This window comes from Oryctolagus cuniculus, chromosome 2 (assembly GCF_051225735.1).
Source record: "Oryctolagus cuniculus isolate XC-2025 breed Fujian yellow rabbit chromosome 2, ASM5122573v1, whole genome shotgun sequence".
Taxonomy (NCBI): domain Eukaryota; kingdom Metazoa; phylum Chordata; class Mammalia; order Lagomorpha; family Leporidae; genus Oryctolagus; species Oryctolagus cuniculus.
In genome coordinates, this window is record NC_142868.1 from 20882334 (window position 1) to 21025227 (window position 142894).

Sequence of the window (142894 nt, forward strand, 5' to 3'; positions counted from 1 at the left end):
TGAAAGTCAGAGTTACACAGAGAGAGGAGAGGCAGAGAGAGAGGTCTTCCACCTGCTGGTTCACTCCCCAGTTGGCCACATCAGCCAGAGCTGTGCTGATCCAAAGCCAGGAGCTTCTTCTGGATTTCCTATGTGGGTGCAGGGGCCCAGGGATTTGGGCCATCTTCTACCGCTTTCCCAGGCCATAGCAGAGAGCTGGATCGGAAGTGGAGCTGCCGGGACCCAAACCGGTATGGGATGGCGGCACTGCAGGCGGCAGCTTTACCCGCTACGCCACAGCGCCGGTCCCTTGGCCTGACATCTTTCTATGGAAGCGGGACTCACGTCTCTATGCCCCGGGGGCCATAGTTCTGGGAGGGGAGAAGAGGGGAGATGCCGAAAGGAAGGAAGAAAGGAGAACGCTGGCATCTGCTCCCCTCCTCTAAGCTGTTTTTCTCCGCCTTCTCTTCCCCACCGTCCTTCGGACTGGAGGCCTGGGCTTTTCTCCCACTTTCCTTGTCAATGTCCTAAACCACTGTGCCAGCTCTCCCAAGCGGAAGGCCTGTGGCCTCTGCACACTGGTGGAAAACTCCATGCTCTGATCCTCCAAATCTCTCCCCTGACGTAACACTCTGCCTCCACCAGGCTCCTGATCCTGCTAGTGAAGCTTTGTTTCTAGAGCTCTCTCCAGCTTTCTTGTTAGGAATTCAGCGCTTTCTCCCCGAAGGAGAAAGACTGCAAAGGCCCATGAGTCACAAGGGAAATTAAAATACATTGCTTTAATATTTGCACACGCTGCCTCCATTTCATCTTGCTTAACACTGGTGTTGTGATTTGACTTTATAGATTTGTTGGTCTCGTCTCCCTGAGTAGTAAAACACTTGCTTTATTTGTCAGGGAATTTCATAAACTATTATATAGCGAGTAGACTCACACGAGAAAATTAAAAATAAAATTTTACAGCTTCATTGACGTAGAGCTGACCTATCATAAACGACACGTATTTAAAAACACAATTTGATGAGTTTTGACACAGGGACACGCCCACAAAACCACCACCGTGATCAAGATAAAGAGTACACCCATTGCCCCCAGAACTTTGAAAAGCATTCCTTCGTCCTTGTCTTTAACCTGCACATTCACCTGGCCCGGGTCATCAGGGGTCAGCTCTCTGTCTGGGGACTAGCCTGCCTTTTGGCAGTAGCATTGGATTTGTACCCTAATGTCTTATCCATGTATTACTAGTCCATTCTTTTTAAGTGCTGCAGAGTATTCCACTGTACGAATCCAACATGATTTGTTCTTCCAGTCCTTTGTTCATGAGCATTGGGCTTATTTCCAGCGCGGTCCTGCCCCGCACGCTGGAGGAAGGAAAGCTGCCCGGAGAGACCAAGAAGCAGCCAGACACACAGCCCTGCTGGGCTTTCTCACTCAGTCCATTAGCAATCCTGCATCTAAAACAAAGCCCTCGTCAAACCCCACAAGGACAGGGTTCCCAGAGCTTCCAGGTAGCTGAGCTGGTGGAGGTCCCTGGAGGGTGGTGCCCTCGAGAGAGAGCGTGGAGGCTCCAGTCCCTCCTCGCGTCCCTCCCGACGCCTCTCTTCTTCCTCCATGTCCTTTGTAACCCTCTTCCTAGGAAGTCGGTAAATGAGGTCTGTGCACAGCTCAGGCACATGAATGGAACCTGTGGCGGAGGCTGTACCGTTTCTGCCTGGTCAGTGGGGCTTGTGACCAGCATCTAAAGGGGGATGCAGTCTTAGGGGCTGAGCACTCAGCCTGTGAGACCCGATGTTCTCTCCAGGTAGACACTATCAGACCTGAATGAACTTAGAGGACATCAGCTAACGTCCGCTGTAGAATCGATTATCTGCTTGATTTAGGGGGGAAAAACTCCTGTGCACCTGATGTCAGGCATGATCTATGTCCTAAGACATAGGACATAGGACATGTCCTAAGACATAGGAGAAACTGGTTTTGAGCTGTTGTCTCCTTCTCTGTCCTCAGAATATGACTATCAAATTGTTTATATGAAAATCTTTTTCTCAAAGGCGTTTAAGTATCTTGGCAACTTTACTGAAAATCAGTCCATCCCGTATGTATGGGTCTATTTCTGGAATTTCAATTCTGTCTCATTTACCTGTATAACTATCTTAATGGAAATTAACACTATCTTAATAACTATAGCATTATGTATGTATCTAGTATGTCTTGAAATCAAACTGTCAGTTCACCAATTTTGTTCTTTATTTTCCTCTAGCATTGTTTTCAGCTATTCAAGTTCTTTGTATTTCTGTATAAATTCTAGAATCAGGTTGACAGTTTTTTAAAAAAATACTGTGGAATTTTGATTAGGATTGCAACAAATCTGCTAAATCAACTTGGAGAGAATTCACATCTTGAAAATACTAATTCTTTTGATTCATGTACATGGTGTGTCACTCCATTTTACTTGTTTTCTTTAATGTTTGTCAGTAATGCTTTTAGATTTCAAAATGCATATTTTATAAATCTTTTGAGAAACTTGGGGTATTTCTTTTTTTTTTAAGATTTATTTATTTGAAAGTCAAAGTTACACATAGAGAGAAGGAGAGGCAGAGAGAGAGAGAGAGAGAGAGAGAGAGAGAGAGATCTTCCATCCGCTGGTTCACTCTCCAATTGGCTGCAATAGCCAGAGCTGCACCAATCCCAAGTCAGGAGCCAGGAGCCTCCTCCAGGTCTCCCATGTGGGTGCAGGGGCCCAAGGACTTGGGCCATCTTCCACTGCTTTCCCAGGCCACAGCAGAGAGCTGGATCAGAAGTGGAGCAGCCGAGACTCAAACCGGCGCCCATATGGGATGCTGGCACTGCAGGCGGCAGCTTTACCTGCTATGCCACAGCACCGGCCCCAGGGTATTTCTTATTTTCTGGCATCTTTCTAGTAGTTTCTTAAATTTGCATTTCATTAGTATATTATATCAAAACATAGCTTGTTTTTGTGTGCTGACACTGGATCCTGCAACCTTGATAAATTCATATAGTTGTTATAGCATCTACTTGGTATATTGTTAGGTTTTTTTTTTTTTTTTTTTTTTTTTAAACAAAAGATTCCAGCACAATCCTGAGTAAAACTGCTAAAAGCAAACATCCGCTTAGTTTCAATCTTAGGGGAAAAGCAGCCAGTCTTTGCCATTAAGTACCATAGTCATTAGTTTTGCTGTGGATACCTTTATTAGATTGGGAAAGTTCCTTTCTCATCCATTTTCTGTGTGCTTTTATCATAATGGGATACCGAATTTTGTTAAGTGATTTTTTTCATCTATTGAGATGATCATGTTTTATCTTTTTTTTAACCTATTAAAATGATGAATTACACTGTTTTAAAATGTTAAATAGCCTTGCATTCCTGGGATAAACTATACTTTAGTTAACTGCTTGTCTCAAGTTGCTAATGTCTATTTAAAGATTTTTGTATCTATATTTATGAGGGCTTTTGATCTGAGTTTAATTTCCTATTTGTCAGATTTTCATATCAAGGTAATGTTGGCCTCATAAGTTCAGAAGTATTTTCTTCTGAAAGAGTTTGTATAGAGTTAGTATTATATTTTCCCAAAATGTTTGACAGAATTTGTCACTGAAGACATCTGGACTTGGAATTTGCTTTTTAAGGTTTTAAACTCTGAGTTCAATTTCCTTAAAGATATAGTCAAGTTATCTGTTTTTAAGTTAACTGTGGCAGTTTACATGTTTCAAGAAAGTTTCTATTTCAATTAAGTTGTCAACCACTGTCATAAAAATTTCATATTTATCTTATTCTTTTAATATCTGCGGCATCTGTAGTGATGTCCCTCTTTTATTCTTGTTACTCATAATTTTATCATTTCTCAGTTTTACTGATTTTTTTCCCAAAATAACCAGTTTTTGGTTTCATTGATTTTTCCTCTCTTTTTCTGGTTTCAATTTCACTAATTTCTTCATTTATCTATTATTTATTTCTTTCTACCTACTTCAAGCTTAGTTTGATTTTTTTCTTATGATAGATGCTTAGATCATTGATTTGAGCTGTACGTTGCTTTCTTATGGACATTTAATATTACAAACCCCCTGGAATGCTGGTATGTTGTTTTTATTACCATTTAGGTCAAAATCTTTTCTAGTTTTCTTTGTGATTTCGCCTTTGATTAAATTATTTAGCAGTGAGCTGTTCTTTTCTAGCTCTTCTTGTTGTTTTGTTTTTGTTTATTTTTAATTTATTCCATTGTGGTCAGATCTTATTCTATGAAATTCCTGTAGTTTGAAATCTAATAAAACTCATTTTACAGCTCAAGACACGGGTCATCTTGGTGAACATTCCATGTGCCCTTGAAACGAGTGTATATGCTGCAACTGATGGGCATACTATTTTATAAAAGTTAACTAAGAAAGTGCCATTCAGATCTTTTGTACATTGGCTAATTTTTTGTCAGTTTTTCTATGAGTGAGAGTGTATATTTAAAGTCTCCAATCTTGATGGTAGATTTGTCTATTTCTTTTAGTTGTCAGTTTTTGCTTACTGTGACTAGACACACACAAATGTATCTGCACTCATGTGTATGCACATCAGTACATAAGTATACTTGCATGCAATTGTGTATATATGTTCTAGTTCTATGTTCCCGACTTACTTTTTCTGGATCTTATAGTACTTCTTGTCTTGAAGCCCATTTTTTTCCCCTGATATTAATAAAGCCACTCTAGCTTTACATTCACTATTTATATTTTCCAATAATATGCTATTCTTAAATAATTATATTAATCTGACCAGGCTGCTATCACAAAATACCACAGATTGGCTGAAACACCAGGAGTGTTCCAGAGGCTGAGCAGTCCAGGTCAAGGTGACAGCACAAAGCTTTCACTCTGGGGCTTCTTCCCTTGGTGTGGCGTCTTGCCGGATGCCTGCACAGCCTCTTCCTGTGCAGTGTGGGGAGAGACAGAGAGCAAGCTCTCGGGGTTCCTTTCAATAAAGGCACCAATCCCCACACACGGGCTCCGCCTTCCTGGCTTCTTCTGACCCTGAATACCTCCCAACGGCCCCCCCTGCAAATGCTACCATATTTGGAGTTAGGGTTTCAACCTATGAATTTGGGAAAGTGGGACACATTCAGTCTGTAACAAGAACACCGCATCATTGTAAAGGCTTCTCTCTGGCGTTTTCTAATCTGGAAATCCGAGTAGTCCAGCAGGGCTGACGTTTTCCCCAGCGTGCACGCTCCACGTTGCTGATTCCTGCAGGGTGTGTGTGTGTGTGTGTGTGCACGCGCGCGTATTTCCTGTTTGTTGGTTAATTCAGCGCAGTCTTCCTGACACCCAGCATCATGAAGGGATGCTTCAGCACAGACTTGTTAAAGGATAGGCAAGGCTCCCTCATTCAGTCTGAAGTCACAATGAACACCCCAAAGCAAGAGCTTGCATAAAACACTACATTGTTTTGTCTTCAAAGACATTTAGGCTGTAGATGACTGAACTCCCATGAACACCTGCCAATTATAAGCATGGAGGCCAGTTTGGGTTTGTTTTTCTTTGTTTCTTGCATTTGGAGTGCAGCTGCCCATGGTTGGGGTAACGAGTTTCCCCAGTTCACGGCGCGGCGCATCATCACCACTGTGTGCAAGACGCTGCTCTTGCTTCCTTTTCCCTTTCTGCACACGCCCTCTGCCATGCCGACTTCTGAACACGCCACTAGTTCCTCCAATACACTGGCAGGTGCCCGAGGTCGGCGGCTCTCAACCAGGGCATTTCTGCTTCCCTGCCCCAGGGGACACTTGGCAAAGTCTGGAGACATTTCTGGCTGTCTCAACTGAGGGGTGCCACTGGTGTCCAGTAGGGGGAGGCCAGGGATGTTACTCAACCTTCTGCAATGCCAAGGGCCTGTTGTTCCTTCTCACTACAAAGAACTATTTAGTTCCAAATGTGAACATCACCAAGGCTGAGAAACTCTGGTTTAAAACTGTATGCATATCTTAAGACAAAGAATGATCTATGTGAATATGCATGTATGTGCATTTATGTGTATGTATGCATGTATGTGTATAAATTACATATACACATAAATCTCTATATTAATCACTACATATATATATATATATATATATATATACTTACCTCTGTATACAGTGTCCCTTTAGTTTGGTTTTTAACTTAACACAATGGTATTGAGATATAGATGGTATTGAGTTATAGATCTGATTTTTTTTTTTGTTAATCAATATATTTTTAACACGGGTAGCATCTTTGTTGTCATTCATAAATCTAGTTCTGTAGAGTCTGGTGCATCATTGAGGACAGAGGTCCTGCATGGGGAGTTAGTGCACAGTAACTCCTGTTGTTAATCTAAGAATAAACACTCCTATGTATGACATCAGTGATTACCCGAGACTCTTGACATAAGCTGCCAAGGCTATGGAAGCCTTTTGAATCCACAAATTTCATCAGTATTTAGACAAGGCCATAAGCAAAGTGGAAGTTCTCTCCTCCTTTCAGAGAAAAGTACCTCCTTCTTTGATGGCCACTTCTTTCCACTGGGGTCTCACTCACAGAGATCCTTCATGTAGAACATTTTTTGCTATAGTGTTGGCTTTCCATGCCTGGAATGAAGAGCTATCCTTTGATTTTAATTCATACTTCTTTGATTTTGAGTTGGGTTGGACAGCTCTTCATCTTTAAGCCTTTAGTTTTCTCTGTCCATGATGACTTGATGTGCTTTGACTATTTTTTCCAGTGTATTTCTTTTTGTTATGCAGCTGATTGGTGTGCAATCTTTGTATATTGGTCCATTTGTGGTGCCGGACGTTGTAGATGCCTTTTGTTGTTAGTCATCTCTCTACCAACTTGACTGTGGTGTTTGCTTTTGAGGAGAAATCCTTTATTATTTAAGAAAGGAAATCTGTTTATTTTTGTATATTGTTTAAGAAATCTTTTCTTGTTCAAAATGTGTGAAATCTGGGGCCAGTGGTTAAGCTGCTGCTGTGACACTAGCATCCCATATTGGAGTGCCTGTTCTAGTCCTGGCTGTTCCACTTCCGATCCAGCTCCCTGCTAACGTGCCTGGGAAAGCAGTGGAAGGTGGTCCAAGTGCGTGGGCCTCTGTCACTTATGTGGGAAACCAGGATGGAGCTCCTGGCTTCCGGTTTTGGCCTGGCCTCACACTGGCTATTGTGGCCATTTGGGGAGGGAACTAGTAGATGGAAGATTCTGTTTCTCTGTCACCCCATCTTTCAAATAAATAAAATAAACCTTTTAAAAAATGTGTGGAACGGGGTCTTAAATTTTCCACTTCTAGGTTTGTGGTTCTGCCTTTCACGGTTAAGTCTTAAATTCATTTGGAAGTTTTTATTTCTTATATAAAGGACACGTTAGTTTGTCTTATTTTTGTACATAAGATTAGCCAATTCCCCAAACCCATCTACTAAGTATTCTTTTCTTAGCCCAGCTGGTTTGTGATGCTTCTTTATCAAATGCCAAATTCCCACAGGTCTGGGCTCTTCTACCTTTCCCATTCAGCTACTTGTCTGTTTCTGGACTGCACTCTGCTGTTCCCGTGCCTGGCGCTTTGTAGTCTAACAAGACGTTGAAACTCACTTCTTTTTCCTTTCCTTTCCTCAGCCACCCACGGACTTTCATTTTCCCCATAGAAATCTGAAAATCACATTGTCACAACTCAGCAAAATCAGGACTTGACTGTGAGGTCACTGAATTTATGGACGGGTTCCCAGGAGAATCACATGTTTGGCGGTTGTTATCCTATCAGCGAACATGGTATACTGCCTTAGTTCTATCTTCTTCTATGTCCTTTAATAGAATTTAAACATTTTTCTTGGTACAGGTGAATGAGTTCGTTGTTCGGTTGATTACAAGACACTTTATCACTGTGCTGATATTATACCAGAAGCCTTATTTAGATTAACACTACTTAATATTTAATTTTCTAGTTAGTTATTGCTGATGTAGGAAAACTATTGATTTTTTTTTCCAAATAGACAGTTTGTCTACAACTTTGTTAAGCACTTTATTACTGGGACTGCCAACAACCCACAGACCCACAGTCACCCTCTGCCCCAGGGTGGGAGGGAAAGACCACCTGCTCCCCAGCTCCCACAGGCTTAGCAGGTACTGAGCTGTAGATGAATCTGGCGTTCAGTACCATCCCTGGTCCTCTTGACTTGCCACAACGAAGTCATTAACAATGAACACAGGCAAGTCCAAAAGATCAGTCGCAAACTCAAGTGTCTGTATATTAAAACAAGTGACAGGGAAAGCTGTGGACAGGAATAAACCAGTATGAGCAGGTTCTATCGAGCACAAGCAGGTTCTATCCAAAAGGGGTGGACCTGTTGGCCTCAGCCAGCTCTGGCCATGCAGCAATGACAACCCAGGCTTGCCATCTCTTTACATTTTTGAAAAGCCCCTGATGCTTGATTTTTAAGATGTTAGAAACTAATCAAGATTTTTAAAAATATATCTTGGTGGGACAAAAAAAATCATACCCATGGATTAGATCTGCTTCATAATGTGGTCTGTACCGTCTGGTCTAAGAATATGCCATACGGAAGGGAGAAGAGGCAAGTAGCGAGTATCACCTTCGTACCCCACCCTCCTATTCTCTTCTCCTTCCTCCTTCCCCGTGCGACTTTCACTGTGCAGGATTCCGTCCCAGCCAGCCTGGACATCAGCCAGTGGGAACCGAGTGCAGGGATTTTGGAGAGAAGAGGAACGGCAAGGCTTGGGGTGCAGGTTGGACGCAGGTTGTACAGCTCTGAGAACACCTGGGAACAGATATCCGAGACGGGACACGAAGGGATGACGGGCCTGCCAGCCCCACCTGTCCCACCCCGACATCCCCCAGCCTCATTTGGACATGAGCGGTGTGTTGGACAAGGTCTCAGATCAGGATGCTCCAGCAAGCCCACAGCCTAGACCTGAGCCTGCCTCCCATCGTGTCTTAGCTTGGTGTTAGATGGGATGCATCGGTTGCCCCCCCACCCCCATTTGTATGACGCCCACTCCTCAGAACATCACTATACTTGGGGATATGGCCTTTAAACAGGCAACTGATACAAAACTTTACATGCACGGGTCCTGATCCAGAATGACTGGCTCCTCAGCAGGAGAGGTTAGGACCCAGACGCACATGGGGAGAGACCGCGTGAAGACACTGGGAGTAGAACAGGTGCAGGCTAAGCAGAGGGGACTTGGAAGCGCCCAGTCCTGCTGATGTGGTAGACTTCCATCTTCCCGAGCGGGGACGAACTCACCGTGTTAAGGGGTTGATTACTCTGTAGGAACCCGAGGAGGGCAGAGCTGGGTTGCAGGGTGGCGGGGTTCTGGAGCTGGCAACCCCGGCAGGGCTATTCCAAGGCAAGGGATCTCTGTTTTCCTCCATCAGTCATTCTCGAGCTGCAGGGCGGTGTGATTTTGCTCCCAAGGAAAAATCCGCAGTGCTTGGAGATATCCTTGGCTGTCACAACCAGGGGGACAGAGGAGGGTGTGCACTGCCAGCATCCAGTGTGGAGAGGCCTGGGATGCTGCCTAATATCCGACAATGCCCAAGCCCACTGCCCACCACATCAGTGGAGCTGAGACACCCCGCCCATAGTGAGCCACGGGCCGTGCGCTGCTCTTGGCAAAGGCATAACCTTGGGCAGACACTCCCGGTGGCGGGTGCAGCTGGGAGCTCTCCACAGCCTTTGTTCCAGGCAGCTGGGGAAGCGTGTGTTTGCCAGGAAGAGAGGATGGAGGCACAGCAGAGAGGACTACGTGGCCCCTAAGATTTTTCTCAAAGAATACCAACCAACCTGATTCAGGGCACCGTTCTGCAGGCTTGGCACACGCGATTGCGTTTGCACACGTGAGAAGCCTGAGAAGTGGATTGTGTTCCCCTCATTTCCTAGCACAAGAATCAAAGATGCCAAGTGGGTTCATCACTCATCCAAGGTTACTGGGCTAGTAAAGTTATAGGGCCAGAATCTGAATCCAGGACTGTCAGACTCCAAAGTCTAGCTCTCTGACAAACACGAAAGACAATATCCCAAGACAAGGGAGGAGCCGTGGCCACCTTTATGTCTCCAGACCTTAATGGCTTACCAGAAGCAAGGCTTCTCCTAATAAGGACCTTCCTTTTGTCTCCTGAACAAGAATGCATGGACCACGGGACTCTGATGACAAGAGTAGCTACGGAAAAGAAAAAAAGCAGCCACTTCCCAATAGTCAACTGTATAAAAATAATTTTATTTACTACTGTAAATAAAGTAGTGCAAAGAGTAGTTTGGACCCACAATATTGCATTACTGATTTATTTACTACCGTAACAGCACACATCCATTCTGCTCTTTCTCTCCGTCTCCCTCTCAGTCTTACACACAAACACCCACACACCCACCCACCCCCACACACACACACTCCATGGACTCAGGCAGGCATAGGGATGGGGATGAGTCTATGAGCTAAAGCCTTGTTTTCTGCATATTCCATTGCTGCCAGTCTATTCTAATGGGTAATTCATGGAGAAAAATACACTTCAATACTAGAATTTTCTAGATGTTATCTTATGAATTTTGATTGAAATGTAAAAGACATCCACCAAGGTCAGTAAATGATTTGGAAGCACTACAACCCTAGAAAAATTCAAGGAGAAAAAAATGTAAACCAATTTACAAAGTCATCGCTTTCCTTGTATTTTCAGCCATAAGCTGTTTATTTCAAGGTGCCTTGTAAATGGGTTTGGGTAGTCAAAGAGAAATTTGTCAGCTGGGTTTCAAGCAGCAGGGCTGCAGCCAACACAGGCACTGAAATGCTATCTACCTGGTAACAGAATCACAGTTCTCTGTTCTCGAATAACAGGGAATGAGCAAATGGGTAAAATTCTTAACGTACAGCTTGGTGTGGAAGAATTCAGCCATGCCCCCAGGCAAACTATGACACCCGATACACACACAGTCACCAGGAATGCCCTCATGGTCAAGATGTTGCTCGTATCTGTTTGATAACCTTTGGTATACCCACCGACTGCTCTGGGTACCTCCTTGTAATTTGATTTAAAAAAACAAAACAAAACAAAAACAAAGAAAGAAAGAGACCAAGTGCAAAATGCACACCCAGTTGACAAGTCATCGAAGGTGTTTCTCAGCAGATGCTCTGGCCCCTGCCCTCCAGCGGCAGCTCTGGGAAGGACGCTGTCCTTGGCGACCCTGGAGTGCACAGGTCACCCACGCGGCTCCGGGTTATTAGCGACCGAGGGCTGGTTCTGGCGGGAGGCATCTGTGGCCGGAGTCACAGCTGGACTTGCCGTGGAACTGGGGGGGTCGGCAGAGGCCTGGGCTGTTACTGGAGGGGAGCGGCTGGCTGCAGAGACACGCACACAACACGGGCTCAGCACTCAGCGCGAAAGGACACCCGGCCACACCCAGACCCCCGCAAGCCAGGGAGGAGTCGCGAGACCTTGACACTGACGAGACAGGCAACTCTGGCGCCACTGCGTCACTTCTTTGGACTTTGCTATCTTCTATAGAATGGCCGGTTGGAATGGATGTGCAAAGATCTTGGCTGCTTTTGAGAGCCTGGAATTCTAAGCTGCTGCAGTTGTGTTATGACTTCCAGGCCCCAAAACCCTCCGCTCTATGCTTCACATGCTGTGGCCTTATCTTCTATTTCCATGATGTCGGAGCAATGCAAGCCATAAATTCCACCAACCAATGAGAAAGGAGTCTTGGTTTATTCTTACTCCATTTGGGCGATGCATCAAGATTGGTTTATTTTATTTAAAAAAATGTGTCTAGGGGGTGGAGAACATTATTTCTAGGTTTAATTCCTATCAACCTGTCTTTAGGAAGGTTGGACCACCTTCAATATAGTTCTCTATTTTATGTCAGTAGTTTTTTTTTTTTTTGGGGGGGGGTGTGCTTCTGCAGTCCATGGGACAGTTGGCGATGTCTGGAGACACTTGGCTGTCACCACCAATGGGATGGGGACAGGCGGTGCTGCTGGCATCGTAGCGGGCAGAGGCCAGGGCAGGTGTTACACATCCTGCACTGCCCAGGACAGACCCCTACAACACAGGATCTAGTTCCAAATATTAACAGGACTGAAGCTGAAAATCCCTGCTTGATAAGCCAGGCCCAAGAAACGTCCCGGTTAAGACCACGGGCTAAGTTACCCACCATCCTCTGGGTCCAAAAAACAGACAAGGTGTTTCCACCTTGTAGAGTTGGTATAAATGTTAAATGAGCTGCTAATGCTTATAAAGTGGTTAGAACAGTCTCTGGCACTCATAAGTAGTCAACAGATGTTAACTGTTACTACCAATACCCAAGTTTACTGTGGGAATGTTAAGATTTAGTAATTCCAAGTGCGTAGCTTCAGGAGTGATGGAAGAGTGGTGTGTTGTCTCTGTGGGGCTGACAGTTCTCTCTCAGGCCCCAGCTGCTTATCAAAATAGCACAAACTTGGAAGCCAGAAAGACCAAGAGCCAAATAGCTCTGATGGGAGACCTTGAGCAGGTTCCTTAGTTTCTTGGAGCTGTGGTTCAAAGAGGGGGTGGGGGTAGCACTTTTCAGGGTCGTGTGATGTGTGGTGAGCTCAGTGGCCGGAGGATGAACCAGCAACCGTTAGGCTGCCTTTAAGCAGTGATCTCTGGTACACTTGGCAATATTTCAGTCGTACATGGTTTTTAGCAGGAAAGGTCATTTTCAAGATTCCCAAATGTCCATCTGGAAATGCATGGCCATTTAGAAAATGCTACCATCTGCCGACAGCTGATTTCTAGACAGACAAACCCCTTCAGAGTCTCACCTCCAGGACCAGGGTGCCTCAGACAGCTCACAGGAAAACGAAACTGAACAATAAATGTTTCTTGGTGCAAAAAATTTATGAAATCTGTGCACACAACACGCATTTTTCATTGCATGCATTTACCATGAAATTTTTAAAGACACTGTGTATGCACAGGCTTCAAAAATTTTCAACACCAAAACAAACTTAACTTTTAATCCTATTTTCTATGAACTTTTTAAAAAAAGATTAATTTTACTTATTTGAAAGGCAGAGTGACAGAGAGAAAGGGAGAGAAGGAAAGAGATCTTTCATTGCGGATTCACTTCCCAACGGGTTGCAACAGCCAGATCTGGCCAGGCCCAAGGCAGGAACCAGGAATTCCATCCAGATCCCCGCATTGGGGTGGCAGAGGCCCAAGCAGCTGGACCATCATCCATTGCTTGCCCAGGTGCATTCGCAGGGTGCTGGATCAGAAGCAGAGCAGCTGGGACTCGAACTGCTACTCCGATAAAGAATGTTGGCTTAGCAAGCGGTGGCTGAACTCGCTGAGCCCCAATACTGGCCCTGCCAGGAACTTTTCGAAGGGCCCTACATCTATGGTCACCTCCCAGGGCCCCATTCTCGGAAGTTCAGGCATGGGTCCCAAAGCCACCAGTAGGAACCCAGGACTTCCTGCCAAATCCTACAGCAGGTGTTGTGCAGGCTGTTCTGAAAGGACAGGATAGCAGCAAATCCCGTGACATTTCCAGGGTCGTTTAACCACTGTGGCCCATGATCTGGTAGCTAAAGACCCAGTGATGAGGTCCAAAGCCCACTCAGCTGTAGTCAGACCAAGTCTCAGTGATCTGCCACTAACTGACGGTGACCTTGGGACACTACTGAATGGCAGCTATGTCCGTCCTAAAACCTTGCATCTCCCAGGCTTTGGCTTCTGTACCTGGGAATTGAGGGACCTGCAGCAGATGGGGCCCAAGTCCCCTTAGGCCCCGAGCTGTATTTTTCCAATGATGTCTGCGGAAGTCAATGAAGTACTATGGCACATTTCATCTGGCCCAGGGAATGTGTAAGTCACCATGGTAACAAGCTAAATCAGCAATCAGTTTTCTAATTAAACATAGGTAGGGGAGCCGTTGGTGGGGTTGTGGGGGGGAGGAGACCAGTGTGTAAATGTTGAAGAAATGCCTAGTGCCTAGTTAGTATTGCCACCATTTAAATCTTCCAATAAGAGCCCAAGAGGGATGCTTGCTGTTTCTACAGTGGGCTTGTTATCCACGAGAGAACTCTCCTCCTATGTGGGAGGCTAAGAGCACCACACCAGCCCCCTACAGCCACTGCTCATTTAAAAGGGGCCTCCTTGTCCCTGTGCACCCAGACTGTGTGCTCATTTTACTACTGGACCAGAATCAAAGTAACCAGGAGAACAAGCTTGCAGTTTAAAAAATTACAGAGGATACGGCAGCGCCAAGTGGAAGTGATTTGTGGGCGACGTGCCGCCTAGGGGATCGCTTTCCTGTGCATTAGTGGAATAATCGAGAGCTGGCCCATCCGGCGGCCCCAGGCCAAAAGCAGCCGCTACCTGTTCCCGAGTCGCTCTTGAACTAAGCCTGGCTTTTGCGTTTTTCTACGGCGGAGCAAAAATCATTTCATGACATGGGAGAACTCCTGAAATTCAAATGTGGGGTGCACAGCACAGTTCTAGTAGCAGCGCAGCCACGATGGCCACTTTCAAGTGACAGAACGGCCGAGTTGAGCAGTTGTGACCGCGACAGCCCTGCAAACACAAAGCGCTCCTTCTCTGACCCTTTCGCGGAAAAAGCTTGAACACCTCTCCACGGACCACTGGTGGAAAACCACCTGCCGGCCAGTGGGACCCAGCGGGGACCCACCAGGTATCAGAACGCGGGGCACTGCATCTAATCCTGCGAGGCACAATGTTTGCAAAGATGAGACATGAAGGGACTTCAAAAGGCTCATGGCGAAATGGAAATGGGGCCTGCGTGGTGGCGTGGCCGGTTAAGCTCCTGCCCGCGACGCTGGCATCCCATGTGAGGGCCAGTTCAAATCCCAGCTGCTCTGTTTCCAATCCAGCTCCCTGCTCACGTGCCTAGGAAAACAGTGAAAGATGGCCCAAGTACTTGGACCCCTGCCATCCCAAGTGGGAGACTGGGATGGAGTTCCTGGCTCCTGGCTTCAGCCTGGCCCAGCCATGGCTGTTGCAGCCATTTGAGGAGTGAACCAGCAGACAGAAGACCTCTCTCTGTCTTTCTCTCTCTCCTCTGTTGTTAAATAAATAAATAAATTGATTTCTTTGGGGGGGGGAAAAGGAATCAAACAAAAAATTTATTTTAATGCAAAGACTTTCTGAAGTTTGTGCAGAGAGCTGGGGAAAGTTCTAGAAAATGGACCCCAGGGAGAAGGTCTAGCCCTCTGTTTTTGGGCCTCTGCATCTCTCAGGGCCCAGTGCAGAGTGGATTCCTGACCCGGGAACACTCTGAGAAGTGGAGATCCTGGGAGAGTGCCAAGGGTAATGAGACAGGACACGAACACAACCTCACCATTAAATCTCTCTGACTTTAAGGCCCCTGCTTTCTTCATGAGCACAGCTCTGTGACATTTTCCTGTAATTTCCCCAGAAATCTCATTAACTGGAAAGGCAGAGGACAGAAAAGGAGCAGGAACGGGTTTAATTAATCTTGTCCCATCATCTTAGTCTGTTTAAATGAACGCTCAGCTAACCACTTAGGCAGAAAGGATGAGTTGGCTTGAATGATGAATGCAGGGGATAGGCTGGTGTTGGTTGACCAGTTGTCCCACTGGGCCTAGGAGCCGGCAGCTCTGCAGATCTTGCCCTGTTCTCTGTATTCCGTCTGGACACAAAGTCTACATTCACACTGGTGGAGCAGGATTCTTAGGATTCCTATTTTCTTTCTCTTTTTTTTTTTTCCCTCAGACAGCTGGTGGGCTCCATGCTTTTTTTTAGTTCTGTTTTATCTCAGAGGAGGTTTGTGGTGGGGCAGACGTGGAGACAGATCTAGGGATCTACCTGACTTTGGGATCCCTTAAGGCAATCCCGCATGGATCCCTGGACAGGGGGGAGTGGGGGAGAGCGTGCTTTGGAGATGCCAGCAGACAGGGAAAGGAGCCTGCTGGAGGGTGGGAAGTGGCTGAGCCGCCCACGGCTGTCCTCTCCTTGCCTTTAAGCATCCTGCGGCAGCCATGGGAGGAACAAGGCTCAGGGCGCTGGGCTTGGGCAGGGCTACTGGAGCGCTCCCCGGAGACCCAGGAGCTGCAAAGCCAGTGGCTGAGCTGGGAGAGGGACAGAGGCCTTGGGCAATGTGTTCTGGATTATCTGGGTGGCCCTAGACCTGGCCAAGGCCCAGGGACCTTTCACCACCCTGGGGGCTTCAAGAGAGGCTGAGCTGCCCAGTGGAATGTGAGCTTCTTGTGGCACAGCGGGGTGGACCGCCTGAGACCCCAGCATCCTGTATAAGCGCCAGTTCGAGTCCCGGCTGCTCCCTGCTGATGTGTCTGGGAGGGTGGCGGAGGACGGTCAAGTGCATGGGCCTTGCATCCACATGGGAGACCTGGATGGTGCTGCAGGCTCCTGGCTTCAACCTGGCCCAGCCCTGGCTGTTGCAGCCATTTGGGGAGTGAACCAGCAGGTTGAAGATCTGTCTCTTGTCTCTCCCTCTCAAACTCTGCCTTTCAAAGAAATAAAATAAATCTTTAGAAAAAAAAACTCCAGGTTGTAGAAAGGGTCTGGTAATTACGGGCTGCTTACTAAGGCAAATCCAGCTGCTTTGGTGCAGGCGCTACCTGGCATCAGCGTGCTGTCCCTGCGCACTGCACGGTAATGCCCGGGAGGACATTACTGCCTGGAACCCCAGCTCCTATCACAGAGTTCTGGGCACTTGGCTCCGTGGTATCTCGCTGCATCTCCCAACAACAGGCGGTAGGCATGCTACTTCTGCACTGCTGTCTCACCCAGCAGGAAGCTGAAGTACAGTGTATGGCACGCTGCACTCCCACGCTAACGACCATCCTGAACCGCTGGCCTCCGGAGTGCAGGACAGCCAAAGGCGGCCAGGGCTGTGATGTGCCCACTTGGGGTGGAGGGGACACGAACGTGAATGGAGCTGCACGTAAACCCGAGGACGGGCAGCACCGCTGAAAGGCTTAGCTCTAAATCGCTAAGTTTTAAGAACAATTGACTACAGAAAAATGCTAATCACAAAACGACCCCCAACCAGCAGCCACACGCCTCACTCAGAGCCACAGAGCAGGGACATTCCTAGTGGTCAAACCCACGTCTTCTTTTTCCACTGCTGTCTGCACCTAGTACTCGCTACTGGGTCTCCTTCCCTGTGACAGCATGGCTCCAGAGGCAGGGCACGGGACGCTGGGCGCCAGCTTCAGGAGGTGTTGAGAGTGAACCAGTGGCTAGAAGGTCTTTCTGTTTCTGTCTCCCTAATGGGTGAATTCAAATCGATGAAAATTAAAAAGAGGCTGGCGCCGCGGCTCACTAGGCTAATCCTCTGCCTGTGGCGCCAGCACCCCGGGGTTCTAGTCTCAGCTGGGGCGCCGGATTCTGTCCTGGTTGTTCCTCTTCCAGTCCAGCTCTCTGCTGTGGCCCGGGAGTGCAGTGGAGGATGGCCCAAGTGCTTGGGTCCCTGCACCCGCATGGGAGACCAGGAGGAAGCTCCTGGCTCCTGGCTCCGGATCGGCACAGTGTGCCAGCTGTGACGGCCATTTGGGGGGTGAACCAACGGAAGGAAGACCTTTCTCTCTGTCTCTCTCTCACTGTCTAACTTTGCCTGTCCAAAAAAAAAAAAAAGAAAAGAAAATTGAAAAAAAGCTGGATCTGAGACGCTCCCTAGGCCTTCTGAATCTGTGTGTAACAAGATCCCTGAGTGATTTGTGAGCTGGGCTTTTCCTACTGAAATGGACCCTACTGCACTGGCACTGGCATTGGCATTGGCACTGACTCCTCTCTGTGTTGTAAGGTGAAGGGCGTGGAGTTCAATGCTTTTTTAAAGACTCTGTTCGGACGGAGCCTGCTCTGGGTCAACAGAGAAGCAAGTATGTTATGGAGGAGGCAAGTGAGAAAGTTTGAAAAAATGGAGGCCAAGACCTGAGAGGACTTAGAAGGGAAGAAGACATCAAAGGACAGGAGGGACAGGGAGACGAGGGCGTGGAGAGACTGACAATGAGGACGCGGAGACAGGAGAAAGACGCCTTCTCATAGCAGCAGTTCCACCCGCCCTTGGATTTTCATGGCTACCAGCTGGCATAAAATCATAAAGACAATTTTCGGCTCCTCCAACGGAATTGCATTTGTAATAATCATAACAATATTTCTGCAGAGTAAAAATGACAAAGATAATTTGAAATGGAAAACACTGACAAGATGCAAAATAAACGTGCTATCCCAGGCAACAAATCCAGGGAGGGGACAGAGTGTGCTAGAGGAGCCGCCCAGGAGACCCCGAACCTGGGAGGACTTCGGCTGGCTCCTGGGGTAACCTGCTCAGGCAAAGCCGCGGGAGACGCGTCCGTGCCAGTCTCTCCTAACACTGCCTCCCTCTTCCCCTCAGAGACCAGAAGGGGAAATGGTCTCCTTTCGCTGTTCATCATCTGATACCCATCAGCAGCTTCGATGCCATGTCCAGTCTTAATTTATCCACTTGTTAGGGTCTCAGTTAGCGTGCGGGAGTTACTGCATCCTTTTGTAGCTGCCTGAGATGGCAGGAGAGAACAGGGTTTGCAGGGACCACGGGCGGCTTTGAACACCTACTAAGTGCCAGTGACAGCAAACAATAGCCCCAGCGCTTGCTTGCAAGCCAGCCTAGGGCGTAACCGGGCAGCTAAACACGATAGCTAACAGTTGCTGAAGGGGCTCTCTGTGCCAGATCAACCCAAGTGTTCATCTTTAACCACGGTGGTCATTTTGGTGAGTGCCTTTTTACTGATGAGCAATTGGTAGGCCAGCAAGGTCAAATCAGTTGGCCATAGTCACAGCTCACGAGTAGCCACACCTTGGCTATAACCCCCAACAGAAGTGACCGGGTGCCCTTGCTTTAATCACTACCACCGCCAGTTCATAAACCCACGCGGGGGGAGTGGGACCAAGCTTCGCAGGCCATTGCGTGGCTGGGCCCTGGACCCATTGTGCGGGTTTATCTTCTCACGCGGCTGATGGCTTGCAGCAGTGAGTGGGCTGCCCAACTTCCCACCACAGGGCCTTGAAGGTGGGTTTTGAGGTTCCCGGGTAGAATGTTAATACAGTTGTTATGCAATGGGAGAAGACACCTTAGCTCAGTTTCTTAAGCTTCTTTTGAATCAAAATCCTTACTTTGAAAAAAATGCAACAATTTGGGGGGACTGGCAACGGGCAGAAGATTAAGCGAAGACCCTGGCATCCCCTACCCAAGTGCTGGGCTGAGTCCCGGCTGCTCCGCTCCTGATCCAGCTCCCTGCTAATGTGTCTGGGAAGCCAGTGGAAGATGGCCCAAGTGCCTGGGCCCCTGCTACCCATGTGGGAGACCAGACCCAGTTGCTGGCTCTCACCTGGCCCACGTCTGGCTGTTGCAGCTATGTAGGGAGTGAAGCAGACGATGGAAGGCATTTTTCTCTCTGCCTGTCACTCTGCCTTTCAAATAAATAAAATAAATATGCAAAAAAAAAGATAGTAATTTTGTGGCCTCTCCCCACCCAGGGATCATGGCACCTCCGCGAGGGGACCCCCGCCTGGTACACGATCATCCTAAAATCCAGGAAGCGGCATGATGCCAGGCAAAATGAAGCCTTGCTTTTTGACGGCGCCTTGGCTTTTTAATAAATCCTTACCTGAGACAGACTGGAAGCACTGCACAGTCCAGGCGATCAATACGGACAGCACAAAGGTTCCCAGAAAGTAGACCTGCAAACAGCCGAAGTACGCATCAGTCGGCTGACACAGGGACCACGTGGCCGGGGCTGGGGGACGGGGGACCTACCAGGGCAGAGTGCAGGACGGCGCCCCAGAGAAGCCGCAAGTGAAGGTAGAGCCAGGCCAAGGAGCACGGGCTCAAGGACTCCTCGCTGCTGTGGCTCCAGCACCTGCGGACAAAGCATGGGACAGTTTGGCATGCAGGCCGCCCTGGCCGGCACTGCTCACACAGCACCTGCAGGCCCTCCACGCTATGTGCACCTGCTCTCGCACAAACGTGTACATTGGAGGCGGCAATGCCAGCACTGTGTGATCTGGGCCTCCAGAAAGGCCACCGTTGTCCCTAACGAAGAGGTGACGGGTCACCAGGGGCCCACCGGTTGCTCTTTGTGTGTCCAAAGTGCAGCCATGGGAAGGCCTCCCTATCTTTCAGAAAAGCATAGGCTGATCAGATACACTGTTTTTTCTACTCTCATGGAAAATCTTGGTCAGCACTTGAACTTCAGAAAAAACACATTGTCTATCTTAAGCCTCAGATACTAGGAAAGAAACCAGATTTGGGTCTGGCGGAGGGTTCTCTAATAGAATCAAATTCCAGGCCCTTTGTTTCTATAACAATTTACATAAAAAGGGGGGGGTTGGGGAGGCTCACGTGAACGGAAGCGCTAACTTGAACCCAGAAGCAATCACCACCCAGTTGGGTCCCCCAGATCCCGCAGGATTCGAGAAGCTACGAACTCACCTTTCATACAGTTCCCGGAGAATGGAGATGTTACTGGCGTGGAGACCTGGGTCAATTTCCAAGAAATCCAAGATGTGGTGTGGGATGATAGCACCTTCCTCAATGAGCAGGGCCAGGTTAAAAAAGCCCTAGGGGCACAAAAGAAGCACATCAAGGCCGCAGCACAAAACCCAGAGCATGCCCTTCATGAGAATGTCAACTTTTACAGCCTCTACATTTCCTTTTCGGTCCCCACAGCCAGATGGTTTTGTCGTCTCCCTTGATGAGTCGTGTCTCCCAGTGGATGCATCGGAGAAATTTATTCGCAGGGGAGCCAGGATGCTGTGTCACATCTGCTCAGAAGCCAGTCAACCAGGAGATCTGGCCTTCTCTGCACACGCTCTCCAAACAGAACTTGCCCGAAAACGTGCCCTTGTATCGTGCGCAAACCAGGACGCGGAGTTGAAGCCAATGGCCCTCACCTGCGGTCTGTGCCCGAGGCGGCCACCGGCCAGTCAGAACTCTGGCGGGGTGACCTTGTGGCTAGGAGCACAGCCCGGGACGGACACCTTAAGTTGGGGACGATGGACAGCCCTTGGCCTCCGCTCTCCCAGGTCAGTGTGGCCATCTCCACGCCTCCTGGCTCTTGACACTCAATCTGACTATGCCGTGTAGAGCCAATAACGTAACAGCCGGCCGCAGAGACGCTTCACCATGCCTTCAAGGACTGCCTGATGGTGTCTACGTGGTTTCTTTCTTTCCTCCGGCCTTGCCCTTCCATTGCACACACAACAGTGGAAATGAAATTGACCCTCGTCTAGGAGGCACACCCTGGCCCTGCCTTGGCGATCGTGGTAACAGCAACAGCAGCCAATACTTCCCGAGTATTGTGATCTAGAGGCTTATTCCATTTTACATCTGCCCACTTAATCTGCATAACACTAAACCACAGGCACCAGTATCCTCTCTCTTTTACAGGAAAGGAACTTGAGGCACAGAGAGGTTAAGGAACTTGCCCGAAGTCACACAGGCTGAAAAGTGCTGGAGCGGAGGTGGGCTTTAGCTGCAGACAGACAGGGTCCACGGCGAACTGTTAACTTCCACCCCGCTGCCCAGCAGCCTCTACGGAGACCAGCGTCTCGAAGATGCACACTTGCACACACAGCAGCAGAAAACAGAACGCTTCACCACTCTTCAAAAGGAAGGTGCTCTTAACACTTAAGGAAGTAGAAGAAAAGGGAAAAAAATTACTCTATAAAACTGCAAAGCCTCTGGTGGATGGAAAAATAAGATTAAAAGAAATGCAAAACGGGGGCCAGCATGGTGGGTAAAGCCACCTCCTGCGACGCCAGCATCCCATCTGGGTGCCCTGAGTCCTGGCTGCTTTACTGCTGATCCAGCTCCCTGCTAATGGCCAGGGAGAAAGAGTGAAAGATGGCCCGGGTACTTGGGCCCTGGCCACCGAGGTGGGAGACCCGAGTGAAACTGCTGGCTTCTGGCTTTGGCCTGGGCTACCCCCAGCCACTTGTGGCCATCCAGGGAGTGAACCAGAGGATGGGATGGAAGATTGATCTCTCCTTCTCTCTCTCTCTCTCTCTCTCTCTCCCCCCATCTCTGTATGACTTTGGCTTTCAAATAAACAGATCAAACTTTTTTTTTTTAAAGAGAAGCAGAAAACAGACTAGGGAGATATTTTTATGCAATGTAACTGCTTATGGTCCTTTACCTTCTAGGCAAATACATAAAGGACTAATTCTAATTTGAATAAAAAGTATCAAAACTCCGCTAGACACTCAGGTAGAGAGTAAGAATAACGAATTCATATAAAAGGAAATCTGAAGATTTATCAAGTGCATGTAGAAGTGTGATCCTCACCAGCAAATAAATAAATGCCATTTCAGACAGTAATGAAACATCAGTGTCAGTTATTCAATTAGGAGAATTAAATCATGAAAGCAGCCAGTGCTGACAAGATCTCAGTCATCTTTCTCTATTTAATCACTGCTCGGTGTGGTGTATTAATTGGAAAACCTTTCCAGAAAGCAGATAGGCCATATGTTATCAAGTAGTCGTAAAACCATTTGGCCTGACTCAGTCAACTATCTCTCTGATTATAAGGCAATTACTCAAACGGTGGAAATATGAAGGTGGCCACTGTCGCACTGGCTGGCAGTGCCACATGGCAGAAAAGAACCTGCAGGTCTTGCCTGGTGGACCGTGGGCCCCATGGCAGGGAGACCAACATCCAGCGCTTTATCTTGGGTCCCACCGCTAAGCCTTGGGGAGATCGGAGAGCAAGGTGTGAGTTCATGAGCAAGGGCACGAGCAGCCACCACCAAGGCCGGGCTTGGAGATGACAGGCCACCCGCGCATGCGAGACTTGGGGCAGCCATGGGGAGTGCTAATTAAAGAGGCTATGTAATATCACGCATGGTGCCCTGCGATTAGCGATAAGACAGAGTCAAAAAGTGGCAGGTGCACTGCAGATAACAGGCCGGGGACTGGAAGAGAACGAGAAGAAATGGAAGACCCAGCCACAGAGCTGCACACGCAGCCCGACTCCTGTCCTGACGACAGACTATCCAAACCTAAACTCAAACGAGAGCGAACGTCATCGATGGGGGTGGGAAGTTCTTCCTTTGCACTGTGGCTCCGTACGACGTCAACGCTGCGGAAAGCTAAGTGACAGACGTACAGGAATTCTATGAGCTCTTTTTGTAATTTTTCTATAAACCCAAGATGATTCCAAAGTTAGAAAAATCAAAGAACACCTCCCCGAGAGAAGGCCTGTCCCTGAAACACTGAGCCACATCGCCAATTGCCCCGGTTGCTACGGGGTGAAGGAGTTTGCCAGAATCTGGTAGAAACACCCTTAGGTGGGGAGTCAGCCATGCAGGGCCAGACCCTGGGCCTTGAACAATTCGCTATCTTGTAGTATCACGGTATCTTCAACTATAAAGTGGCAATAATAACCTCTATCTGCATGGGACGGCCGTGAGAATGGTGTGGGGAATACAGCAGGTGCTCACCTAAGATTAACCTCATGGATGACTGGTGCCCTCAGAGATCACACGTCAGCACAGGTGAATGAGGACTGTGAACTCTGTGGCCTCTGTGGCCGGCGAGGGCCGGGCGGACCTCTGGCGAGCCTGCAGCTGGGCACTAGCAAGAGCTGGTTTTCCTGGTCGCTTACCTGGGAGTCTCCGTCCAGCGCTGCTTGGGCATACATCTGCACGGACAGCTCAAGGTCCTGGGATTGGTTTTGGTGGCCATAGTAGTAAAGATCTCCCATCTTCAGATAGGCTGCAGGGCACAACATGCAGAATCTGCATTTGTCAGGCACTGTATAGGCCGGCGCACTCACCCAGCCCGGGGCTCTCCCTGCTACAGGCTGTGGCTGCGGGGCCAGCACTGCGGTATAGCAGGCTAAGACTCCCCCTGCAGCACCAGCATCCCATATGGGCACCGGTTCAAATCCCGGCTGCTCCACTTCCAATCCAGCTCCTTGCTAATGGCCTGGGAAAGCAGTGCAAGATGGCCCAAGTCCTTGGGCCCCTGAACCTGCGTGGGAGACTTGGAAGAAGCTCCTGGCTCTTGATTAGCCCAGCTCTTTCCATTGCGGCCATTTAGGGGAGTGAACCAGCGGATGGAAGACTTCCCTCTCTGTCTCTCCCTCTCTTTGTCTGTAACACTGCTTCTCAAATAAATAAATAGGCCGGCACCAGGGCTCACTTGGCTAATCCTCCGCTTGCGGTGCCAGCACCCTGGGTTCTAGTCCTAATTAGGGTGCCGGATTCTGTCTCGGTTGCTCCTCTACCAGTCCAGCTCTCTGCTGTGGCCCGGGAGTGCAGTGGAGGTGGGCCCTGCACCTGCATGGGAGACAAGGAGGAAGCACCTGGCTCCTCGCTTCAGATCAGCACAGCGCCGGCTGTAGTGGCCACTTGGGGGGTGAACCAATGGAAAAAGGAAGATCTTTCTCTTTCTCACTGTCTAACTCTGCCTGTCAAAAAAAGAAAAATTATAAATAAATAAATAAATTTTAAAACAAAACAAAAAAAGGCATCTGTGGCTGCGATGTTACTGGGGACTAACAGCCCTCTGGGGGCTGGGACCAGAAAGTGAGTTGTCAGGCAGCTGCTGCCACAGACAAGGCCCGGAGCAGAGAGAAGAGGGGAAATCCTTGGTGTCTCGCCTCTGCCACCCTGCACCCTTCTGCCGTGTTGGCTGAGACTCTGGGAAGGCTGTCCACAGAGGCGTCGGAGCTGTGGCTGCTGGAGCCAGCCCCTCCCCTGGAGAGACGAGCAGAGAACCCAGGGAATACACAGCAGGAAGTGACCGAGCCCCGGAATCACTCTGCCCCAGCTTTCTCTGTGAGGTCGCACGGATTCAGAACGGTGGGTGTGAGCACACCGCGGATCAAGGGGGCGAGGGGACACGCGCCGCGGGCGGCTGACGGCCGTGGTCTCAGCGGCAGATCTGCCCGGTCTTCCCTAACTGTTTACCAGCATCACACTTCCCATGAGCTGTTGGCTGTTTCCTGGGACTCAAGACAGAAAGCCTGCATCATTTAGCACCCGCGTCTCTAGACATACCGAATGAAGGAGCGTCGATTTGGAAAACAGAGAGATTGTAGTATCTCCAAACACAGTTAACACCCAAGTATCTCCTGGCCAGGTCCTAAGAGGGAAAGGGGAGAAAAAGTGAATTCATGACTATTTCGGCCCACTGACTAATTTTGCCTGTTAAAAGCAAAAAACCCTCCAGCGCACTGCTCTTCACCTTAGAGTACCTACTCTGAGAAGAATGCATGGACTTACAGGCCTCTCCTCGCAGATGTGTGCTAAATTTGTCTGTGACACTTCAATTCCAGTTTCTGCGGCTAAAACATAATACAGCAGAGCTTCATGCCTAAAAATAGATGATTAATAATAAATCCCATATAGTGGCTCTTACTAATATTAACAGAGAGCTTGATATTTAAACATAAGACGGCACAAAATAAGCAGTTTTTTTTTAAACTCTAAAGTCATGAGTTGTGTTGTTTTTTTTTTTTTTTAAATAAATACTGTTGTTAAAAATACTGCATGCACTGGTTTATTTTTCCATCTTAAAGGCTGCACGCCCAGATAAGGCTGGGAGCTAGTTGGTGCAACAGCTACCTCTACTGGCCACACAGTGTGTTGCATGGCGGCTGGGAGTGAGAGGTTGGTCTCTGGCCCTTGAATCCTTGCCCTTACTTAGCACTGGTATTAAGGGAAACCCCTACGCTTTGCAGTCCTCTGTTTCGCAAATGGCTTTCTAGGGCTTAGGCATCTGAACAAGCTTAATTAAACCTGAGCTTCTGTTATGTTTGAGACGTTTGGCACTGATTCAGTTTACAAAGGGCTGATATCGACGGCCAAAACGTGTATAAAAAATGCCTGTAGCTGTTCAATCGTGGCTACTTACTGAATGACTGCAAAACCCTAAGTGACTACTTTTCATCTGCTGGGGACTGACGCGACAGTCCTATCAGGAGTGGTGGTGAGGCCTGGGGGAGTGGGCCTCCTCACCATCACTGCTGGTGGGGACGGAAGACTGTGTGGTTTCACGGATGGGGGTCCTGGGACTGCACCCACGGCTTGGCCCTCCAGTTCTCTCTCGTGGGGGGTGTATTCTAAAGAAGCGATCCAGGATATGAACAAAGACCTAACTGCAGGGAGCTTGTGGTAGCACTGTTTATCCAAGGCAAGGCAAAGCTAAACAAACCCACAACTAGAACCAACCTAAATATCTGAAAATCAGTGCGTGTTTAAATGAACCCAGCTACGGTTAAGGAAAAGGATGCTGGCCAAGAGTTTTCAAAACACCAAAAATGTTTATGCAGATTCTTCCATTCAACGAAAACAAGTATCTTTATTTCTGCAAAACAAAGACAAAGACGAATATACACAGGTACACCCCCCCCCCCCAATACATACATCCCTGTCTGTGCAGAAGAAGAAAAAAAAACCTTAAAAATCATCTACCAAAATGCTCACAAAACTTACCTCTGGGTAGTGGGAATGTAAACAATTTTTATCTGCCACTTTGGACTTAATGTGATGTCCTCAGTTTCCTATGTGTTACTCGGTGAATATTTATTACAACCCAAACCAGCTGTTTCTAAAGCTGATTTTTCTTTTTCAGTGCTGGCTATTAATCAGGCTTCTTTTATATTCGCTTTACCTAGGCACCGGTGTCGGGCGGGGCGGGGGAGTCCTGGGGGAGGGGGCAGAAGGCAACAGCGCCTCTGAAGTCAGCTTTCCCATGCTGCTAAAAGCAGCCCTGGCAGACCAGCTATGGAGACAGACGCAGGCAACTGGGGATCAAATTAGGACAGTCCGACCTCCGCTCAGCCACCCTGGAGGCCACAGGCCATGTGGCTGCTGAATGAGCCATTCCCAGCCCGGGATGCCGAAGGCAGCCGACCAGTGAGCCATGACTCATGCCGACAACAGATGAGGACGGCAGATGAGGTCGATTCGCACCGTCCCTGCACAGGCCCGCCAGATCACAAGGAGGCGCACCTGCAGCCCCACACCCGCTCAGAAGACGCCTCAGGGCTTCTCTTCTTGACATCCTGCTAAAACTCATGTTTGGTGCCGGGAAGGCTCAGAGCAGACCCAGGACCCCAGACCGCGGCGTAGCCAGCAGAAAAGTCCCCTCGTTCCTCAACAAAGAGCCTGCTCCTAAAGCCTTAGCCCCTCCGGCTCCTTCAGAGACACCCGGGCTCGGAGCAGAGCCTGTTTCCATCAGAGATCCACCAGGCAAAGAGGTGGTGCCGACCCGCAACCCGAGGTCACCCATCAGTCAGGCTGCCCTAAGGGTGTGGCAGGTGGCTCAAGCCATCCAGATGTAACAGAGCTGGGTGGGGGAGGGGACTCACGAGTTTGACACTTCCTGGAGGACCGCTCACTGTGACAAGCTTGGAGACAACATCTTGTCTCCTTGGAGCTGGGGGAGGTAGCCTTCTACCGTCTGATTATTGTGGAAACCTGCGGGACAGGTCATAGAATTCTCAAGCATTTCCGGGCAGGAAGCAGGAAGCAGGAAGCAGGAAGATCCATCACGAAACAGAGGCGTGTGAACACCCTGATGGCAGCAGAGGTACTGAGCAGAAACCCCTCTACCTTCCACAGCCATCAGCCAACCCCTTGCGCCCTCTGCTGGCCGCACCATCCGGTCTCAAATATTGCAGAGGCAGAGACAGGCGGGGGCCAACTCTGCAGACCAGACTTTCTCAGCACACTTGAACTTCTGGGACAGGTCACGTGTGCAGGCCCACCCTCTACAGGGAGCATCCCCTGCCCCCACCTTCCAGCACTTGGTTCTTATTTAACCAACTTCCAATGGAAACCACCGAACATATTTATTTAGAGAGAGTTCTCCACTTAGACCCACAGAACAACTTGCAAACTGCAGGAAGCCCAAAGCTATGCCACTCAACTCGCCTGTCCTTGCCCGATTTCCTTCAAGGCTTGGGAAGTCAACCAGAGCACCTGGCTTCACCGCCAGCGCCCCAGAGTGAAACCACTGTCTGGGTAGACGGGGGAGGGGACTTGGAGAAAGCAAATGGTTTGCAGCATCGTTCCCTGCATGCCCGTCTGGACGCCGTACATCCGCCTCCAGGCTTGCCTTAGTGATCCCTCGCAGGAAGCAACCCTTTGGCCGCGTGCTGTGAACTCCGCGTGTGAGTATACGCTCTGGGTAGGTTCTCAAACAACTCTACGATTTCTTCTGTGCTTGCGATGCTGCCCAGGCTGGGGGCATCAGCCTTGGAAGGGATGCAAACAGACTCGGGGTCTCAGTGGAATTCAAGATCCCTGCCCTATTGCCTCTTTCATCTGGGAACTTGCATGCCTACTTGTCTTGCCTCGAGCCTTCTCTAATCCGGCTGACCTCTTGGGCTAAGCATTTTGGAGGGTCTATTTCAACAATAAAACACGGGGAGCAGATAAAACGCACACGGGGAAAAGCAGGGAGAAAAGAAACACGACGGCTGGGCTTTCCTTGCTAACTTCTGGTACCCACAGACAGCCTCAGGCGCCGACCACATTATCCTCTGTGTGAAGCCCAGACAGCACAGGGCCTTCTTCTCCACCACACTCTCTTTTCAAGCATCCCTTAGAACTCGGACCGACACAGAAAAGCTCAAACGCATCAAGCTGACACATGTTAATTGGATAATAACACCCAGAATAAATTCGCTCACACAAAAATGAGAGATGGTTGATCGGGTCCGATTATAGCAAAATAGAGGGGACCCAGAACAGCAACACCGTCACGGGAGAGGCAGGCACACATCCATTTCCCGTTTAACCCCTGGGGAGGGTCTGGAGGCGGGGGGGGGGGGGGGCCAGGAGGAGATGGAAGGCCCCTGCCCCCAAGTTGATTTGGCCAAAGATTTCCCCATTGTGATGCGGATTCTGAATTGCCTCAAATACACCACGCAGCAGCATCAGTATCCACCCCGGCACGCACACGGAGAGAGCCACGTTTATACGCGCGCAGGGAGTAAATTAGGAAAATCCACTTTGGAAAACAACAGGCATCATCTTGTCAAGCGAAACATTCAATGTTCTTAAAGACAAAAAAAAAAAAGAGGGGAAACCAGGCAGACCGCGTGAACCTGAGAACAGGTCCATAAACTGCGGTTAATACAGCAGGAAGAGCGAGTATAAATTAGGGTTCTACATGCAATGCATGAGCCTTGGAAACAGACTGCTAAGTAAGACAGCAGTGGAAGGGCTGCAAATAATATGATTTTAGTAATATGAAGGCCAGGGGTAAGCTAAGCCGAATCCATTGCTTAGGAATACACCTACGTATAGCAGAACTATCGAGAAAGCAAGAGGCACAGAGATCAGCGAGATCTGGGACAACGGCTACTCCTGTGGGTGGGATTTAACCTGGCAGCCACGGGCGGGGCCTTCAATGGCACCAACCATGCGCATTTGCTTACACAGGACAGCGGCTTTGCAGGTGTGGGTTTCACTGTGATGCTTTGGAGCCTACATATGCGTCACACACTCGTCCACACGTGTCAAGCACTGTGTGACAAAGGAGAGAAAAGGCACGGGCGGTGGCTGAGCTCAGAGCTGTGGCTCCAGTGCTCCCCCCCTCAATGGGATTCTGAACAAGCTCCCAGCATTGCGCACAGCCGTTAGGTTAAACGTTCTAGAAACCGGCTCTGTCATGTCGCTGCCCTCTAAAACCATGGATGGCTCCCCGCTGCGTCACAGATGAGGCGTGAAACCTGTCACGCAGAAGCCTGGACAACAGCCCCTCACTGTCTTGCCCTCACAGCAGACTGGGCAGCTCACAGAATCTCTAGACTCACCCAGAACCTTCCCATCTCTTGGCTTTTGTCCCCGCAAGCCCCTTCACCGCCCACGCTGTCCCCCCACAGCTAAATGAACACTGTCTCCAGCTGCCAAGGCTGGATCACCCCGACCTCCACTGTGGAGGTTGTCCTGAGCCTCCCACGCCAGACGCAGCCTCTTTGCTTCCCAGAACCCCCAGCGTTCTGTACACACTGCCCATGAGCTTGAACGTGGTTGCTGTCTGTGTGCCTCTGTTCATTCATTTGGTAATTTCTCTGCAGGGTCCTGGGGCAGCTGATAAGTAAAGAGTAAGTTAGGGGGCTGGCGCTGTGGCACGGCGGGTTAAAGCCCTGGCCTGAAGCACCGGCATCCCACATGGGCACCAGTTCGAGTCCCAGCTGCTCCTCTTCCAATCCAGCTCTCTGCTATGGCCTGGGAAAGCAGTAGAAGATGGCCCAAGTCCTTGGGCTCCTGTACCCATGTGGGAGACCCAGAAGAGGCTTCTAGCTCCTGGCTTTGGATTGGCGCAGCTCCGGCCATTGCAGCCATCTGGAGAGTGAACCAGCAGATAAAAGACCTCTCTCTATCTCTACCTCTCTCTGTAACTCTTTCAAATAAATAAAATAAATTAAAAAGAAAAAGAATAAGGCAGGATCCCTGTATGTGTATGTGTGTGTGTGTATGTGTATGTGTGTATGAGTGTGTGTGTGAGTGTCTGTGTGTGTGTGTGTGTGTAGGGGCTGCTTACTGCTGCACTCTCCTAGGAAAAGCCCACATAGGAACACTTTGACACTTGAACACTGAGTTTGCTTTAAGAAGCTTGTGGGAGGCAAAGAGTATAGAAAGTCCGATTTGGGAGTTTGGGGAACTGAAGCTCACTTGAAAAACAAGACATCACAGCACAGGCGTGGGAAGGTATCTTGACCACTGGGAAACGCTGATTTCATTTAACACCTTTTTCCTTTTCGATTGTGCAGGGAAGCTGCAGGTAACAAACTTTCCAGGATGCTAATAAGAAGCACTCGAATTCGGCGCTTGGTTTTTCCTGGGCCCATTTCCCCTGCACTGTCAAATTCCACACTGCGTGTGATGCTGTCTGTTGGCTGCTGGTGGGGAGCTGGGCCAGGGGAGAACACGGCCTTCTCTCTTACTTGTACTTTAGTTTTAAATGAAGGCTCAGATCGGAGTGTGCAGACTCGGTCTGGTCTGATGTCCTGGAGGCAGAGGACTGAGGAGGGGACAATGTACATGATACATCCTCTGTGGTTACTACCAAAGGGAAAGAAAGAACAAACCAGCCAAGAGAGTGTGGCCCGAGAGAAACCGAAGACTGAGTTCTAGAAATGACAGAAGAAAACAATCCGAGAAAGGAAGTCGGACTAAGTCTGGAGAGGTGCCCCTTATTTGTGAAATCAGCGAGTGACGGGGGGACGTTTGTAAGATCTCACGGGGGACGGCTCACCCGTGGGGGATGAGGACTCTGCTACTGTGTCAGAGGCTAGGAAGGGGGTGTCTGCATGCTTGTGGTCCTGGACGCGGGCAGCGGACGTCCAGCAAGGCTGGGCTCTGGGTCATGGCAGCTGCGATAGAATATTCACAGCAGGAGGCAGCCCGAGCCTTGAACTCGTGACTGCGCTCTCTTCCTGTGAACAAAGCCGAGACTTCCTGTGGCCTGGCAGTGAAAGGCAGAGGATCTCAAAGATGCCCTGTGCTGGCTCCAGACTTGCAGATTAGTAGGAATGCGATGTCAGTGCCCTGGCTGTCAACCTGACACATGGACACTCCCCCTAGAGAACTCGTCTCTGGGTGTAATTAAACATGGAAATGCTATGTTTTCTAATCAACAGCCAATCAGTCCGCGACACTGAGGACCATGACGGGGGGGGCTGTGATCTTGCAAATCGCTTTTGTGCTTGCCTTCTTCAGACTCCTAAGACAAGACAGACTGAGAATTGGGGCTGAGAAAGTTCGTTCTATCGCGGGGCCCGAGCTTACCATGAACCCTCCAGGTAGGCGTTGAGGCCTTTGCGAATGACATGGCCCAGGTAGCCATTTTTCTCAGCTACGTGCTTTGCCCATCTGAAAAGGGAAAGGAAGAGAAAACATGCAAATCGTGGTAAATTCAATAATCTTTTTTTTTCTTCCTATGATCTCAATAAATCCCACTTGGGGAATATTTTGCTTGTTAGAATTTTTATAAAGCAACAAACCAAAACTGAATGTTAAGAAGGCAAAGAAAATACATTTGGGGAGCTTTTTGTTCAGCGTCCTTTTTAATGAATGCTTACGAGCTGTCGTTTGTGTAAACAAAGATATGTAAGGTACACAGTAAAAAATATCTGCCAGTGTGGAAAACGTAGTCTTCATCAAGAGTTTGAGCCTCTCTCCACCAGAACACGCTTACAGAGTCACTGTATGGTTTTCCTATTTTGTTTCTAATCCCTAATGTATTCTGGAGGGTTTTCTTTTAATAATGAACTAGTCTGTTATAATCTTTAGGCTTAGTCTCCAAATCAGGAGCATAAGAATGCATAACTAATAAGGTAACAGAAGGAATAAACAGAATAATTTTTAAAGTACTTGTTTACTACAAAAGAAAGACCAAAGAAGGTACCAAAAACCCAGAAGAGAGAAATAGGAAATAAATAGTAAAATGGTAGAGTTAAAACCAAGCATATTCATAATTACATTAAATGTAAATGGACTAAATACACCAATTCAAAAATAAAACTGTCAAACTGAGAAAAAAAATATAAAAATACCAATTATATGCTGCCTATAAGAGACATTACATTAAAATTTAATTAAAATTAAAGGACAGAGAAAGATTGGAGATAAAAGGATGAAAAGAGGTATAACAAAAAACTTTGAAAATAAAACCTGGTATAACTATATGATCAGAAAACACAGACTCTAAAGCAAAGACTACCAACAGAGATAATGACGACCTTGTGCAATGCTAAAGGGGCCAGCTAGAAAGGCAAACCTTTTCTAAACCTCTACGACTCAAACATAAAGTTAAGATACACAAGGCAGAATTGACAAAACTGAGAGGTCCTTAAGTCTACACACATCGAGGGGGACTTGAACATACTTCTTTCAATAAAACACACAAAGAAAAAAAAATACACAAGATTGGAACAATACAATTCACACAGCTGGTGCCATTGCGACATATGCAGACACAGTACCCCACACGTTTAGAAAGCATCCTGTTCAGGAGGTCACATCTGCCAAGGCTGATCACACACAGCTCATAAAGCAAGGCTCAACAAATGTCAGAGGCTCAAGTCATCCCAGCACATTCTCTGATCACAGTGGAATTAAGCCAGACATCAATAAAGGACAGTAGCAAGCTCCATAAAAAACTCACACTCACACCACACATCCCAAACAGTGATAAAAAAAGCTCCAAGTTCATCTAAGTCCAGTTTTTAATCAATGAGTTCAGGTCTGGTTGGCTTTGACCTCAAATGACTTATGAAAAATAACCTTTTGGGGGGCTGGCACTGTGATGTAGCAGGTGAAGCCGCTGCCTGCAGTATCAGTGTCCCACATGGGCACAGGTTCGAGGCCTGGCTGTTACACTTCCGATCCAGCTCTCTGCTGTGGCCTGGGAAAGCAGCAGAAGATGGCCCAAGTCCTTGGGCCCCTGCACCTGTATGGGAGACCTGGAAGAAGCTCCTGGCTCCTGGCTTTGGATCGGCACAATTCTGGCTGTGAACCAGTGGATAGAAGACCTCTCTCTCTCTCTGTCTCTCTCTTTCTGCCTGTCTCTGTAACTCTGCCTTTCATATACATCTTTTAAAAAAAGAAAAAAGAGAAATAATCTTTTGGATGGTCAGGCTATTGGTGTGAAAAAATCAGCAAATGTGTTCTCTGCGTAGGGCAAGGCAGAAAAGGTTTTAAGTTTCGTGAGCCCCATATGGTTTCTGCTGCATATTCTTTTTCAATGACTTTCTTTAAAATTTAGTTCTACTTTTATTTATTTGAAAGGCAGAGCTACAAAGGCAGAGAGTGAGGGGGGGCAGCCTTCCATCCGCTGGTTCACTCCCCAAATGACTGCAACAGCCAGAGCTGAGCCAATCCGAAGCCAGGAGCCAGAAGCTTCTTCTGGGCCTCGCACGAGGGTGCAGAGGCCAAAGGACCTGGGCCATCTTCCTGCTTTCCCAGGCCATAGCCGGGAGCTGGATCAGAAGAGGAGCAGCTGGGACAAGAACCGTTGTCCATACGGGATGCCAGTGCCTTAGGCCAGGGCTTTAACCCGCTGTGCTACAGCACCAGCCTCTGTTCAACAACTTTTTTAAAAAGCAAAACACATCCTTAAGCATTTGAAGTTGTACAAAACAAGCACGAGGCCACATTTCATCTGTGGGCCGTACTGTGCCAGCCCCTGTAAAACAGTTCAGATATGCAAGATCTCAAACACATGCTTCCCGTGCACCAGCCTTCAGGAAGCTTCTGCAGGAAGTGCCCTTCCAAGAAAGAGGAAGACAGGGGCCCATGAACGAAGGGGGAACAGAACTGGCAGAAAGGGAGCCCCGGCACGATGATGAAGTGAAGCCCTGGACGACAGCGCTGTCCCGGACAGACCCAGGAAAGATGTCACCAAGAAGACACAATCAGCAAACACTGGGCACACAGAGGGCAACCGAGACACCGGAGGGGTAGGTGGAGATCAAGTGCACAGGAAATGACAGGTACAGAGACGCCAAGCAAACAGCAAAAGTAACTTCCACCAGGAGCCACTTGTGCAGGAAAGAGAAAGTAACTGTGGCACACTGCCGGGCTCGGCCGTGGATGGCAGGAACAGGGTCACGGCAGCGGACTCCTGATGCTCTTCTAAGAGAGTAACTCTACTCCGAGAGCGGGGAGCGAGTGTGAGTGTGTGAGCAGCGGGAGGCGGCTGAGGGAGGGAGGAGAATTTCTGGCTCTTGAAACTGCACGCACGTGTAACTGATGACAATAAAATCTCAATTTAAAAAACCTAAGAAGGGGCCAGCGCTGTGGTGCAGCAGGAAAAGCCGCTGCCTGCAGTGCCGGCATCCCATACGGATGCTGGTTCGAGTCCTGGCTGCTCCACTTCTGATCCAGCTCTCTGCTCTGGCCTGGGAAACCAGTGGAGGATGGCCCAAGTGCTTGGGTCCCTGCACCCATATGGGAGACCTGGAAGAAGCTCCTGGCTTCGGATCCAGCCCCAGCCATTACGGCCATCTGGAGAGTGAACCAGAAGATGGAAGACCTCTCTCTCTCTCTGCCTCTCCTTCTCTCTCTGTGTAACTCTTTCAAATAAATAATCTTTAAAAAATGCAAGCAAATGGAAGCAGACACTGTGTTTTCAGAAACGGCTTTTCCTGAACATGCACCACTGTGGGTTCTTACACGACGGCTTTCTCGGGGTCTCTGGGGAACGTCTCCAGGTTGCCTGTGATATAGTAGAGAGAGCACCACAGGGTCCCCTCGATGTGTCCTCCCTGCGCAGCCTTGTGGAAATACTCTCCAGCTAACGTCTGCAAGAGAGGAACAAACGGCCTGCTGGTTAGTGCCGAGTCCGCCTGTCACCGGTGGGTCGGTTTCACCAGAGCCAAGGTCAAGGGTACATGACGCTGGATAGCATCACAGCCCTACAACTTCTGATGGTGCTCAGAAAACTCGGTCGAAGAACCCTTCGAGGAGGGCAGCCCATCTCAGAAGCTGGCCTCTGGGGTGGAGGACCTGCCTTGCCTACCCTGCGGACCCCATACACGCATGGGGACGCACGTAACCATGGACACCGCTCCATCTCATCCCACCCCCACGAGGCCCTGCGAGCTGGGGAGACGGCTGGGCAAAGCCACAGCAGCTGCAAACTCAGGCATTTGCTTTCTGACCTCACCCAACCCCTTTCTGCAAACTCGGGCGCCCGAACTGCACTGCCAGTAGGGAGGTGAGAATTAGAATATGGCAATAAAACCCCAGGCTCACAGATGTGTGGGGCGGTTCGGCAGACATTGGCAGTGCATAAAAATACCCAGCCTTGTGTGCAATCAGAGAGAGGGCGGGGGTGGCAGAATTAAACCAACACGGAGGCTGATTACTACTATTTTTCTGAAGCAGTTCTCTCTTGTTTTTTAAAAGCATGGGCTTGGGAGTCAGACAGGCCGAGGTTCAAAGCCCCTCTCTGCCCTGGCTACCAGTGGGGTCCTGGGTGTGTCAGCTAACCTCTCCAAACCTCAGCTTTCACCCAGTGCAAAATGTGGCTTCTGGCAGTCCCGGGTGTCTTAGGCTTTGGCGAGGATTAAATGAGATGACATATTCTTGAGGTTTAGCTCGGCGCTTCCTAAAGCAGTTCTCTCCCTCCCCACAGCCTGCACTGAACACCCTGGAAGGTGACTCCTCCCCACCTCTTGCACCCCACACCCAATCCGTCCGCAGTCCTGGCCGCCCCACCTTCACAGTGAGTGAGACTCCAACCCCATCTCAGCCCCTCCACTGACATCCACTGCCCTGGCCCCACCGGTCTTCCCTCTCGCTTGGATTCAGTACCTGACCCCCTGCTCCTGCACTCGCCTCACCCTAGTGGTGTCTCCTAGGATCCGGGTGGAACCTTCCAGAACACAGCCCATTGCTGGCCGTGCGAGGCTGTCCAGCAGTCGCCGGCAAACCCAGCGCAGCAGCCGAGCCTCCGTGATCTGAGCGGCTGCCTTGTCTGGTCCCCCCATCTCCTCCCCCCGTCCTTACCCTGTTTGATTGCTCCCCGTCACACTGACTTGTTTCCTATCTTTTCCTGCACCAGAGCTAGCTGCACCAGAGCAGGCACCGACCGCGCTGGCTGCCGCTGTATCCCCAGTGCCCACAGTGTCTGGCAGAGTGCAGTTCAACCAACTGCGCTTCCACGGCCATCAGTATTAGCATCAACACGGAGGGTTCTCGTGTCACATGGGCTGTCGAGGCCCGGACACCACGAAGTGCATGGCTCTGGCCTGCTCAACCTCCCAGGGCCTCAGCGGTCGACTCTGTCCAATGGACACAGTCGGAGCTGTTCCCTCAGAGGACAGCTGGGACGCCGTGAGGCCGCAGCTGCTCTTGGCACAGAGGAGCGCTCGGCAGACACCAGAGACGGCCAGGGTGGTTTCCAAGCTTCTTAAATCATCGAGCGCAGCTGAACTCAGCTCCCTCTGCTCCCAACTCCACACCCAGGCCTCCCTCCTCCAGGAAGCCTTCCGGACGACTCCGCCCTTCTCTGGAACTCTCTGGCTCATGCCACTTACCACATGCTTGGCTAAGCACCATTCTGCCCTCTTCGCTGCCTGTCTTCCCAGACTGGACCCCAGAGCTCCTTGAGGACAGGGTCTGTGTGTTGGGGTGTCTATCCCCACCCCACCCCCGAATGGTGCCTGGTCCAGGCGGGGCACTCAGCACACCTTCGCCGGATGCTGGGCTGATCTCAAAGTCTACTCACCTGATTCCTCCCAGGAACTCCTGGGAAAATGCCATCCAAATACAGGACTCCCAGGTTGTACGATGCGTCTGGGTTCCCCATCTCTTCCGCTCTCAACCAGTACTTAGCTGCTTTGGCATAGTTTTTCTTGAATTTGTGGTAATACCACCCCAGGCCATTGACTGCTTGATGCAACCCCTGCGTTTCAGAACAAGAATGAAATTACTTTTAAAATTTTTTTTCCTTTACTCTCCCCCAAAAAATGAAACCCAAAGAGATCCGGAAGGATTGTTGTAGAAGCATTCAGAGTCTGAGCACAATCTCCCTTGTTTCTTTTTTCGGGGGCAGATGGCATTAAAGAAATGCTAAGTGCTAAAACCCGCGTGGATTTCCCTCCCGGCTGCTGCTGGGATTTCTGCCTTCCAACGCAGCGGTGATCCTGGCCCCCAAATCCTCGCTCAGCGCCTGTGGGCTCCTCCGCAATGCGCTAGTCTACAAAAGGCCTCTTAGTGCCCTGCAGTATCAACAGTGACCTTGAAATTCATGCGCGCTCGGCTGCGGCACAAGGCCTGAAACCTGCCCTGGCTGGGATGGGTTCCCGCCTGCCCATCTGTTGATTCCTCTGCCCTGAGCACCAGCAAACCCTCTAAGGGAAGTGGCTGCAACATCCTACTTGCAAGGCACAAGTGCTTTGTGTCTGCGCGGGCGCCCTGCTTCTGACCCGGGGGGTTCAGACTCTGGGAGCGGCTGATGCAGAAGGGCAGTGCAGAGAGGAGAGGGGGTGTTTGGGAACTGCAGCTAAAGCTGGGGCTGACAGCAGGGCAGAGCCGGTCACGTCCGCTTAGCCTCGGCCTCTGTGCTTGTGCTGAATTCCCTCCATCAGGCACCATTGCACCTGCTTCCAGACGGCAGCTCCGGAGCCCTGCGGGGACGCCAGCAGTCCGCACAGAGCCTCCTGCCCAGCCGGAGTCACCTGTGCTCATTACTGGCCACACAGCACTCTCGCCCCCTCACTTCTTGTCAGATGCACAAGACCAGGAATGGGCAGGGGGACAGGATCAGAGGTGCAAAGAGTTCCCGGGCCATTCCTGCAGACGTGGAGACAGTCTAAGCCCGGAGCCCCATGTCTTCAGCCTTCCCTGTCACCAGGGAAGAAGGGCTGTTCTAGCCCCTGGGCTCCTAAAAGGATCTACGTCCTCGTCTTTACATTGTACTCCACGTGCCAGCTGCGAAAAAAAGGAAACTAGCAATGGGACAGACACTCCTTCAGGGCCAGAAACTTGCCTTCCTCCTCAGTGGCATGGGCACAAAATAACTGCCTGATGAATGAACAAAGGCCACTCTGGGAATGCTGACGCAAAACAACACAGAATCCAGACCCCACGCTCCCAGGGTCGACATCAATAGGACTCACATCCTTAGGCCCCCCGAAGACACCTGACCTTCAACTTGGAGAAGTGTCAGCGCCACAGATCAGGCCATGGAAAGTGTTATTCTTGAGTCGGGGGGGGGGGCAGGGTTAGCTCCCAAGAAGTACTGAAGAACGCATTTCCAAGAAGTACTGGACCAGGCCGCCCTGCAGGGACACGCCTACAGAAGGCCCGCGGCCAAGCCTTACTCAGATGCCCCGTCCTGCTCAGAATGCTTGCTGAGCTGCTCCTCCAGGAACTGCCCTGGAACGCAGCTCAGAAGCCCCACAAGAAACCCTGCCTTCTGCTTAATACTCACATCGCCCAGCTCCACCAACAGATCCGCCCGCACTGGACTTTCCGCTAGTTCCCACATCAAATGATTGTGCACCCTTTGCACAGGGCCTGACAAAGAGCAGGGGCTTCGTAAGTCTTGCTGAGTGACCACCTGTTAATCCTTGCAAGGACTCGGCTCTTCCAGGCCGGGCGACTACACTGCCCTGATACTCACCGAAGCTCCATTCAAAACAAAGCACATGAGACATCACTTCTCACCGGGATGGCCAGAGATGTGAATTTCATACCTGCCAGCGAAAGCCTGTCACTACCCCCAGCAGAGGCTCTGCACCCACTGCCCTCTGCCACCACCAGGGAGCTGCTTCCCTACTTCTGCCCCATCTGTTGTGTGGGGCTAGGAGTGGGCGAGCACCGCGGCTGGTTCCTTCTTCTGGGTCGTGAGCCCTCTCGCCAATACAGAGACGGAGGAGAAGCCTGCTGAGCCCTTCCTGCCTGCTCCGGCGTGCCGCTCTACGGAGCAAGCCGCTCCGAGCTCCTCGAGGGGAGGGACTGAGGGCGAAAGCTTGGCAGGGAGATTCCAGGAGTCCTCAAGCAGGAGGCAGACAAACGCAACCTTGCGAAACACGGACACACGGAGAGCCAAGAGGGCCACAGGGCGCTCTGTGGAGGCGGAGAATTGCAGGGGTCCCCACAAATCTGCACAATGTATGTGTGGGGGAGTGTGCATTGGGCACGTGTGCGCTTGCCCATGAAAGCGTGCGGTGGGCCTACGTGAAAGTGCCCCTTCCCAAGCGACAGGACACCCTCCACTCTGCAGAAATCAGCTGACTTGAAGCTGTCATTGCAGTGGGAATCATCACAAAGGCAAAATAATCCCGACACCTGGCCATAAACTTGGTAGACAGCCCCCAATCACAAAGCACAAGAAGGGACAAGGGATCGGGCGTGACAGGGTTAACCTTGCAAGGAATTAGGCTGTAGGTTTTCCTAATTCAATGGCATTTATCCCCCCCATTCAATTCCAGAGAGCCCTGCTGCTTGCTATCAGAGCTGCTCTGATTATAATTTTAGCCTTCAAACAAAACCAGCCCCAGTTCTATGGACTGGCAGGTGAATTCAGCTTTTGAATTTAGCTGTGCCCATTGTGGCAGGTTTCTGGTTTCTGAATGTGGCGTAACTCAGAAATGACTAATCACCCCCTCCCCTCCAGCCTCGGGAGGTTGGCTGTGTCCTCTGCAGGCTGGGACAGCGACAGCGACAGCGACAGTGGCGGCGGGGGGTATGGGCTGGACCGCTCCCCCACAAGCAGACGGGGCTGTTACCTTGGAAGCCGCTTTCTTCATCAGCTCCAAGGCAAGCCGTCTGTTCTTTTTCACTCCTTGACCCTAAACGTCGACAAGCAGCAATGATTATGGAGGATTAAATAAACCCAGAGTGCACGCACACGCAACACACAGACACTTCAGAGAATCAATACGAAATACTTAAACACCCAACCCTTCTTAATCGAAAAACCTCACCTTCAGTGATTTCTCCCTTGATCAGCGCCATCCCTGCGTGGTGGTTTTGTGCAGAGCAGAGGCACAAGCCCCAGCCTCCCAGCCTCCCAGCCTCCCAGCAGCCCCCCCCCCCCCCCCCCCCGCCGTGTCCCCTCAGGAGCTGCCTTCCCGTCAATCCCCCGGTCCTGCTGGGATACGCCTGAATCAGGGCAAATGAGTGCCGTCATCCTGGATGTGTTCCTGGGGGGATTCTCTCATTTGCCAGCCAGATAAAGCACTTTATCTGTGCAGGACGGGCAAGAGTTATTAGACTGCCGCTCGCAGCATCCTTGGTCAGGTGGAAGTCCCGGGTGGGGGTGGGGGTGGGGTGGGGGAGGGAGAGCACCACAGCTTCAGGGCGGGCTGGGAAGGAGATGGGACCCTGCAGAATCGAATGCCTCAGGGTCAACTGGCAGCAACCACCGGGGTTCTTCCTGCAAAGTCAAGCTATTGCGGAGAGGTGGGCTGGTCCACCGTGGGCACACACGAGCTCTGGGGTCCTTGAACAGGACAGGAGCTCCGTGGACCACACAGAGACACCTGGAAAACCCATGGACATGGCAGGCGGGGGCGCCCTGAGGCCTCTCCACAGGTCTGACCAGGAAGATGCCAGGCGGGGAGAGCCTGAACACCACGCCCATTTGGAACTGTTGACACTGCCCCACGCCCACGTAGGATCCTCCGGGACCCAGACACGAGTGGCTCCCAGTGACATGAGCATGGGTGCACCAATCTCACGCCTGACTCTTGTCTTACACAAAGGCAAGACTCTGAGCGCAGACACGGATAAGGTGCACAAAGTGTTAACTCGATGTACTCCAAGGGGAGCAAGGGAACCCACATGCCCATGTGAGTGTGGGTGCCCCCACACAGAGAAACACCCACTACGAGGGGGCAGAGGACTGGCCAAAGGGAGGAGGGTGGGGGAGGGGAGGGTGCGCCTATGCGGCACCTCCAGCCGTAGTCTGCAGCGAAAGGGAACGCCCTGTTTGTTGGCCTCTTTGATGAGGTAGAGGGTGGTGCCGCTACCTGCGTGGGTGAAGCCCCTGAGGACTTCATGGCACCTCCATAAATCCCACATGAATAATATCAGTATTTTCATGGCTTACGGCCCGGATGAAGGAGGTGCAGTGCATCGCGGGATAGGGGCTTTCTGATGGACAAGTAAGCAGACAGCATCACAGCTGGGCGCTTGCAGGGTGTTCCAGCTCACGCAGACCTATCTGGCTGCCTGGTTCCACCACACCCACAGGGTCACATGCGACACAAATGGGAGAGCACTCTGCAGAGCAGACAGCTGCTAAGTCTCCCCACGCTTGGCCCTGGGGACAGCACCGGGCAGCACCCCTGCTTAAGCTACAGAAGTCAAGCACTGTCCCATCACAGCTCACAGGCCCAGCACCCTCGCCTGCGGTGCTGCTGTTACTCCCACCTGAGACACATCCCAGAGTCACACCGAGGGTGAGAAGCAGGGGCAGGATGGGAACCCAGCAGGTGGATTCCTGAGTCTGGGCTTATAACCGGCACATTCTGCCTCCGCCTGCCCCTGTAGGTCTCCATGCTAAGCTAAGCAGGTGTAACAGTTCAGAACCTCCTTGCAGGATTCCGGAAACGCATAGGATATGCTTGGCTCTACAAACTTTAGGACCCAAACTGTGAATCCGACCCAAGGCTAAATGACATACACCAAGTTTCTACTCCTCTTTGGCGCACCTGTTTCATGAAACTGATGAGCTAAAGCAAAGTGGAGGGTGAACAACCACTCTTCGCAGGGCTCCATTCCTTCATTTAATTAGGAGAGAGGAGAGTAGAGAGCACGGGGGGAACCTGGAGGGGCCGGCTGGGGAATGAGACAGCCTGTCTAGATTTCTGTAAAAGCATCAGGAGGACCGGAATCGCAGAACGTGGGGCTGAGCCTGCAAGTGAAGCCTCCACAACTTCTCCATTGCGAAGGAATAAAACCGAGAGCCCCAGAGGTTGGCCGATCCAAAACCTCACAGCTGTCTGACCCTGAGGGCAGGGATATTTCCAGAACACTTGCCATTTAATCAGAAACAGGAGAACTTGTTGCACAAAGAACATGTACGGTACAAGAAGGCGGGCAGTGCCAGAAGCCGTGATAAGAGACAGATGTCAGGTCCTGGGATTTAAGTACTTAGTGACTGCCCACTGAGGCCACGGGCGGAGGGCAGCCGCTGCCACCCACGGCAAAGCTTCATCCTCGTGCAGATGCAAGGTGGGCTGCACTGGACCGCTTGGGACAACCCACAGCCACCAGCCGGGTGCCCCTACGCAACCCTGTGCGATTCCTGTTCTTCACGCTGTGAAAGCCCGTGTTCCGCATGGGGTCCTTTCACAGGGAGTAAACTCCTTGCAGAGGTGAAAATCTACCGGGAGAGGCTGACAAACAGCTTCCTGCATCACACCTAGACAGCCTGGCTGGAATGCAGGAAAACCCAAACAACACTAACACCCGGGCAGTCAGCGCGGGGCGGGGTGGAACACTACGTCATCTGAAGTTAGTTATTTGTGCATTTGCTTCTCCCTCTGGGTTGTAAGCTCCCGAGGGGCGGAAAGAGGGCCTGGCTTGTGCCTTTGGCTGCATCCTCAGGAGGATAGGTAGCTCTCCTCCGTGCCATCTCTGTCCTCCGTCTTCCCCTCCAGCACGTGAGCCCCCGAGGTCAGGAACGTGACTCATGTCCCTTCATCTAGCACAGAGCGGCACCTGTCAGCTCTGAATGACGCTTACTGCACAGACACATGAATGCCTGGGCGGATGGCAAAGACCCAAACAATTTCCATGTTGATGCGAAGCTGGGAAGAGAAGGTCTGGGCTCTCAGTTTGGCAACCATCACAAGCAGTAGGTTCTGGGGTTTGATAGGGCTTAGGGGGTTTGGATGCAGAAGTCCCGATGGTTAACCAGTGAGCAGTCACAGCTGTAGCTCTGGAGGCCTGGCCGTGGACATGCACGCCCTGGTTTCAAGGCACTTGCCTTTAGCGGACAGCTGCACTGGTTGGGCACGAACGCAGGGTCCCAGGGTTTGCGGACTGAAGCCAGAGCTTTTTACTTCTCGGAGATGGATGACCGTGCTCTGCGTTAGAAGCCACACCGCCTGGGTCGGTTCCTTTCCCAGGTCTGAAAGGCAGCAGCTGGGAGACCCCAGGCAAGTTACAAAAGCTCTCTGGGCCGCTGTCGACAGAGCGCTCCCAACTCACTAAGTTCCTGTCCTGTAAGCTGGTCGTGAGGATTAAACGCGTTAATCCATGGAAAGCAGGAACGAGCACTCAATCAATCAGCGTGAACGATTATTCTTTTATGTAAGACAGGCGGCACTGCAGTTCTCAAAGCCCACGGGTGAGTCGTGGTCACCACCATCACCCCACGAGACCAATGACTGCAAGAACACACAGGATGGAGGTGGAGTGGGGGCCTCGCCCGGCCCTGTCTCTTGGGCCCCTTCCACTCCTCCCTCCTGCCATCGTCCTACTGGCTCAAAACCAAGATCCTTGTTTCCAACAACAGGACTGTTGGGATCCAGCCCAAATACGCACTTTGTTTGAGCCATAATTCAATGAGAACTCTGCCTGGTGGCAAATGGGTAGCACCTGTAGGGGCTGGTGGCCGTGTACCAACCCATAAAACACAACGTCTCCCCCAGAATGCCACCGTTCTTGCAAAAGCACAGAGAATTCAAACGTTAAGATGAATGCCAAACGTTAAGATGAATGATTGAAAAACAGGACGAGGGAATTGTACCCGACCGTGCCTTTTTAGCCAATGTCCCTTTCCAGGGAGAGTGACAGGAGTCTGCGCCGAGTTTCTGCGGTTTTAGTCTTCCTGTTTGCCTGCAGGAAACCGCACAGAAAGTCTCCTAGCAGACCCGCACAATTTCAGCAGACATTACGTGGTTCGTACCTTGAACAGCACAATGGCGTAGTCGTATATTAGTGCCGGGTCCTCGGTCTCCAGGGCTCCCTTGGCATACCACTCGATGGCAGCTTCTGGATTCTTGGCCACACCTTGCTGCCCCCAGAAGAGCATCTGGGCCAATCGTTGCTTAAAGACAGCAACACAGAGTAATGACTTTCCTGGGCAATGCTTAACTTGAAGACTTTAAAAGGTGAGAGGACAAAGCTCATTTAAATTTTTTATATTGAGACTCAAGAATGGGCTAGACATTATCTTCCAGCGGGGGGCCGGATCCTGAGGAGGATTATATAAATCCAAGCCACTGGGGCTGGTGTGGTGCCGCAGCAGGTTAAGCCACCGCTTGCAATGCCAGCATCCCACATCAGAGGCCCAGTTCGAGCCCTGGCTGCTCCACTTCTGATCTAGCTCCCTGCTAATGTGCCTGGGAAAGCAACAGCAGATAAGCCAAGTACTTGGGCCCCTGCTACCCACGCGGGAGACCCAGATGGAGTTCTGAGTTCCTGGCTTCTGCCTGGCCCACCCCCAACTGTTGTAGTCATTTGGGGAATGAACCAGCAGATGGAAGATACCTTTTTCTCTGTCTCTTCCTCTCTGTTACTCTGCCTTTCAAATAAATAAATCTAAAAAGAAAAAAAAAAAACAAAACCCTAACACAAACAGGAAATATGGTGTATGCAGGCACATACACACAGTGTGTTTTTACTGCTGCACCCAAGGCCAGAACTGGATGGCACTTGCTAGAACCTGAAACTCACAAGTTTCTCCTCTTGCCAGTAAGTCCCACCCTCTGGGAGGAGCTGCTTGGCTTTTCGGGCTGGTGATGAGAGCGGAGGTCTCTCCACAGCTGTACCTCTGCAGGCATCCCTCTGTAGCGCTTACCTCCTGTTGACTCAGTCGTCTGCCTGGCTGGCTCCACCATCAGACTCAAGGCTATGAGTTATTTGAAGGGAGAAACCCTGCCCCCTGCCCTTCCACATAGCAGAGCTCAACAGATGCTCACTGAAGTTGCCCAACAAATATGTGTTGCATGAAGGCAGGGGGACTCACTGTTAGGAAAGCTCGTACAAGCTCTGGGGCACCTGGGCACTGGCTCTGGAATGGGAATTCCTCTGCACTGGAAAGGTTGCAGGCCAGAGGCAGATGCCTAACACCGGGGCAGCCAGGAGCAACCCTGGTTAGGGTTCTGGCCCCATGCAGGCCCCTCTGGTCTTTCCTGCTTCCTGTTTCGCCTCTCATCTCCTTCTCTTCCCCTCACCTCTCAGATACTTCTAACTCCCAGAATGCTAGCAAGGTCTTCACAGAGGAAGTCTCTCAACGGCTGACTCTGTCGGGGCCTTTGATTCCCTTCCTGTTTCCTTCCCTTCCCCATCTCTGGCCTTCTGCCTGTTTAGCGGCCCTAGGGGCTCTTCCTGATGCTGCGGCGCTCCCTGGGAGCACTAAGCCCAAGCTAAATCCAGCCTCTGGGAAGGAGGTTTCCTCCCACTGCAATCAGCCTTAGGCTCCCATCAAGAGCTTCTCTTCACAGTGAAATCAAAGCAAGAAATCAGACAGGACGTTTGCCCCAGCCTTCTACCCTTTCTTGTGCTCGAGAGACAAGGCTGATCCCTCTGGCCTGACAGGCCATCAGTGATTTTCCACTGTGCTGCCAGCTGAATTCATGGCCCCCTTCTCATTACCCTTCCATTTCCTCCTGCACTCCAAGGTGCTTCTTGTTTTTCTCTCTGATGCATGCACCACCATATCTGGAGGGAGTCTTTAGGGCTGCTCCCAAATATTGGGGCACTCTCTCCTTCTGGGTGAGCGACAGGACTACACCCTGGTGCACTGGATGTCAAGAGGGGCTGTGGGATTGCTTTAGCCAATGAGATGTGAGAGAGTACAGCCTCCACCAATGCCCCTAGCACATGCAGTGAGAGCAAGAAATAAGCCAGCAACGCTTGAAGCTTGGGGGGTTTGGTGACTGCAGCGTGATCCGGTCTGCTGTGGCCGACAGGGTCTCCAAGGTGGTGACCGCATTCTCACCTGAGCCGCTGCGTTGCCGCGGGTAGCTTCATGCTTCAGCCACATAAAAACGTCTCCATCCTCTTTGGTTTGCACCTTGAGGATTTCATCATCTTTCAGTCTAATGGTTTCAACATATGCCTACAAAGAAAGAAGGGAAAGAGGGAGGGAGAGTGATCAGAAGGGAAAGAGAGAGAGAAAGGACGCAGGGAAGGGAGGAAACAGTCAAATACTATGAGCATGCAAGACATGATGCTATTTTCTTAAACCAGCAGGAGATCAAGCAAAAACTAGATGAATAATTGAAATACGAGGCATGCCTACAACGCTGTAAGATCAAGTTCTTTTTAAATGGCTGCATCATATCTCACATATCTAAATGAGTGTTTGTTGTTATCAAAGTGTTTGCCTTGAGAAGTCATCATTTTTTTCCACCTCTATTGCTCAGGCTTGCTCAGAAGTCCACCTGTGTCACTGATTTCAGTCAGATTACACAGACACACACGCACAGTGTCCGAAAAGGTAAATCAATATTTTCTAAATATAACCTGATTTTTCATCCCCAAGTATCACTAGCCTGCATGACTAACCCCTCTGATTTTGCAGGTTCAACTTCAATTATGTTTTGACTATTTCCAAAATTTTTTAAATCTACCCTGAAAAGAAGAGGGTGTGTTAACTCTGAAGATGTGAGAAAGAACAGGCTGGAAGCTCTATAGGATGAACTCAAAGGGAACATTCACAAAAGGTTTTGAATTTGCACACCACCTCCTGGGTGTCTGGCTCCTTTGAAGAAAGATTAAGATTCATTTGGAGGTAGACATCTTGGCTGTTTATTAAAAATTCAGCACTGTTGTTTCATGGTTCCCTTTATGTGGGAGGAAGTCCCACAGCACCAACAGTGGATACTGGAGAGGCCCTTCAAGGCCCAGGGCGTGCCACTGGCAAATAGGGCAAAATTGGATCTAGACTAGCTTGGAAAAGTAGCCCTGGAAAAAAGAAGCCAGATTTGATTTCCCTTCTGTTCATCTTGGATACTTAGCTAAGAAAAGTGCTTAGAGCCACAAACTCCAGGCTACAGCCCCACCCCTTAGAATGTGTCTCAGCTGCCACCTGCACCGTGCCCTGTAGAGCGAGGGGTCCCTTCAAGAGGCTGTAGGGCTGAGACTCAGGCACCCTGCAAGTATCCATTCCTGCTGACTATCTAACCTTTAGAGGCCACCAAGCTGAGCAGTAATGAGAATCACAATGTCTACTACTTTTTATCGAAACCAACTCCACCCGGTGTTGAATAATTTTTTTTTATTTCATCTTCACAACAGAGCTGTGACCCAGGTACCTCTGTTCTTGATTTACAGGCAAAGAGACAGGCTGAGATGGACTCAAAGCCATGAGCTGGCCCCGGGGTGCCACGTTGGCTTGACTCCAATACAGGTGTGTTCCTCCATGGTGTCGCCCTCTAGTGAGAAGTCCTGGAATCCAGCCTGGACACAGGCCCCACCATCTGGTGCATTCCTTGCCCAGGGTGGGTGCCCCAGGGAGAAGGCACTTCAGCTCAAACCCAGGATGAGCCCAGAATTGGGCTGAAGTTCATGTCACTCTGATAGGAATTCTCAGCTGGGGTGGGGCACGGGGTGGGGTATGTGTGCATCTCTACTCAGCAGGAATATTTGGAGTTTATGATTTAGGTCATCTTTATTCTCCTCACTTTGCTTCCTCCTCCTACTCCTCGTCGGGATTTGAATGGAAGACACAGACCATGAAGACAGGTGCCTACCCTACAGGGATGTATATTCTGGCTTTTTGCCCCTCCCTGGCAGTGACATTACATCACCATAAGCATCGTGTGTGCCAGGCTCTGGCCCAGTTCCTTCACCAGATGGTCACTATCAGGATCGCACTTCACGTATGTAGAAACTGCAGCCGAGGGAGGGGCCTGGCATAGCGCCTGACAGATCAACAGCACTCAACCTATCGGCCATTATTTCTGGCAGTGCAAAGAGTAAGAAGGACCTGGGTTCAAATCAAGGGTCCACTACTCATTTGCTGTGTGACTTTGGGCAGGTTCTTTGGCCCCTCTGAGTCTCAGTTGCCATATCTGTAAAATGAGTATTCCTTCTACTAACCTCATGGGGTTGCATGAAAATTAAATGAGATTGTTTGTGAAAGAACTGAGCAGTGGGCCTGGCACACAGCATGCTCTCAGTCTGTGGCAAATCATTTATTTTTTTGACAGTATTTGTTTATGCTAAAGTGTAAAAGGCTAATAGCAGTTTAGAGCACTAGCCCTCCTACTGATATTTGTAGCTTTGTATGGCTCAAAGCATTATGTTGTAGGGATGAAGCTCTCTTAAGAGAAATGTTTGCTTTAGAAACTGGAAGTAATAGCATTTTGGAGAGAGCGTGGGAAACAGAAACATTTTAGAGAGTTCACACTATGTGTTTGACTTTATTCAGCACACAGATTATAGCAGATGGCTTAATGTATTTGTGCTGTTACAGCATGTGAGGTGCACACCCTCATGGGACCTATTTTACAAGTGAGAAACTGAGGCAGAGGCAGAGAGGTGAGTGGGACTTTTCCAAGCTTTCACATTTAGTGGACAGCAGACCCAGCACATCTTGCACCCATCCGGTGAGACTTCTGAAAGAGGAGAGGCTGCCTGAGAAGCAATAAAGTAGGAGGAATTGATGGGAAATGGGGCATGAGAAAGCAAGCAAGGCCAGGGTGCCCAGGCTAGGCCAGGAGGGTGAACAGCAGGCTATGGCTAAACGTTTGACCTCGGTGGAGTTGGCAGGCCAAGCTGGGATCATCTGAAGTTGAGGTCGGGGAGGTAGAGAAAAACTGGGTCAAGGAGTGTCTCGTATGCTCACTCCTGGCTGCACATCGCTCTCCTGGGCAGTGCCTCTCAGCCTTGGCACTGTAGCACTGCTCTCCGAGAAGGCACCCCTTGGTGTCCTTGAGGGATGGGATCTAGGGGATCCCCTGTGGGTCCCTAACGGCACGGATGCTCCAGTCCCTTGTATAAATGGCATAACATTTACAGCTAACCTACCTATAGCCTCCCATATGCTTCAGATCATCTCTAGGTTACTTACAATACCTACTACACTGGCAATGCTACATGAACAGCTGTGATGGCAAGAACACAGTCTGTACATACTCAGTACAGATGCAATTTCTTTCCAAATGATTTCAGTCCGCAGTTGGTTGGATCCATGCATGAGGAACCAGAGGCTGCAGAGGGCTATTTTTTTTCTTTATATATATATAAAATTTGACAGGCAGAGTTAGACAGTGAGAGAGAGAGACAGAGAGAAAGGTCTTCCCTCCGTTGGTTCACCACTCAAATGGCTGCTACAGCCGGCGCACTGTGCCAATCCAAAGCCAGGAGCCAGGTGCTTCCTCCTGGTCTCCCACACGGGTATAGGGCCCAAGAACCTGGGCCATCCTCCACTGCACTCCCGGGACACAGCAGAGAGCTGGACTGGAAGAGGAGCAACTAGGACTAGAACCAGGTGCCCATATGGGATGGCAGCGCCACAGGTGGAGGATTAACCAAGTTAGCCACGGCGCTGACTGTTTCTACATCTTCTGTGCCTGGACCCCAACTTACTTCCTCTTCTCCTGAGGACATCAGTCCTGGCAGATGCTACGGGTTGGGACCTTAAGATAGGAATCTGGGGAGAGGGCACTACTTGGACCACAAGAGGAGGCTGCTGCAGTGGCTCGGGGAGAGAGGAGGAAGGCCAGAGCTAGGCAATGGCAGGAGGGGTGGAGAGAAGGGGAGAGAGCTGTTGAAGGTTGTTAGTGATAGGATGATGGGGAAGAAAAGGTGAACCCCCAGTTTCCAGCAAGGACAACGGTGCCATCAGGCACAGAGAAGGGCAAGGGGACTGGGTGTGCTCGTGTGCCGGGTGCAATTGCAGAGGGGTAGGTGGGAGAGAAAGCACAGCCTGGGGTAAAGAGTTGTGTGTCATTAGCATGGGAGGGCAGTGGAGACCAGGGGAATGAATGAAGCCCCCACCTCTAAGCGTAAGGGATGGAAAGGACACAGAAGTCGAGACCTGAACCGCGTGGACCAGCCACTTCTACAGAGTGGGCGGCACGTGGGGCACTCATTTGCAACAAAACCCCCAGAAGAAACCAACAGAAAGGCTGCCCCCCCTTCTTTCTGCTGATCCCAAAGCAGAGTCCGATGGAATCATAATGCCTGGCGAGAAGCGAGGTTCCTAATGAAGACGATGAAATGGTGTGAACCGCGTGCTACATGAAAGAGAAAGCGAAACAAGAATCATGAGAGGAGCTATTGACAGATCCTCGGTTTGTTAATTAGAGGCCCCCTTTCTCTGTCTCCTCATTTGCTACATTATGCTGGAGCATTAATAGAAGCCGCAACAACAGGATATTTAAATCAATGCAGGACACCTGCTCAGAGCCTCAAGCAGCCACGCGTTACGCTTGCATGGGCGACACACAACTCTCCTAAGTGCATAATTCCTATCTGTGCTTCTTCATCATCTGACTCCCCAGCTGCAAGATGCAAAGTCTCTATTCATCTCTTCTGGTCCTGACCAATTAAACCTTTTCTTTCATAATCATAACACTTCACATGCCGAATCTTCAAAAGAAAAGGAGGCAGCTAACAGCATACCATTTCTCCTTGCTAATTTAGGCTGAATATAAGTATAATATATACATATAGGATACGAGGAGCACAACCCAACATAGCAACAAGACAACCGCAGTATGACTTTGTGCCTTGATTTTGCAGAAATGGCCTGTGAAAAAAATATGTTTTTAATTTTAACAGTTGATAAATTCTCTCCTATCCAACTGCGGTGGAATTTTGCACATAGCTGGTGCACACCGAGGGAATATTGATGCACAACTGATACGGCGTCTACGTTTATTCCGAAGGAACCATCATTCTAGAGAAAGAATTCTCCTAGACAGCCTCTTGGTGTTTTACAGCCTGACTCATGTTTAACACTCGCTGACTGCATTCATCTTGACTCATTTATTTCCTAACTGCACAGAGGCCACTGTCGATTTCTTTTCCAGAAGCCATCCATTCCCGCACATCAAAGCATACGTTTCCTGCACTCTGGATTTCTAAGCACACTCCAGGAGCAGGGCTGGGGCCCAGCAGTCTCGTTCCCAGGTAGCTGCACAGCCTACGGTTTAACAACCCAGCCCCAGCCAGGCTTCTCCCTCAGGCCTGCTCATCAAGCAGGAGAAAAATCGAAAGTTTATGGCACAGCTCAGTCCAGATCTGGCCACGCAGTCGCTCACTGCTGTTGGCTGCATGGACGCGGCCACCCTATCCGTTCTCATGAGGCCAGGGCTGGGTGACGGTACAGGCAGAGCCTAACATATTTGCTATCTGACCCTTTACAGCAAAAAAAAAAAAAAAAAAAGAAAACCTGCCAGCTCCAGGTACGGACTATTTCTACTTCTCAACAGGACCACCTCCAGGGCTATGCCCGCGAAGGCAGCAGCATCACAGCCGCTCATGGTGGGTGTGGATTTGCGTTGTAGGTCTGCTTCCAGCTTTACTTAGAACCTCTTATTCCCATCCTCAAAAGAAGTCTGGGAACAGGCCATCAGCACACCTAATGTAACATGGGAAGATGTTTTAGCAGACGTGAGCCACTGATTTCTTTGCCCTCTGAGTCAATAACATTTGGGAGCCTGCAACACTATAGGCTGGAGTTAGTGCCTCTCACCCAGTCCTTACTCCATGATGGGAGGGCGGAGTCTTCAAGCATCATGTGCTGTTGTCAGTCACCCAGAGCACTGGGCTAGCAAGGCTCATGGGACAAGGCCATTTCCCAAGTGCCCAGCCCTCCCACGCTGGGTAGGGAGCTGGTTTCTGTCCATCGTGGCCTCTGCATGCTTGTTATGTATTAATAGGACCTCTCTGGCCTTATGCCTCTGTTAAATTTGGCTCCACTGAACACCTTTAGAAACCACCATCTCACATGGTCTTCAGACAAAGACGAGATGTGGGGCAGGTGGTTGGGGCACTGGTTAGGACAGCATGTGGGATGCCCGCATCCCACATCAGAGTGCTGAGGGTCAAGTCCCAGCTCCACTCCGGATTCCAACTTCCTGCTACGGCACACCCTGAGAGGCAGAAGTGATGGTTCAAGTACTTGGGTCCCTGGCACCTGTGTGGGAGAACTACGTGGAGGTCCTGGCTCCTGACTTCAGCCTGGCCCAGCCTTGGTTGTTGCATGAGTTTGGGAAGTGAACCAGCAGATGGGAACACCCTCCTTCTCTTTCTGCCTCTCAAAATATTTACTTTATTTTTTTTTTTATTTTTTATTTTTTTGACAGGCAGAGTGGACAGTGAGAGAGAGAGAGACAGAGAGAAAGGTCTTCCTTTGCCATTGGTTCACCCTCCAATGGCCACCACGGCCGGTGCACCGCGGCCGGCGCACCGCGCTGATCCGAAGGCAGGAGCCAGGTGCTTCTCCTGGTCTCCCATGGGGTGCAGGGCCCAAGGACTTGGGCCATCCTCCACTGCACTCCCGGGCCACAGCAGAGAGCTGGCCTGGAAGAGGGGCAACCGGGACAGAATCTGGAGCCCCAACCGGGACTAGAACCGGGTGTGCCGGCGCCGCTAGGCGGAGGATTAGCCTAGTGAGCCGTGGCAGCGGCCCAAGATATTTACTTTAAATAATTATTTATTTGGAAAGGCAGAGTTACAAAGAGAGGGAGGGAGTGTCTGAGGAAGAGGAAGAGGGAGGGAGAGAGAGAGAAAGAGAGAGACATATCTTTCACCTGCTGGTTCATTCCTCAAGTGACTGTAACAACCAGGGCTAGGCCAGGGTGAAGCCAGGAGCCAGGATCTCATCCAGGTCTCCCCCATGGGTGGCAGGGGCCTAAGTACATGGGCCTTCTTCAGTTTTCCCATGCATGTTAGTAGGGAGCTGGATTGGAAGCAAAGCAGCCAGGACTAGAACAGGTACCCACATGGGATGCTGGCATTACAAGGCAGTGGCTTAACCTATTGTACCACAATGCTGGCCCCATAAACACATCTTTTAAAAGATACCTATGTTTCTGGTACACATTTCCTGCAAAATTCAGCATGTCCTGGGCCAAATGTACCCTCCTCATACCAGTGCTCCCGCTCCAGGAGAGCTTTCCATGAAGACTGGGGGCTGTTCCTGCGTTCAGCCTGAGCACCCAGCCAGGATGTACGACAGAGGGCAAGGAAGGTGTTTTCTCCATCCCATTCCATTCCTTCTGGAAAGGCAACAAACAAGCCAGCCACAGGGGCAGGCAGACACTTCCTGTACCTGCTCGGAAGCCGTGGTCAACAGGGCCACAAGAATTCCCACCCAGTTCTCTCCCACGTACCTGATCTCCTTGGAGCGTGTGTTGGTCAAGGGGAGTCTTTGTGGCAATGTTGCTGTAATAGGCGTAGGACAGCTCCCAGTCCAGGGGGTAGCCATCAATACCCTGGTAGTGTTTGTACCCCAGATTCATCGAAGACAGCCGCTCACTGCCCTGGCCTCCAACCAAACTATACAGCATGCCCTGTTGGGAAGAAATGGACAAAGTGTTCAGAAGGCTTGAGAACAAGAAGGCTATAAAATCCCAACACTACAAGGTCAGGCAGCCCAGTCCCTGTGCAATCCTGGTTGTTCCAGAAATATGTTAGCTTGCCTTTGTAAAAAACAAAACAAAACAAAACAAACAAACAAAAACAACAACAAAACACTGAGGCTACAAAAAAAAAAAAAGCAAAGCCAGGTGTCTACAGCCTTACAAATTCCCAGCTAGCTGTCCTTCCCAACGTCTGATAATTTAAGACGTCCTGACTTTCGCCTTTTCTTGGCAAAAGTGAGGACCTTTTGACTTCTCTCCCAGCACCCCTCGCTTGGCAGCCAGTGTTCTGAGGATCCCACTTCTGCTTCAGTTCCATCACCCATGGACGCGCTGGTCCGTGCCCCAGACTCCGACTCTCACAGTGTTAATGGCTGCACAGTCTTTGCACAGATTGGGCGGTCCAACCACTTCATCGCATATTTCAGGAAACTGAGGCCCGGAAAGGTGAGGGCATTGGTGCATGGTCAGCCAGCCACCATGTGACAGAGACAGGACTAGAATTTTCTGCCCCATTCCACCTTGCTGGGGACTGCTCAGAGATTTAGGCTACCATGCTGTCCACCAGGGCCATCCGTAAATCAGACACCACACACCACTTGGAGAGGGACACGGAGCCCCTGGGCAGGTTTCAGTCATTCTGGGCATCCCCACACCACGGAGAAACACGCGTGTGCAGAGCTGAAGGCTCAGAATGACCGCCACACACAGCAGAGGTTCCTGTGGGCTTGGCTGTCCGTGCTGACTTGAGTGTACGTCAGGCGCCCCCGGTTCAACAGCACTCCTGAGTGTGTCTGGGCAGGCATTTCTGGATGAGAGCCGCATCTGAATCGATGAAAGGGGAGCAGCAGACGGCCCTCCCCAGTGCACACAGGCATCATCCGCTCCCCTGAGGGCCGCTACAGAACACGGCGGCTGAGGAAGGAAGAACTTGTCCCTCTTTGTCCCCTGCCTGCCTGTCTGAGCTGAAACACTGGCCTTTTCCTGTCCTTGGGCTGGGACTCACACTGTCGACCTCCCCTGGAGCTCAGGCCCTTAAACTTGGACTAGAGTCCACCAGTGGCTTTCCTGATCTCCAGATGCGGCACTCAGCAGCCTGTAGGGCTACATGAGCCATTTGCATAGAAAAACAGAATTGAAAAACATGCATTTCCCATGAACTTTTCAAATGCTCTCTGCATATCTCTTCCTATAGACTCTTCAGATAGATAGATATCTAGATAGACAGGTAGAGAAATAGCATATCTAGATAGAAAGATAATAAATTTAGATGGACAGATAGGTAAATAGATACTATATTTACAAAGGTAGATATTGTATCTAGATAGACGTTATAAATATAGTTGATGGATACTATACCTAGATAGGTATTCTATCTAGATGGAAATTATATCTAGATATTATAGATAGAAAGATGATAGATGTTATACCTAAATAGATCTTTCCATTGGTTCTGCACCTGGGGAGAACTTTGGTTATTACTCCTAGCAAGCTGTGATTCTAAATGTTGGGCACGCTGCATCATAAAGTTGGATTCAAACCAAAGCAACACTGCCTCATGTGACGGCAGGGGCCTGGACGTGACCACCCTCTGCTCGGAGGTCCGAATGCTTTCACTGTGCTAAGAAGGAATATGGGGTGAGGGACCCACAGACAGGGCAGTGCCATGACTCAGCTCAGAGGCACGTGTTCCGGAAGCAGCGGGATTCCGCAGGCCCTGCCCCAACTGCTCCTTAGACGACAGGTGTATCGCCAGCCTCCCGAGCCCCTGTCCCGAAATGAAGCGAGTGCCCTTTTTCACTCCCTGAAAAATACGGGGCAGCCTCTACGTAAGCCAGCTCCAGGTCATTTTTCTTGAGTGCAAAGATTTTTTTAAAGGGCTCCAAGGAGCCGCAGCACGTCCGGGTTTAGCATCGGCTTGTGTGCCTCTGCAAACAGATGCAGGAGACAGATGGCCCTGGGCCCGTGAAACACCTACCTGCAGCCGGTCCCGAGGCACACTTAATCCAGTTTCATAAAAGACGGCGAGGTAGTAGGATGCTTTATGGTGTCCACAGCAGCTGGAATCCATCAGCAAGGGGACGACAGAGCTGACGTACTGGAGACCATCTACGCCGGAGAGTCTCTTCACTGCCTTCTCGAACAACCTCCCACCAATCTCTAGCACACACTCATTCTGGCTCCTTGGCGCTGGAAACAACACAATTCACAGCGCACAAGATTAATCACCAGGCGCTGACGCGGGGTGAGGAAGAAGGGGCCGGAGCCAATCAAATCACCTGAGTTACTGCTCCGGTGGGTCCCTCGGGACCTGGAACTATCCCACCTTCTGGGGAGGTAAATTAAACCCTCCGGGGATGCCACGTTGTCATTCTGGAAAGAGCTTTTCCTTGGCACTAAATGACAGTCTCGTATCCCGGGAGAAAGGATGTGCCTTAGACAGCTGAGAGCGTGTCTGTCTCCAGAGAGTAATTCACTCAGTAACTCACCACCGAGCCAGGACCCCTGGGACGCCCGGGGAGGCGTCGCTCCCGCCTCGTATGCTCTAAGGGAGAATGTTTTCATCTCACAAATAGTTCTTAGGTGTGGCTCTAAAGGGCTGGGCTAAAACACCTTATTTTGACAAGGCTTTCCTATCTCCCTTAGCCTCCAATTCTCTCGTGGGTCTCTGAATACAGCAAAGGGAGCAAGCAGACTCGAGTCAAGGACTGACAACACGCCGAGCACTGGACTGAGTGTCTCACGCAAACTGTGTCTTTTGACATACACATTCTTATGATTCTTTTTAGTACCCCCTTTCCAGACAAGGAGACTGAGGCCTGCATGAGTAAAGTAAGTTGTCTACAATCACAAAGCCAGACTCGAGGCTGAGTACAGCTTTGAACTGACCTATGCAGGCCATTGAGGCGAGAGTTCACAGCCACCTGACCCCTGAACGCCCAGGCAGCCACCTGACCCCCAGACACCCAGGAAGCCCGCAGTGTCATCAGGGCCTCACCACCATGCACAGACTCATGAACACAACAGCTTTAAGCTGAGTGATGCTTCCTTTTAAACATTGCCCACAAACCTATAAGCCAATGAACAGTTAAGCCCAAGCCCTCCTGTTCGCGTCTGCTGCAGTCCACCCTCGTCATTCAGCTCTCTCGCCTATTAATTCAGTGGACAGCCCCAGCTCTGCTTCCAGTTCCAGATTCCCGCTAATGCGTCTCCTTGGAGGCGCAGGTTATGATTCAAGTGCCTGGGTCCCCGCCATCCTCGTGGAAGACCCAGACTGGCTCCTGCCCCCTGGCTTTGGCCTGGCCCAGCCCCAGCTGTTGCAGACATCCAGGGAGTAAATCAGAGTGGGAGCTCTCCATCTCCTTCTGTCTGCCTCTAAGTCCTATGCTTTCAAATATTTACAAGTATTTGGAATAGTTACAAGGCATCTGTCAGGTCACACACAAACAGACTTTAGAAGATAATCGTCCGAAAGTTTGCCACATACGAAACTCACTATGAGGCATGCGTCTGGCTCAGAGGTTAAGGTGCTGTTTGAGACACCTGCATCCCGTATCTGAGAGCCTGGGTTCAAGTCCCAGCTCCACTCCCGACTCCAGCTTCCTGCTAATACACACCCTGGGGGGCGGCAGTGATGATGGCTCAAGTATCTGAGTCCCTGCCACCCACAAGGGAGACCTGGATTGAGTGCTGGGCTCTGGCTGTGGCCTGGCCCACTTCCAGCTGTTGTGGTCCTTTAGAGGGGACCCAGCAGATGGAAGAACTCTCTGTCTGTTTGTCTCTCTCTTTCTTCACCTCTCTGCCATTCAAATAAGAAGAAATAGACACTTCTTAACTGTTAAAAGCTGGATGTATCTGTTTCCAGACTTTTCCTTTGCACATTTAAACATATTAGTTACATGGGGCTGGCACTGTGACACAGCTGGTTAAGCCCCTGTCTGCAATGCCGGAATCCCCTGTGGGTGTCAGTTTGTGTCCTGGCTGTCCCACTTCCAATCCAGCTCCCTGCTAATGGGCTGGGAAGGCAGCAGATGATGGCCCAAGTGCTTGGGCCCCTGCACCCACGTGGGAGACCCGGATGAAGCTCCTGAACCCTGGCATCAGCCTGGATGAGCCCAGCCGTTGTGGCCATTTGGGGAGTAGACCAGTGGATGGAAGATCTCTGTCTCTCTGTGTCTTTCCCTCTTTCTGTAACTCTGCTGTTCGAATGAATAAATACAGCTAAAAAGAAAAGAAACATACTAGCTACATACAATCACGTCTTCTTTTCCAAAATGCCATAATATGCTACTTCAGATTCTGACTCTCAGTTTCCTTCTGGAAATTAACTGTATCTTATGAATGCTCTCTGAGGCTGTCAGGCTCAGCCTTTCCAAGGCCTTAACAGTATTCACTCTCTAGCGACACCCCTTTCCTACCAGTCTTTTTAAAGATTTATTTGAAAAGCAGAGTTACAGAGAGAGAGAGAGAGAGAGAGAGAGAGAGAGAGAGATCTTCCATCTGGTTCACTCCTCAAGTGACTGCAATGGCCAGGGTTAGGCCAGGCTGAAACCAGGAGCCAGGACCTCACCCTCCCACGTGGGTGCAGAGGACCAGGGACTTGGGCCATCTTCTGCTGCTTTCCCAGGCACATTAGCAGGGAGCTGGATCAGAAGTGGAGCAGCCGGGACTCGAACCGGCACCCATACGGGATGCCAGTGTTGCAGGCTTAAGCTGCTGCACCACAACACCAGCTCCAGTCTCTATTTATTTATTTATTTATTTTTTAACAGGCAGAGTGGACAATGAGAGAGAGAGAGACAGAGAGAAAGGTCTTCCTTTGCTGTTGGTTCACCCTCCAATGGCCGCTGTGGCCAGCGCGCTGCAGCCGGCACACCTCGCTGATCCGATGGCAGGAGCCAGGTACTTCTTCTGGTCTCCCATGGGGTGCAGGGCCCAAGGACTTGGGCCATCCTCCACTGCACTCCCTGGCCACAGCAGAGAGTGGCCTGGAAGAGGAGCAACCGGGACAGAATCCGGCGCCCCGACCAGGACTAGCACCCGGTGTGCCGGCGCCGCAAGGCGGAGGATTAGCCTAGTGAGCAGCGGGGCCGGCCCAGTCTCTATTTAAAAACAAAGAAACAAACAACTTTTCTATCTGGGAGACACAGAGACACATAAAAAGAGACCGGAGACAGAAACAAAGAGCCCCCATGCCCCGATCACTTCCCAAATGCCAGCAACAGTCAGGGCTGGGCCAGTCTGAAGCTGGGGCCCAGTAACACAACCCCAGTCTCTCCTGTAGTCGCTTGAGCCATCACCGCTGCCTTCCAGGGTCAGCATTCGCAGGACGCTGGAGTCAGGAGCAGAGCAAGGCGAGTGTGGACCCAGGCGCTCTGATGTGGAATGCGGGGTCCCACCTGGTGTCTTAACCACTAGGCCAAAGCCTGCCCCCAGCTCCCTGTTTGTCCACTTGAGCTGTTCTTATTAGTTTTGCTCTAACCAACAACAGGGCATTGAAGAGCCCCGCACATCTCCCCTGCTCATCTGCTGGGATCCGTCCGCACCAGCAGTCTGGAGATCTTGTTTTGGATTTTTCCCTGTGCAGAACTGAAGGCAGACTCCATCCTACTCGCCCATGCGCCACAGCAAGAGCCCTCCCCACCGGATTCCGTATGCACGGTGGCATTCAGACAGAATTGCAAAATGCCTTCTACTGCTACTTATCACATATTTACTCTGAGAGCTGCGCTCGCCACAGATGCCCCTCTGTGCACGTTTTCAGCAAAGCAACATTAGCATTTTGGTAATGATTCAGCCTGGCCTTCCCCGCTCTGCCAAATACCTGGCCAAGATGGTGAGCTCTGCCCGAGTACCCACAGCCCCCAGCTTCGCGGGCTCAGAGGAAGAACGAGGCTCCACATCAAATGAAGCTCCGAATGAAACACTTGCCCTGCCGACCCCTGGCACGGTACCCAGAAATCATTAGCGGGAGTGCCCAGACAGTGGGGCTGCTGGAGACAGAGCTACCACCTGCAGCACCAGCAACTTCGCAGACTGAAAGGTGGGCAGGTGGAAAGGGCTTCCCTATTTGTCTTGTCTATATTGTTAAGTGTTTATTTACTCATAGTGTTTACTTATTTTTTATTTATTTGAAAGGCAGAGCAACAGAGAGGTAGAGAGACAGAGAGATCATCTCCTATCTGCTGGTTCACTCCCCAGGTGCCCACAACAGCCAGGGCGGGGCCAGGATGAAGCCAAGAGACAGGAACTCCATGGGGGTCTCCCATGTAGGTGGCAGGGACTCAAGCACTTGTGGCATCATCTGATGCTTCCCGGGTGCATTAGCAGGGAGCTGGATCAGAACCACAGACGGGACTTGAACCAGGCACTCTGATGGTGATGCAGGCCTCCCAGCTGCGGGTTAACCCGCTGTGCCATAACGCCCGCCTCTATCTGTTTTTCTGTATAAGAAAATTATTAACCCCCCCCTTCCTCAAATATTACCAGTCAGTATTTTCTCTGCAACAGAATCTAAACAATTTTCTGCACTAGTGGGTGCAATACAAGATAGTAATTCTAAGGTAAAACTGCACATTTGTTCAAATTTGAATTCCAACTGTTGCCCAAAATCAAAGCCACGATGTCTCTGGTGATATTGTGAAATCGGTGATTTTAAAGTCAGTTTAATGAAACTGTTAATTTCACCCATCTGGTTTAGCATATGCATTTTTTTCCTAGTCGATCTGTAACTAAAAACACGGCTTGTTTATGGAGATTAATGATGTAATGAAGAACCAAACAAACAAAACAGAAGAAGGAACCATTTCCCCACTTCCTCCCTTCTGCACTGCAAGCTAAGGAACAAGAGCCTGGGCTACTCTTGTCCAAGTAGCCCTGCGTCATGTATTTTGCTCTTTCCCCTTCGGTACAGTAACACTACAAGTTTGCCATTTGTGTGCGCATCGTTAGAAGAGGCAAAAGGCGGAACAGGAGGAGGTGGCCCTTACCAGGGCCCTGGGGCTGGAGCGGGCGTCTGATTGAGAATTCTGAGAGAGCCAGACACCCTCACTCCTTGCGAGAGAACGGAGACATCAATTGGAAAGCCATTTTTAGTTCCAAGCTTCCGAAGGGTGTAATGCATTCAAAGTAGAAGTTTGGAGTAAAAGGAGAAAATGTAATTTAACCATTAAAAGGAATGATGCTGACCAAGTTTACTGGGTTAAACAAAACCACAAGTGCATCCCTCATTTGCATTCCCACGTGGTGAGCCCCACTGGGTCCCGGAGGTGGAAGCAGCTAGCCTACTTCTCTCTCAAAAGCAAACAACTTGTACTGTTCTGTAGCGTCAATTTTCAGATTGCATACCCACCGTTCTCTACTTCCCCCATCCTCCTCCTTCTCCCTCTTCTCCTTTCTCCCCCCACCACTTCCTTCCTTCTCTCTCTCTCTCTCTCTCACTCTCTCTCCCCCTCCCTGTCCCTTCAGGACTTTTATTTTCTGGGTGAGAAAATCAGATCCCAGGGCTGGCACTGTGGTGTAGTAGGTTAAGCCTCCACCTGAGGTGCTGGCATCCCATATGGGCACCAGTTCAAGCCCCAGCTGCTCCACTTCCAATCCAGCTCTCTGCTGTGGCCTGGGAAAGCAGAAGAAGATGGCCCAAGTGCTTGGTCCCCTGCACCCACATGGGAGACCCGGAAGAAGCTCCTGGCTCCTGGCTTCGGATTGGCCCAGCTCCAGCCACTGCGGCCATTTGGGGAGTGAACCAGTGCATGGAAGACCTCTCTCTCTCAGTCTCTCTCTCTCTCTCCTCTCTCTCTGTTATTCTGCCTTTCAAATACAATAAATAAATCTTAAAAAAAGAAAATCAGACCCCATTCTTTTATTTTTCTTCATGCTCCCATGAATTTTCTAAAACTATAAGAAACATCTAGAAAGTTGATGGTTCTTCAAGGAATACCAGTAGGATACTCTAAAAAGGACACAGCATCTCGGTGCTAGCGTGCAGCATAACTGTCCGTCCACCATTTCTGGGCTCTGCACTCTGGGGTCTCCAAACGAACACTGCAGTTGCCAGCAATAAAATGACAAACAAACAACGGCCACTCCAGTCCAGCCAGCAGCCCCCGGCAACTGTGTGGGAGCTCTCGTCCCCTGCTCTCGGCTCTCCAAAGCCTGAGGCAAGAGGCGGACGTCAGTCCTGAAGAACCAGGCAGATGGTGCTGGCTTGGGAAGCCAGCCCAGCCTCGGCCCTGGCCTCAACCCAGGGAGACACTCACCGGCCATCTTGGACTTGCTCTAGCCTGGGCACCTGCTCCCGTGGGCTCAGAGGTGCCCAGTGCATGGACGAAGGGCAGAAGGCGTGAAGTGTTCTGGCCTCTGGGGACTGATGTCCCAAGGGCTGTGCTGGCTGGCTCACTGTCGCGCTCACCTGGACTCCACCTGTCTGTACCTGAGCCTTCGCATCCTCCCTCTCTGCTCCCTGCCATCACCAAATCCCCGGCCCCTAGCCTGGCCTGCCATTGCCACCTGCAGCCCCTCTCCAGCCCACCCTCATTCAAGGATCCCACTTGAGGAGGGAAAGACAGAAACAGCATGTACCACTCCTAAGTAATGAAGACACGGGTATACGGAAGCATTAGCAGAAGCCCAAATGCTAATAGGGCAATTTCTATGCTGTGTCGGGAGTCATTTCATGAGAGAATTCAAGGTTCCCCGGGAAACCACACAGAGGTAGGCAGATCAGAAGGCCCCCCTGGGGTCCTGAACAAGGGGTTGCACGTTGGATGCCACCCTAGCGCCCGGGTGGTGAACCTCGGCACAGAGCGCCACAGAATTCCTGCGACAATGAGGAAATCAGGATGCAGAGCAGGGAGGGTCTTCGGTCCTATCTACCAGCACCACGGCCCTGGTGCTCCGGCAGCCACGGAGCAGCGCCATCTTTAATTCGCAAACATGAGCACTGGGCAGGCGAGGAGCGAGCCCCTGTCACATAGCGGAGCAGCACACGCCAGTGGGCACAGCTGCACCTGACGCCAGGTTGTCGCACCCACGGTCCCGCTCCACGCCGCCTGGCACTCGTGGGCCGGTGCGTGCTCTTCCCTGTGGTCACTCCAAGACCTACACGGGTCCGGATTTGGGCTTAGAACGGTTTCACCTCTGGGCACCTGTGTGTCAGCAGCGACAGATCCCAGCAAAGCAAGCACCAGGAGGGTGCCGTCTCTGGAGTTCTTGGGTAAAGGAGAAGGACTCTGGTCCACTTTTGCAGGCATTGAAGCACTGGCCAACATGGTCCACAGCCACATTTAGAGAAGTGTGGACAGAGACGAGACGAGGGAACAGGCTCAGGGAGGCAGGGGTGGGGGATGGTGAGCATACTGGAGACGGAAGCAGCAGCATGGGGGACTCTCCGTCTGGACCGGAGCCAGGGTGTCGGGAATGCAGACTTTGGACCTGAGTCTCCTCGTTCCTTCAGTGAGTCGCTGACCTAGCAAAGACCTTTGGGGTCCACTGCGGGCAGTGAGATCACCTCAAGTCCAAGAGCAAGGTGCCTACAGCAAGTGGAGAAGCTCTTCTGGTCTGATTCCACACTAGAGACAGATCTAAGGACTTCTTGTCTCTGGTGTGGAATCAGACCAGCAAATCAGCCATGGAAACGTGGGGACACAGGTCCTGTGCAGGGCACACCCACACAACGGCAGGGGGCACGTGGGAAGCCAGAGAGAGGACGCCACGAGGCAGCATTTGAGCTGAGCGGGAGCCAGTAAGGCAGTGTGGGTGGGCGAGGTCGGGTCCCCAGAGGAGTTCTGTCTGCGCAGGCTCGCCGGGCAGCGGACATACTGGAAATGCAAAGTGGGCACTTCCACCTGCACCACCTCAACAGGCCTGCCAGTGCGTGCGCAACGCAGGCACACAGGGGATCCGACAGCTGCAGCACAGGCAGGGGAAGACGGGCCCCACTCAGGGGGCCTGTCCCTCAGGTCCACAGGGATCTTATGTCCACAAAGCTCTTTCCTAGACATCATGTCCCCTTACAAAAGCGTCATTTATTTTTACAAAAAGACTATTATTTATTTGAAAGTCAGAGTCACACAAAGAGAGGGACACACACACACACCCACACAGAGACAAAGAGAGAGAAAGAGAGAGAGAGACAGAGAGAGCTCTTCCATCTGCAGGTTCACTCCTCAGATGGCCACCATGGCCAGCATTGAGCCAAGCAGAAGCCAGGAGCCAGGAGCTTCCTCCAGGTCTCCCACATGGGTGGCAGGAGCCCAAACACTTGGACCATCTTTTGCAAAGTATTATATTCTTTTTTTTTTTTTTAAAGCTTTACCCATCTATTTGAAAGGCAGAGTTTCAGAGAGAGAAAAGGAGAGAGAGTGAGAGTGAGCAAGAGAGAGATCCGCCATCTACTGGTTCACTCCCCAAATAGCTGCAACAGCAGAGGCTGGGCCAGGCGGAAGCCAGGAGCCAGGAGCTTCCTCCAGCTCTCCCACACGGGTGCAGGGACAGAGGAGTTGGGCCATCCTCCACCTGCTTTCCCAGGCACAATAGCAGGGAGCCGGAGCAGAAGTAGCGCAGTGGGACTGCAACCAGTACCGCAGGCCAAGGCTTTAACCAGCTGCGCTATAGCACCGGCGCCAGCATTATATTCTTTTTTTTTTTTTCTTTTTCTTTTGATAGCTAGAGTTACAGACAGTGAGAGAGAGAGACAGAGAGAAAGGTCTTCCTTCCACTGATTCACTCCCCAAATGGCTGCTACGGCCGGCATGCTGTGCCGATCCGAAGCCAGGAGCCAAGAGCTTCCTCCTGGTCTCCCATGCCGGTGCAGGGCCCAAGCACTTGGGCCATCCTCCACTGCCTTCCCAGGCCACAGCAGAGAGCTGGCCTGGAAGAGGGGCAACCAGGACAGAATCCAGCGCCCATATGGGATGCCGGCGTCACAGGCGGAGGATTAACCAAGTGAGCCATGGCGCCGGCCTCTATATTCTTAATTCCTACTAAAACAGACTTCCCCACTGCATGAAAATAAATCACATCCTGTACCCACAAGGATGGCTACTTCTCAAGAAATCAGCAAACAGCAGGTTTTTTTGAGAATGTGGAGAAACTGGAGCTCTCGGGCACTGCTGGTGGAAATGCAAAACGGTGCAGCTGCTGACGCCAATAATATGGAAGAGGTTTAAAAAAAAAAAAAAAAAAAAAAAAACAGGCAAGCACAGGATTACCCTACGATCCGGCATTTCTTCTTCTGAAAACAGAGCCAAAAGCATGGCGAGCAGGGTTCAGAAGCGGTGTCGTACAGCCATGTGCGCAGCAGCACGAGTCACAGGAGGCGGAAGCAGCCCAGGTGTCCGTCAGTGGATGAATGGGTAAATGAAGTGTGTAGACACTGACGAGGACGTATCACTCAGCTCTAAAAAGACAGGCAGTTCTGACCCACGCTGCGACACAGATGAACCTTGAGTATCGTATGCAAAGTGAAATAAGCCAGTCATGGGGCCAGCGCTGTGGTGTAGTGGGTAAGACTGCTGCCTGCAGTGCCGGCAGCCCATATATATGGGCACTGGTTCGAGTCCCGGCTGCTCCACTTCTATCCAGCTCTCTGCTATGGCCTGGGAAAGCAGTAGAAGATGGCCGAGGTCCTTGGGCCCCTGCACCCCCGTGGGAGACCCAGAGGAAGCTCCTGGCTCCTGGCTTCAGATCAGCACAGCTCCAGCTGTTGCGGCCATCTGGAGAGTGAACCAGCGGATGGAAGACCTCTCTCTCTGTATCTGCCTCTGCCTCTCTCTAACTCTGCCTTTCAAATTAACAAATAAATCTCTAAAAAGAGAGAAAGAGAGAAAGAAAGAAAGAAAGAAAGAAAGAAGCCAGTCATGAAATGACAAGTACTGTATGAGTCTACTTGTGGAAGGGATCTAACTATGCACTCAAAGCGACAGGAACCGAGACCAGAGTGGTTGTTCCCAGAGGCTGAGGGGGGAGAAGGGAAAGAGGCCAGGACGTCCTGTCTGCAGGCTGAGAACAGCACTGGAAACATGGCGCACAACTGTGTGAGCACGCCGAACACTGCTGAGCTGTGCCCCGAGCCATGGCGAGGGTGGCAGTGGGCACTTAGCTTGGCAGCTCCCGCGTCCACGTCTCACAGGGGAGTGCCGGCTTCACCTCCCACCTCCAGCTCCCTGCCAACTCGCATGCTGGGAGGCCGTGGTGAGGGTTCACCTGGTTGGGTCTGTCACCCACATGAGAGACCCAGGTTGAGTTCCTGGCTCCTGGCCCAGCCCTGGCTGCTGCAGGCACTTGGGGAGTGAACCAAATGTCCATCTCTCTCTCTCTCTCTCTCTCTCTCTCTCTCTCTCCATCTCTTGCTTTCTATTTTTCTGTCCTTCTGCCTCTCAAATTTAGAAGAAAAAAAAACAAATTTTTAATGGTTAAGGTGGCAAATTTTATCTTACCACAATTAGAAATTTTTTTTTAGATTTATTTATTTATTTATTTGAGAGGCAGAGCTACAGACACAGAGAAGAGACAGAGGGAGGTCTTCTATCCGCTGGTTGACTCTCCAAATGGCTGTGCCGATCCGCAAAGCCAGGAGCCAGGAGCTTTTTCCAGGTCTCCCACGCGGGTGCAGGGCCCAAGCACTTGGGCCATCCTCCACTGTCCTCCCGGGCCACAGCAGAGAGCTGGATTGGAAGTGGAGCAGCCAGGATTTGAACTGGAGCCCACGCGGCACGCCAGCACCACAGGTTGGGGTTTAACCTACTACGCCACAGCGCCAGCCCCTAGAGAATGCTAGAAATAAAAAATTACAGACCTTAAAGGGTCAAGGTAAATCCTTGGCCGATCTCGTTTGTGTTAGGAAATGACAGTGCAGCTGTTCTGGGAACAGGCGAGAGCGCACGGCCGACCTCACTTGCTGGGAAGGCAGAAGACTCCTGACAGCCTTCCTTGTGGATGTTAATGAGGCTGGAGCTCCCGCTACACCCCTGCAACGCTCTCCTCTGCTCCCCCATGTGACCCAGGCACAGACCCAGAGCAGATGATTCAGCCCAAGCCACACACCGCGGGGAGCAACACTCTCCTGCCTACAACGCGCAGATGCAGGGACCGGCGCGCGGAATGCCGACCGTGAGAAAGACGATGCGAATCCCAGAAGGAACCAGAAATCACGGGCCATTGTCTCACACCATCGTATTTGTTGACAACTCCAGGAAGAATAATTCCACCAATTAATTCCCCTGGAGGAACTATGGGTGCTGACGGCTGTCTTTCTGTTTAGGCTGAATAGCTCTCACCCAATGCACAGCCCCATTTTTGAACATTCAGTTAACACTCGGTGAATGAATGAATCCGTCAATGAATGGAAGGTCGTGAGTGACGTAAGAACACATTCAGTTTAATTCTTTACCCCCATCACTGCGCCCATTCACTTTTTACAGCAACAGCTCCAAGCAGGGGCAGGTGGCTGGCTCAGAGGTGAGGACGCCTGCATTCTCTAACAGTGTGCCTGGCTTTGAGTGCCGGCTCTGGCTCCTGACTCCCGCTTCCTGCTGATGCACAGCCCAGGAGCCAGCAGGTGATGGTCAAGTACCTGAGGCCCTGCCACTCATGCTGGAGACCCCAAAGAAGTTCCCAGCTCCTGGCTTCAGCCTAGCCCATCCCCAAGCTGTCTGAGTCAATCAGTGGGTGGAAGATCTCTGTCTGACTGTCTCTGTCTGTCTGCTTTTCAAATAAAACGCACATAAGCAAATAAAAATCAAAAATAAATCAAAGTTCTTCCTCTTTACAAAAATAGACCAAGCATCAGACATCAGATACTTGAGTCCATTTCTCATAGCTCATCTCAGACAGGAAAAATGTGATATAATGAGGATGCTCTAATAAAGTCTGTTAATTAGCAGGGCAGGGCAGAGCATACAAGAGAATGTAAGGGGCTGGCGCTGTGGCGTAGTGGGTAAAGCCGCCGCCTGCAGTGCCGGCATCCCATATGGGCACCAGTTCGAGTCTCGGCTGCCCCACTTCTGCACCCTGGCAGGAGACCCAGAAGAAGCTCCTGGCTCGTGGCTTTGGATCAGCGCAGCTCTGGCCATTGCAGCTAATTGGAGAGTGAACCAGCGGATGGAAGACCACTTGCTTTCTCTCTCTCTCTCTCTCTCTCTCTCTCTCTGCCTCTCCTCTCTCTGTGTAACTCTGACTTTCAAATAAATAAATCTTTAAAAAAAGAGAGAGAGAGAGAACACAAACACAATTCCTACTGACCAGAGCTGCCGAAGCACGCAGGGTGGGCTGCACACCAAGGGCGGAGGCCATGGGAGGAAGGGTGTTGAGGATAAAGCTGTGCAGATCCAGTCCCACCAGCGCCACTGTTCCTCTCACAGGGGACCAGAGCAAAGAGATGTCAAAATGCAAACTTAGTTTTTACCCTCAGCTTGCAAAATGAAAATCCCTCCATGTTGCTCAGCCTTGTTAGGCAACAAAAATGCACACCACCGATCTCTCTCCCAGGCTGGCCAGAAGATGCTGCCGCAGCCCCCAGCAAAAGCACAGGGCCAGACGGAGAATGAACTTGAACCCGTCTATGCCCTACCTCTCCCGGTCTTCAACACAGCCCAGGAAAAGTGGTGCAAAGGCAGAAGGGGGCTTCGTGCTAGAGTTTCCCCGACCCGTCCACTCTCCCTCCCACCTACTCCTGCCCCCAGTAAAAGGCAGGCAGGGATGGGTTGAAGGCAGGAGGCTGTGTGCCCGGGGAGAGAGAGGCCTCAGTGGTCGGGGTGAGGAGGAGGAGCAGGTACATTCTCCCAGGAGCTGCTCCTTGACACCACAGTGCCTGAAAGTTAGGCTCAGCATGAACACTGAGTGCTAAAATGGCAAATCTGTGTTTGGGGTGGCCCCCGCCCCACATTGATGGGATCCCAGGGAAGCCCAAGAGGAATGAGCAGGACTTGCAGGAATCCAGCGGTACTGCAGTGTCTTTGTCCAAGACGTCCTAAGCTTCAGGAGTTCCTGAATTGCTTTTAAGTTTACTTTTATTTGTTTGGAAAGTGGAGAGAGAGAGGGAGAGAGAGAGATGGGTCTTCATCTTCTGGTTCACTCTCCAAATGGTCTCCATAGCTGGAGGGCTGGAGCCAGGAACCTGGAACTCCATCCCAGGTCTCCCGTGTGAGTGGCAGGACCCCAAGTGCTTGTGCCATCGCCGGCTGCCCCCCAGGGTGCCTATCTGCTGGGTCAGAACCCCCATACTCTGATACAGGCAAGGGGGTGTCCCAAGTAGCAGCTTAGTGCTCGGCACCTCGATACCCACCCAGGGTTAGGGCTGTTGGTTAAAGTCTGTTCCCAGGTCTCCATGCAGAATAAAACAATCTGCAAACCTAATCCACAAAACTCGGAGCTGTAAAAATAACACGGAAACATTCCTATTGAGAGTATTAACTTAAAAAAAGAATGCATTGTGAAAATGATTCACTGTTCACAGTCAGCAATACTATATTTAAATATGACCAGAAATGTCATAAAAACGATCTTGATGCGGATGAGATCTTTGTCTATTTAACCCAATATGCCACATGCACCTCCCTCTCCCATTTGACTATCTTGGGAGGGGGTGGGGATGTGGCTCCACCCCCCTCCCAGCTGATGGACCAAAACCTGGAAGGAGGAAGCGACACAGCAGTGGGTCAACCACGGCCACCGGGCCGGGTCTGGAGATGCTTTTGGACACAGACGCAGCTGAACGCCCTGCAGGACACAGGGCAGTCCCACCAAGAGGGAATTCTGCAGCCCAGCACACAGCAGCGCTGAGCCAGGAACGCCTGCTGACGCTGCTCCTCGTATTTCACAGCTGTCGGTTCACCAACTCCGACCCAAGAACAGAGGGCCCATCATCGTACCCAGTTCCCGGATGAGCAAACTGAGGCTCGGAGAAACTAAGTCACGTGTGCAAGATCACCCAGCTGTGAGTGCTGGGTTAAAAGTGGAACCGGGCCCCCAGCTCCAGAGGCTACGCTGTCACCCGACGTGCCCCCTCCCCACACCTTTCGGCCCACGTTCCGCAACCTAGCTCATTCTCGACGGCTGTCAGAGTGACCGGGTGAACCCACATCGCTCCCGGGTGAACCCACATCGCTCCCGGATGCCTGCACCCCTCCCCCAGGTCCCTGTCACCTGCAAGGTAAAGCCAAAGCCCTCCAGGATGGTGCCCACGCCCTCAGAGCCATCACTCTCCACGGCTTCTCCTGCTCCCGACCCCTGGTGCCTCGGCCAGCACCCTGTGCTGTTCTTCCTACTGCGCCCTGCCCACCACACTCCCCGCCTCACTCGGCCTGCAATCCCCACCCCAACCTTGCTGACCTGGCAACACCCAGAGCCCATCAAGCATCAGTCACCTCCCCCAGGAAGCCTTCCCAGTACATCCCAGCCCTCCGGGGAAAATGGACTCCTTCCTTCTTTGCGCCTCCACCGTTCACTTCCGCAGCCTGGACTAGAACGCATTACAGTTTTCCCTTGTGCTCAAGCCCAGTCCTCAAGTCACGCTCTTCATGTTATTCCGTTTTTCTAAAGTCTAGCCAAGTAACTGAGAGGTCACTCAGCAAGTACCGAAAGCTGGCGCACCCCACGCGACCTGAAGTCACTCTCCTGGACACAAGACACGGCCACTTCCATATGGGCACCAGTTCATGTCCTGGCTGCCCCTCTTCTGATCTGCTACGGCCTGGGAAAGCAGCGGACAATGGCCCAAGTGCTTGGGCCCCTGCACCCATGTGGGAGACCCGGAAGAAGCTCCTGGCTCCTGGCTTTGGATCAGCCCAGCTCCGGCCATTGTGGCCACCTGGGGAGTGAACCAGTGATGGAAGACCTCTCTCTCTCTCTCTCTCTCTCTCTCTCTCTCTGTCTCTCTCCCTCTCTGTGTCTGTAACTCTGCTTCTCAAATAAATAAATCTTAAAAAAAAAAAAAAAAAAAAAACCTATGCAGCAAAGTATCTTTCAAACCAACTGCATCTGGGGGCCACCCGTGTCTGTGCAGCTATATGGAGCGCTGTGGACCTACGAGGACAGAACTTCAATGTGAGATTAAGCTAGGACCCTAGGCGTGAGGCACGGACCACCAAAGACAGCGAGTGGAACAGAGGGGAGCAGGAGGCGCACGAAGCCAAGGCAAAGACAGCACAATTACCGGTCAGCAGGTCCATCTCCAGCAGCGCCTGGAACAGGCTGCTGTGTTGCTCTTGCAGCTCCTTCTCCCACGGGAAGGCTCTGCAGGTCGAGGGGCTCCCGTACCTGCGCTTGAGGTCGAGGTAGGCGTTGCGCAGGTCACCTGGTCGGAGGCAGAAGCACAAGACGTCAGAGGGGGAGGTCTCGCCCCTCCGAGCCCCTCCTCCTAAGGGGAACTAGAAGGAAGGGGCTGCGCCCAGCATTACTGGCTATGGTCTGGGTTCTGCGGGCATCTGGGATCAGCGACGATGCCTTTGCCGTGAGGTCACAAATCCAGAACCACAGCCAAGGGCAAGGGCAAGGTGCCAACGGTGCTGGAGGCTGCTGACCAATTCTACAGAATGAGCAGCTGGCCTCCAACGGTCCCCAAGCGGCTCATATCTAGGCCACTTTGTTGGCATGTGAGCGGAGAAGCAAACCCCAAGGATCTCCAGGAGGGGCAAGGCGGGGGAAGATGCTAGGACCATCTGCCTGACGCCATCAAACAGAGCAGCCACAAGGCTGGCGCTCCCACTCGGGGAAGCTCTCCTGCGCTGCCGTCAGTTACCCGAATCACTTTCTCTCCCGTGTGGATGCTACTAGTCCTACCTGCTGCCTCCTTCCAACAGTGTGTCATATTGCTCTGGGTGATTCCGAGGGGAGAGCAGCAGCTGGGGACCAGGATAACCCATTCTTTTTTTTTTTTTTTTAAGATTTATTTATTGGGGCCGGCGCTGTGATGCAGTGGGTGAGCGCCCTGGCCTGAAGTGCCGGCATCCAATATGGGCACTGGTTCGAGACCCGGCTGCTCCACTTCCGATCCAGCTCTCTGCTAAGCCCTGGGAAAGCAGTAGAGGATGGCCCATGTCCTTGGGCCCCTGCACCCGCATGGGAGATCCAGAAGAAGCTCCTGGCTCCTGGCTTCGGATTGGCACAGCTCTGGCCATTAAGGCCATTTGGGGAGTGAACCAACAGATGGAAGACTTTCTGTCTCCCTCTCTTTCTGCCTCTCCTCTAAAAAAGATTTATTTATTGTTATTTATTTGAAAGTCACAGTTACAGAGAGGCAGTGTGGAGACCAGGATAACCTATTCTTTGTTTTTTTTTTTTTTTTTTAAGATTTATTTATTGCTATTTATTTGAAAAGCAGAGTTACAGAGAAGCAGAGGCAGAGAGAGAGAGAGAGAGAGAGAGAGAGGTCTTCCATCTACTGGTCACTCCCCAGATGGCTGCAACACCCAGAGCTAAACTGATCCAAAGCCAGGAGTCAGGAGCTTCTTCTGGGTCTCTCACGCAGGTACAGGGGCCCAAGGAGCTGGGCCATCTTCTACTGCTTTCCCAGGCCATAGCAGAGAGCTGGATCAGAAGTGGAGCAGCCGGGACTAGAACCAGGGCCCATATGGGATGGCGGCACTGCAGCTGGTTGCTTTACCCACTACACCTCAGCGCCAGCCCCAGGATAACCTATTCTTAAGTGGGACCACGGAAGTGCTGCCTTTCCACACTGTCCTGTCCCCATCTCCACTCTTGCCCTGGGATCACTCTGTGAACCCCATCAGACTGGGGTGTGTTCCAAACACACCCATTCCTCCACGGCTTGGGACAGAAAGTTCCATTCTGCAGAGGGTGGGCTCAGAAGGCGGGGCCTGAAATACTCAGTTTGCTTTTGGGAATAGAAGTAAGAGCCCACAGGAATTTCTTGTCCAGAAGAACCATGTGTGGCACACTCTAGCACCACCAAACCAAGCCAGAAGAGACCTGCAGCCCAGAGAAGCGTGTAAGTGCTGGATCAAAGCTGGACCTCTGGGAGACCGGACGGGACTGAGCTTCGTGGCCGACAGCCGTCCTGGGCCCCTGGGCGAGCAGAAGGATGGCTGTGCCAACACCAGCAGGTATGAAAGCAGCCTCTTTGAAATTCATGCCTTCTGCTGAGAACTGCCAGGGGTCTTCTAAAAAGAGTCAATTTCAAGGATTCAAAAAATAAAAGCGAGCCTCAAACAACAAAGTCATTGTTCAACATTTCTGAAAGCTAATATTCAGATATTAATGGCCCAAGACAAAAGTGCACTGATGGGGAAACACTTCTAATGATTAATTTATTTTCCAATTCATTTTTATTTTCTTAGGGTGGCCTTATGGATGAGAAAAACGCCATGCAAGACTCAAACACACACACACACACTCTCTCTCTCTCTCTCTCTCTCTCTCTCATTTGTAGTCCTCTTCTAAAAGTTTTATTCATTTATTATTTTTATTTATTTGAAAGGCAAGAGATGAGAGGTGAGAGAGGGGGGGAGAGAGAGAGAGAGAGAGAGAGAGAATCTCCTATCCCCTGTTCATTTCCCAAATGCATGCTACAGCTGGGGCTGAGCCAGGCCAAAGCCAGGAGCCAGGAACTCAATCCACGTCTCCCAGGTGGGTGCCAGGGGCCCAACTACTTTAGCCAACATCTGCTAACCCCCAGGATGCACACTAGCAGGAAGCTGAAATTGAAAGCAGGAGCCAGGACTTGAACTCGGGCATGCTGATAAGGGGTCTGGTCATCCCAAGCAGTGTCTTTCCTGCTATGCCAAGCACCCGAACCTCTCATGGTGTTCTTAAACTAGCTTAGGTTTGGTAAAGCAGAGAGATGTGTTTTGGATCTTCTTGGCTGTTTTTTAAACCCAGGTGGCATGTATACACTTTCCCTCACATCCACCTGTGGAGGGCTTAGGGTCACACCCCATTCCCCTCTGAGCTAAGTCGTATATATTCTGCTTCAGTTCCATTAGGGAGAAAACAAACGTGTGTCGCTACACATGCTCAGAGCTGAGGCCAGTGTGGTGGTGCAGCAGGTTAGGCTACAGCCTGGAATGCCGGCATCCCATTATCGAAGTGCCAGTTAAAGTCACAGCTGCTCCACTTCCAATCCTACTTCCTGCTAATGCGCCCAGGACAACACAGGGTAATGGCCCAAGTACTTGGGTCCCTGCCACTCACGTGGGAACCTTGCATAAAATTCTTGGCCTCTGGCTTTGGCCTGGCCCAGCCCTGGCTCTCATGGGCATTTGGGGAGTGAACCAGCGCTCCGTCCATCTCCATCTCTCCATCACTCTGCCTTTTGAATAAGTACATAAAGAAATCTTAAAAAAAAAAAAAAATACTTGGCGCGGGACCAGCGCTGTGGCATAGTGGGCTAAAGCCTGCAGCACTGGTATTCCATACGTGTGCTAATTTGTATCCCAGCTGCTCCTCTTCTGATCCAGCTCTCTGCTATGGCTTGGGAAAGCAGTGGAAGATGGCCCAAGTGCTTGGGACCCTGAACCTGCATGGGAGACCAGGAAGAAGCTCCTGGCTCCTGGCTTTGGATTGCCCCAGCTCCAGCCATTGTGGACAACTGGGGAGTGAACCAGTGGATGGAAAACATCTCTCTCTCTCTCTCTCTCTCTCAAAACATCTCTCTCTCTCTCTCTCTCTCTCTGTAACTCTACCTCTCAAATAAATAAAATCTTAAAAAATAATAAATACTAGAGCTTAGACTGGCTGCTGTAGGCTCCATACTTACACGCTTCCTGTCTCTGGTCCCCGAGCTGGACTATGGATGCATACCCAAACACTATGTCTCGGACCTCGGCACATCGCTCATGATATAACGTGATTTGTTCAGCAAGTTGCTCCTCTAGGAGGGGATTAAAGATCTACAAAAGGGAAAAAAAAAAAAAAAAAAGGCAAACGCACGGCTGTCATCCAGTCCTCATCACATGGCTTCGGCTTGCTTTCGCTCTCTTGGGAACACCACCGGGCGGCTTCTTTGCCCCTCAGTCGCCCACTCTGGATTTGCAAGCCATGGCTGTCAGTGTCAACTCAAAGACACCAGCTCTGGCTGCTTTCATCTGAGTTTTTTCTGAATGTCATTGTCTCTTCTATGAGTTCTTAAATGTCAGGGTCCTCCCCCCGACCCCCAAACTAGGCACCCTCTCTTCTTTTTCCCTGCACATTCTAGAAAAATCACATCTCCACTCCTGGGGCCCATCAAGTGACGCCATGCTGGGCCTGCTGCCTGGCAGCCTCTGCCCGCCTCCCAGAGCAGAAGGAGAGGCCGGTGGGTCAGGGTGGGCGTCCCCACGGGCCCACCCATCTCACTCGTTCCCGCCTCGGCACTCCCCAACACCATGCTCACGAGTGCCTGGAAGCACCCGTGGTGCTGTCACAAGTCCGTGGCTGAGCACCCGACAAGTGGACCCCCGAGAGAGGGACCGAATTCAGGCCCACTGTGGGGTCCTGAAGTTGCTGAAACCCGCCGAGCTGGGGTGGAGTTTTCCACCTTTGTTAAGTCAAATGGAAGATAGGGGGGGTTCTCTGAATACGTCAAGGGTGCATGTTCTTTTGTTCTTTGTAACATCGTTGCGTTAATACACTCACGGATGTCACACCGATTCTCTTATTTTCTCTGTGACTTGCTTTCTCACTTTCATAACGGTGGCTTCTGTTTCCTTCTTTCTTAATGGAAATTTTATACATAAGGAGACTTCAAAAAGTTCCTGGGCTGGGTGGCTGTTTGGCTTGGCAATTAAGACACCACTTAAGACACCCAGCTCCCATATCAGAATGTGTGGGTTCGATCCCGGGGTAGCTCCCAACTCCAGCTTCCTGCTACTGCGCACCCTGACAGGGGGCAGTGAAGGGCCAGCAGATGGGTTCCTGCTGAGTTCCTGGCTCCCAACCTGGCCCAGGCCACTGCAGGCATTTGGGCAGAGAACCAATGGCTAGGAGCTACCTCTCTCCTCTCTTCTCAAGTAAGTCACTTTTTTTTAAGTTTATGGAAAAGTGGAATTAAAAGATACATTTATTTTGGTGCCCCCCAAACCCCACTGAAATCCATGCGTGGCTTTTCCATGAGCTGTGTGAAGAGTCCTGGAAATATGCTTATGTGTGAATTTTCACGGGAGGACACAGATCCTCACCATGACCTACCTTCAAAGAACTGCTGGCCTCGGCCCATAGCCCACAGTCCCCACACACTAGGTACCCAGTAAGCACTTGTTGCAAAAATGAACATGTGAATTCATTGTTCTCTTCTTCACAGAGGGGTGTGGGATTCCTCCTGACAGCTTTGCTTTTCTCCTTACCACAGTCAGGAAAACACCTGCAGGGAGGGCCCACCCCCCACTCCGCACCCTCAACCCCCCTCCCACAGCCGCTGTGGGCCTGGGGTAGGGGGCTGCGCCCTCCCATTTGAGACCCCTCCCATTTGAGACCGGGTCTCAGAGCTGGGGGCAGCTATAGGACACTCAGCAGAGTTCACAGGCCTCCTGCCTCCCACCTCAGCAGGGGCCCAAGGCTGTGTCTCTCCAGAGAGCAGTGGAGCGAACCAAGATGGCAATTTGCTGGAAAACCCCCTCTTCCGATACTTTAAATAATCGCATACCGAAAGAAGCTTGGCCAAATAAGTAAGCTTCTCTCCTTTCATTAGCTTAATCACTGGATAGGCAACAGCCTGATAAAAATCTACTCTATAATTAAGCTAGTAGTTATTAAAACAGGGGAAGTAAATGGTTTCCATTTTATGAGTACTAAATGAACCGAGCGTTAACAGAAATCTATTACCGTGTTGGGGGGGGGGGGCGGTAAAGCGACCGTATTAATTTTGTTGGATGGCACAGCCGACGCGCAGTCTGGCCCCTGACCCACACACCCCTCACACGGGAGCGGGGCAGCCTCCATCCCCCACCCCGGGCTCACCTGTTCCGGGGGCAGGCTGCGCAGGCGATAGTACTTCACGGGTCCAAAAAACCCTTCCGCACCTGCCACGTACCTGCTGCCGCCCAGAATGAAGTAGCCAGCGGTGTCATTATAATGGAAATCCTCCCGGAAGCTAGGCGAGAACACAAAGGATTAGGAGGACTCCGGGCTGGAACCCGATGCTTTTTTTTTAAGACTCTTTCGTTGACTTAACCCAAATCACCAGTGTTTCTGGGGCGTCAGGTGGTCTGGGGCTGGCGTCCCGGCTCTGCCACAGAGCAGCTGTGTGTCTCCCTCCATGGGGAGGCTCCCGGAGTTCTCACTGCGGGATTATGAAGAGGCTAGGGGATAATGCTGCATGCACAGCACCTGGCTCAGGACCTGGCCCCCAGTCTATATCCACCATAAGGCGCGGCTCTAAGTATTTGTGATGGGGCTTGGGATGACTGGAGTTATCTGGAATTTGTGGGTCCTCATTGGAAAAAATTTGCTCCAACAGGGGGAAATCTTGCTTAATGGCTAGGAGATGGCTGTAGGGGGAACTCAACAGGTAGACCCTTAGATGAGGACTGAGGAGGCACAGAGCAAAGGCCAGAGAATCTGGGACTGTCACAGGAGCTGACACGTGGGGCAGATGCGGAGGATGTATGGGCTGACGTGTATGAAATGCCCGGATGTTCCTCTCAGCACTGTTTATATTCACCAAAGAATGGGCCCAGGGGGCCAGCACTGTGGTGCAGCGGGTTAAAGCTCCAGCCTGCAGCGTCGGTTCCAGTCCTGGCTGCTCCACTTCTGACCCAGCTCTCTGCTGTGGCCTGGGAAAGCAGTAGAGGATGGCCCAAGTCCTTGGGCCCCTGCACCTGCATGGGAGACCTGGAAGAAGCTCCTGGCCCCTGGCTTTGGATCAGCTCAGCTCTGGCCATTACGGCTAACTGGGGGAGTGAACCAGCGGATGGAAGACTTCTCTCTCTCTTTTCTCTCTGTAACTCTGTCTTCCACATAAATAAAATAAATCTTTGGAAAAAAAAAAAAGAATGCACCCAGGAGTTTGCCCCCAAGGGCTGGGCAGCCTGTCCAATGCATGCAGGACATGAGGTAACAGGAATACTATTCAGCCCCAAAAAAGATGGGAATGCTACCATGTGTAGCAGTGTGTCAGGCACAGACGACGTCCACCTGAGTTCACTCACGGGGGGGGGGGGCAGAGCGGGGCACGGTGGTTAGCACAGGCTGGGGAGGGCTGTAGAGAGGAGGATAGGAGAGGCGGCCCACCGACAGGCAGGCGAAATCCGTCCTGGTGGTCCTTCATACTGTGGGTGACTGCGGTTAACAACGCTGCACTGAGTATTTCAAATGACTCCAAGAGAGGATTTTAAATGGGGTCACTACTCAGAACTAATACATGAATGAGGTGATGGACAGACTAAATATTCTGATTTTGTTATTATACATTGGATAGGCGTACTGGAGTATCACACTGTACCCCATAGACATGTACAGACATGTGTCAATTTAAATTTTGTTTAAAGTTTTAGTTATTTATTTAAAAGGCAAAGTTAGAGAGAGAGAGCCTCCATCCACTGGTTCACTGCCCCCCTCCAAAAGACCAGCCAAGAACCATAGCTTCTTCTGGACCTCCTACATGGGTGGCAGGGGCCCCAAGGACTTGGGCCATCTTCCACTGCTTTCCCAGGCGCATAAGCAGGGAGCTGGATTGGAAGTGGAGCAGCCAGGACTCGAACCTGTACCCATATGGGATGCTAGTAGCCTAGGCAGTGGCTTTAACCCATTGTGTGACAGAGCCAGCCCCAGTTAAAAAAATTGTAAAGGGATCTGGAGAGGACTCCAAAATATATTGTTACTTGAAAAAAAAAAAGGTAGAGCACACAGGGTATACCTTTATTCTAAGAGAGAGGTGAATGAATTTCTCTTTGTGTTTCCATAAGGAAGTAAACACAAGAAACTGATCAACATATTTCCCCAGAGTGTGGGGGTGCAGGATGTTGTGTATGGAGGCAGAGTTGGAAGCAAGACATTTAACTGCATTTTCACATAGTTTTGGTTCTTTTAATTTTTTTCATAGTTTTTATTTTTTTTTAAACCAGGGGCATTTGTCACCTATTTAAAAACTGCAATAGGAATGGGTGGACAAGATGTGACCACAACATATGTGAACAGCAAGCGGGGGTCACGCCAGGCCTCACGAGAGAAGCCAGGCAATGAGGAATGAGCCAGAGAGCACAGAGGGCAGATGGAAGCCGAAGGAAGTAAATAAAATGCCAGGCAGCCGCCAGGAGCCCGGGGAGCCGAGTGAACAAAAGGCCAGGTGACGTGCATGGGGACGGCCAAACCTCCCGCAGTCGGGTCAGAGGAGCCAGGTGACCCAGGGTTATTCCGGGACAGAGCGTGGCCTGCCTCTTCGCCAAGAACCCAACCCCTAGCAGGTGCACCTAGCAGGACAGGAAGCATGAAAAGAAGAAATGGGCACACTCAGACAGCAACTGATGGCAGCGAGAGGGAGCACCAAGGAAATCAGCTTCGTGCCAAGGCAACTCAGACGGAAAAGCAGGGCTTCCTCTCCTGCCTGTCTTCTTTCCTGGGAAGGGCTGTGAGCCTTGAAGGGCTCGTCCCTTTGCTTCGGGACAGATCCCAAAGTCAGGAATAATTCTGAGAGTGTGAATGTTACTGAAGACCCTGCCAAGACTTGAACATGGCAACAACCCGCAGGAGCAGCTGGCACCCCAAGGCTCCCTGGCCCAGAGGCTCTCAGAACGACCTCCACTCAACCAACTTGCCAGTGCACCTGCCAGTCCCCATGGCTCTGCAGCACCGACTGATGCCTGCCATATGCCAGAGGCCCACTGACTGGAGGCGATGCTGGAACGTTCGTCGCCCCATTTTAAAATGGAAACAGAGGGGTGGCCATGTGCCCTGGCAGTCAAGATGCCAATTAATATGACCGTGACCCACGTCGGCGTGCCCAAGTTCAGTGCCTGCCTCTGGCTCCTGCCTCCAGCTTCCTGCTAATGCACCCTGGGAGGCAGCAGGGCTGGCTCAGGTACTTGGGCTCCTGCCACCCCCATGGGAGACCTGCAATGAGTTCCCATATCCTGGCTTTGTCCCCAGGGGCTATTGCGGGCATGCAGGGAGTGAACCAACGGGTGGGAGCGCACTCTCTCTCTCTCTGCCTCCCAAATAAATAATATTGTAAGTATACTCACCCCTGAGCTTTTGGTTACAAACAAGATGGAAACAATAATAATAGGGCTGCTATAAGGACTAAATAACTTCAGGTTGAACATCCCTTGTTCAAAATACTGGGGATCCGAAGTGTTTCAGACCTCAGAGTTTTCTGGATTTTGATGACTTGCATAATCTCCTGAGCAAACTCAAAATCTGACCATGCTTCACAACCTAAACCTTCCTGAGCACGATGTACAGAGGGAGTTCTGGACTTGGGAACATTTCAGACGCTCACAGGGCTTGGGGAGCATTCTGGATTAAGAATGATCACCCCGTAGCACATAAACAGGACATCTGGGACAGTGTCAGGCCCACAGCAGGTGCAGTAACTGTTAGCTACAGTTGCCATTATCACACAGCCAGTCCACTATGGGACTTCTGCTCCTACTTTTTTTTTTTTTTCTTTTTGACGGGCAGAGTGGACAGTGAGAGAGAGAGACAGAGAGAAAGGTCTTCCTTTGCCGTTGGTTCACCCTCCAATGCCCGCCGCGGCCGGCGTGCTGCGGCCGGCGCACCGCGCTGATCCGATGGCAGGAGCCAGGAGCCAGGTGCTTTTCCTGGTCTCCCATGGGGTGCAGGGCCCAAGCACCTGGGCCATCCTCCACTGCACTCCCTGGCCACAGCAGAGAGCTGGCCTGGAAGAGGGGCAACTGGGACAGAATCCGGCGCCCCGACCGGGACTAGAACCCTGTGTGCCGGCGCTGCTAGGCGGAGGATTAGCCTAGTGAGCCACGGCGCCGGCCCTGCTCCTACCTTTTGAGTCCCATCCTTGGTAAGAGCAAGGCCTGTTTATTCTGCCAATTGCATGGTCATTGTCATGTTACCTCCCACTGAAGAACACACTCCAGTAAAACAGAGCAGAGAGAAAGAGTTGTTCTTTCCATAAAAGCGAACCAGATTCTCTGGGGTAGACTCTGAGGCTATGCACAGAGGAACTAACACAACTCTAAAAGGTTGGAGAAATAAATGGAAGGAATGGCCATGACTTTGGGCTCTGGCTGTTCCACAAGTGTTTTTGTTTCCTCTTCTTTTTGGAAGAATCAGACCACGGGGAACTCTAACGTGGACCGCCATGCTCAAAGGCAGGTCACTGAATATACATTCATATTTTTTAAAATGCAATTAGATGCTTAGAGCATCTTTTTTATGGATTCTTGCTCTGAGTTTCCCAACCGATAATAAATCACTCGGTCCCTATGGCACCAAGCGGTCATTTTTTAAACTGTCATTATTATCAACCACCAGGGGTTCTCTCCAGTGTGGTCTCTGTCTACTTCGGTATTTCCGCATTTTTCTTCTCTACAATTCTCGCTGTCTGCATGCAGATTGCAAGCGATTCCTTGTGCTATGCATTGTTTGATGATCATCAATTTGGCTAACGTAAAAACTGAGCCAGGCTCTTCCAAGCCCCAGCTGGATCCTTTGGAAAGCCTCCGACGCACTGGCAAAGTCCTCTTACTCTGATCTGCACGTGGGAGGCCCAGAAACATCAGTGACGTTGGCAAACTGGGCCTCCCTAAGAACCAGCCCCGAGCTCTCTCTGGGAGAACTTCAGCTCTCCAATGAGCCACCCTTAACCCCTTACAGTAACTCTCACCAGGGGCCAGTGCCGTGGAGCAGCGGGTTAAAGCCCTGGCCTGAAGCACTGGCATCCCATATGGACACCGGTTCGAGACCTGGCTGCTCCACTTCCAATCCAGCTCTCTACTATGCCCTGGGAAAGCGGTAGAAGATGGCCCAAGTCCTTGGGCCCCTGCACCCGCATGGGAGACCCAGAAAAAGCTCCTGGCTCCTGGCTGCAGATCAGCGCAGCTCCAGCCACTGCAGCCACATGGGGAGTGAACCATCGAATGGAAGACCTCTCTCTCTCTCTCTCTCTCTGTGTAACTCTGACTTTCAAATAAATAAATAAATCTTCAAAAAAAAATTCTCGCCTTCAATGCCACTTCCTTCCTAGCATTCATTGCCACCTCTAGTTGCCAATTCGCGTGTGAACGTGTTTGTTCAAAATCCGCCTCTCTCACTAGATTGTTTCAGCCAGGGACTGTACCTTTTTTTTTTTTTTTTAACCATCCCATCCCCAGAACTGTGCACAGTGTGTGGCACGTGACTGATGCTCGGTAAGTATGTGTTGGATGAAGGACTGAATGGATGGGTGAACGGATGATGGAGGGAATTTAATACTACGGAATCCGGAAGCCGTCAGCAGTCAGCGAGTGCTACTAGCAGCCTCTCATCTGCACGCAGCCCTGCAACCAACCCTCAGCTTCCTCTGCACCATGGTGGGAGGCCGGTCACCATAATGTCTGCATTACAAGAACAGCCAGAGCGGGGTCAGCAGGCTCTCCCTGGACCACCAGAACAGCTAAGCTGGAAATGCCTGATGCTTAGTGCGCTGGCTGGGCCCACTCTGAAAGTGGGGATCCGACTGGGGTGAGAGTCCAGGTACCCGCCCCCGAGAGCCCCCAGTGGGTTCTGGGCGCCACCTGCTGGGGCTGGCTGTAGCTCTGGCTCCATGGGGACACGGGCAGTTGTGTGAGACGCACCGGGGTCTGACCCGGCTAGGACTAGAGGGTGAGGGGCTGTTGCCAGGCTCTACCTGAGAGTTTACAATGGTCCATTTCCAAATATCCGTCCTCACCTCTAGAATCTCTTTTTTTTAAAGATTTATTTTATTTATTTGAAAGAGTTACAGAGAAAGGTAGAGACAGAGAGAGAGGTCTTCTATCCGCTGGTTCACTCCCCAGATGGCTGCAACAGCCGGAGCTGTGCCGATCTGAAGCCAGGAGCCAGGAGCTTCTTCTGGGTCTCCCACGTGGATGCAGGGGCCCAAGCACTTGGGCCATCTTCTACTGCTTTCCCAGGCCACAGCAGAGAGCTGGATCGGAAGAAGAGCAGCGGGACTAGAACCAGCGCCCCTGTGGGATGCCGCGCTTCAGGCCAGGGCTTTAACCCACTGCGCCACAGCGCCGGCCCTTCTAGAAACTTATATAATCAACTAGATCCTGCCTCTTATATGATCAACTGGATCCTGCCTCATGTGGGATCATGCAGATCCTGCCTCTTACATAATCATACTGAGCCTGTCTTTACTTAAAATGTTGGTATTTTGTTCGATACCCAGTCTTTCCATTCATTTTTTTTTTTCGTTTTATTTACTCAAGGTGGAAAGAGAGAGGGAGAGAGAGAGAGCAAGAGAGGGCGTCCCCATCTGCTGGTTCACAACGGTAGGGGCTGGGGCAGACTGAAGTTAGAGCTGCAAATTCTATCCAGGTCTCTTGTATTAGGTGGCCGGGACCCAAACACACGAACACTCACCACTGCCTCCCAGGGTGTGCCTTAGCAGGAAGCTGGAATTGGAGTGGAGCCGGGACTAGAACCCAGGCCCTCCGATGTGGCATGTGGGTGTTTCAAGCAGTGGCCTACCCTCAGTGTGGTTTTCTAAAGCATCACATTCAAATGTTATTTATCGTGATTACTTTGGAGGTGAAGGTGCCCTCCCCATTCATCTGCTGAAGTCCAAGCCCCAGCGCCTCAGGTTGTGACCTGATTTGGGAATAGGGTCACTGCAAATATTAGTTAGGATGATGGCTCCCTGGCACAGGGTAGGTCCCTAATCCAATAGGACTGGTTTCTTTACCAAAAGGAGAGCTCCAAGCGGAAGACACACACAGGCAGCACATCACGGGAAGGCTGGAGTTATCTGCCACAAACCAGGAGACAGACCTGGGAGAGCCTTCCATGAGGCCTTCAGAGGGAGTGCACGCATGCACACACACACACACACTCACATACACACATCCTGCCCCAGGCCATGACCTTGGACCCCCGGTCTTGGACTGAGATGCTAAGTTCCGGTGTTGGAGCCACTCACTTTGTGACCCGGTTCTGACAGCCTCAGGCAGCTAACACTCTCAGTGCATGACTTCATCTCCAGCCCTTCAATCTGCTGCTCAGAGTCTGACCCTCACTAGCCTCACCCTGGTCCAGCCCTGGGTGACACTGGGGCTCCTTATCCACCAGGCACCACGCCACCTCCAAATGTGCACGCAGTGTGCAAGAAAAGGAAGCCCACCTGCGGAAAAGGAAGTTGATGAAACTCCACCTGCAACCCCGAGCCCCCCGGGGTGGCTCGCAGGTGTGTGTCAGGGGAGAAGAGGGAAACTCTTGTTCTAGGATTCGTGTCCCGAAACAAGCCCCCGGCCTTTCTGAGCCCACTTCACACAACAAGGAGCCAGAGGAGATTCCTGAAGCCGTCTCGCCGTGAAGAGAACCCTCAGGCTCTCCCACTGCCGAGCTTTGCAGAGGCGAGCCCGGGGCACCCTACCTGTGTTCCCTCCCCACCCCAGAACTCCTCAGGGCAGTTCCTCTGTTCTCAGAGTGTGGCACAGCTGCCACTCCAGCCCCACCCCCTCTTTGCAGGCCGGCGAGGCACGAGCGCCTCTTTACCTGCCTATAAACACGAATCCTTTAATGCAGCCAAGTAAGAGTTGATCCACGTGTCCAGAGCTTCGGGAACTCAGTCTGACTTAAAGGTGAACAGAAATGGTTGAAAAAAAAAAAAAAAAAAGAAGAGCAAATGGCCCCATCTTGGCCACTTTTTGTTTTCCTTTCGTTAGGGATGATATTTTTTAAAAACTTATGCATACAAAGCTGGTGATTTTTATGTCCGATCTTTACAATTACTCCGCCACATTCTATTATGCACAAGTCATCTAGCTACGGTGCAGTATCCCAAATGCCTGAGGAAGGTTGTCCTGTGGTTCTGACGCTACCAAACCCACTATTCCACACAGATGCAGAAGCAAATTAAAAAATTATGAAACCCAAGGCAAGGGACCTCGTTCTCAGTTTCTGTAACTCTCCCAGAGAGCAGTTACATAAGGATGAAAAGTTACACCAATATCCATAGCTGCACACATCGCAAATCCCGATTATAAACATAAATATCAAGAGTGTCTGCTTTCATGTTTTATACAAGGCCACAGCTACCAACCATTCTCAATAAGCAGCATTAATACTTTGATTTATTTTTTTTTCAGAATCCTTCATGGAAGATAATTTTCAAAGAAAATGAATTATGAATGCCATGAAAACGAGAATTTGCAGTCAGATCTGGAGAGAGAAAACTAGTGTCTCTCGCTCAGAAAAAAAAAAAAGGTTGCGGGGGAAATGGGGAGAGTTTGTGCATGTTTTGTCTTTTTTTTTTTTTTTTTAAGTACAAAGACTGGCTACAGGCAGAGAAGCGCGCACAGCACGAGGAGGTGTGGAGGAACATTAAGCTGAGCAAATTTCCCCACCACCAGCAAATTTCCAAGCAAGAAGAAAAATCGCTCTTACCTGATGGTCTGGTTATGGTGGCTCTTCAGGTCCCGTCCGGTGCTGGTGGTGACTGTTATCTGCATTGGGAGAGACACAGGGAGCTCAGTGGTGAGTGTCGCCTGCACACTCCATGTTCCGTACACAGTCCGCGTCCGAGCGACTCAGTAGCCGAGCTACAGAGCCTTCCCCAGATCCGGGTCTGCACTTCCCCGGTCCTGTGCATATTTTAAGACTTAATACATTTAGTGCCTTCAAGCAACTTGGGGGGTTAAAAGCATCCGCCATGCAGTTTCTGCCAGGACGACTCAGCTACTTCCCAACTCCAGGCCACGGGTTCATTTGATGTATTTGTGCTGACAAGCTGGTCGCGTGCAAAAACCAGGAAGCGCGTGTGATACTACAAGGAGGCTTTGGAATTCTGCTCGGATGCCGCGAGAGAGCCTTCAGGGGGAAAAGCAAGACGGGTGCGGTGTGTTCTTCACGCACCGCTGGTCTCCTTCCCTTGGCACTGGGGATCCCCACTCTCCTTTTATTTAAGGGGGCCATCCTTTTGTCAAGAGTGTTGTTGGCCATTCTCGTGTCTCTGACCATCGTACGAGCCCGTGAATGGCAGGGGCCCTACTGATTCCCCAAGTGCGTCGATACGGCATGCCACTCCTCAAACGGCTGCTGTGGCCAGGAACCCCATCCAGGGCTCTGACACGTGGTGCAGGGGCCTTAGGAGCTGGGCCATCCTTTGTTGCTTTCCCAGGTGTGTTAGCAGGGAGGGATCAGACGCAAAGCAGCCTGGATGCGGACCAACACAAGGATATGGGATGCTGGCATCCCAGGCGGTAGCTTACCCTGCTGCACCACCACGCCGGCCCCTGTCTCCTGCTTTAACTCATCATGCAACCCATCTCTAAATAAAGGACTACTTTTATTCTGCTGCTCAGAAACCTCCCATGATGCCTTGCAAGTGGAAGCTGAGATTCCTGACAGGGAAGAGTCTCTGCACGATCGCCCTACAGACTTTTTTCCCTCTATCTGTTTCCCACACTCTGTAAATTTCAACTCCAGTTGCTACGGTTAGAATACATTCCCCAGAGTCCACGGGTTGGAAACTTCAGCCCCATGTCTGCCCATGGTGGCCCCTGCAGGTAGGGTCTTGCAGAGGTCACGAGGGTCAGATGAAGTCATTTGAGTGGTGATTCCATGATGTCATGAACTAATGGCTTTGTAAGAAGAGAAAGAGAAGCGAGAGCATTGTGGCACAGCGGGTTAAGCCAGCACCTGCAACGCCAGCAATCCGTATGGGGGACAAGTTGAGTCCCAGCTGCTCCATTTCCAATCCAGTTCTCTTCTATGGCCCGGGAAAGCAACGGAACTTGGCCCAACCCTTGGGCCCCTGCACCTGTGTGGGAGATCCAGAAGAAGCTCTGGGCTCCTGGCTTCGGTTTGGCTCAGGCCTGGCTGTTGCAGCCATTTGAGGAGTGAATCAGCGGATGGAAGATCTCTCTCTCTCTCTTTCTGTAACTTTGCCTTTCAAATAAATAGATAAATCTTTTAAAAAAAATTTTTAAGAAAGAAGAGAGACCCAATTTGCACGCTCTCACTTTCTTACCCCGGGGATAACCTGGCCATGTTATGATGCAGCAAGATGGCCCTCAATAGATACCTGCAACTTGACCTTGAACTTCTCAGCTTCCTGGTGGAGCAATACAAAATGGACTGAGGCCTCAGTCAAGCTGGTGTAGGCGCCTCTCCCAGGCACGTGCTGAGAGGCCCCTTTCCCTCTTCTCCCCCCGGATTTGTGCTCAGCCGTGGAAACCTTCCCCGTGAAACCTGCCCTGAGCAGCCCAGCACGAAACGCCGTCTTCCCCTCTCGAAATCGATCTGAATCATTTGGCAATTAAGCTTGCCTTATGACAGCTCTTCCCATACTTAATGCTGCTTCCATAAATAGTCTACAAGCAAACGGCCGCCTGGCGCCTCGCATACAGCAGGTGCAAAATAAGCTCTGTGGCTGGGCCCTGATGATTTGATACCTGTCTCCATGACGGAGCGCTGAGCTAATGGGCACGGACATGTGGACCCCAGCTATGTCACCGAACATTTTTAAGGAAACAAACGTTAAAAAAAAAATCTCAGCTAACATTTCACAGACTCTTCTCAGGAAAGCAACAAGGACTGACCTGGTTTCTCTTCTTTTCCGAGAAAAGGAAATGTGATAAAACTAAACACCAAGGGAGGACTGCGTATCAACGAATGCACAAGACAAACACAGCTGTCTCTTCCAGCTTTGTTACAGGAAAACCACAAATCAATAAGAAAAGCTGATGAAAAAAACGCAGTGACCAGAAAAAGGTAGCATACAAGGCACTTCGCGAACTTTGTGGAAAATGGAATTTAAAATTGTTTATGTTGGTGCAGAAACATTTTTAAATCTATGTATACAGACTTTTAAAATTTTTATTCTTTTATTTATTGGAGAGGCAAAGACAGAGAGAGATGAGAGAGAGAGAGGAATCTCCCTTCTATTACTTCATGCTCCAAATGACTGCAAAAGTCAGTAACAGGGGCAGGCTGAAGCCAGGAGCTAAGAACTTAATCCAGGTCTCCCTCGTGAGTGGCAGGGACCCAGGTGCCTCAGCCATCACCTGCTGTAGGAAACGGAATGGGAGGAAAGCCGTGACTCGAACCCAGGCACTCCGATATGGGACGAGGTTGTCCCCCAAGCAGCATGTTAACCACTAAGTCAGACCTGCCCCCATGAGTTTTCCATATGCATTTTCCATGAGCCTTGAAGACCTCTGCATGGATTTCCAAGATTTTTTTTTGCACCAAAATAAGCTGATCATGTAGTTCCATTTCCCAAGAACTTTTTGAAGTACTCTCACACAGCAGGAGGCGGAACTGTCTCCAGTTGTAACAACAGATCTGTTGATATCCATAAACTCGGGGTCAGGAGGGTGGGAAACAGTCGGGTCCCACCTTTGACAACACAAAGTAGTAAAGCCCCTCCATGGCACCTGAATGATCACTAATGTTTGTTAGTTATTATGAGTCACAAGCAATTGTTGCAAACGCCAAAAACACTCAAACCGTTTCTTGGCTGAACTAGCCAATATATTTTCTTGTCAAAAAAAAAAAAAAAAAAAAAAGGTTGTAGATCTGATAATACCACACAAACATGGCCAGTGCTGGTCTAACATGTATCACCACAAAGCCTCCCTCCCTAGGGGAGAGAGATCAAATTGCTCAGATAATTTCGGCTCCAGAGCCAGCTATATTATTTACTCACTCACAACAGAGTCGAAGGAAGCACTTTAAAAGTTAATTAGGTGGGATGGGGATTCTGATGATTTAAAATTGCATCTGTGAAAGTCTGCAGGCTTCCAAGGAGTCCATCATTCACCACAAATTCGCTTTGGCAGATTTGGCTGCACCACTTAGCTTGCCATGGGAATGCTAACAGCACCGCACACAGATACCTGGCCTCCGCTGAAAGAGATATCCAGTCGAAACCACTCCTTCAGAGGCAGGGTGAACTTGGTTTTCACAGCAAGGTCTTCTCCCTTGATGAGATGCATCTGAATATGCAAATGGCCTAAAAGGAAAATAAAGTTCATGAAAAGGACTAAATATACCTAGGAGTGAATGAGCTGCTACACCTTTTCAACAACTGTCCAGAGAAGCTACTAGACTAAATCACAACCCTTTACACACAAAAAAACAAAGCAACAGCAAAAAAGAAAAAAAAAAAAAGAACCATTTAGACAAGCACTCCATTCTAAATAAGACATTTGAAGCTTCCAGAAAAAAGTTTAATTCGATGGCCGCATTTAGTTCCCTGTAGTCCTGCCTGCATAAACAACACCCAATTTCTGTTTCCTCCAAATGAAAGGCAAACAAAGACACTTGCGTTGCAATCAAAGCCCAAAAACCCATCTTGAGTCCTTCCAATTAGTTTCCCGATCTTCTACAGTTGTCTTAATTCCGCAACAATTTCTTCAGTAACCTCTTTACTGCGTCTGCCCCAATCAAGTTCAGTTTGTATGGAAAGAACAACTCTTTTTCCCCTCCCATATCCTACTGAATGACATATTTCAGTCAACGTAGGATTACAATGACCAGACAATTGGCACTCACTAATAAACACCCTTGCATCTTGCTGAGCTCCGACAGCACCATCTTTATCTATGCTCCATAGAACACAGGCAAATTACAGGATCACTTTCAAGGTTCTATTTCATACTCACCCTCTTCAGTGAGAAACACAGAAGGTGTGCCGTACATCTCATTAGAATCCACAAAGTAGAGAATCCCACAGAGATTGGCCTTGCAATAATGGAGTAAATAAAGCCACAATGAAACAGTAAACCTGTAAGAGCAAGGGGGGAGAGGGGGAAGAAAATCTGCAGATTGATATCATCCAAGAACAGGTAATTACAGTTAACAATGCCCAAGTAAATTGCTTTCTTTCCAAAGAAGGGACGAATTTGCCTTCGCGTTCGTCCTGGGAGATTGGCTTGCAAAGCTTGATTTTTTGAGACAAAGGAGGTTAGTTAGAGTAACTGTGAAAGACAGGAGTCAGGCTTCCTCGTACAAGACCGGGGGACGTGCCACCTTGCATGGAAAACCCGTGGTCCAGGCCTTTTGAGGATCTCCCATGCTTGCCATTTGAATGCTTGATTAAGGCTTCTGAAGTCAGACATGGAATAAAAATCTGGAAATTAATAAGAGGTGACTTGATAAGAGCTATTCTAATTCCTATGATTAAAAGGACAGTTTTTTTTTTTCTTTTGGAGCAATTTTGTTTCTTTCAAAGATGAAAGCCCTAAGGTACCAAAAAAAGTAATAATCTGCAAATGGCATCACTCTGAGATAATTGGGACACATATATACAGTGAGTATGTTAATGCTCACATTAGGTTATCTGGCACCCTGACTCTCGAGGGCCAACACACAACCACTAATCTAATCAGTTCTTTCCTGGGCTCCGGCTATTTTCGTTGAAAAAAAAAATTGTACATTGGAAATCTGTGGAGTAAGGATAAAACAACATTAACCAACTTAAACTAGGCTATATTCAGCCAAGGCAGGGGATCCATCCATCATGCAGGAGTTATTTGTCCAATGCCTGCTTCTGGCCACACACTGGGCCAGTGACCAGCAGTTCAAAGATAAGAAGCTAGGAATGACTGCACTTGGCACGGGAACCAGGGATCAAGGTCATAACCAGTGCCCCAGGGTCTCTCTCCATTTGCACCAGGATTGGAATCGCAGGTTGGGTTAAAGCGGTAGTGGCCCCAGGCTCTTTGGGTACACACCCAAACATGTCCTTTAGAATATTCTGGGCTTTATAATAGGGCCTCAAAATCGAGGGGACACTCCACGAACAGGTGGCGCGTCACACAGCTCTCTCCTGACCTGCCCAGCCGAGCTAGCTCATGAAGTTATTACAAGGAAGCTTAGCAAGAACACACGCTCCGTCAAACCACTCAGGGTCTCTCTCCAGCCACAGCACGGCAAGAATTAAATCACTCTGCTAAATGCATCTGATCGGAGCTGAGCCAGGCACCATTTTCAGCATCTTCAATTCAGCAAAAGGAAAGGAAAAAAAAAATACATCTACATGGGTTTTGCTGAAATCAATGGAGGAGATCAGAAGCTGGGAGACTTCAAGCAGCTCATCCAATCCTGCAAGACAGGAAAGGCAAAGTGGAAGCTGTGCTCGGGATTGGCTTGGGCTAGCTGTGCCGGAAATCTCGCGAGGTCCCGGGCTTCAGCGCCTCGCTGTCCACTCGTGGGGTGGCTGGGACCGCTTACGAAGCTAAGGCCAATGGGCTTGGGAAACGCAAGATCAATCCAAGACCGCTCTGTGGTTTCCAGGCCCACAAATTCTAAGTCGTGAAGATCTCGACATCATTGCAGGACACCTGCCGCAGGCACTCCCTGCTCGGGGCTTCTTGCTCTAGCCCGCTCTGGTCCTCAGACGATAGAGCAAGGCCCAGCCCCCCACACCTGTAACCCTCGCTTACACCGGGTAATCCAGCCGCTGGCGTCGGGTGGCCTCCAGCTCACGGTTCCGAAACCTGGGCAGCTTCTTCACGATGCCGGTGTTCTCGCCGCTGGAGGCGTAGGGAAACTCCAGGAGGGTAACCGCGTCTGCAAACAAAAACAGCCCCCTCCGGTGACTCCAGCAAAGCACCGTTCCCCACATCACACTCTCGGCCTGGCTCCAGTCCAGCCTTGGAATGAGAGAGCCTAAACAAGCCAGCACAGCCTCAGTGAGCCCTGACGCTCTGCCAGGCACCACAGTCAGCGAGCACTGTGCAGAGACCACCGTCTCCACGGTGGTCAGAGCGACCCTCAGATTAGTCCCATTCCACAGATGCAAAGCCCGAGGCTGACTTCACACAGTGACTAAGGAGTAGGCACAAAGTTCAGGCTTCAGGGATGGCGCTGTGGGACAGTAGGTTACTCCTCCCCCTGCAGTGCCGGCATCCCATATGGGCACTGGTTCAAGTCCCGGCTGCTCCACTTTCAATCCAGCTCCCTGCTAGTGCTCCTGAGAAAGCAGTCAAAGATGGCCCAAGTCCTTGGGCCCCTGCACCTATGTGGGAGATCTGGAAGAAGTTCCTGGCTCCTGGCTTCAGATAAGCCCAGCTCCAGCCATTGCAGCCATTTGGGGAGTGAACCAGCAGCTGGGAGACCTCTCTCTCTGTCTTTCCCTCTGTCTATAACTGCCTCTCAAATGAAAAAAAAAATTCAGGTTTCAAATTCAGGTTTCCCTCTTCTTAACCACCGTCCAAACCGCACTCCTAATACTAGGGAAAGAATCTGAACTGGTGTTACCACAAGAAGTTAACACATCCTATAGCATTCACATGTAATATACACAAGTTCATTTACTCCTTATTATTATTCACAGTCTGCAGATGAAGAAATAGGTACACAACCAACTATGGACGAGCTTCCTTTCCTATACCCACTTAACAGATGCAAAAAACTGAGCTTTAGAGAGGGTGAAATAATAAGAAATAGAGCTGGGGTTCAAACGCAAACAATTAAGTTTTCGCATTCATGCACTTAAAATGGTGTTCTGGGTGTCTCCCCCATCAACTCCACACAGGATGCAAGCCCCCAGATTACTGACTACACCTCTTAAACTGGGAGGCCCCCACTCTTTTGCAATTGTGCGAATTCTTTTCTGTGGCTGTAGAAAGAACCACACCTGTCTATATGTCCATAGCAAACCTTTTCTAAAAACTCAGTTATTTTCATTTAATTTTTAATGCAGAGACAGAGAAACAACCAGAGAGATCTTCCATCCGCTGCTTCACTCCCCAAATGCTTGCAACAGCTGGGGGTGGACTAGGCCCGAGCCAGGAGCCTGAAACTCAACCCGGGTCCCCATGTGGATCACAGGGGTGCACACACTTAGCTGTCACCTGATGCCTCCCACTGGACCCAGCACAGAGAAGCCAGGACTGGAACCAGGCACTTGTCTATGGGACACAGGCCTCCCCGGCAGCAACTCAACCACTGCCCAAAACGCCAGCCCCCATAACAAATCCTAAGGGAGAACTGAATTATGTCATCAATATTTAACACTTGTAGCTTTAAATAAGGCTAAGTATGAATTTTATGTTTTTTTTTTATAGTTTTCCCCACCAAAGAAAAAAAAGGATTCACTTAACTACGGAATAAGGGTACTTGTCTCTTTCTTTGATTGCTCCTTGGTTTAAACACCCTTGATTTAATGTAGGAAACAATCAATTTTCCCAGGCTTGGTGGAGAGAGAAGAGTTGGCTTCCGGGTAGATCACCAAATTCCAGTCTTGGCACAAACTGTGGGGGCCCCAGCCTAGGATATTGGACATCCCAGCTCTCATAAGGGGAAAAGACATTTTATCATAGAGAGAGGTATCGCTGGCCCATTAGATCAAGTTAAATTTAGAAAACTTCAGATGAGTTTTTACATGACCAGGCCATTGGGTATATATTTAATAGTGTGAAATAAAACAGCTTTCCCCCAACGTCCACAGGGCAGCTGCTTTGTTAGCTGTAGAGATGTGTTTGGAACCCCAAAAGGTGGAGTTATCGATTCCAACAGAAACAGTTCAGAGTTGGTATTGATGCGGTTTGAGCTCAGTTTGTGTGCCCTGGACACAGGGGCCTGTCCCTGGGATGGAGAGGGGCCAGACATGGAAACAGTGTGGGAGTGAGCTCCGGAGCTGGGGAAGGAAATTCAACACAGGGCTTGGGACCAGCTCAGCCTTGGTTTGCCGCCCACCGTGCTGAGCGGAGCAGGAGAGAGCAGACGGCCATGCTGGGCCCCAGGGGCTTTCTGCTGGTGACCACTGTCACATGAGGTTGCCCCGTGTCGGGTGCAAACATTTATCACAAAACACCGATTCCACTGTGCCCAACCCGACTCCAGGACAAAGAGGTTTTAGGAAGGTTTGCAAAGGAGTTAAAAATGAAGATGAATCAGGCTCTTCCTTATCCAACGGTCGAAGAGTATGAGAGAAAACTTGTAGCAACAGAGCCTGGAGGGAACTCTCCGACCAAAGAGATTAAGTAATTTGACAAAAACACATACTTTTGAACCCACAAAGCCAAAGAAATGGTCATTTTCCTGTAAAATCAGTAGCTTCCACAGTCCTATAATTTGGAGTTTTATTGTAGTTTTCCCTTAGTATATTATTGTCTTTCCATTATAGCTAGAAATAATTAAGAATGAAATTTTGGAGCAGGAAAGGATTTTAAAACTTATCCAGCCCATGCTACCACATAGACTTACTTTTATTTTCAAGTAATTGATTGTTGCTGCCTGGAGTGCAAGGATTGATTACTGATGTCTGTCAATGGCAATGCAATGGGAGGAACTGAACTGGTGCCATCACCGTTAAAGAACTTAAAGGTGAGAAAACTAAGGTCTGACGAGGGGTAGGAACTTGCTCAGCTTCCCCGAGGATGTAAGCCGCATGAGAACGGGGCCCTATTCCACTTATTCTTCCATCCCCAGGGCCTTATAATAATAGTGCCCAGCACTTGACAGGAACCCTATAACACCGGTGAATGACTGACCAATACGGCTGTAGCCAGTCAGGATTCGCATGCGTCTCCCTTTCTTGCCAGACCCTTCCTTGGTTCTTGAATGTGTCTTACGCTGCACAAGCCACACAATTGCCTCTGTCTTCCAAATCCTTCCCCCAAATCCATTTATTTGGCTTATCTTGAACGAAGAGGTTAGGGTTTTGTTTTAATGATATCATTCAGACATGAAGGTAAAAAAAAAAAAAGTTCATGTTTGAAATCCAACCATCGCCCGTCCCCTGTTGACTGTTTTTCTTCTTTCTGCACACTTAGAGCAAGCAGAGGCGTTGAACATCATACGGTTCCAAGGCCTTCACTCTGAGATGAGAAGTGTTAATGTCTTGTGGAAGGCTGTTAGCTGGTAAGAGGCCCAGCAACAAACCAATGGACTTTTCATTACCCTCCCTGCATCTCACAAAACCTCCCAGAGAGATCTGCAGCTGACGTCCCGGCACGCACGCTCCTGCACGGCTACCCTGGCTGCTAAAACACTGCACTGTCTCTGTAGCTGGTTGGGTCACTGACTCGGCCTGAACTGGCAAGGTCCCACCACCCACCCAGGCCACTCCTCCAGGGTAAGAACAGCCGAGCGCCACCCTGTTTCAGCACTAAGGTTAGCGCCCAGTGATGCTGACTAAGGGACCCTACCTTCTTGCGGGTTGTTGTTTTGCTTGTTTATGAGAGACAGAGACAGACAGCTCCCCAAATGCCCACAACAGCTGCGGCTGGGACAGCACTGGAGCCAGGAGCTGGGAACTCAAGCCAGGCCTCTCCCATGTAGGTGGCAGCAACGCAACTAACTTGAGCCATTGCTGCTGCCTCCCAGGGTCTGCAATGACAGGAAGTGGTGTCAGGAGCCAGTCGGACACTCCAACGTTGGACATAGTCACTTGAAGCCCTAAGTCCAATGCCCTCCCCTGGATGCTAAACACTTGGGGGAACAGCCCTGGGTCAGGGTGGCATTGGAGGGACAATGCAGCCCCCTCTCCAGTTCAGCCGAGCTGTCAGAGCCCTGACACAGACACCTTGCTCTCGGGAGCATTCTGTCTCCATGTGACAAAGCCCTACTGGGGATGTGCTACAAACACACCAACGAGGATGCCCCTGGGAGCTCCGCCCACGTGTGCAGGAGGTAGAAACGGCCAAGACAAGCAGTCACTCAAAGTGAAAGTCTGCAAATGGCACGTGGCAGAACAAAGGCGGGGCGCAGGTGACCAGCAAAGCTCTCCACACACAGGCACGGCAGCGGCGGTGGTGGGCGGGGGCTTTATTTTCTGTAAAGCCAAAGCCTGAGAATAAAAACTCTATTTTCTGGCGGAGACGATTTAGGTCAGAATTTCCCCCAAAAAGGATACGAGGCAGTGAGGAGAGTTACTAAGGAAGCCTGTGGAATATTCAACGCCAGCAGTCTTGAGAAGAAAATGGATTGCACTATAGTCATGTATCCTGCAAACACACTTCTGTGTGCCCAAAGACCCCTGTGCCAGGATGTTCAGCAAAGCCTTCTTGTTAGAAACAAGGCTGGAAGTGACCATCAAAAGACAGGTCAAAGGCATGGTGGCCTGCGGGCAGTGGGGTGTTAAGGAGTTGTTGAAAAGCAGGCATATGAGCTGACAGAGGAGGTTCGCAAGCATGTTGGGTGAACACAGGGCAGTTTCCCATCTCCTCTCAGCTGTGCACAAACAGAACGGGCTAAGCTAAATGCTTCTGTGTGCTGAGAAGTTTCTGGAAGGAGACACAAGAAACTATTACTGAGGCCGGCGCTGTGGCATAGCGGGTAAAGCCACGGCCTGCAACACCAGCATCTCATATGGGCGCTGGTTCGAGTCCTGGCTGCTCCACTTCCGATCCAGCTCCCTGTTAATGCGCCTGGGAAAGCAGTGGAAGATGGCCCACATGGCTTGGGTTCCTGTACCCACGTGGGAGATTGAGAAGAGGCTCTTGACTCCTGGCTTTGGCCTGACCCAGCCCTAGCCGTTTCAACCATTCGGGTGAACCAGCGGATGGAAGATCTCTCTTTTCTCTCTCTCTTTCTGTAACTGTGCCTTTTAAAGAAACAAAAATGCATCCTTTTTAAAAAAGAGAAACTTACTGAGTTTGCTTCTGGGAAAAAGGCCAGAAGATTGGGGTGGTTGGTAACCTACTCTTTCCTCCATACCTTTGGATGCTTGAATTTTTTTTTTAACCAGGTGCATGTACTATTTTCCCTGCTTAAGAAAGAAACAAAAGGAAGGAAGGAAGGAGGGGATGAAGGAAGAGAGAGAGAGGCCCTGAGCATTCCCACGCAGGGGGAGGAGGCACAGCCACATTCCAGCACCCCCCACCCGTCCACCCCCACCCCGCAGCCCTCCAAGGCTGCTCAGTGCAGCTCAATCCGCTTCAAAGAGACCAAGTCCAGTGGGTGAAGGAGACAGCATGATTCACATCGATAAAAATTCAACTGTATAAAAAGTGTTCCTCCTAATTTAGAAGCTGGGTTAGGACTGTATTAGCATATTTCAGAGGCGGCACAGCAAAGTTGACGGAATCAAGAAGTTTGCAATCCAGTTAAGTAAACTGCCTCTGTCTTCCTCAGCCTTTTCGTTAGGGGAGAGTAAGACGGGCTCTCCCACGGGATTATTGGGAGGATTAAAGGAGACAACGTGCAAGGAAAAAGTGTTTTGAAAATTTGAAAAGGGTAATGCAGACACCAGGCATTAATTAGTGTTATTACGGGAAAATGCAGACTACCATGATTAACCGGGGAAAGAAAAGAAACTAGGTCTGTTTTTTTTTTTTTTTAAGTTCCAAACATATAGCTTATAATTACACAAAGCATCATCATGGCACTGCCTTGAACAGTCCTGTGGCATCAAATGTTTTTTCTTTTTCTTTTTCAGAAAGCTAAGTCCAGCCCAGCTCCGCCCCTAAACTTAACTGTCGATCAGTCTGTGGTAATGGAATTTTTTTCTGCGAAGTCGGACCGCCAATCCATCAGACGTGAAGATGAGAATGACGTTTTAATGCGAGGAAATGGAACTGGAGAAGGAGGAAGTGGCCACGTTCTCTAGAGGGTGCCCTGCCTAACAGGGACGTTGGGAGAAACATCCGTGAAGGTGGACAGGGCGGGAGGAGGTTCCACACTCCCTGGAATGACGGTCAAGAGCCTGCAGAGTGGCCCTGTGCTCCCTCCAGTCCTGTCTCCTGAACTGCGCCACCACGCCTGACTTCTACATGAACAGAGGCACAGCAGGTGCGCTGCTGGCTCAGGGTCTCGGCCCCATGGCACAGGGCCCTCCTTCCCATCGGGGGCGGGTCCAGCCTCAGAACACTCCTCAAGGCCATGCTGCAGGTGGGCACTCGCCAGCAACCCGAGCCGCCACGGAGGATGAGCTACAGCCCCCGCCGCACAGTCCCCATCGCCATCCGCTGGGCTACCGCTCATGCCTGGACGCCTTTCCTTTTCTGCCTGAAACCCCTGCTCATCCCTCAAGTCCCCATTCAATCGTTGCCTCCTCTGATGGAGCCAGCGGAGCACCTAACACACACAGGGCGGCTTCCCAGTAGCTTTTTCCCGAGCTGAAGGACCTGCAATCGATTCACAGAGTTTCATGCCCCAACCCAGCAGTGCAGCCTGGTGGGCGAGTGTGGGTTTGCTCTGTGCTGGCTGTGTGACCTCAGAAAAGTCCCTATGCCTCTCTGAGTCAGCTTCCTCCTCTGTGAATTTGACAGCAGAGTGCTGGGCGGATCTAGAGAGATACCCACGGCAAGCACTTTGTGCCTGTTTGGGGTGGGAAGCGGCTGTCACCACTGCCAGCCATGTTCACCTGTCACGGGACCGCCTTCGAGAGCGGATAGCACGGTGGGGTGGCACGGCACCGTGGCACAGCGGGTTAAACCATCACCTGCGATGCCGGCATCACCTATCCGAGCACTGGTTCCAGCCTCAGCTGCTCCACTTCCCATCCAGCTCCCTTGGAATGCACCTGGGAAAAGCAGCAGCAGATGGCCCAGGTGGTTGTGTCCCTGTACCTACGTGAGAGAGCCAGATGGAGTTGCAGTCCTGGCTTCAGCCTGGCCCAGCCCTGGCTGTTGTGCCAATCTGGAGAGAGAACCAGCAGATGGAAGCTGGCCCTCTCTATCACTCTGCCTCTCAAATAAACAAAATAACTCTTCAAAAAGCCTCGCCTTTCAGCCTACAGAGCTTCTAATTAACACAATCAAACACAGTAAATGATCAACACCTGTGTGTTTGCTTTGACTAGGACACAGGGGAACCCATAGAGGCTCCAGGAGGTCACAAGTAGAGAGTTAATTTCTGATTGCAAAAATTTTTTCCTTTTCTTTTTAATAATTTTTTATTTATATAAGCTGAACAATTTTCATGCTTTTCATATACACAGACTTAGGGGCATAGTGATACTGCCCACCCTCCCTCCTCCTTCCTTCCTTAGTCTTTAAATTTTGATCCTTACAATGACATACTTTCAGCTTATTTTAGAATCATAAGATTAACCCTCCACTAAGTAAAGAATTCAACAAACAGTAAGTAGTAAAACACCTCTGTTTTTTAAGAGAACAGACAAGGTATGTGAATAATAATCAAACCCCAAAATGTCAATTTTGCTCACATACATCACATTTTTTTGTACTGTATTAGTTAGCACAGATCAGGGAAAACACATAAAAAATTTCAATACTTTGGAATAAATTTGACCAAAGAAGGAAGTGAAAGAGTTCTACAATGAAAATTACAAAATGTTCTTTAAAAGGAATAAAAGAAGACACAAAAAAAATTGAAGAATCTTCTATGTTCACGGATTAGAAGAATTAATATCCAGTTAATATCAAATTAAAATAAAAATGTCTATACTACCGAAAGCAATTTACAGATTCAATGCGATCCCAATCAAAACACCAGCAACATTCTCAGATCTAGAAGAAACCATGCTAAAATTTGTTTGGACACACAAGACCCCAAACAGCTAAAACAGTCTCATGCAACAAAACAAAGCTGGAGGCATCACACAATTCCAGATTTCCAGACATACTACAAGACAGTTCTAATCAAAACAGCCTGCTACGGGCACAAAAACAGACATGTAGACCAACGAAACAGAACAGAAACCAATCCACACATCCACAACCACTAACCTTTGACACAGGTGCTAAAATCAATCCCTGGAGCAGGGACAGTCCCTTCAACAAAGGATGCTGGGAACATTGGATCTCTGTATGCAGAGTATGAAACTAGACCCCTACCTTACACCTTATAAAAGAATCAACTCTAAATGGATCAAAGATCTAAATTTTTTTTTTTGAGATTTAAAAGCTTTATTAGAGTCAGAGACCCCCAGCCACAGTGGCATGGAGGGGGGCTTCCAAGAGAGAAAAAAAAAAAAAACTGAAGAGGGGACTGGTGCTGTGGCGCAGCAGGTTAAAGCCCTGGCCTGAAGTGCCGGCATCCTATATGGGTGCCGGTTCTAGTCCCAGCTGCTCCTCTTCCCATCCAGCTCTTTGGTATGGCCTAGGATAGCAGTGGAAGATGGCCCAAGTCCTTGGGCCCCTGCATCCACATGGGAGACCTGGAAGAAGCTCCTGACTCCTGGCTTCGGATCAGTGCAGCTCTGGCCACTGTGGCCAACTGAGGAGTGAACCAATGGATGGAGGACCTCTCTCTCGGTCTCTGCCTCTCTCTGTTAACTTTGTCTTTCAAATAAATAAAATAAATCTTAAAAAAAAAAAAAAAACTGAAGAGGCTGGTGGTACTGGGGTTTTTAAGCACAGTTTTGAGGAAGAAAAAACTTATCAGTTTGACATTCAATTACAAAGCAGAGACAAAACTCATCAAAAGACCTGATTTGCAATCCTTCATCCTATCTGGCTTGTTCACAATAAAACAAAAAAGCCATCAAGGATCTAAATCTACGACCTGATACCATCAAATTACTAGAGGGAAACATTGGGGAAACTCTGTAAGACACTGGCATAGGCAAATGCTGCTTCGAAAAGACCCCCGAAGCACAGGCAATCAAAGCCAAAATTGACAAATGGGATTACATAAATCTGAGAACCTTCTCCACACTGGAAAGGAAACACTCAACAAAGTGAAGAGGCAACTGACAGAATGGGAGAAAGTATTTGCAAACTATGAAACTGATCACAGATTAATATCCAGAATCTACAAAGAGCTCAAGAAACTCAACAACAATAACAAAACAAACAATCCAGTTAAGAAATGGGCAAAAGACATGAACCGGCGTTTTTCAAAGGATAAAATTTAAATGACCAACAGACGCATGAAAAAATGCTCAAGATCACTAGTCATGAGGGAAATAAATAAAAACCACAATGAGGTTTCACCTCAAGTCAGAAATGGCTCTCATACAGAAATCAAAAAACAATAAATGCTAGCAAGGATGTGGGAAAAAAGGTACCCTAATCCACCACTGGTGGGAATGTAAGCTAGTACAGCCACTATGGAAGACAATATGAAGATTTCACAGAGATCTGAAAATAGGTCTACATTATTACCCAGTTATCCCATTCCTGGGAATTTATCCAAACGAAATGAAATCAACATATGAGAGAGTTATCTGTACTCCCAAGTTTATTTCAGCTCAGTTCACAAAGGCTAAGATTTGGAATCAACCCAGATAACCAACAACTGATGACTGGATAAAGGAAATGTGGTATATACACATATGAAATACTACTCAGCTGTAAAAAAGAATGAAATTCTGTCTTTTGCAACAAAATGGATGCAACTGGAAACCATTATGTTTAGTGAAATAAGCCAGTTCTCAAAAGACAAATGTCTTATATTTTTCCAATTGGGAAAAATTTTTTGAAAATCTTCAAGGCAGGGGTGGCTGAAGAGTGGGAACTTGAGCTGGCTATGGCAGTGTGGGTACCACTTCTCTAGGAAGACAAGGAAGTTGGTGGTGGGTAAGGCGGGGTGTCAGAGGTGAAAGGAACGGCCCAGGCTAAGGCATCACAGACACCCTCTCCAAAGGCTGCCTCCCTGTGGAGTACAAACAAAAATCCACTGGCGGAGCTGGCCTGACTGGGTTCCACTCAGGAAGTGGTGGTGTGTAGGCCAAGGCCCAGGGAAGGGGGACGGTCACCCCACCTTGGCAGGCTCCTTACTGTGTGAGGGTGTCAGCACGTTGTCATAGTGTGCCATTGCACCAAATCTCTATCCCCTTCTGCAATCATGGACATGACTGCATGCCTACTCTACGTGGGAATCACACCAGGCACCCAAACCAAACCAAGGAGGATCCTGGCCTTGGGGGCCTTGCATTCCAGTGTGGGACAGAGTTGGAAGGCAAATGAGCAATTTAGTACCTGCTGTGACCATGTCCAGTGCTGGTCAGGCCCTGAAGGCAAACAGAACTGGAGCATGATAGGGCACAGTGGCAGGGGTGGGGCAGCCATTGCCTGGGGAAATGGCATTACAGCAGGATATGAGCCAGGTGAGGGAGCCAGCCAGGCAGGGGAGCCAGCCAGGCAGGGGTCTGGGTGTGGGTACACACACAGATGTCCCAAAGTGGGAAAGAACAGAGCCTGCGATTCAAGGAGAAACCAGCAGACCAGTGTGGTAGCAGACAAGGCCAGCAAGGGACTCGGGTGGATCCCAGAGGCCAGGGTGATCCTAACTGCAAGGGGAGAGCCAGAGGCGGGGTTACAGGCAGGAAGTGATATGATTGGCTTGCACCGGCTGCTGGGGTCAGGATCAAGGCCAAGCTGTGTGGCCCTTGCAGACAGTATTGAAGTCCAGAGCAGGACATGGCTTAGGTCTGGATGATAGCAGTACGCGTGGTCAGAATGACTGACTTGGGATAGACCCACAAGGCAACAGCACTGGCTGACCTCTGGCGTGGTCTTACAGCCGGCAAGCCCAGGTGGCCCCCAGGCTGGGGCCCATACCCCTGGTCTGGATGACAGGTTTCTTGATCTCACTGAATTCACACTTGAGTCAGGTGCACTTGTGACTTGCGTGGCACAACAGAGAACGCCTGTCCCCTCCCCCAAGGAAACAAATGACAATGAGAGGAGCCACGGGCGTTGCCGGCCCAACCGCCTCTGGCTCCCTCGCCCACGTCACAGCAGGAACAGGTGCCCAGGGCGCATGTGGCCAGGCCCTGGCACACACGTGCAGCCGACCCCTGATCCGGGTTAGGTTTACTTAGCCAGGATGGACAAAAGCTGGCTGCGTTTCCACCAACGCTCAGTCTGGAGGCCCAGCTGGGGAGTTGGCAAAGGAGATAAGGTGCCGAGGGGTGTGGCAGGCACACACAGTCCTGGCCTGGGAGGCTAAGCGAGGTGGGGGGTGGAGGGCACTCCAGCCGCACTCAGGACCATGGCACATGGGGCCCCGGATGCCCCCTTAATAAACAGAAAGGAGCAGGAAGTCATCCAGAGTCCTTGCAGGCCACCAGGCACTCGGCACAGAATCTGCCCCTGACCTCGCCAGCGCTAGCTGCAGACTGCAGGGCCAGGCAGGGCGGGCGGCCGAGGTTCAGCAGCCAAATAAAGAAGCCAGAAACCAGCCCCTTCCCGCCCCGCTTTGCCCAGGGCTGCTGCAATCGCTCCTAGGATTTTTAAAAAGAAAGGCTACCCCCCAACTCCCCCCACCCTCCGCCCTGCCCCCGCCATTTGTGTAAACAAATCACAGCTGTGGGAAAGAGCTGGGCTTGCGGGTGCTGGGAGCTCGCTCTCCTATTTTCAGCGACGTTAACTCTCAGGAAGGGTTCTCCTGGGCTTGTCGGTTTGATTGCATTGGTTCTCGCCCCAAAAGCAATGCCCTGAAGGTGCCATTCCAGAGCCTTGCCAGTGCAGGAAGGAACAAAAGACATCTCGCATGTGCAGGGCGCGTGCAGGCGCCCTCAGCGCTGAGCCCGTCCCTAAACGATTTCATTTGGAAACTTTGAGCTTGCCACTCAGTCGGTCTTTCTTCGCTTAGAGATACCTGATTTGGCAAACACCAAGTGGAATCATTAAGCCCCCGACAAAGGAAGAGAGGCACAGCCCAAGCGGTGGCCCGCTGTGTCTCCGACTGCCTTCCCTCCGCAAATTACGGAGCCCTGCGGAGGGCGCTCCAGACAGATGCTAGCGTGGGGCTCTGCCTGGAAGAGGGGCACAGGGTGGTCAAGGAGAGCGCATGAAGCCCCACTTACCTCAGATCTTCAATCACCCACCCCAGGAGCCAGCGCTAGGGCCCAGCAGGTTAAATAACCACTCAGAGGAGTACCCAGAGAACCATCCAGCTCCTTGCCAATGCACCTGGGAAGGCAGCGGGAGATGGCCCAAGCACTTGGGTCCCTGCTGCCCATCCATGTGACACTCCCGGATGGAGCTCCAGGCTCCTGGCTTCATCCTGGCCCAGTCCAGGCTGTTGTGGCCACTGGGGAGGGAACCAGTAGTTGAAGAATCTCTGTGTGTATCTCTCCAAATAAATAAATATATTAAAAAAAATTACCCACCCTACTCTAACCCCCATGCACACACACGCATAGAGATTTTCTAGATGTCTCTGTGTTTTAACGCCTGCAGAAATGCAGACTTAAGCTGCAATGTAGAACAAGCTTCTCTAGACACACACACACACACACGTACACATGAGGACTGCTGAGACTGGAAGGGAGCCTACAGTTCAGTCACCGGCGTCAGATCAAGACTGGATCCCTGCTTTGACGTCACGCTGTGGTGATGGAAGATGACGCCATGCGGGGAGGCGTGGGGAGGGGTACACGGGACTCTAGCATTTCGGCGACTTCCTTTGTACATGAAAATGTCAAGGTAGCACCCAGAAATAACCTCAGCCACTATCTCCCCAAATATAGCCTAGAAGAAGGCACATCCCGGCGGGGACGAGGCTGTGGCTAGAGGAAGAACTCAGAGCGTGTGTCCTTCGGTCACCTTCGTGTCACACACCAGGAGGTGCCAGGAACATCCACAGCTGGATCTGCTGCCCACGGGTCTCCTGCACCTGCTCAGCCTGCCTGCGGGTCGGAGCCCGGTAACCCCAACGTCAAAACCCCAGCAGCTCTGGCCCTGGTCGAGTGGTTCAAGCTTTGGGGTGCATCAGTCACGAGGAACGGCCAGGACCCAGCCCCCAACAGATGTGGATGAAGGCTGGAGCCTGGGGATTTGCATGGACAACCAAAGCGCTGGGTGGCGGTAGGGTGGCACTCTAGGACCCAGGCAGACCCCGGGGGGGTGGGGGTGGGGTAGCCTGGGAGCCTCTTGAAGAGGTCCTGCGAAGCCGAGACTGCGCAGACTCTCCCAATGTCACGGCTGCTTTTTAATGAGCGCCGATGATGCGCTGAGCAAGTCCACACCCTTTAATTCTCACAACACGGCTCCCAGGGAATTATGTTAGCCCCCTTTAAGAAAACCAAGGCTCGGAGTTCCAGGGTGCGTAAGTAGCCAGCGAGAGCGCGGGAGCTGAACCCAGCCCGGGGTTACAGCTGCCTTACGGTACTGCCCCGACTGCCGGCTCTGTCGCCCCCTTCTGGATAAAACATTCTGCTTAAGAAGCCAAAGTGCAGGGGTGGGAAGGACATTTTTCCCAGTGCGCATTCTCAGTGGCATGGAGGTCTAAAGGCTCCCACTCTCCGCCTCGCACCCCTTCCCTCCTAGTCATCTTCTCAACTAATCTTCTCCTCTCTTCCCTTTCTTCACATCCAATCCTTTGTCCCCAGAGTCCTCAGCGCGCCCCTCCACGTCCCTGGCCTCTGCAACCCACCACTACTGCTAACACAAGCACGCTCTCCCGCCATCCTATTGCGATCCAGGCTCTGGGCGGCAAGCAGGACCTGCTTCCACGTGAGGCCGACGACAGACCTACCGTTTTCCAGAGGACACTGTGGAATCCTGTTGGCCTGCAGGGTCCAGAGGTAACCCGCGTTCCACTCCAGGCACACCTGGTGCTCTTTGAAGGGGCGCTCGAAGGGCGGGACCGCCTTGAGCAGAGTGTAGTTCCTGGCCACAGCGTGCAGCAAGTCCGCCTCCCACTTCACGTGCAGGTCCGCGCTGCCGTAGGTGTGCGTGATCCATGCTCGCAGTATCACTGCCGACACCGAGATGGAGTGCCTGATGAAGTAGTCGTCCCGGTAAACCATGATGCTGGGGAACTTCACGTGCACTATTTGGGTCCTGCTCGTGTGAAGATGTTTCTCGTTCTTCCATCTTTTTTTGTACACGGGGATGCTACTCCGGAACTCGGATGACACAACCGCCTCCAGGTTGACAACGCAAGGCTGAGAGCATAAATACTCAACCGAGACCGCGGAGACGTTGCGGACGCTGCCTTCGAAGACAGTAAAATAAATAAAGTCTTTGTAAGTCTGCTCAGCCTTGGGTACCACCGACGTAGTGAGAGAAGTCTGCCTCCCCCAAGATGGCACGAAATTCTGAAAAAGAGAGAAGGAAGAGGAAGACACAGAGAGAGTTCAAAAAGAAATCAGCAGGCCAGTATGTGAATCCTTATTTTCCTGGGCTTAAAATCTCAATCTGCAGAAAGCCATCAGGGAGGAAGATAAAAGGTGTCGCAACTACTATTGAACGATTGGAAAGAAACCAACGCACACACGCACAGATGAAAATTAGGCCTCCGCTCCACTCCCCTCCCAGCTCCAGCAGCATCTGTTGATCAAAATGTGACTCTCAAAGCGACGTGGCAATAATTCCAGAGCTGGCTTCCAAGCGCAGGGGCTGTGTCATCGCAAAGCCAGTCGCAGCAGAACCTGCCTTCGACTGAAAACGAGACAGCCCAGCTTCAGAGATCATCAAACTATTGTCCTGACTTCAAACGGCAGGCCAGCGCTGCCAAATCAAAGGGCAAGAGATGTGTTCAAAGCGCATCCGCGAGGGAACCTACCAGGGATGCCAGCCTGGCCCCTTTCCCTCATGGAAGTTTGGAGCCAGGACAAGCCGGCGTGACGGATGGGCCGGCAGGAGGCTTCCACGGCTCCAAATCACACACGCAGGCAGGCTTGGAACACGGTTTGCTTTGTCTGATTTTTTTTTTTTTTTTCAGCATAGATGATAGGACACGTGCCAAGGAAGATTTCAGCTGTGCGCTTACTTAGCGAGTTCTTGAAACAACCAAGCCCTGTCACCGTGGACATTTCTTTCAGAAGAGATCCAGGAAGCTAGGTCTTGAACCCAACTCTTATGCATAGGAGCTATTGATAGATGCCAACAGCTCCTCTAAACGCGACTTTGTGACTCAGGTATGCAGCACACAGCAGCAAAATGCTCACGTTATACCACTTCACTCCTCTGTAGGCAATGATGGTTAAAAATACAAAATAGAGGGCGTGGTAAGCTGAGCCTCTGTCTTTGGCATCCCAAATGGGCGCTGGTTGGTGTCTCAGCTGCTCCTCTTCCAATCCAGCTCCCTGCTCATGCCCTGGGAAAGCAGTGGAGGATGGCCCAGGGGCTCTCCCACGTAGGAGACCCAGAAGAAGCTCCTGGCTCCGGGCTTCATATCAGCCCAGCTCCAGCCATTGTGGCCATTTGCAGAATGAACCAGCAGATGGAAGACCTCTCTCTGTGTCTGTAGCTCTGCCTCTCAAATAAATAAATAAATAAAATCTTTTTTGAAAATACACAATACAGTCCGGAAGGGGACAAATGTCGATGAGGTAGTGAAGAGACTGGAACCCTTGCACACTGTAGATAGGAATGCAACATGGAAACCAGAATTGCAGCTCCCCAAGAATCGGAAGCCCAGAATGACCATACGCTCCAGCCTGATTTCTGGATCTATAACCAAAAAAGTTGAAAGCCAGGACTTGAAGAGATATTTACATACCCTTGTTCCTAGCCGAAGTATTCACAAGAACTTAAGGAGACACAAGGGTCCATCAGTGGGCACAAACTCAAAATTCTGGTGCGCTGGGAGAAACCGAAGTGGCACATCCACACAGTGGAATCTTATTCAGGCTGAAGAAGGGCGGAAGCTCTGGCAGGTGCTGCCACCCGGATGAACCTTGCAGGCCTCCCAAGTGAAACAAGGCAGACACGGAAGGACAAGTGATCAGGGAGACAGCAAGCGGGGCAGGGTCTGGGGGGGGGGGGGGTCTGGGGGACCGCGGGCAGCTGGTGTCTGACGCCCGGAGTTCCAGGGTGGGGTGATGACAAAGTGGTGATGGTCGCACAGCCCCAGCTGTACAGTGAAGAGATGGTTCTAACGGCACTTTGTACGCTGTGAATCTTTCAACCGGGGGGGGGGGGCGGGGGGGGGGGGAGGAGTCACTTCGGTCTCTTCCCAGAAAGCAGCAGCAGCAATTCCTGGCTTAGGGCTGTAGCAGAGGCAACAATGGACAAATTCTGAAGTCTCGGCCAGGGCCTCCGGTCTGCAGATCAGAGTGGAAGGCAGTCTGTGGCCAGTGTGCCACCCACAGGACACACGAGCCCTAGGGGCCCAGCACCAGTGACAGCAACTCTGCCCAGGGGCTGAAGACAGGCTTCGGGGAAGAAATGGTGCTGCTGTCAGGCTGTGAGGACCGCGTTCTTGGGTAGAGGCGAGGGAACGGCAGTGCGGGGAGGGAGGGACAGGCAGGTGCAATTATGGGATGGCGAGCAGCCTGCTTTGGCCAGAAAACAGAATGGGGACAGAAACACAAAGAGACACAGGGATATCAGACTGATAAGAAAGACAGGGTCTGCGCCCTAGAGAATACTGAATTCCCGCCCAAGGAACCTGGACTTTATTTCCCTGACAGCAAAGAATCCCAGTCGGGGGTGGGGTGGGGAGGATCCCCTCGGAAAGCAACTGACAGTCAACTAGAAACAGATTCTCAGAACCAGTGCTGTGGCTCGCAGCGGGTGAAGTCTACGCCTGCGGCACCTGCATCCCATATGGGCACTAGTTTGAGTCCCGGCTGCTCCACTTCCGATCTAGCTCTCTGCTATGGCCTGGGAAAGCAGCAGGAGATGGTCCAAGTCTTTGGGCCCCTGCACCCGCGTGGGAGACCTGGAAGAAGCTCCTGGCTCCTGGCTCCTGGCTTCGGATCAGCCCAGCTCTGGCTGTTGCAGCCATTTGAGGAATAAACCAGTGGATGGGAGACCTTTCTCTCTGTCTCTCCCTTTGTCTACAACTCTCTCTCTCTCTCAAATAATTAAATACAATCTTTTAAAAAAAGGAAACAAATTCTCAAGAGAAATGCAAACGGAAACTACACAGAGACACCATTCTAGACCTGTTAGATGCACAAATATCAACAAGTCAGATACCAGATGACCCTGGCAGGAGCTCGCCTCTGCACCCCTGGGGGTAGAATTCTCTTTCAGGCCAATCAGTCAATGTCTACAGGAAGTATACATGCCCCCACCCTCTGGCCCAGGAATTCCATTTTTAGGATTTTGTGCAAAGTGATATAAACGCAGACTTTCCCTGTAGAATTCTTTGTACCATCAGAAGCTGGAACACTTAAATACCCAACAGGAGGGAGCTGGTTAAATAAGTTACAGTGGATCTCTTTGAGGAATATTATACAGCCATTAAAAGGAGGTCTTCGTGTATAGATAACGACTTAGGAATACCATCCTTACACATGTGAGCAGACTTACTTGAATGCACCTGGCACTGGCTGTTCCCATGGAGGAGACAAGGAGACAGTGTTAGGAGGGATACAGGCAACACAGAGTCTAGCTTTCTTGAACTTTGTACCCCCATGAGTATTAAAAGGGGTGGGGGAGGGGCACCCAGCCTAGAAGAGGACAGAGGAAACCGCACTTCTCCAGTGGCGGGGGCACCCAGCCTAGAAGAGGACAGAGGGAAACCGCACTTCTCCAGTGGCGGGGGAGGGCAGGACGAGGGCTGGCCATGCGTGTCTTTTGATTACTCATGGGAAACCTGTGGGAAGAAATGCAAACAGGGGGTGGGTACACTCCAAACTGGACGCCCCACAGGAGGAGGCTCCATTGCTTTATGTCCCCGAGTCTACTGGCAAATTACAGGGGGACAGCAAGTATACAAGCAATCTTATAATTAGGAGAGGACGGTAGAGGGGCCGCGTCCTTTGTCACCAGCCACTTCCTTGTTTTGCTGACAAGGAAGTGACAGCCAAGAGGTGACCTTCTGCCACGAGGCCCGGGTGGTGGGTGTGGCCCCGGTGTGGGTGTGGCCCAGGTGGGGGGTGTAGCCCAGCTCAGGTCCTTTCCTTCCCCCCCACCTGCCACCCCGCACCACCTAACAGGAAGACCAGAGAGTTGCCACTTCCTGTCTGCCTTGGGTGTCCACCCTGAAGTCTGCCTGCCAGCCAATGAAGACTACAGTATGAGTGACAGCTCATTCACTGGGCCAGGAGGGCAGCTCGCTGTGGAGCCCACGCAGAGCGCCCCCAAGGCCAGCGATGGCTGGAGCTGAAGGAGGCGGGGCCAGAAGAAGAGCCAATGGGAGGCCAGCGCACCTGTGCCTGCTGAGCTCCCCAGAACACAGACATCTGCCCACCCAGCCAGCCACTCAGCAGCACAGCCCAAGACACACTTGGCATAGTAAATATCCCATCCTGTCTTCTCCAAAGAGCTCAGACCTCTTCCTCTGGACGGGCGTTTGGCACAGCACTCGGACATCCCGTATCCATGTGTGCGGGTTCAAGTCCCACCTCCACTTCCGATTCCGGCTTCCTGCCAATGCACATCCTGGGAGGCGGCAGTGTTGGCTCAAGCATTGCGGCCCCTGCCACCCATGTGGGAGACTCAGACTGAGTTCCAGGCTCCTGGCTTTGGCCTTGTCCAGCCCTGAGAACCAGTGAATATAAGAACTGTCTCTCTCCCTCTCTGACTTTCAAATAAATAATAAATAAAAATCTTTTTTTCATGAAAAAACACTTCATCATTATTCTCATCGTGTAGACCTTAAAAATCACCCAAGCCCAAAGCCCAGGCCACATCTGGTGACACTGTAGGTATGGATGCCAAGAACGCCAGCAAAAACCTTTTTAAAATGGAATGCTGCGAACAGGCCATTTTGTATCACTATATTTCACCGCAAAGTGCACTTAACAATGGTTGTGTTCATTATTTCACATCTGATCGCTAATAACACTGCACTCTTCTCTCCCGGATTCCGAGGTGTGGCATGCTAAGGACGGTTCAGATCTGCTGGACAGTTCTGCTGTGGAGGAAAGAGGACCACACGCACCCTGCCCAGACGCCCGAGGGCCCTCCCTCCAAATTTGCTTTCAAGGGAGATCTCCATGTCTTAGGAGGAAGATTACTTTATTTTCACCCGATTTCAAGTCTCAAGAGTAGTAAGAGTCGACCCTGGGGATGGCAGCTCTGGGCGTAAGTTACCAACATGATATCACAAGTCAGATGATGCACCTGTATTGTGGCTGGTCCCAGCTGGGTTGTGTTGCAAGCATAACACAGACACTGGATTCCGAAGCCTTCATATTTTAAAAAGGGCTGTGAAATATCTCATTAACAATTTCCCTGTGGATTGTGCTTTGAAATGATCACATTTGGATATATCAAGTTCAATAAAATACAATATATTAAAATTAGTTGGGGCTGGCGCTATGGCGCAGTGGGTTAAAACCGCAGCCTGCAGTGCTGGCATCCCATATGGGTGCTGGTTTGAGTCCAGCTGCTCCTCTTCCGACCTAGCTCTCTGCTGCGGCCTGGGAAAGCAGTGGAAGATGGCCCAAGTCCTGGGGCCCCTGCACCCACGTGGGAGACCTGGAAGAAGCTCCTGGCTCCTGGCTTCCGATCAGCTCAGCTCTGTGGTCATTCGGGGAGTGAGCCAGCGGATGGAAGACCTCTCTCTCTCTCTCTCTCTCTCTCTCTGTAACTCTGTCTTTCAAATAAATAAAATAGATCTTTAAAAAAATAGTTACATGTGCTCACTTTTTCAATGCGGCACAAAGAACATTTTTTAGATTACTTATTTATCGATTTTTATTTGAGAAGCAGAGAGAGCAAGCTACCATGCACTGGTTCACTCTCCAAACACCCATAGTAGCTAGGCCAAGGCCAAGGCCAAGGCCAAAGTTGTGAGCAGGGAACTCAATGCAGCTCTCCCACACAGGTGGCAGGGATTCAATTACCTGAGCTAACACTGCCACCTCCCAGGGTCTGCACAGGCAGGAAGCTGGAGTGAGGAGCCGGAGCCGGGTATTGAACCCAGGTACCCTGCTGTGGGATACAGACATCCTAACTGAGGTCTTAACCATCAGACCAAATACCTGCCTCCAGAAACTTAAATCTGTCACATTTCCACCGGAGGGCACGACTCCGGATTGAGGCCAGAAGGTAAATATTACAGATCCTGTGGGCCACTCAGTGCCCCTCACCACCACTCAACTCTGCTGGGCTGAAATCGGCCACAGAACAAGGCAGACTGTGCACCCATGCAATTCTGCTTAGAAAACACACAGTCGGCCACAGCACGCCAACCACTATTCTAGATGATCAAGTTTTTATTTACCTATTTGTTTTGAAAGATTAATTTTATTTATTTGAAAGAGTTACAGAGAGAGGTAGAGACAGAGAGAGAGAGGTCTTCACCCGCTGCTTCATCCCCCAGATGGCTGCAACAGCCAGAGCTGCGCCGAGCCGAAGCCAGAAGCCAGGAGCCAGGAGCTTCCTCCGGGTCTCCCACGTGGGTGCAGCAGCCCAAGGACCTGGGCCATCTTCTACTGATTCCCCAGGCCATAGCAGAGAGCTGGACAGGAAGAGGAACAGTGGGGACGAGAACTGGTGCCCATACAGGATGCCGGCGCTTCAGGCCAGGGCTTTAACCCACTGCGCCACAGCGCCGGCCCCTACCTATTTGTTTTTATTTCTTTGAAAGGCAGAGCAAGAGAGAGAGAGAGATTGAGAGAGACCTCCATTCACAGGTCAGGACTGGGCCAGGCTGCAGCTGGGAGACTGGAACTCCATCCACATTTCTCACATGGGTGGCAGGCACCCAAGGACCTGAACCATCATCTGCTGCCTCCAGGGCCATGCAACAGCAGGAAGCTGGATCCCAGCAGAGCCAGGAGTCCAACCCAGCCCCTTGGACAAGAGATCTGAGCGTCCCAGGCAGCAGCTTCCCCACCGTGCCACAATGCCAACTTCTGAAGAAAATAAAGGAACTGTTAGCAATAGAGGGAATGGGATGACTAACTCAGGCACAGGTGCGCTCACGTCTCAGTGATGAGACGTGATGAGACAGACTTGTAAGGTTTCCCGGTGGCACATGTTGACTTGCTGTTTCAGAAAATATCGAAGTTGGAAGCGACCTTGGGGCTGGGTTGGGCAGAGATATAATTTCATGGACTGCCCGTGAATTATCTGAACAGCGAGAGACGCACGAGCGGTGGCTGAGCACAAGAGAAGGCAACTTCAGGGATGGGATGGTGCTTTCCTATATAATGGGGGCGAGCCCACAGAGGGCCTCAGAATCACCCTAGGTGGCTTGTGCAAAGCCTGATGGGAATCTCTCCAGGAGGTGCCATCACCTTCAGCCTCTGGGCACCTCTGCAATGCAGGAAGCTGGCATCCCGTGGGCTGGAGCAGACCCAGCGGGCAGCTGCTACACCAGGAGCTGTGGCCACCGCTGTTATGTACAAAACCGACACCGATTAGCAACACATCACACTCTAAATATTGATTAAGCTGAAGCTGATTTCCTGGCTAAGTCATGTGTGTGGTTCTAACCTGTTTCCTGCCAGGAAAATAAGGCAATTAACTTGCAGAGACCCAGGCTACAGGCAGGACACGTGTCCAACCTCCTCAAGTATTTCACTCGCCAGGATGCAGGACACGAGCGGAAACATTGCCCGCGCATCCGTTAGTGTAGAAGTTATGAGGTCAGAGTCCGTGTCACTGTGACGGGTCAAGGTTGTAGGACGGAGTGTGGTGTACAGTGGGAAGTCAGTGCGTGCCCTTGCCCACCTAAGGCCCTGGGCATGCGTATTCCTTGCCCACCCTGACCCACCGCTCCATAGCCCCTGGGGGCACCTGTACAGAAACCAGAAGCCTTGATCCCACCCGGAGTCCCCACTACCCCGCCCTTAATCACCCCTTCCCCACTTCCCATTCAGCCTCATTCACTCCTCCAAGCACCCCTAGCCTTTGCCATCTCACAGGTCCCCTGTGTGGTCAGACAGCCAGGCACCCACCTTACCTACCCCGGGGTGGGGAGGAAGGGCTTGTCCCAGGGATTTTACCCCTCCAGATCGTTCAGACAACCCCCCCACCTTCTAGAAATTTTCCACTTCTCCACACCAAAAATACCAACGAAAATGTCTAAATTTCCCATCCCTCCGCTCGCTCGCTCGCTCGCTCGCTCTCTCTGTCTCTGCTGGATTTCTGCTCATCTGGCAGGTTCATCCATGTTAATGCGATAATGAAAAAAAAATACTGAGGTAATGTCACATAGCTGCATTTCTATGCCAGTTTGGTGGATAACGCGTTCCAAGCAGAGCCCAAACACACCGCAGCTCTCAGCGAGATCTCTGGGCAGGAGGGGGGCCTTTCTGGGCCCCTTAGGTTAAGCCACCCCACAGAGGTCTCACCCCGGAAGCTCCTGTTCTGCCCTGCACTCTCAGAGCTGGGCTCTGAAACACACATGGGCCCTCACACATCCGGTGACACCCCCAAGTGAGCCCTGGCCACAGTTAAACCTGACCGTGTCACGCTATCGCCAGACAGCGATTCGATCCCTTCATCTCTGTGTAATTGTGTGTGTGTGTTATAATTCAAAAAAAAAAAAAAAAAAAAAAAGCAAGAAAAAAAAAAGGAAAGAAATGACCGCTTTGTGATAGAAGATTCAAAACTAGAGGTCTAAATGCATTGGATTCAGCCTGGGAAGCCAGAATGAGATGAATTTATGTATTTTTCTGGATGAAGGGGAAAAAAAAAACACTACTGCCTACATTTCTTTTAGGATGACTGCATTTGATTCTTTTAAGCAAAATCAATAGCAAGAGACTATTGAAATAGTCTTTCTCCTGCTCCAAAGAGCAGAGGAAACTTGGGTGTTTTTTCTATATGGCCCATTTGGTATTTAAGGAAGGGACAGAGAGATTGAAAAATCTGAAATCATTCAAGTCCCACTCCGGGAAGTTCATTTCCTCTTTCGAACCCGCGCGCAGCTCCGTCGCGGCGAGCGTGGCGTGTCTGCTTTCCCCATGGCCGCCCCTTCTGCCCCGTCAGTCACCTAAGACAACCTTGGCTCACGAGCACTCTCTCTCCGAATGGGCGGGATCAAACTTGCATAGGTCAAAAAGGTAATTGCCTTAGCTTAGAAGGCCTAGTTTTCCCATTTCTGCTGACTGGATAGAAGCAAAAATTCTGTTTATGTCAACAAAGCAGGCAATTAAGCAGAATGAGTGGTGATGTTGATATGGACTTAAAAAAAAAATGTGCCTTGGGAAACATTTCCCAGGCAAACACGAGTCCTTCCCAACAGAGCTGACCACAGAAACCACAAACGTGATCAATACACCTAGGAGTGGAAGACCTCTCCGGCATGACCTAATACGCGGGTTCTTTAATAGGCGGGTTCTTCGGGTTTGGTTGTATTTTGCCAAGTGCCTACTGTGTGCGAGGCATTTTTGTCGCTTGCCCCGAACCTCCTCCTCTCCAACAGAACTCCAGAGAACGTCTCACTTGTGAGCTTTACAAACCCCCAGTTTTCCAGCAGAGAGAATGCAACGGACTCAGAGACATCGGGAACTTGCTCACGGGGCAGACCGGCTCCTACAAAGCAGAACCAAATTTCACACCCACAGCGGCTGATTCCAAAGTCAGCCATGGCCGTCCAGAAACACTCGAAATGAGGGCCTGAATGCACGCACCTGCCTTGACACCTGTCACCCCTTTCTGGATACGGGTGAGGGAATCCGGAGACTTAACTTGGTCACACCCGTGTGCCTCGTGTCTGGGAAGAACACAGTCCCTTCCACACACACACACCGGGCGGAGGCAACTCCCCAAGCGCCGTGAGCCCCTCTCTGGGGCAAGACAGCCGAGGCAGAGTGTGCTCAGTCCCACTCAGCTGGCCCACGACCCCGAGGTCCGTTCTCAGGGGCATGGCATGAGCCTATCTATACCATAACTGAATTCACTTGAGGCTACTTCCAGTTAGAAGGCAGAGGCGAACCCCAGGCCTGGCAGGAGCGATGGCCAGGATTACAATGTGCTATGGTTTGGAGAATCTGAGTATTACTCTTCCCTCAAAGACCATGTGTGTTATGCTAACAATACTGAAAGGGTGGCACCTTCATATAATCCCAGTGAGTGGAGGCAGGGCCTTTTGGAGGTGACTGGATTGATTCGGCTCAGTAGGGTGGAGCCCCGTGATTAAATCCTGGTGGCTTTCTAAGAGACCCCCCAGACAAGGCCCACGAGCTCTGTCTCTGGCTATGTGACTCCGCCAGCGAGTGCACCATCGCCAGAAGCCAAAGCAACAGGGCCCTCCCACCAGATCTCAGACTGTGACCCTATACAACTGCCAAAATAAACTGTTCCTTTCTGAACACAGCCTGCCTTCAGCATAGTGCCAATAGGAGGCCACTGGCTGACGGGAAGCTTAGGGATCATCTCTACTTCAAATCCGATACTCACTCCTCCTGGAGCTGAATAACTGAGGGTCCCTCTACCTTGTTCTGAGCTTCCGGTGTGCTGCGCTGCACACGTAGTAGGAGGCTAGGGAATTCTCCCAGGTGGCTAAGCAATGGAGGCAGCCTCTCACAGAGAATGCTGTCCCACACTGCCACACTGGACGACGACCCCCGCTGACACCCGGGCTGCTAATGTCCTTTGATTCTTGTCCTCTGGTTGTCTTAACAGGTACGCATGTCCATCCACCCTGAACATTTCCACTCTACAGCTGACATCCATACTGGCCACCGTGAGATTTATCTTCTCATTTAAGAAAAAACTGCACGTTGGAGACCAGAGTTCAGACTGGACAAAATTGTCTTCTAGAAGCTCCATTGTTGCAGGCTGGCTACAGGAGTGGAGAAAGGGAAAGCTAATGATGTTAAAAAAAAAAAAAAAAAAAAAAGACAAGGGGGTGTGCCCAGCAGGGGAAAGCTGCATGGAGCCGTCACTGGGCACCAGCGACCTCGGTGGGAGCCACGTCGCGACCCTTTGCTTCCGAGGCCCTCGCCCCCTCGGAAGAAGCTCTCAGCGTCTTGACCTTTGGCGACCCAGAATTTTCTGGCAGCCGCTGGACTCGGGGATCATCCTTTCAGAAATCTGCCTGGCATCGTTCCGTGACTTATCTTTCAGGCCTCATCACAATTATTCATGCTTTGGCAGTATCCTAGCTACAGTCACAGTGTCTTCCTGGTCACACACTGAAGGTTACGCTGTCCCAGCAGAGGGAGGAGGGCGGCCCCCCACCCCAGCACCCACCTGCTCGGGACCCCGACTGCAGGACGCACACTCCCCCACCCCCCGACCCCTAGCCAGGGCTTAAAGGCATCTGTTCAGAAAGCAAAGAAGGGAGGACGTCACGAAAGGGCCACTGGCCGGGGCCCAAGGCGCACGCGCCGTGCCCCCGGGACACACACTCCCACAAATCCAAGTCCCCGCACCAGAGCGCGCCAATCCCTCATCGCTCCGTTACCGGCGGCAAAGATTTTCTGGTCTGACCCATTCATTCTCTCTTTAACATCCTGCCTCTAGTCTGTGGCCTGCGCTTCCTGCTCTGTCTTTCAGGTTGCTTTCGGCATGACCTCACATCCTGGCCACTTGCGGGCGGCAGCTAATGGCTAGAGCTTTGCTAACCTTGCCCGTTTCCTCCTGAGGGGACTGGGTTACCGGCAGCAAAATGCAGAAGACAACACAGTGGCCTGGGTGAGGGCCTAGGCTTCCGATATAGACAGATTCGGATTTAATCCCTGACTACCTGTGCAGCCCAGGGCAGCTTACTCCCCCCTCTCTGAGCCTGACACCTCATCTGAACAAAGATCTGAATGGCTCCTGCCTCAGTTCCCGCTAGTGTCAACACTGAACAAAGCTTAAACTTGGCACAATGCAAGCTACTATTATTACAATACAGGCTTCCAAATGACGGAACAGCTTCTCCTAGTATCTACCAATCGGAGCCCCTGCCGAGCTATTCCGTTCAACTTCTACCCTCCCCGTGTCCATTCCCACCCTCCTGACCAATCACTTCCTCCAGGAAGCATTCCTGGATTGAGTGGAACGCACACAGCTACCCACCTGTTTTGTGCCTCTGTCCTGCCAGGTGCTTCACGGGGACGTTTACACTCTCCCTGATCACACACCACACCTGTGCAGGATCAGGACACCCCAGCCTGCAGCAGGACCTCAGGGAGAGCGCCCTGCCAAGGCCGGGGCATTCACGGGAAACCGTGGAGCCCACCTCCTAAGCGGAGGCTCTCGCTTCCTTGGGTTCCTTTCTGTCGCCAAAGGCTCCCGCCTATCACAGTCTTTCCTGTACCGCGGCACACATCAGAAGCCCGTGCTACCCGTGCCACCCAGGGAGCACCCACGGTCTCCCCTCCAGGGTGCTCCAAACCCATTCCTTCCCAGGCTGCCAAGACAGCCACCGTGTTCTAGTCACCCCCCACACCGTGACATTTTTCTATCACCTCTCTTTCCCGAGCCCTAGCTCGCCGTTCGCCATCTACCTCCCTGCAGCCGGCCGGCCATCAGCCCCGTGCTCGGCCCCCTGTTCCACGTCCCCTTTGTTCCACACCCCACGGCGACACTTGCTCCACTGCCAGTCCCCACTCGGCCCAGACCACACAGGCCTCCAGGCTTAGCTCCCGTTATCCTCATTTCTTGAGATGTCAAGAAGTGGCCCCCCGGGGGCAGGTCCCGCGATTTCCACGTGGAACATTCCAGATCACCTGTACAGGTCTCACACGCTGCTGTACTACGTCCCTTGTGCCTCTGTGGGCAGCCAGGAGCGCCTGAAACCCCGTCATTTGTTAGGGCAGTTTTATTTATGAGTCTCTGTGCCGTCACCCTGTGGCATAAATATGAAATAATAATATCCCTTGAGCGGGGGGGGCGGGGAATCAGTCATGCTAACTGCCAACTCCTTATGAAACTACAAAGCAGATCCAACCCCAAAATTGATATTGGCTAATTCTGAAATATGAGTTACAGCACAGCTTGTTCAACAGGTAGATGCAAAGCCAGAATCACAATGCACATTTGTACCCGCTCTTGCATCGAGAAACGCAACAGCCAAGAAGTTAAGAGCATTAAAAGAAACTTGGCCAATGTCTTTGGAATCAAATTCTAATTCCTGTTAGTATTTTCTAAATAGTTTTCAGCTTCTAAAAAGCAAGACTCCGCAGAATGACAACGCTACAGAAATAAAAAAGAATTCTGGACAATGACATTGCTCATTTTTTTTTTTTTAGCATTCTGTGAATTTCCTATTACATCAGTTTCATGATTCAGCATTTCCCATTTCATTTATTTACAGTAATATATGGCGAGATAACCCCAGGTTTCTTCAGGATCCTGGGACGTAAGACAGGCTGGGCAGGAAGGGTGTCACCTTGTGTGAATTCACTATTGTTTTGGAGAATTCAAAACAGCAGCCAGCAGCCTTCAAAGGAACTCGAAGCAGTTCCCCCCACCTTATGGCGAGGGTCTCAAAGACACTAGAATTTCCAACGAGCTGGTTTTGGAAAATTAGGTTACTGCCATTTAGTTGATGAGTGCCACAGAGACCAGAAGTGTGCAAATGGCAAACCGACACGCGTAAGCCAAACAGTCTCCGAACTGACAACGTACGAGACGCAGCTGAAGTCACCACTCGGGCGGGCGGGGAGCGTGCGACCAAGAACTAGGTTTCTTCCCGGCATCCGCAACTTGGCTGGAGTGACCAAGGCGGAGTTGGAGAGCGCCGGCGACGCGAGGTGCAGAGGAAGAAAGGCGTCCCGGGCTGGGAGCACCCAGCGGAAACTCAGAGGGTCGGGGCGAGGCGCGGAGAGACCAAGTCGGGCACGGGAGAGAGAGGAGCTTGCGAGGAGCCCGGGAGCGCAGGGGAGGGGGCTGGGGAGCGGCCGCTGGGGGACCGAGGACCCCGAGTGCAGCGGAGGTACGAGAAGGGATCTCCGGAGGGGACCCGGCGCGGATCTGGAGCGAGCCCGGCAGGCGGAGGGACGGACGCAAGGAGAAAGAACCGCGCGGCAAGTGCGGTCCACGCGCCCCGGGGTTGCCCATCCCAGGTGCCGGGAGCGCCCGGGGCGCAGCAGCGAAAAACTAGCGGCGGGGGTCCCCGGCCGCCCCCCCCCACGCCCGCGTCCCCGGGGCCCCGCGCGCAAGGGGGAGGACCCGAGCAGGGTCCGGCGCTCACCAGGTAGCAGAGCAGGAGCAGCGCGCAGGCAGGGCGGCCGCCGAGGCCCGGGGGGACCATGGCTGCGGCCCGGGAGCCGACCGCGGGCGGCGGCGGTTGCTGCTGGTGCTGCTGCCGCCGCGGCCACCCGAGCCCCGCGCCGCGCCGCTGCATGGCGAGGCCGCCCGGATCCGGGCCGGAACAGGTCACCTGGTAGCAGGGACCGGCCCCCGCCCGAGGCGCCACCTTCCCGCCCGCCCCCGGCCGGGCCGGCCGCCGCGCGCGGGGCCACCTGCCGCCACCGCCGGACCCGCCGCCGCCGCCGCCGCCGCGCCGCCGCCCCCGCAGCCCCAGCCGCGCGCCGGCTCCTCCCCGCCTCGCAGTCCCCGTCCCCTCCCTCCCTCCCTCTGCCTTCCTGCCCGGCCCGCCTCCCGGCCGCTCCCGCCGGCCCGGGCTCCCACCCCTCGGGGCAGCGCGCGCCCACGCAGGTGGGGACCCGCCGGGTCCCGCCCCCCGCCCGGCCCGGTCGCGTCCCTTTCTTCCCGCTCATCGCCCGCCCGCTTCGGCACCCAGGCGCTCGGCGACCCCGCACCTCCCCCTCCGCCTCCCCGCTGGCCCCTCGCTCCTGAGTGCCCCCCACTTTCTGGCTCCCTGCCCCTCCCCGCCCACCCCCCACCACCACCACCGTGCGCTCTCCTCTCCCACTGCCCCCTCTGCCGGCCGCGCAGCCCAGTTCCCGCCCGGGCAATGGGTTTTTGTTTGCTTGCTCTTTTTGGCGGGGGTGCGGGGCGGGTGTGCCCCCTGGCGTAGTGGCCCGCAGGCCGCAAGGGTGGATTTTGACCCCTGCCACGGTGCACCTGGCCACCTGCAGGGCCGGAGCCGCCTCCCCGCGGGCTCGTTTGCAGCGCCGCCGCGCCCCACCCCGCCGGCTGGTTCACGGCACGTTCTGGATGTTTCCCCCAGGGTTTTGTGCGGGGCCGCCGCCGCCGCTGCCGCTGCGCTCTTTGTTTTAATTGCCCAGAGTATCAGCGCCCAGAGCGGGTTTGTATTCGATCTGCATCCCCGGGCGCTCCCGCTTCCACTTTGGACGGAAAAGAAAAATGCATTCATTAGGCCACTACAATGGCCCTCGAGCCTCCGAAGAACGAGGGGAGGCCCTTGAAGTGCGTGCAGGCAGCGTTTTTAAAAATCAGGACACATCCTCGGCCTGCGACCCACTGCTCGCCGACCGGGGTTCTGTGGCCCGGTAGGAGGGGTTGCCTCCGCGCCCCGCGACCACCAGCTCGGCGCCCGCCCTGGCGCTGCGGGTAGCGTTGGCTCAGACAGCTGCCGGAGCCGCTTAGACAGCTGCTTCCAAGCAGTTAAGCCACCTTGGAAAGTTCGCGGAAGCCTCTCTTTGGCACGGGTGGATTTATGCGGGCTGGAGCTAATAATAGAGGGGGAACCTCAGAGGACACGGCCCTTTCCGTGGGCAGGTGCCCACCCGCGTGGATCCAATCACGGCGGTCTTCCGGGAGGCTGCAGGTGCAGACGGGACGCCCACCGTGGGTTGGACCCGTAGATCCTGTGGGAATCCCCTGAACGTGGACTTGCCCCTCCGGCCTCACTCTGGGCCCCGCCCTCTGGGGGCTGTTTCCTCTCAGCTGGGTCACCCTCCCCCTCTGATTAGGTCACCTAGGAGCTGTAGCCCTGTGGGAGGGGCCAGGGAGGGCCCCCAGTCGCCACTCCAAGCTAAGGCCCTTACAGCACTGGTTCTCAGACCTCAGCGTGTGGGTCACAGTGAAGGCGTCTGGAGTCTGCTCCTAGCATTTCTGCTTCAGTGGCTCTCCATGGGGCTTGAGCCTACATCAGGTCTTTAACAGGGGTCCCAGGTCCTAGCCAGAGACCCCCCTCTTCCACCCCCTTACAGACGCTTCTAGGAAACCATCAGTCCCTGCTCCCTCCACAGCCAGCTGCCCCAGGTCCGAAGTCTTCCCCACTGCGTGCATCCCACTGCCACACAGACAAAGCGCTTTAAATTCTCCCCTGCAATGTGCAAGCCCATTTGTTCTATCCCATGTTCAAAGGAACCGAAGATGGGATGACTTTGTCCCAGTTCCTGTGTGTATTTTTTCTGTCAAGTCAGCCTATCCTTTTCATGTATGTGGAGGGAAAAGGATTGGCCGGGTCAGGAGCAGGCGACATCAAGAGGCAGGGCAGGATTTCTGCTTCCTCTGCCCTTCTGCTTCCCGGTCTGCGGGGAGCTGTATGGCTCCCCTGGGTTGTTTGTAATCAGGATTCATAGATTCGGAGTTTTCAAAGCTGTGAGAGCTGGAAGGGTTTGCATTTACCTAAGTGGAGTCCGTGCAGAGGTGTCCCTTGGGAGGGCTGGGCTATTTTTAAGCCAGTGCAGAGTTGCTCACTTACTCAGTGTCTTCTGTTGTATTCCCACTGAGTGTGGGGGTGCACTGTGCCCTTCTGGCCGGAGCACAGGTGAGGGCCGCTGGGTTGCCCTGGTGCCCAGGCCGAGGAGGGGTGGTGGGACTGACTGATGGATCCTGTACTAGAGATGGACAGAGAGAAGGTCAGATTTGGGGGCTGACATAGTGGGGTAGTGGTTAAGCCACCACCGGCCGCGCTGGCATCCCCGATGGAGCTCCCTGCTGATGAGCCTGGGAAAGCAGCAGAAGATGGGCCAAGGGCTTGGGCCCTGCACCCACTCGGGAGACCTGGCTCCTGGCTCTGGTCTGACCCAGCCCTTGCTTCACGGCTATTTAGCGAAAGAACCCAAGGAGAGAAGATCTCTCTCTCTCTCCACCCCTTTTCTGTAACTGTGCCTTTCAAATAAACAAAAGTAAACCTTTAGAATAAGGTCAGGTTTCCCTTTGTTTTAATAGAAAGTAAGGATTTAAAATTTTTTTTTAATTATCTTCATTTAAAAGGGAGAGAGAGAGAGAGAGACCTTCGATCCACAGGTCTCACTCCCTAACTGCCTGCAGCAGCCACGGTTGGGCCACAGCTTTCCCAGGAGCCTGGCCGTTGTCCAAGTCCCCCTCCCCGTGCAGAGTGGCATTTTGATCCACACCACAGATCACTTGATTCTCCTTGTCTCGTCTCTGGCACTTTGCGTCAGTACCTTGGAAGGGTGTAATCTGATTTCCCACAAAGGCCCTTTCTTTAAAAATAAATATATTTTCCCCATTGTCCTGCGAAAGGGCTTGAAATTTCACCGTTACAATTCATTGATTTGAATTAAGCTTTAATACGCCACTAAAATTCAGAGGGCCCCGGGGGAGAGTGGGTGAATCTGGCCTCCCTCCTCACCATGGGAGGGGAGAACGGCTCCACAGCTCACCCCAGAGAAAGACAGAGGCACCAGAGTCTGGAGGGAGGGTGGCGCCCTGGGCTTGTTGTGGGAGAAGCCCCCAGGGCCCCGGAAGGGAAAGGGCTGGGGAGAGAAGGCAGCACCTCTCTTAATACGCTGGCCTCGGTGGGCACTGCACCACCCCCAGGCCAGTCATTCCTCAGACTCCAATATCAGGAACCAGTGCAGTGGGCCAACTATTAACCTGTCAATGTATTAGACATTTATATCCCTATATATATATGTCTATATATACAGACATCTATATCCCCAATCTGCCATCTTCTCTTAGCATCATTCCATTTAAAAGACAAGGCATTTTTATCATAACGAAGTTAGGGACGGACTTACCATCCTGAGAGAAGGCAATCCTTTGAAACAAATGTAATTCACTTGCAGAAAACTCCCATATTTCTCCGTTTCATTTTGCTGTGGATCGGAAGAAACCCACCTGTGTGTGCGTTGACACTGTGCAGGCGCATGCGTAGACACCACGGTGCTCGGTACTGGGGTGTGTAGGATAAAGAGCTTTGCCCCTGCATGGGTAAGCAACCTCTGAGTTACAAGAGGTCTAGGGGGAGGTGTGAAGAATGTTCCTTGTTCCTGGTCCTCTCCTGCGTAGCTCTCTGGGGACCAAGCAAATGCCCGGGCTCCAGGAAGCCTGCCCCTGTGACCTCAGGTCAAATGGAGCCTTGCCTGTTAGCCCCAGCTGTCCATTGGCTCGTTCTGCCTTCTGTTGTGGTTGGCTGGTTGCCTGTTCTCCAGTAAACTAAAAGCTCCTGGAAAATAGGGCTTGTGGGCTGCTGCTGGGGTGTAGTGGGTAAAACCACCTCCTGCGGTGCCAGGTGGCCGGTTCGTGTCCTGACTGCTCCTCTTCCAATCCAGCTCTCTGCTATGGCCTGGGAAAGCAGTAGAAGATGGCCCAAGTCCTTAGGCCCCTGCACCCACGTGGGAGACCGGGAAGAAGCTCCTGGCTTCTTATAGGCTCAGTTCTGGCCATTGCAACCATTTAGGGAGGGAACCAACAGATGGAAGACTTTTCCCTCTGTCAGTAACCCTACCTCTCAAATAAATAGATTTTAAAAAGAAAGAAAGAAAGAAAGTAGGGCTTGCTTCTCAACCTGCATTCCCACTCCCCTGCCTCGTACAAAGAAAGTTCTCAGACAAACTCTGCAGAAAATCGAATCCAACATCTTCCTTTCCCATTTCCCCCTCCACTTGTCCTTCTTTTTTTTTTTAGATTTTTATTTATTTATTTGCGAGGTGGACTTACAGAGAGAATTTTTATTTATTTATTTATTTGCAAGGTGGATTTACAGAGAGAGAGACAGAAAGGTTCTGTATCTGCTGGTGCACTCCCCAAATGGCCGCAACTACTGGAGCTGGGCCGATCCAAAGCCAGGAAACAAGAGATTCTTCCAGGTCTCCCAAGTGAATGTGGGGGCCCAAGCACTTGGGTCATCTTCTACTGGTTTCCCAGGTCATAGCAGAGAGCTGGAACAGAAGTGGAGCAGCCGGGACTCGAACCAGCACCCGTGTGGGATGCAGGCACTGCAGGCGGAGACCTACGCCAGCTACTCCATAGCGCAGCCCTTGCTCCCTTTGTTTCCTTTTGCTGTTAGCACCAAGCTTCTTCCCATTAGAGCACAGCTGGTTCATACTCAGGGTCCTGTCTCCCGGCTTCTTGCCCCCTCAATGCCTTCCATAATTTCAGTTGTTCAGAATGAAGATGAATGAACTGTGACATTTGCCTTTGGTACCAAAATAGAAAAGAAGAAAGCAAAAATAGATACGCGTAGAGGGCCATCAGTCCGTCAGCATGCTCCCGTCCCAACAGGGAAACCAGGGCCCGTGTTTCTGCCCCAGACGACCTCTGGGTCCTAGCTAAATCCTGAAGCCATTTTTTTTAATGTTGGGTATTTCTCTTTTTCTCCTGACCTCTAGGCTTCCCCTGCCCTAAATCCACTTGGTGCCTCTGTCCCTCCTCGTTTTGCACCCTTTATTATCAGTGACTTCTTGCTCCTTGCTGCGTCAGCACATTCGAGCCCGTTCTCACCTCCTCATCCTCAGACACCCACGCCTCGGGCCTGCAGTGTTTGATTCTGGCTGGGAGCCCTCGCGTCCCTGCTAGCTCTTCTGTGTGTGCGTACGGGAACCCTAGGCTCTCGGACTCGCTCAGTCTGCCGCCCTGGCGTGCTCCGGGTGGAGCTCTATTTCTGGGCCCGTCAGTGGAAATGTTGCTTGGGTTTCTTTTTGGCTGTTTGCCCTTCTGAATAGGTGCATATTCAGCTCAACTCCCCCTCCCCCCCCCCCACCGACCCTGAGCAGCGTAAAAGCAGGAACTTCCTTAGCCAAGCGTTCCCTGCCCCTGCCGGCCGCCGCTACCAACAGAGGCTGTCTGGACTGCCCACGGGTTGCTGGTGCCTGGGTGGACAGCAGAGAAATCCATCCTCTGGCCCCCTCGGACCACTGATGAGGAGTTCGGTGAGCTGGACCTCCATGGGCAGGTGCAGCCAGGTGTCGAGAGCCTTCTCTCTCCCACACGGCTCTGTGTCTCGTCCTGCCAGGCGTGGCTGGAGAAAAGGCCGTGCTCATTGGGGACTTGAGTTTGGGGGCGGGGATTTCAGGCTCAGCAAAGTGCAGAATATATGAGGATGTGAGGAAGGAAGGAAGGAAGGAAGGAAAGAAGGAAAGAACACAGGCATGGAAGGTCAAGGGCATGTGGCTGACTTTGGGATGTCTTTGGAGACTGTGTTGAGAACATCTGAGAAAGCAGTGGGGCGGGAGGCGTTGGGCTTCCAAGTGCAGCAGCACTGGGGACAGAGTGAGAGGCGTCAGGGACTGGGCTGGAAGGTCACTATCAATAATTGACAAGAGAGTGAGTGCTTGGGGGAAAGCAGATGGTGCCTGCGAGCCATCACCGTATTTTATAACTGCATCCGGCTGCTGAAATCCTGATACTTGGGCAGGCATTAACACGGACTTGGGGCCCGCCAGTGATACACAATATCGAGCAAAGTGAAACCTCTTGACGTCAGCTGGGACGCTGAGGACCACATAAGATGAAGAAGAGTGCTGGCCGGCGCCGCAGCTTAATAAGCTAATCCTCCGCCTTGCAGCCGGCACACTGGGTTCTAGTCCCGGTCGGGGCGCCGGATTCTGTCCCGGTTGCTCCTCTTCCAGGCCAGCTCTCTGCTGTGGCCAGGGAGTGCAGTGGAGGATGGCCCAAGTGCTTGGGCCCTGCACCCGCATGGGAGACCAGGAGAAGCACCTGGCTCCTGGCTTCGGATCAGCGCGGTGCGCCGGCCACGGTGGCCATTGGAGGGTGAACCAACGGCAAAGGAAGACCTTTCTCTCTGTCTCTCTCTCTCACTGTCCACTCTGCCTGTCAAAAAAAAAAAAAAAAAAAAAAAGATGAAGAAGAGCGCAGCCAAGGGGCGGCTGGACCGGGCTCCTCCTCCACGCGGCTGTGCAGCTACGTGACACAGAGAGGCTCCTCCTGCCCGTCTCGTCTTGTAGTACATTGGTGTGATGGACAGCCTCCTCCTGGCAACCCTGACATGTAGGCACAGTCACGGGCGCCAGCCTCGCTTTGCAGGTGGAGAAACTGAGTCACATGGAAGACCTCAGGTCTGTGTGTGGCTGGGAGGCAGCCGGGCCAGGCTGTGTGTGGGCGGTTTTGTTCTAAGACTGGTGCTCACATCACCGTGCAGACCCCTGCTGGGAAGGGTGACGGAGAGGCTGCTGCACGCACGGCTCGGCAGGGCCACGGCTCGGCTCGGCTTTAGACTTGGTCCCTGCCAGCTGCTTTCCCAGGTGCTTCCAGCCGTCCCTGTCTGGGGCTGAGTCCTCCACTTGCGAGGTGTGTCAATGTGAACGGGTCGCTCATCTTTTGTGAAGCTGGAGATGAAGTTGCTGATCTGCCCGTGAACATGGTGTTGGCAAGGCCAGGGAAGGTAGCATAGCAACTTACGTGCTCTGTAAGTTGTCAAACCCCAGACACCCTTTGTGGGTTGTTCATACTTGTCTAAAGTCCTGGGAACACACGGAACCATGAAAGAGAAAAATTATTCTGAGCACCTAAGTATGAGGGTAGCTTGTTCACAGCAACAAATAGCTAAAATGGTGCCTTGGGCTAATGTTTGTATTTTACTTCAACAGTGGAGTTAGCGCTGAGCTTCCTGGTGGTCGAAGCAAAAAGAGGAACAGGACACATTATACATCCTTATTATCTAGAGGTATTGTGATTTACCTGAACGGAGAGCTCACCTGTCTCCTTGCAGTCCAATCAGAGTGAAAATTAAACAGTCGTCCTAACATGAGAGGCTCTCCTATCATTACTAAAATTACAGCCAAGCAGCTTTTGAAGTGTGTCTTTACACTTCAAGCCAGAGCAACCCAGAGAACAGCAGCTGTCACGAAGAAGAGAAGGGTCCTCCTATCTGGCCCAAATCTCTCAGACTGGCGCTCAAGCCCATCTCCTTCCGTTTGGTTCTCAGGGCATCCTCTGCCTTCCGCTTCACTCCCATCCCAAATTCAATCACAAGCGGGATCTGTGACTTCGGGGTCCTACGCAGGCAGAATCAAAGATTAAAATAGAAACGCTGAAAACCGTTGGAACTGAAGCAGATCGGGTGATTTACTCAGACCTTCAGGACAAATTACTGTTCGGCCCAGAATTAAATTTTAGACCTGTGTGGTTCCTAATCAACTGGAACGCAACTTTTCCAGGGTGCTAACCCTCTGAAAGAAAAGGGGGAACAGGTGGAATCTCTCCGTGGATGTCGCTGCGTCCTGTGTGCAGCCGTGCTGTGGGGGCACCATGCCTCACTGCTGCTTATTAAATAAAGTCTTTCCTTATGGAGCCCCTTCCAAGTCCATGACAAGACAGGCGTGAGGGTGGCTGCCCACCTGTGTTTTCCACTCTCTCCAGCGTGGCTTTGGTGAGCAGGCAGGAAGTCTAGGTGGCCACAGAGGGTATCTGAGGTCGTCTCATTCCCTGGGGACCTGAACAAGGCCCAGGCCTTGTGTGTTGTGCCTGGACCTCATTTCCTGAGCCCTTCCCTCTCCCTGTTCATCTTCACACCCCTAAACTGGACTCCGCAGGCCTTCCGCCAGGACGCATGGTGGTTCCCCGATTGTTGGGACAAAGGACCAGGCTGAAATCCCAAGGCCCGTTCTCTATCCTGTGTTTGCAAAGTCACTTTGGAATCATCAGGACATTTCGGGGCCTGTTTCAGTGCCTTCTCTCCGCAGTCCTGTCCCCTGGGTGCCTAGGGGTTGAACTGTGTCTCCTGAGAAAGTATGTTGGACTCCTAACCCCCTAACCTGCTGATGGGGCTTTCTCCAGAAATGGGGTCTGTGCAGATGGAATTAAGCCAAGCTGAGCTCAGAGAGAAGACCCTGCTGCGCCCTGACTGCAGTGTCCTCGTGCGAAGGTGGAAATCGGACACAGACCTGCACTGAGGGACGCCAGAGAGAAGACACAGGGGCAGGACGGCCTTGGGAAGACGGAGGTGGAATGGGCATCATGATGCCACACGCCAAGGCAAGCCCGGGGCTTACAGAGCCTGGAGAGGCAAGGAAAGACCCCCCCACCCCCGCCAGATGTGCGGGAGGGAGCGTCGCTCTGCCCGCGGCTGGACTGTGGACCTGTCCACCTTCCAGAAACTGTGACTATTGCTTTCTTTTCTTTCAAGCCACCCAGGGCGGGGTACTTTGTTCCAGCCAACCTGGAAAAGTCATCCATAGGTAGGTGTGCATTTTCCACACTTTCTCTAGTGAGATAGGGCACTTAGTGTGTACCAGGCTCCGTGCCACGCTCCGGAACCCACACCCCTGGCCGCAGGCTGACCCAAAGCAAATCGAAGTCCCTGAGTTTTCTGAGGAGTCTCTGTGTTCTTCCATTGTGTCTGAGGTCCACCCCAACCCCAGCACCCTCTCTCCCGGGCACCTCCCGGCAGCACCCCCTCTCGGCAGAAGGGCCGTGCCCACCATTGAACTCAAGCTCATCTTTTCACTCTCTGATTCTGATTAATTCATGTTACGAATCCATTCAACACACAACAAATATTGGTTGATGACATATGAATTATGAATGCCTGGTAAGACAATATGTTGTACCTCCCGGGGGTGTTTGAATGGGAACAGTGTCTTCACTCAGAGAAATGAAGTTCTCATAGTGGGATGTGGCACTGGGGGATGGGGTAGGCAAGGCAAGGAGATTTGGAAGTGAGGGCAGGGTTCTATGCTGACCCTTGATCTCTTACCCTGAAAGCAACTTCCGGGTCTGCTTGGAATAGAACTGGCTGCCTTGCAGGATCCGGGAAGTGCGCGTGGGGAATTTTGTCCCCCTCCATACTTCGAGAGGGGGGACCACACGGGCTGTGACCACTGCTCCCCCGGCTGCAGAAGCAGCACTGGCCTCATTATATGCGTGGAGCACACTGCTGTTTTAAGCTCCAATACTGCTGAACGATTCAGAAATAGATCCATTATAGGTCTGCTTTAGCCCCAAGGCTTTACCACAGGTCAGTAGAAAACCCAAGACTGCACAGTAATTCAAACTCTTAAGAAGGAAGGGGGAGAAAAAAATATATACCCCTCCCGTACTTCCTCCCAGCAGCGTTACTGGGAGCACCTCTTCATTGCTCTAGTGCTCAGGCATAAATAGCTCTTACCATTGAACTTGAAATCTAAATTTTCCTTCAGCTATTAATTGATAAGAGGAGCTCATTTTACCTCCCGTGCTCTGAAGTAAGATTACAGCGTAAATAAAACTGGGTCAGGTTTAGCTGGATGGACGTGAACTGTTCTCTTAATTTCACTTAATCTCCGGTAAAGGAATAACTAGGATTTGGACATCAACATGCACTAAGCAGTTATGTCACTCCTTCAGCCTCCGTCTAAATGAGTCCACTGTTCCCTCCGAGAGAAGCCAACGAATCTCCAACCCTGTGCTTTGAAACTGCAAACCTCCTTGGATTGTTCCAGCTGACAAGAGGCGGCTTGGTGTTGCATGGCGGCAGGGGCTGGGGGTTGGTTTGATTTATATTAATTTTTAGGCGATCGGGGACTCTCTTGTTTGATGTGACACAGACTGGGGAGAAGGGGTCGCGAAGGTAGGTTTTCCCCCCACTACGGGTAGCCGCGCTGCGCTCAGCATTTCTGGAGCCCGGCCTCTCGGTTTCACTGCACACTCGACTCGTGGTCTCGGTATGAATGTCACCCTGGAGTTCATGGGAGCTCAGGATGCCCACTGAAGCTAATGACGACCATTACCCATCGACCCGGCACGAAATCGCTGTGATTGAGCGCCCACGATCTGGTGGGCACGGATGGGACGGACAGAGGGAGGAAGAATGAGGCGGAAGGAAGGAAGGACAAGAAGCAGAAGGCGCCCAGAGAGGAGGAGGGAGAGAAACCCAAACTGGATTGTGACTTCAAAACACCTCATTAGGAAAATGGGGCAGTTAAGGAAGAACACACCAAGTAATGTGCTTAAACTTTAATTAATTATTCATTTATATATATTTATGTGGCACACTTTCTCCAGGGAGCCCAATGTGCTTGGCAAACATATTAAATAATTAACTCTCTCAAATCTGAGTGAAGTGGAGAGGCAGCAAAATTCCTCCCTCACTGGCCGAGTGGCCTGGTGAGTGACAACCAGGCATGTCCCTCGGGAGAGGCGCTCTCGTGGACTGCCCGCCAGAGGCCACGTAGCGTATGCCTTCTCCAGAGGAGCGAACATGGGGACGAAATGGCCTAAGCAGTGGTCGTCAGGGGTGGAGGCACGTCTGGCCCACGGGCCGTATAAGGACCGCAAAATCATTTGGTCTGGCCCTGCAGACGTGACTTGAAATCCAATAAATCTGTAGCAGGCTAATTTTTAAGTTGATCATTTTGTATGGCCCATGAATGTTATTATAAATACCCAAATGGTCCCTGGGGGAAAAAAAAAAGGGTTCCTGGCCCCAGATGATAATGCTGACAAAGAAGGGTAGAGAGAGACAGATTGGTAGATAGACAACAGGCACATATGTTTGTGTGATTGCTACAGTAATCAGGCATATTTTTAGGGAGGATGTTATTAAAATGAGGTCAAACAGTATACATTAAAAAAAATACTCCAGGGGCCTGTGCTGTGGTGTAGTGGGCTAAGCTTCCGCCTACGGTGGTATCCCAAATGGGTGCCGGTTCGTGTCCCACCAACTCCTCTTCCGATCCAGCTCTCTGCTTATGGCCTGAGAAAGCAGTAGAAGATGGCCCAAGTCCTTGGGCCCCTGCAGCCACGTGGGAGACCAGGAGAAAGCTCCTGGTTCCTGGTTTTGGATCAGCCCAGCTCAGGCCATTGAGGCCATTTGGGGAGTGAACCAGCAAATGGGAGATCTCTCTCCCTCTCTCTCTCTCAGTCTCTCCTCTCTTTGTCTGTAATTCTGCCTCTCAAATGAATAAAGACATCTTTTTAAAAAATACTCCAGGATAAAAATCAAAGGAAATATTTCAAACTAAGGCTATGGATTATGACACTGAACAAAGTGAGATTACAAGGGCCAAATGCTGAATACTGTTTACTAAGCTGTTTGAACTAAATTTGTAACTCCCATATATTGTTGACAGAATCCCATTGTTTTAATGCTCTTAACCCAGTAAGTATGAATGTATCTGATAAATTGTGGAGGGCAAAAATACAGTATAACAAAACAAGACTTAGGAAGTTAAAACAAAAAAAAAAAAAGAAAAAGAAGAAGAAGAAGTGAAAGTAACAGATGCTCAATGGTTCAGAGAGGTCAGCCTCAAACGCAACAGAAGACGCCATGCCTTCGTGGGCGGCGTGCCCTTGGTCAGTTACCAGGAACGGACCTCTGCTCTCTCCATTTCAGAACGAGGAAATAGAAATGTGCACTTGGAGGAGGACAGACAGACAGAGATCATGATCATGAAAACCGCGGCGTGCGTGCGTGCGAGTACAGCTTACATGGTTTGGACGCTTGAGGTTTGGCTGAATTGTCTCTGGAAGTTTTCTTTGGAGAGAGATGGTGACCTTGGGGGAGACAGCTTTCTGACCTTTTGTAAAGGAGAGATGACCTCTTAGGAAATGAGAACAGAGAGTAGGGAAGGAGGTGAGTGAGAAGGAAAAAGAAATCTGGTTGAAAAGCATACAGCCATGCTGCTCATTCCCAGCTTCACCTGACTGCTGCAATTTGTACTTTATTTTACCTTTTTATTTCAAGGAACTGCTCTTCCGTTTTTTTCTTTTTGGAGAGGAACTTGGTGTGCGGAGGGGGGTAGATTGGTTCCAGCCTGGGCTCCACCAATTATAAGGCCTTTCAGCAAGCCCCTTGACCTACTGAGCCGCTGAAGCCATTGAATCACGGAAGGAGGCGACAGCAGCTCCCGGGCTTGTTCTGAGGATTATGTGAATGGGAGCCCCCGGGAAGTGCTTTGCAGATGACACAGATGCGTGCGGTTGTTAGCATGTGTTTTGGACAGGAATGAAAGTCTTACTGGTCAGGCACATACTGAAGACATCCCAAGCTGTGGCCACTGGAATGTTCCGGAATCAGGCTCCAATTTACAACTTCTTAGTCTCAGTTTGCTACTTGCCTTACCCTTTATACTAACGCAAGACATCCCAAGCTGCGGCCACTGGAATGTTCCAGAACCGTGCTCCAGTTTACAAGCCCTCGGTCTTAGTTTGTTACGTGCTTTCCTCTTTGTACTAACCCGAGTGTAGCAGGCTAATTTCAACACTAGTCAGGGATCAGTCTTCAGGCTTAAAATAAACCAACCAGCGTTTTTCCTGCCTAATCCTCCTGCCTCGTACAGCACCGAACCACAAAATAAAACAAGCTCTGTCTCCTCTTTCCCTCGGAGCTCATAGATAAATTTCCCTTTCCCAAGACACACACGCAGGCGGCTTGTGGTGCCTTTTCTTCAGAGAGCCCTCTGATACTCAGAGTAACTAAGGTTTTCTGATTCCTTTTATGTCTTCGGAGTCCCTCCAAAATTTGTAGTTTTGAAGCCTAGCCCCCAAGGCAGTAGTTTTAGGAGGCTGGAACTCTTGGGGTGATAGCGTCCTAGGGCAGAAGCCTCCCGATGGGATTGGTGTCTTGGGAAGAGAGGCCCCAGAGATCCTCTTCCCAGTGTCCTCAGCGTGAGGACAGAGCGAGATGGTGCCATCATCTACAGGCCAGAAGGCGGACCCCCACCAGTCATCAAAGGTGCCAGCACCGAGACCCTGGACTTCGCAGTGTCCAGACCTGAGAACCAAATTCCAGTTGTCTGCTAGCGACCCAGTCTGTGGATCTTGTAACAGCACTAGGTGACCAAGGCTTAAGCGAGAGCTTATACCTTCACATCAGAACTACCAAGTGCTTTTGCAAATCACCTGAGCCAGGGTGTCTTTGATATTTGTAGATAGCATCTTATTCAAATTATAAAATCTATTCGATGATATTTCCTGTGGCTGTTATGTGTATTTTCTACATAGCTAGCTAGCTACCTACTTATCATCTGGTGGATTCAACTCATCTATATCTAATCTAAACTCAGAGATAGAAATTTGCAGTGATTAGCAGTGCTTCTGTGATACTCCTAAATCCTGCATCTCCACTTACGTAAAAGCAACATCTGCCAATTTGACAAAGAGAAATAGGCAAAATCCCGGGCCTGCCGTGGCAGCCTTGGGGGCGGGGGGGAGGATCGCTCCTCAAATGCTAACTCCTGATCCCCAACTGGCTTCAACCCCTGCATTCAGGCTTATTTTCAGAAAAAGACAGCAGAGAAACAAGGAGACTTCGCCATTTCTCAAGGTCGCGCACGGACAGCATGGTAACAAGGCAGGAGGCCAACCACGTTCCATGCCGGACGGCAGATTCTGCCCGGATGGAGGATGCTGGGCAGCCGACCCCTGGTCGGGGAGTTTCGCTCTCTTGGGAAATTTGACAGAGCTTTTCCAATTCCTCCAGACTACAGTTAAGCATCCAGATGATTCTATTACAGCCCGTAATGCCCTCCCATCTCCCACCGAAACGGAGGCGGGAGAGAGATTTAACGTCTCAGGAGCACAGAGAGCGAGCGATCATTTCCTTGTTTATTTCTCCTCCAGTGAAGAAACGGCAATTCTGGTTTTTGCACTTCAGACTTTGAATTAAAAAGTTGACTTGCGGGAGCCTCGGCTCAGCTCGACTTTCCTTGATGACTGGAACGCGATCGGTCCTACGTGGCGGTGCAGAGCGAGGCTGCTCTGGGAAAGCCAACACTGACTTACTTCAGCTTGGGAAGCCCGTCACTACGCTGGACGGTGTACACTACACGGAACAGTTTCAAACTCTCGCAAATTGTTGGCAGTGTTTTTAGTTCACAAACCCTTCCATGCCAGCTGTTATAATTATGGATTCTCTAGGACTGTGACTCCAAAGTGGGGGTGAGTCTGCACACTCCCCTCCCCCTCCACCCCGCCCGGCCCAGGAAACGCTTGGCAATGCCTACAGATATTCGGCAGTGTCTACTGTTGGGGATTTGGTGGTGTGCTATTGATGCTGATTGGTAAACATCCCATGATGCACAGGGCAGCACCCACAACAGTGATGGGGCTCAAGGTATCCATCACGCTGGTGGTGAGGAACACTACAGTTGAAGTTGGTGTTATGGTACAGCAAGCTAAGCTGCCGCCTACAACGCCAGCAGCCTATATGGGTGTGGGTTTGTGTCCCCGCTGCTCCACTTCTGATCCAGCTGCCTGCTAATGCGCTTGGGAAAGCACTGGAAGATGGCCCAAGTAGTCGGACCCCAGTCACCAATATAGGAGACTCAGACAGAGTTCCAGGCTCCTGACTCCAGCCCCAGCCATTGTGGCAATCTGGGGAGTGAACCAGCACACGGAAGATCTCTCTCTCTCTCTCTCTCTCTCTGCCCCCCACCCCGTCACTCTGCCTGTCAAATAATCTTTTTTAAAAAATATTTTTTTATTTATTTGAAAGGCAAAGTGACAGAGACAGAGGGAGAGTGAGGTCTTCCACCCGCTGGTTCATTCCCCAAATGACTAAAATGGCTGGAGCTGGACCGATCCAAAGCCAGGAGCCTGGAGTGTTTTCCAAGTCTCCCATGTGGGTGCAGGGGCCCCAGGACAGGGGTCACATTCTGTTTCTTTCCCAGGCCATATCAGAGAGCTGGATCAGAAATAGAGCAGCCAGGACTCAAACTGGTGACCATATGGGATGCCGGCACTGCAGGCAGTGGCTTTACCGCTACACCAGAGCACTGGCCCCATAAATCATCTTTAAAGAGAAAAAGAAAACAAAACCACAGTTAACATTCAAAAAAACAGTCTCCTTCCCTTCTCCTCCCTGGTCCCCCTCCCTCTCCTGTTCTGTCCCTGCAGGGTTTACGGCTATCTTAACATGCTGTGCATTGCAACAGCTTGAACCAACAGAAATGTTTCAGATCTTTAAAATCTCCAAATGTTGACTACCTGGAGTATGAAAATGCTATTGGGATGTATTTTGTTATTAGCATGATAAATCAAGGCAGGGGCGTTTTTATTTCAAAATTGCCTCTCTTTAATCCCAGCTGCAAACTGAGCCCCCAACACCCCAAGGCCGCGTCTTGCTTTACAGGGGAGAGGTTACACCACTTGGTTGGGTGCCTTGTGTTCTATAAAAGCTGACACCAGGCTCCCCTTTCAGACCACTGCAGCGAAACGCGTTCCGATCCGCCAGCCGCCAGCCCAGGCTCCAGCCCGAATGGCTCATTGTGTGCAGAGAGAGCAGATCCGGCTCACTGGAGCACGGCCCTCCCTCACCCCCGAGCGTCCTCCCATTACCCAGGCGGGCTCCGGAGACCGTCTGCCTGGGTGCAAACAGCTGGCGAGGGACACCTGTGATGGAGCCGAGATGCTGACCAGGGATACGTAGAGACAAGAGCCGGAAGGTCTAAACCCTCCTCCTCCTTCGCCTCCAGGTCCCACAACCACAGGGCAGAGTTGGAATCCTCTGTGCTCCCCCTACCTCTTTGTCCACACAGGCCAACTTTGCTCAGAGGTTGAGGGTCACAACCATCTTCCTCCTAGTCCTCAGGCACATCATACTCTCTCTCACCACAGGACCTTGGTATGTGCTGCTCTCATTCCCTCAAGCCCCACCCCCTTGACCCAGTTATCACACCTGCTCATTTAACAGCTATCAGCCCAGTCACCGCTTCTTCAAGGACTTATCCCGGACCTGTTTGCCTGAGTCGAGTCGTTCTAATACCCATTTCCATCCTGCCACCTCCTTTCAAGGCATTCCCACCGAGGCAGGCTTAGAGTCGTGTGTGTATTTATTTAAATAACATCCGGTTAGGATGCAGCATGGAGTCCCAAGCACCAAGCATGACACTTGGCAAGAGTAACTATTTGCTGCCTCACCGTTTGATTGCTAAGTAAACAACTGAATGAATGAACGAGCTGCCTAAGATCTGAAATCAGGAACAAAGACAGGGGCACGAAGCTGTGTGTGACTTAGGTCCGGGAAAGCCTGGGGACCGTCCAGTTCGTTATTTAGAATATTGAAAGGGGCAGGCAAGAAAGCTTCCCTGCAAAACGGGGCACAACTGGACACCTCACTTGGGGAGGGAACAACTCCCACGCCCTGCTGTATGGTGAAGCCGACGCCCAGATGTCACCCCAGACTCGGCTCCCCTAGAATCCACGGTGCTTCTTCCCCCTGCTCCTGCTGCTTCCTAGACACGAATACCCACAGCCGTACCGTTCCTGTGTGTTGTTTTTTTACTGGTGGGGAGGTTACCCCTTCTCCCTTCGTTGATGTTGTGCAGTGCCCACGAGGCCGGCACTACCGTTTCAGATATTTAAATATGACTTTGAGAAATGAGTCTGTCTTAGATACAAAAGCCTACAGTCACCATGATGAACATGACTGCAATGTTTAAAATCCCCAAATAAAGAGATGCTGCACTTTCTGCATTTTCATTGCAGAAAAGAGTTTTATAGACGATGCCTGGTTCTGTAAGCATTCAAGCAAAGCGGTGGGAGGGAATGTGGGTTTACTTATTTTTATCAATGAAAACAACTCCACTTGACCAAAGGAAGGGCTGTTTCCTCCAGTAGCAAGAGCCGTGTGTACACTGAAGGCAGTTGTGTGTGTTAGTCTCAAGCAAAGCTTTATTTTTGTATTATTGTGGCATTTTACACATAGTCCCCAAGTGACTTGTCAGTGACAGCCACTCATTAAATCATTTAAACTATCATATAAAAATAAAGATGAATTTTAAGCTACTCTGAACAAGTCAGTCGGTTAGCAAACACTGATCGCTCCCTGTGGGGTCCTGAGTGTTCTCTCAGGTGCTGCAGGAACTTATGAAAGAAGTGTGTGGTCCGTAGCCCCGGAGGGTCTGCAAGACAGATTGGAGGGGCAGACAGAGGAACCTGTAATGCACATGGGATTATTCGGAGAAGGACTGTCTTTGGAGAACAGTGGAAGGCCATCTGTAGATCGGTCTTCAGACTCAACCTGCAGGGTAGCAGGTGCAAGGCCAGACAGAGGAGGGAGGCTGTTCCATGCGCATGAGGCAGTGCGGCCGACGGTTAGAAAGTCAGGAAACTGAATGAGGAACCTCAGAGAGGGCAACTTCGGCGACGAGCAGGGAGCCCTTCCGACTTTGGACAGGGGAAGCCACAGGAACACGGTGTATCTTTGACAAGTCTCATTCCCTTTTCTGGAAAAAAAAAATGTAAATTTTTCAACCTGGGTACAAACGGGACTGTCTCATGGAAGAGAGTGCATGAAACTCAGTAACAAGAATTCCTCCAGACTGGAAGGGAGAGGGCAGATGGGTTGGACCAGTCTGGAAAACCAGGAGTACCCACTAAGTGGAAACATACAGAACCCATCCATCATGCAGCAGTCCACTTCTCTATGGATACAGACCCAAGTTCATGGTCATGTGCACCATCAGATATTTGCGAGCACCTTCATGGCAGGATTATTTATGGTGACCAGCCATTTGGGCTCCAACCTAAATGCTCATCAACAAATCAACACTCATAGAATGGATTACTATATAGCATTGAAACTGAGTGACTTGGGACTGCACATAGCATCCTAGATGGATTTCACGAACATTATGTTGAGTGAAAGAAAGTTTACACAGGATGGTACGCATGGGCATTGGGCCTGGTGGTTTAGATGCCCTCATCCCTTGTAGGAATGTCTGGGTTGGATGGCAGACTCTGGCTCCCAAATTCTACCTTCCTGCCTATGCAGACGCTGGGGGGCACTCATATGGCTCCAGTTACTGGGTCCCTGCCACACAGGTAGGTGATTTGGATTGAGTTCCTAGCTCCCGGGCTCCAGCTTGGCCCAGATCCAGCTGTTGCAGGCCTGTGGGGGAGTGAACCAGCTCTCTGTTCCCTCTGTCTGTCTCTCTGCTTCCCAGATAGATAAATAAATAAACCATATACAAGGAAATTCAGACCCTTTGCTTCTATTTCCCTACAAATTTTTTTTTTATTTTTATTTTTTATTTTTTGGCAGGCAGAGTGGACAGTGAGAGAGAGAGACAGAGAGAAAGGTCTTCCTTTGCTGTTGGTTCACCCTCCAATGGCCGCCGCGGCCGGCGCACCGTGCTGATCCAAAGGCAGGAGCCAGGTGCTTCTCCTGGTCTCCCATGGGGTGCAGGGCCCAAGGACTTGGGCCATCCTCCACTGCACTCCCTGGCCACAGCAGAGAGCTGGCCTGGAAGAGGGGCAACTGGGACAGAATCCGGCGCCCTGACCTGGACTAGAACCCTGTGTGCCGGCGCCGCAAGGCAGAGGATTAGCCTAGTGAGCCGCGGCGCTGACTTTAAAGAATTATTTATTTGAAAGTCAGAGTTACACAGAAAGAGAAGGAGAGACAGAGAGAGAGGTCTTCCATCTGTTGGTTCACTCCCCAGTTGGCCACAACAGCCGGAGCTGTGCCGATCCAAAGCCAGAAGCCAGGAGCTTCTTCTGGGTCTCCCACATGGGTGCAGGGGCCCAAGAACTTGGGCCATCTTCTACTGCTTTCCCAGGCCATAGCAGAGAGCTGGATCGGAAGTGGAGCAGCCGGGACTTGAACCTGAGCCCATATGGGATGCCGGCACTGCAGGTGGTGGCTTTACCTGCTACGCCACAGTGCCAGCCCCTATTTCCCTAAAATTAAAAACCACGCAGAACCAAACAGAGGTGCTGGAGACGGGCATGGTGATTGGTGTCTTCTGAGGAGAAGAGAGTGAGGCACAGCGGAAGGTTCCAGCAGTCACGTGTTTCGCACTAATTCATTAGGCAGTAGGTTTGCTTTTGCATCCCCTTTGGAATACATGTAATACAGAAATCATATCTCAGTGACCAAGACTTACTTTTTAAAGCATGTGGCAAATAAAATCACTAGAATTCAAAGAAATTTCTTGCTCCTAAATGAGAATGCCTCTGCCTCCAGTTGCCCACACGGGCTGAAATTCTTCCATTGTGATTCAGTTCAGAGCGTGGGTGGTGGGGGTGGGTGGGGGGAAGGGATGATCACGTTGGGTCCTGGGGAGGGATTGCTTTAGAAGGCCCAGGAGCTGCAAGACGGGCGGGAGTTGACCACGTTGTCTTTCCCAGCCCTTGGGCAGCTCCCTCAGGGACGCCTCCCCCTGGGGTTTGTGCCAGTGCCAAATGGGAGCATTAGAGCAGCAGTGTTTGAAGAAGCTGCTAATAGGTTCATGAGAGAGGGGAGCCAGAATGGGAGTGAAAGAGAGAAGGCAGAGAACAGAGCCAGGCGAGTGGCAGCAAGCGACAGTAAGGAGGAAGCAGCTGGGGAGAGGTTGCACAGACATGCTGGGGCAGCACCAGGACTCAGAGCACTTTGAACTTGAACTTGGGCTTTTAGGTGGTGAAGAAGGAGCAGTTGTCAAGGCAGGAGGATAGCACACGTTTCATCTAGCAGTTTATTGGCTGGATTTATGACTTCCAAAAACTTGGACATGGGCAGGCTGCCCCCCGTAGGTACCGTGCCACAAGACCCGAGACCATCGGGGGCATACTCCAAGGTCAGTAGTGGGGATGGAGCTGCCTGAGCCCTACATTCCTCACTTGGGAGAAATCACGTCTCTGGCAGCAAGGACTTTGGGATGACTGCTCTGACTCATCCAGATCGTTCTGGAACATGGATTCTGACATATCAATGCCAGTGGCTGCCCATCCCCCACAAAGGGCAAACTCCACGTTGATAAGCATGGTTGTTTCTGGTTCATGCTTGCTGGTAAAAATGCTGACTCAGTCTTGCGGCATGAGAGAGGTCTCCCTGAGACTGGCGTCTGCTCCTTACTTTGCACATTTTGAGAGACCAGCATAACCAGGTAGCCAGTGCTGCTCTCCTCATGCAGATATGGGGAAAATTTTTCACTGTGCTGCAATCAATATACTTGGGGTCCCTACCAGACTGCTGCTCTCATCCTTAGGAACTCCCTGCAGGGGAGAGATGGGTTGGCTTGACCAGACTTGCCTGGCTTCTGGCACTCGATGCCTCTGTCTCTTTTGTACACGATACCTCATGCTGTGCTCCACCACCACCTTAATGAGAGCAGTTGAACTTGGTCAGCTGGATTGGATGTAGATGATGAAGGCAGAGGTGAGCAGTACAAAAAGAAATGAGGCCCACCTTCAAGGTTAGCTGCAAAGTTGCTGTTCAGCGGAAAAGGTGGCAATGAACTTGGAAAAACCCGAAGGCAGGGATTGGCAAGTGTTTTCCCATAAACCACCAAACCATATATATTTGAAGTCCTGTACACCAGTCTGGGTCACAAGCATTCAACTCTGGTATGAGATCAACCATCGTACAGTAGTCAACCACAGATACTACCGAACTGCATGGGCTCAGCTGAGTTCCGATGAAACCAATAGGTGGTAGGCTGAATTCGACATGCCGGTGGTAGCGTGTAGACTTGTTGTAAGGTATGATTACACCCTGGGACCAAACAAAGAACTTTAGGAAATGGATGAATTTTCTGGGTCAGTGAAGAGAACAACACCACGTGTCATGTTGAAGGTGGACCTCCCCGAGTGGCTGCGCTCGGCAGCTCAGGGGCCATCGGAAGTGTCCCTGCGGGATCAACCTCCTTGTGCCTTTCCCAGCCTTCGAACCTCCTAGGCTCGCATTCATATTGGGCCTGGCCAACCTCTCCTGCCTTCTTTCCAGCCTCATGGTGGGTCACGGTCACCTACAGCGTGCTGTCCCGCCACACGACGCTCTTCTCTGTCCCCCTACTGGCTGTGCCGAGCATTGCTGTTAAGCCTTCCCCCGTGCTGTGCCCTACCAAGAAGACTCCTTTCAATCTCTTGTTCAGATATCTCTACCTTGAATTTTCCCAGTCTTTCTTAGATTGGGTTCGCTTCCACTCCTTCATGTCCCCGTAGCTCTGGGTACAGAACCATACTTCATCAATACAACACCTGAGTGTTCTCTAACTCGTTCCTGACAGTTTCACCTTATCTGGTATAGTATATGTTTCTACTTACGATTCATTTATCTATTTGGAAAAGTGGAGCGATAGAGAAAAGGAGAGACAGATCTTCCATCTGCTGCTGGTTTACCCCTCGAATGGCCCCCAGGAGCCTGTAACTCCATCCCTGTCTCCCATGTAGGTGGCAGGGGTCCTAAGCACTTGCGCCATCGTCTGCTGCTTTCCGAGGCGCATCAGCAGGGAGCTGGATTGGAAGTAGAGCAGCTGAGACTTGAACCGGCACTCCAACATGGGATGCTAGTGTTGCAAGCAGCGGCTAAATTCACTGCACCACCACGCTGGTGCCTTGTAGAGTATATTTTTAAGTTTTGTTTGTTCCTTGCTCCTTGGGGAGTGAACCCTTTTCAGACACAGTCCACGCCTTGCTAATCGCCGCTAGCGCTGAGTGTGACCTGGAAAGAGTGTTGACCACGTGTTTGCTTCCTTGTTTAACTCTGCAGAATCTGGTTGTGCAAGGGCCACTGGGATTCTGCGGAGTGATTCATAGTCTAGATTGTCTGCTATTTTCATCAGACACTTTGAGTGGCTTAATAAGCAACTCTACCTGACAAGGCATCTGGGGATGTGCACAAATGACAGGATGATATTAAAACCCAACCAGGTCCAGAGGTAAACGTGCAAAGCCCTTTCCCACCAACCCTCTGTGCTTCCTCGGAGTCACGGAAAATCGTTGCTGCGTTTGACACTGCTGCTGTGTAGTGTTTCGCAATGCATTTTTCTCCTTCAAAGACATCGCATGAAAATCTCATTCTCTTATTAGCTATGGGACCGTGTTACATCTGGCTTATTTTTTAATGGATTTCCTAGATCCTGTTGATGTGATCTCCAGTTCCATTTAGAACACTAAAGGGGTAATGTTTTCAGAGGGACCCCAGTGACCCCAAAGTGCGGCTGCCGGCATTCAAAGTGCCTTTTGGGATCCCTCGCTGAGTTCAGTCCAGGCAAGAATAGGGCCCCATCCTAATGAATGGTATGCAATGCCCATGCAGGGAAAAGGACAAATTGGTGTTTGAGATGGACCCACGGTGTTGGGTGAGCCCCCACTTTCCAGATACAGCTCTTTCAACCAATGAGTGAGCGGAACAGTAGCACAAACAGGGCTTGGGGTGAGGGGAACAGGTGTGAAATCATGCTTGGCCCATAGCCTCCCCCTACAAGGTGAGTGGGAACTTAGTCCCCCTTACCCTGCCAGTTGTCCCTGAGTCAGACTTGCGTGGGGTGAGGGACAGGGCCAGGGAGATCACCTTT

The 142894-nt window shown here is 51.1% G+C and overlaps 1 protein-coding gene across 3 annotated transcripts; it reads right to left on the bottom strand.

Annotated features, from left to right (window-relative positions):
* Positions 1–10200: 10200 nt before the first annotated feature.
* On the bottom strand, positions 10201–120120 carry SEL1L3 (SEL1L family member 3). 3 transcript variants are annotated; one of them, XM_002709381.6, is made up of 24 exons: positions 119800–120120; positions 105349–105913; positions 91452–91578; positions 89670–89791; positions 88902–89017; positions 85447–85505; positions 76864–76996; positions 74687–74819; positions 71126–71266; positions 55952–56163; positions 53725–53904; positions 46374–46493; positions 44337–44477; positions 40204–40266; positions 37197–37373; positions 35138–35265; positions 31751–31834; positions 25229–25319; positions 25004–25088; positions 23605–23714; positions 20433–20560; positions 19758–19860; positions 19609–19681; positions 10201–11334 (listed from the first exon to the last, which is right to left on the bottom strand). In XM_002709381.6, exons 1-24 carry the CDS (start codon positions 119950–119952, stop codon positions 11195–11197), a joined length of 3384 nt encoding a protein of 1127 aa, XP_002709427.1. In that variant the 5' UTR covers positions 119953–120120; the 3' UTR covers positions 10201–11194. The 3 variants fall into 3 exon arrangements, with proteins under 3 accessions (XP_002709427.1, XP_017206070.1, XP_089183153.1); XM_017350581.3 differs by lacking the exon at positions 46374–46493 and having other exon boundaries at positions 119800–120099; XM_089327027.1 differs by lacking the exons at positions 89670–89791; positions 91452–91578; positions 105349–105913; positions 119800–120120 and adding an exon at positions 89180–89297.
* Positions 120121–142894: the final 22774 nt, after the last annotated feature.

Bases quoted from the DNA above. Each gene is read 5' to 3' on its own strand.
- SEL1L3 (XM_002709381.6), bottom strand. From the start codon at position 119,952: ATGCAGCGGCGCGGCGCGGGGCTCGGGTGGCCGCGGCGGCAGCAGCAC. The intron at 76,997-85,446 runs GTAAGAGCGATT...GTTCTCGCCTAG, and splicing joins CACCATAACCAGACCATCAG to CTTCCGGGAGGATTTCCATT. The intron at 53,905-55,951 runs GTAGGTGTTTCA...TCTTCCCAACAG, and splicing joins TGCCTCGGGACCGGCTGCAG to GGCATGCTGTATAGTTTGGT.